Below are 144,179 nucleotides of genomic sequence, written 5' to 3'. Positions count from 1 at the left end.
TCTTTGTACACAAGCTTTTCTGTATCTCTTACAACTGCTGCTTTCTCCAAATTTTTTCCCATCCTACTGTATTGTTTCTAAACTGCATGTGGTATACAAGGCGCTGATGAGCTATGAACTTGCACGGTGGCAACAAGGATGCCGTCTGTTTAATTCTCTATTCCTTTATTAATATTTCCTAGCATCTGATTTGCTTTTTTCATCAGCGTAGTGCAGTGAGTTCCTGTTTTATGCTGCTGTTTATCATAACCCAGTAACTGACTCACTCATGGCAATAGTGAGCTCAAAGCTCATAATTTTTTAGTGTAATGACAGATATTTTTCACCACGTAGATCACTTTGCATTTATCCACACTAAACTTTACCTGCACTTCTACTCAGTCACACAACCATGTCAGGCACTCCACCAACTCTTCATGGTTCACTTCAGCCTTACTGCCACGAACAAGTTAGTAGTATCATCAGCAAACTGCCTCACTTCATCACCGAGCCCCTTTTCCACTGTAATTTTTATATGCTCAATACACCAATCAGTTCAGTCACACTGGTGACTGTTTGAAGGGAATACATAGCCCTTATCCCTCCCATCTTTTACCTGAGTATTAGCCCATGACATGATCCTCCTCTTCATGCAAGCTGCTTGACTTGCTACTGGCAAAGGACATTGTCAAAGACCTCTGAATTCCACCCAGATCTCTTGTATTCACCTGCACATTCAACCCTGCAAAGGGTCTTGGTAAATTTGACTGGTAGCACTGCCCTTTGGAAAAGAAAAGTTGGCTTTTCCCACAGAGCTTGTTTAGGTAAGTTAGCACATTTGTAAATACTGCCTGATGAAGGACGTATTATCCTTGCAACAAATGAATTCTGCATTCCTTTGAGAACAAAGGAATGTAATTTTCTGAATTTTTATAAATAAATAAACAAACACAGCTATAAGCATTTGCTTATTTTGGAGCCAAACAGCCAGAGAATTTAAGGAACCATCAAGCTCTTCCTTTTATATATGACTCCATTTATGTCTAAGAAGCGGCACAGGCACAAGAACAACAATTTGTCCTCTTGTAATTCTTCAGTGAGGACAAGACTATTCATTTTTCTAACAATTTTCAATCTGGGAATATAAAGTAAGCAAATATTAAAAAAATACAATATTTTCCTGCTGTTTGACAGATGTGTGGAACTACCAGCAACTGCAGAGCACCACAACATTTTCTGAGTCAGTAAGTTACAGCTTCTTCCAAATTTTCTTCTTGAACTTACGCAAACTTCTACTATTCTTTACCAGATTAATAGACTCATTTCCATCCCTGTATTGGCTCATTTTTTCCCCACCATTAAGTTAATTGTGCAGGGAATTATGTCCTTCCAGCCTCCCACCCTCGCTGTTTCCTGCTAGCACACCACAAAGCACATGAGTACACCCACCTGAATTCTGAAAAGACCTGACAATGATTTGTAGGAGTAAGAGATGGGAAACTGATTCCACTTAATCCCATGTGTTCCTGTCTTAACAGTAGCTACAGCTCAACCCTTAAATTTCTGTCCGAAACCTGCAATGACTCTTATGTCATAAGAGTTCTTTCCTAACATTTATCCTAGCAGTATCTGTAACACCCTCCGCTTCTTCGGTATCACCACTTGCAGACTCTTTTTATCTAGCTCATTCATGTGAACGGGGGCCAGAAGCTCCAAAGAGCACAGGACACAAGATAAGTATTGGCATCCGCAATTTACGTTATATTTCACACCAAACAATGTTTATCAACAAGCTAAAAAGATCATCAAAGAAGCACAAAGAAAAATTTCAACAAAGTGTAGCTTCATCATTGAAATCTCTATTTGAGATTTCTTGTTGGTTTCATTACAGGGAAAGGCAGTGCTCTGTAAACAGATTTGCTTAGTTTCCATGTCTGTTGCCAAATTTCCATCCTGCGGAACCAATTTTAAATAGAAAAAAGTGTCTCTTCCCATGCTCTGTTCCTCACTGTCATTCTTATAAAGGATACAGAGCAAAAAATGAATGGAAATGAACTAGTTTCAACTGGGTTCAAATCCAACTATTAACTTTTTTTTTAATTGCCAAAAAAACCCAGATTGCTTTGATCCATATTTCTTCCCTTCTTGCAGCTATGGAAAGTTTTTAAACTGAAAGTTGCCAACAACGACCTTGTTATAAACTGGAGTTCACAGTTATTTTATGGAATTTTGTCTCAGTAACTTTTAGCTCAAGCAGTTCTCATGGAAGTATTTCCAAACCACCAACTTGGCTAAATATTTCCAGTTAAGTAAAATAGTCCCTAGCTCCTAAATACAGCTCTACTTGGGTTTTTTTAACTTCAATTTATCCTTCAGAAAGCTAGTACAGCTTTGAAGATGGGAAGGACAGAAAGGGGAGAAAGGAGACAAAAAAAATCTGAGAACTTCAAGCAGCTTCTAGTATCTCTGGGTTATATCAAACACTGAACTGGAAATGGAGATAAGATATAGGAAACAATCACCCACATATACACAAGCATTAATAGCAATGGCAAATAAAAGCAAAACTAATACTTTCATTTGAATAGCATGGTACTTGCCTAGCAGAAAGCTCTCAAACAGTTCCAGCCATTGTTAGCCCATACTCACAGCCAGAGCTTCCATACTACCATGAAGGACCTCATGAACGGGAAAGAAAATTCATGGACTGCATTGTCATTTTGTTTAGCTTTTTCAGTGAGGGAGTGCAAAGGAATAGTTTATTATAATCCTTTCCGTATCTGTCAGATGTTGCATGTTTTATGTAACTATCACACATTTGGCAAACTCTTCCTACCTACCCATATGCTCGGGAAAAGCTCAAACTGTGGAAAAGAAACCTTGCTCCACAAAGTAAGTTTCCTCTTTAAGAGGAACTGAGTTGCACCCAAGGCTCCAAGACCTCTGCACTCTCCTCTCATTGCTAGGACTGATACATCTACGTGGTTTAGTGGTTGACTAGGCAGTGTTAGGTTTACGGTTCTACTTGATGACCTTAAAGGTCATTTCTAACCTAAACGATCCTATGATTCTATTCTATAACCCAGAACTCACACATCTGCCTCTCTGGGAAGCAGAACTACCTGTCCTGTGCTTGACACACACCAGAACAGCAGCTGCACTGGATCATTTCACATACTGGTCCACAATGTCAACACAGTAGAACCAAAGCAAGCCCTCACCCATACACCTGAAATGGCTTTTTCAGAATGCAAGTGCTAGAAACGCTTGCACGACTGGCCAATATATTACCATCACTAGCAACCAGGCCCATTACCTGAAGAAGAATAAAAAAACACCCGCATCCAGCATCCCACCACAGATTCAGGGGCGGCTAGCCAGGGATTAGAGCTGCTCCCAGGGTCCAGCCCAAGCAGGATTCAGTGTTCTGCTTGTGACAACTCTTGGTCTTTCGCCTCAAGCAGAAGATGCCCCCACCTCTGATCTTGAATTCAAACTCGATTTCAAACAAATTCATCATATATAAGAAACAACAGCACGCAAGCTCCACAGGTAGTCCTGAAACTGGTCACTTCCAGCTTTTTACTGCAGTATGTAGCTGTGACAAAAGAAGCTGCCACCAGAATACCCCAACAGAAGAATGAGAGGAGTGTACAGACAGCACGTAGGAAGCTATGGAGAAATAGAAGAGGGCACACCACAGAGCACTTACAGCACAACTTGAGAAAAAAGAAACCCTCCTCAAACAATGTGGCTAAAAAAGAAACAGCGGTGAGGAGGCAGATGCTAAGAGCAGTCCAGGTGCAGAAGAACGGGAGAGGTTGTTTCAGGCAACCAAAACCAACTTATTTTCTTGGCTCATAATTAAATTACCTTCTAAAATTTAGGATTTTAGAAACAGATTTGCAGAGCCAACTGGCAGTGTGTTCCTTTCACCAGAGCTTTCACCTGCAATCTATCTAAACCATTTTTAAATGTTTAAAATTCAAAGCATTTAGTAATTAAATACTTCACATAAATATCATAAACAATTGCATTCCTTGGCAAATACACACCACAAGAAGTCCTCAGAACACAACCTCTAACCACTATCAGATCTCACGCTTTTTAGCAGTTTCAGCTGTGAGATCAAGCATGAAACACCCTTTATCTTCAATATCAGGAGTTGATGCAGGCTGGTAGAGCTTGTGTATGACACTTCAGTCTGCAAACAGACCGATTACTTTATCTACTAAGATTGTCAAGTCAATGTTTGTTGCTGACTTTGTTTGAAAAGCTGCTTCACTGGCCTTTGGAGTCCCTCGAGTTGCAGAAATTTTTTTGTAAATCAAATATATACACACAGTTCAAAACTGTGATACACTTCAGTTAACAAGAACTCAGAGAGTCTGTGATTACAGCAATCATGGCAGGGTTTCTGCAAAGCAAGATCAAGAGTTTTGAAAGGAAAAAGTGAGCTGTCAAGTGACTGACAGGGGGAGGTTGCAACAGGGTGTTTCACTGCGTCTGTAGAAAACAGTGCTAAGCCCCATCCATGAAACAAGCAAAGAAAAAGGATTTAAGAGAGTAAAAGATACAGTATTTGTTGTTCCTTAATCTAGAAAATGAATCCTACCAGTAAGCATGATGGGCAAAGGGTGGGACTGACAGATGGACAAAAGCAAGCTGCATTAGAGACCAGCAGGATACAGGTAACTTGTCCTGACTGAATCTGTTCCAATCAAACTCTTATCAATGCCCTACAATGCTACTATGAAGAAAATATGGAGTTACTTCTGCCAAGCAACTAGCAATAGGACCAGAGGAAATGGCCTCAAGTTCCACCAGGGAAGGTTTAGACTGGATATTAGAAAAACTTTCTGTACTGAAGGAGTGGTGAAGCACTGGAACAGGCTGCCCAGGGAGGTGGTGGAGTCTCCTTCCCTGGAGGTGTTCAAAACATGGCAGATGTGACACTATGGGACATGGATTAGTAGGCATGGTGGTATTGGGCTGACGGTTGGATTGGATGATCTTAAAGGTCTTTACCAATCTTAATGATTCCATGACTCTAAATCATAGAATCATAGAATCATAGACTCACAGAATAACCAGGTTGGAAGAGACCCATCGGATCATCGAGTCCAACCATTCCTATCAAACACTAAACCATGTCCCTCAGCACCTTGTCCACTCATCCCTTAAACCCCTCCAGGGAAGGTGACTCAACCACCTCCCTGGGCAGCCTCTGCCAGGGACCAATGACCCTTTCTGTGAAGAATTTTTTCCTAATGTCCAGCCTAAATCTCCCCTGGTGGAGCTTGAGGCCATAATCAACAACATAATCAACAAATCCTTGTACTATCCTTTACTGGCCCACCTGAACACTGCTGTAACACTCAACCTGAACCTGATGGGCAAAAGAAATCTTCAGTGAGTAGAGCAGGGAAACAAATGTATTCATTTGTCAAGTAAATGGGACTGTAACTGCCTATTACCATGAAGCCCTTCCCATACCTGTAACAAGGTACCAAGGCACCAAGGCACTGGATATTAATTTCTAGAAATCGAACAAGATAGACAAGCTCAGAGGAAGCGCAGTCCTAACCCATGCCCTACTAGGTAAGAAGCATGTGCTTTATTAATGTAAATTTCTGGAACACGTTGTTTCAAACAGCTGATAAATGCCTGCAGAAGTGCAGTGCAGGTTGTAAACCTGAAAATAATGGAAATGAATGGCCACTTCTGGATGGTATGTTAAAGATACTAAGTTTTTTAGATTCCTTATTTTTGGCTCAGTGCTGTACATACAGCATGCACACTGGTGGAAATGCACAGATTGCAGAAGGTACTTCCTCTTCACAAATACACCAATACATGAGCTGGTTTACATATAACTTTCAACCTTCCTAAGTCTCCCAAGTACACTGTGTAGATTATGCTCACTTAGAATAGTGACAGAGGAACAAGTAACTTCAGTGTTTGTCCTATGATTGACCCAGGCACAGAAAACAAGTATATCAACTCACCACTTATTTTCAAACAGCCAATTATTTAATCCTTATTAAAGTAAATATGAAGAACATAAATATGGTATCCTGACTAAAGCACATACTGAATCTGTGCTCCATCCAGCTTACTATTATTTTCTCAGTTTATGTTTTAAGCTACTCAGTAATGACAAAGCCCGAGATCTTCAAAAAGTCTGTACTGGGTTTGTGCGGCAACATCAGGGGAGGAGAGGGACTAGACACATAGGTGGCTTCTGTGAGCTGCTAGAAGATTCCCCTATGTCCAACAGAGCCACTGTCAGCTGGCTCCAAGACGGACCCACCACTGGCCGAGGCCAGCCCATCAGCAATGCCAGTAGCACCTCTGTGATAACATAGTCAAGAAAGGGGAAAAAACCCCAAACAATTAGGCAACAGGAGCCAGAGAGGAGTGAGAACATGAGAGAGACACAACTCTGCAGACAATAAGGTCAGTGGAGAAGGAGGGCGAGGAGGTGCTCCAGGTGCTGGAGCAGAGATTCGTCTGGAGCCCATGGTGAGGACCCTGGTGAGGCAGAAACAAAATTGTGGAAAATGCATATATACGTGCTGCAGTAACTCTAGATTTTTCCCACGTGCACCCATTATGTGAATTTTTAATGAAACTGTATCTCAGTACATAAAAAATACTGCCATTACACTGTGTGACATTTGACATACTATATTATTCATTTGACACACATGTATTCCATATATTCTGCATACTATTTCACATATATTCTACACTTTCTGCCACTCTGCTCCCAAAGACCTTTTCTAGTAAGACCACACCACCATCTCCTGACGTGTACATTTATTAATTTATGGTGAAACCAGCTGAATGCAAATGCCTTCATTTTACTTGTTCACATTCTTAGAATTTTGATGGTACAAATCCTAATTTGACTCCATACATCCCTTTAAAACATTACAAGTATATTCATACTTCCTTAAAACCTGTGCACCAAATGATAGTTTTGGTTATACCAATGTGTATGTAGGTAAGGCCAACCACGCATATAGAATGGAGACCTAGTGCAGACTGTGATGTGTCGCCCGTTGCTACTTCTACCCTTCAAGGAAAAAGGAACATGTACTTACAGTGACCCCAGAGCTAGACCCTTCCGTTCTATATAAAAGACACAGAGACTACTAAAAAAGTAAAACAAAAGGAATTCATCAGTTATGTCCCTAATCTTCCCATTTGTAGCTGCATTAAGGCAGCTCCACGTGCACAGAGCACAGTTGCCGTTAACAACCTAGTCAACCATGTCACAATACTTCACCAACTGTGTAAGTTCTGCAAGTTTATCTGACTCCCCAAACCTGCATAATACTTAACTCATCAGATAGAGAAAACACAAATAATCTAAAGAACCAATAATATACATAATTTACATAGTATATCTTGCGAAACAAGATTGTGGAACCAGTCTAATGAATTAAAGCAGCACTAAAACTGTAAGGGGTGTTAGCTCCCAGTTGGATGAATGGGGCACTTTGCATCACATGCACTCATAGACAGATTGCTCCTCTGAAACAATGACAAAGAATCTTGTGCAGAAGTGGTATTTGATCAACTTGTTAGGACTCAAAACTAATTAATGTTACATGATTTACACTGTTTTCAAGCACCCACCCACACTTCTGACTTGTTTAATGACATTAAAAGACCTTTCAGCTGACCCTAGCACAGGAAAAAAACCCCAGTCTATAGCCACTGACGGCCTAGAGAAAGGTACCTCCATTTGGCTGAGAGACAGCGAGTGAACCAGCAGAGTCACCTGAAACAAAGACAGTGTGACAACCACTAAGATTACAGTGAAGGAAATCACACGGGTGAAAAAAAGTAGTGTTATATATGTGGAGGATCTTTCTCTTAAGAGGCTTAATCATAAAAAGCTTCACCTGCAAAACCACCTAGACAGGAAAGGAAATAGTGATGCACTAGTAACTGAACTTTTCAGCATCTTATAAAAATCTAAACCATCAATCTTAATATTATACCCCACATGGCAGAGGGGGTAGAACTGGATGTTCTTTAAGGTTCCTTCCAACCCAAACCATTTTATGATCCTATGATACAAACTTGCAGAGGATCACAGTTCCATCTCAATTGTTTTAACCTACTACTAACACTTTGAGACTCTTTTCTCTTGCTGCAGCATTTTCATGTTTGTCTTTTCCAATGTTCATTTAACAACTTGCGTTTGTTTGATGTTCATTTAACAAACAAGTCCAGACAGCTACTTTCCCTTTTCCTGTAACTTGGCTTCTGCTAAGCAGCAGTGGTAAAATCATTACAATAAAACATGAAAAAGTTTTAAAACATAAATTAGTCGAAAGATTTTAGCAGGTCTGGTATATGGAACTACCTGTAATTTAGTCAGCTCCATGTAGTAGTTTGGACTGATTATTTTACTTAAACTTTACTGGTTCAAACACTGTTCCCAGTGATGAAAATAACAGAGGGTCAAGTGAGGGGTAAGGGACAAGAACAGAAGAAATGTGAAAAATCCAAGAAAAAGAGACAACAGCAGATTCAACCAGCTTTGGAAACTGCAAAGGCATACAGTGAACTGAAAATGTATTTTATAAAAACACAGACAGTTAAATATTTTTTTACTAATGGATAACACTTCCTTAATATTTAATTTGTATATGGAAACATTAAAAGAAGGAAACAGGGGAAAAAAAAAAAAACCACAAGTGAGGTATATAAAAATTGCCCACTCCTTTCTGTCCATGGCCATCTTTTTCTTTTCCAGTTTGTTCTGGAGCATCTACAGCATTAACACAGAGAGAAGGTTGTAACTAGAAGCTTAAATATGACACAACACAGGCACTTGCCTTGCATGCACACTGTCACTGTGAATTAGGCATGAGTTGACAAGCTAAAGACCTGGCTCGCAGTCTCATCATTCAATCATCCATCCAGTCTCATCAATTGAGCAAGACAGTAACACATGTCCCCTCTAGCTTAGACGACAACAAAACTGTGGGTTGTAATCACAGGTCATCTTCGAAGGACACTTACTGTTAAGGATGGTTTGTTCTGAATCAATTGTTTATTGATAATTACTCTGATACTTCTCTCCGTCCTTTTAATTCTTGTATTTAACACTGTTTAGAAGAATGTATCAAAATGAGAATTTTATCATTTCTTAGACATAAGTTAACAATAAATGGTGTTGAGTAGAATGCAAAATTAGCCATTTGCAGTCCAAAAACCATGACAAATTAAAGGTCATCTAGATGAACTTCCACAACTGAATCTTTAGCAAAGTGCTAATCTCTGGTGCCTTATTTACAGTCTAAACTATTTATTTTAACAATGTAGAAGCCATCTCAAATTACCCTGGATGTAAAAATTTGAAAAACAAAAATATGACAGTATAAGTACCCTTAAAAAACAGTGTCTCATTTATACGTAGCATCTAATGCTTTTGTAACATATAAAATGCATCCTTTGTTTTAAATTGGCCAAATCAGGATTTTTGTTCTTAACTGTCCTTCTCAAAAAAGCCCTTCTCAGTAGTTGTCCCCTCTTCATGTGGAACTTGAGGGCAAATTCTGGACTAAGTCAAAGCATGACCTCAAAGGATGCTGATGAAGACAATGGAAGAATAACAGGAAGAAAAAGTTACATCTCTGCAGGAAGGGGGAAAGTAAAGTTATAACCACTGCTGCAGAGAGACGACAGGCTCACCTGGAGCTCATTCACCGTTTTTTAAACATTAAGGACACCTTAATAAAAAAGGCTCAAATCCAACAGACACCAATGCAGCATCTCTAGGAAATGACAGGCAGAAGGACAGATTCTCCACCAGTTAGGGAAACATGATCACATCTCTATTAACGTCATCTGCTTTGTTATAGTTTACATCAGCTGAGGATCTGCCTTGAGGACATCTGGAAATTTGTTTGTTTGCTCACACCGCTAGACATGAAGCACACGCTTCCCAAATTCCATCAAGCTTAAACGGAATTCTAACCACCCAGCACGAACCTCTCAACACAAGCTTATTTTTTCTCACTTGCACCCTCATCACCTTCCCAAGCATAAAATGCTCAAATATTAGACAGCAGCGACAGAAAACATGGGAGTAGACTTCTGTGACAGCATATAAACAGTACCAAAAATATATTTTATTATCAGAAAATGTATTCTAAAATTTGTGCTTAGTGAACTGTTAAACATACCATTTCATGGAATCATAGAATCATAGAATAACCAGGTTGGAAAAGACCCACCGGATCATCGAGTCCAACCATTCCCATCAATCACTAACCCATGGCCCTCAGCACCTCATCCACCTGTCCCTTAAACCCCTACAGGGAAGGGGACTCAACCCCATCCCTGGGCAGCCTCTGACAGGGACCAATCACCCTTTCCGGGAAAAATTTTTTCCCAATGTCCAGTCAGACCCTCCCCTGGTGGAGCTTGAGGCCATTCCCTCTCGTCCTGTCCCCTGTCACGTGGGAGAAGAGCCCAGCTCCCTCCTCTCCACAACCTCCTCTCAGGGAGTTGCAGAGAGCAATGAGGTCTCCCCTCAGCCTCCTCTTCTCCAGGCTAAACACCCCCAGCTCTCTCAGCCGCTCCTCTTCTTCTCCAGCCCCTTCACCAGCCTCGTTGCTCTTCTCTGGACTCGCTCCAGAGCCTCCATCACTGTGACAGGAATGTTTTTATCCAAGTCAAAGTAAGTTCCCCAGTTCAGTTTTTAGAGAAGGATACACACTGTTTTCCAAAAAACTGCACTCTCAATCACATTCCTATTATACTTTTAACCAGATTGATATTTTACCTCTCTGAAGTTAAGGATCCCACGTTTACCAGAAAGCGGAGTACCTGAACTATGCTTCAAACTGACTCTCCTCGTGCAATCTGTCCTCTCTGCTAGCTCTCCCATCCAGGCTGGATGCATCCTTTAAAGCTGACGCTTTTGCCTCATTTTCAAGCCATTTTCAGCAAAATATTTTTGTGTTCCAGAAACTTGGTGATGGGAGATGGAAGATACTGGTAATTATTTACTCTAATACAGGCCTATTTCAGCTTGTGCAAAAAACATTTGTTCAGCGCGGCAAACACTTCAACAGCACTCAGGACAGGATAAGTCCTTAAATCAAAAAAACACACGGCTTTTTTTTTTTTAAATACATATTAGAAGCCAAGGATCGTTTTAAAACTCAACATCATTTTCATTAAAACAGCTAATTTTTTAAAAAAATATTATAATACCACAAATACTGATTTTTTTTCATACAGCAACTGCGATTACTTTTAAGACAAAAGCAAGGTAGAAGGATTTCTATTTTTAAATGAAATATTTAGCATCATCCACAAATATTGCTTAACTGTGCAATTACAGTCTTACAATCTCAGTTTCACTGAAATATGTATTTTAACTTAGAAAACATACCAAATAGTTATTATAGGTTAATGCAAAGAGGATGCCACGCATGGCAATGTTGGAGACTATACTTGATGATGAAAGTCTTGTTATTTTAAAAAATGAGGAGCAGCCAGTAAGAATGGATGAATTTGAGAAGCCACAGCATAGTAAAGTAACCCAACCGTGAATTTCAAGAGAAACTAACTTAAAACCACCAGACATTTAATAACCAGTGTTGCTAAAATCTTAAGGAGAAACATTAGTAAGGTTGCATCTTGATTATTTCAAAGATTAAGAACAAAAGAGAGGTTAAGTGCACATAAAGCAAAGTACATACTTTAGGATCCACACAACAGACTCAGTCAATCACAGTTTCTTCGAGCTCTGACTCATACTACATCCTCAAAGTTACTTTTTTATTTAATCTTCGGCCAAGTACATTTTCTTTCCTCACAGAGATGACAAATCATTTTCATTATAGTTCTCAAGTGTCCCCTCAGTATAAGAAAGACATTGACCTGCAGGAGCATGTCCAGAGAAGGACAGCAGATCTGGAGAAGGGGCTCGAGCACAAGCTTTATGAGGAGCACTGAGGGGACTGAGTTTGTTTAGTTTGGAGAATGCTGAGGGGAGACCATCTCAGTCTCTACAACTACCTGAAAGGAGGCTGTAGCGAGGTGTGAGTTGGTCCCTTCTCTCAACTAACAGTCATAGGACAAGAGGAAATTACCTCAAGTTGCACAAAGAGAGGTCTAGATAAGACATTAGAAAAAAACTCTTTACCAAAAGAGTGGTCAAGCACTGGAACAGGCTGCCTAGGGAAGTGGTGGAGTCTCCTTCCCTGGATGTATTCATGAAACACACAGAGGTGGCACTTCGGGACATGGCTTAGTACGCATGGTGGTGTTAGGCTGACAGTTGGGACTGGGTGATCTTAAAGGTCTCTTCCAACCTTAATGATTCTATGATTCTATGAAAATTAATTCAGATGTCTTTAATTCAGACGTTCTGTAGATTTAACTTCAAATGTGAATGACAGGTTGCGACTTCCAGAGATGCGCTGCTCCTGTGCAGTCTATCTACACACAGCTGCTATTTCCCAGAGCTAATATAACCACCACCCCACTACGCTGGTATGGGAGTCCTCACACTGTTAGCTCTTGCGGTATAACCTTTTACATAAGCTGCAAAAGATCTGCTGAAAATCTGATTAAAACAAGAATCCTAGAACAGCTCCAGTCAAGTGTGAAACACTGTCTCCCCATATGATAAAGCAAATCCAGAAGCCAGAAGGAAGACCAGGTATGTCAGCAAGCAGGGCTTTGTTGTGACCTCTCTGCAAGTGAGGATCCCACAGTGATTAACTGCAGGTTTATGTAGTGGCACTGGGGGCTATGAGAACAGCACATTTTGGAAAGAAAAGTTAAAAAAACGAAAACCCAAAAATCTTACAAATTAGTTTTTTATATCCTCCTAAGGTTACAAGAGTTCTTAAGGAACTAGCAAAGAAAAAGTAAACTTGAACCTACACACCATACCTAGGAACTTTTTTTTTCTGAAGCGGTGCCTACTTAGGAGGATTTCACGTTCGAGGTGACAGACTGGCAGTAATGAAATGTGAACTCTTCCCTTTCTCTTCAAAATGATAAGCAACAACATGGGGAGCTTCTCACATTGTCCAGTTCAATTTCCTTCTCACTTAATTATAGATCAGAGGTAATTCCACTGCAATTAATTAAGTTACATCAGAGGCTGACAAGAGAAGCAGCAGTCTGTCTATCACATTTGCACTAATGACCAGAGGCATTCAAAGGGCAATTACAGTTCTGCAAAATTCAAGTCCAAACGCCCGATCCTATTTTTTAGGAAAGTACCTTAACAAACAACTTAAAGACATCCCTCAGAGAAGGGCTTTCCAGCCTTTCTGTTTAAATTGGCGCAAGAGCCACGCGTAGAGGAAAGGAGAGGCAGTCTGCGAGGACACCCGCCACTGGAGAAGACACCCCGAATGTGGTTCTTCTCACCAGGACTCCTGCACGTTTGGCACTCGGCCAACATCAAACATTTGTTGGCCAAAATGAAAACACCTTCCTTCAGGGCTGGGGGTCTTTTTATTCACTGTTTCATAGCCATAGTGATGACTGCTGTGAATCACATTTTCATGTTTAACTCTCTCCTTTCATTGCAGAGTGAACAAAAAGCTCTTCCAAACTTAGACAACTGTACAACACCCACCCTAGAACCAAGCAGCTAAAAGTCTGGATCAGTGTACCTCAATGCACTCGTGAGTCTACCCCAAAGTCCACAAAACAGGAAGGGTAACCTAAGTTTGCACACCTGGGCTGGATGCGAATGAGTAAACCACAGGTGAAATTCAGCTACAACACATTTCTTGACTTGAATTTGAAAATTAAAAACAACTAAAACACAACAGAAGTCCTCACCACCATTTCTAGATATTTCTTAATTGTATCTACACCACCTCTTTTGTCATAATTCATGGCTCCTGCATTCCACTTTTGTTTTATCCACTGGTTTCTCCCACCTCAGACTTTCGGCATTCTCTCAGTCCATTTCTTCCCCATTCATCTTCCTTCCACTTACTCTTTCTCTCTTTACAGCACTCCATCGGCTCAAGGATGGCCTTGGTCTCTACCAGAATAAGTATAAGCAGTGGCCCTTCTGCATACCAATACCCCTTGTTATCGCTTCTAGAGAGAAAGACTGCCTGAAAAACATGCAGTTAACTTTCAGAAAATGTAGTTACTTAGACAACCATTAGCTGAAGTTAGAAAACTGATTCTACTTTAGCTCAAACCAGAACAACAGCTCATCCTAAGAAGCAGCGTGTGAGCAAGCATCCTGGCACTTCAGACATTTTCAATGAAAAGCTATCCAGCCACTAGAACGCAGCAGAATAAAAACAGAATGCACGGGGCACAAAACTTCTAAGGGAAATACTGATTAGATGTCAGACGGCTAAAAATTATCATAGGCTGTATTACAGCAGACACAACATTAATACTTAAAAATTAGTGTACTTTATTAGCATTGGGGAAAATAAACTTGAAGTGACCAGCACATGAATGAGTTCAATTAAAGGCAAAAAGTTGAGCCGCACAAATCTGAAAGCCACCTTTACACAACAGTGGCTGCTGCAAACAAGAGCTGCAGGGTGACTGTTGCATCTACATAAAAATCCACAACCTTAACATGAAACTGTATTTTAAGTCAGCACCCAAAAGGCATTTTAGAACTTTGTTTGCACTTTAGTGTTCCCTTTCTCTCCATTACAATTACAGAAGATGGAGCCATGCCACTGGCTCCAATCCATCCAAAACCACATGGGTCCTCTATATTCCTAACAGTATTTACTGAAATTTTGATGGGGCTACCCTCACTAAACATGAGAACAAAGACAAGCAACTTATTAGCCTGTGTGACAGATGGACAGAAGTCTGCTTTAACTACCCACTCCAGATCCATTTCCACTCTTTATGCGGCAGCATATGCTGTTGCTATTTACTGGGAGTGATCGCACAGGTTACTGGCTAAGTTTACAGAAACCTCTTTGGTTTTTTTTTCTTCCTTGGCCTAACTCTCAGTGTGTATTTCTGTATTTAGTCTTATGGCTTAAAGTGAAATAATTCTACTAGCCTAGCAATCTCTTCTGTTAAACAACAGAAATCCAGGAATTTCTGGATTCTGCAGGCATTCCAGCCCCTCTGTCAATCTACAGTTCTTCAAGAACCTGCAGCACAATGCTAACAAACTGCTTAGGAGAAAGACAGTTAGAAGCTACGTACATACGTTATCAGCTGCAGCACCTGAGTACCAACACGGAAACCTGGCCTCAATGAAGTCAATGACCAGCACCAGCTAGAGCAAATCCAGCCAAAGGTGATCTTTTCCCATCTCTTTTTAAGTTAGTTATAAAAAACACCATTCATTGCTCTCACGCAATATGGTAGGGAAAGTTATTTTTCCATAGTTATTCCTCACATCATCCATTCACTCACATCACCTTTTCCTCCACTCACTTCCAAACCCAGCTACTTCCAGTTGCTGAAACAATTAAACAACCATTTTTATAATACTGGTCTCATACTGGGTCATTTATAGAGGCTCCTTGTTTCTAAATAGTTTTTTCTTGTTATTTTTCTTATAAATTCCTCCTGCTGCCTCCTGCAGTTTTTTACATGCAGACAGGACTTAGGAACCCTGGAGAGGCATTTTCCCCAAATAAATGAGCGCTCTGTATTCACATACATCTGGGGCAGACTGAGATCACAGAACACATACATATGTACTCCCAGAGCGCTGATGGTGAGACACAATCTATCAAGAATTCATGCTTAAAGCACAGTTTATTCTCTTAAACAAGATGCTTCCGAATAAAACATTGGACGTGTCCCTGTTCATGGCAGGGGGACTGGAACTAGATGATTTTTAAGGTCCCTTCCAACCCAAACTATTCTACGATTCTATGAAAACATAACGTGGTACCCCTACTAGATTGAAGAATGGCTTCAGCAGCAGAGCATGCTTGAGAGATTTCCACCCCGGCCAGGGATCCCACTCCCAGCCTGCAGATTGTTGACCCTCCCTCCTCTTCCATTACTCCAGTTGTGCCTCCAAAACCACTTGCAAGGTTGCAGTCAAACTGGATGACTGAAACGGTTGCATTAACAGTAACTCCCTTCCTGTTCCCATTTGGAGGGTTAAGTGTAAATCTAGACTCTTTCCACAACCTGCTTTAAAGCACATTGCCACAAACGACTCTACTAGCACAGCTCCAGCCGTGGGCAACCACCAATTGTCCAGCCTTCCCTCTAAGACAGGCTGAGACCTTCCCAATTGAGACAGCAATGTCTGTTTTCTTTCCTAAATTCATGCTCAGAAAGAGTTCAACTGGTTTCTTGCACCTTGAATGCTTTCCAGCCCAAAATAATCAGTCCAAACAGACAATCAGCAGGGAAAATTTCAGCTCAAATGACTCACATCTGAGAAAGTTACAAACAACTGAAATAGCCTTACCTAAAAGAACTGGAGCCTCAGCTACAGATGCTCAGTCAACTATAAGTTGAGCATATATTTTTTTCCTTTATACTAATTTATATATAATACAGTTGTTATATTTTTGCATTTTCTGCTCCTGAAGATCACTAGAAAGTATTTTGTGCAGGTTACTATAACAGTCACTTTTTATCACAAAAGTATTCTCTCAAACTGGCTGATACTAGTCATAAACTGAAATATTAAGCATAACGCAGAAAACTTAAGTTCTTTGTCCATACAACTTAGTTATCTTTATTAAGTCACTAAAGCCTTATGTATCCTGATAGTCAAAAAATCATCTATAAAAATGAAAGATGAAAAGTTTTATTCAAGACAGAGACAGCTCCTCTAACTTCTGTTGAATTCTTAATTTTACAGCTGTTTAAAGAATAGGGAAAGCACACACACAACTCTTCTTTCTGGGTTTAAGAGTATTACTCAAGAGGATTCTCTACCGTAAGAATTTTTCAAGACAGATTATTCTAAGCACAGCAGTCAGTGTTTGAAGCAGGCAGCCACAGGACAGAGATCCACTACCACCTGAAAAGTTACAAAAATACAAGCGTCCATACTTTAAACAGTGAAAAACAACAGCAACTGACATAAGACCAATACCTCAAGCTGTAAGATGAGATGGGGGAAGTACATAACATTAAGAGTATCCTCAAGAAATAAAAGAATTGAAACTCAAAACTTCTACCTCTTATAATCAGCTTAAGAGTCACGATGATTTGCTTTCTCTTCGTAACATCACCAGATTTAAGATATATATTTCAAGAAAATATGAGGACAACTGTTACCTTTCTACCATGAATTTAATTGAGAGAGGACATCACAGTGAGCAGCACATCCCCAAAGTACCTTGTCTCCGCAATTTTATGTAAAACAATCTGCAGTGATTACCCATATTGCTATGGATTAGAAAATTGACACCAATAAGCTCTTGGGCCAGTTCTCTGGAAAACAGCAGTTTTACACAAGAGTCTTCCCTTCCAGGTTCAGCAGAGGACACAGCAGACAAAGGGTTTATCAGATTCCATCCAAGGCATCAATCAGTTATTCAAGATGCCTTCTCCAGACAAACTTCCCAAACAAACTCCAGTGCACCTTTGAAATGTTAACTTACTGAAATGTCTTTGGAGATAGAAAACACACTTTATCACAGAAAAAAACAGTATCTGAAACATATATAGATAAACTCTACCATAAAATTACTGTGTCACAGTGAAGTCTGAGCTCTTTATGCTACAGATCTATAACACAAACACATCTGTCTTGAGATCAGCTCTCAAACTCAAGAAAAAGTTTGAATTTTATAAGAATTATGATATATTTGGACATGTGGTTTCTTTAGTTATCTATTATTAGCTGAAGTTTAGTTGTCAAGACAACAGTTTCCACTTCCACAAAATGCTTTAACTGTAAGCAAAACATCACAGTCAATATCAAAAGTTCACCAGATTGGCCTTGTCCATCACCAGGAAATAAGTGCATGTCCTTACGACAGGGTCAGACTAATGACAATCAAACACAAGGAGACTGGCTATTTTTAAGAGACCACATCCACCTAGTATAAACTGAACGATCCAAGGAGCAGTGCAGATCAGCTGCCCTTCTTGGCTTTGGCACAGTGCACTGACTACAATGGTCGCTCTGAAACAGAGTATAGCATCTGTAAAATAGAACAATGAATGCGTATGTTTCAATAGACATGGGCGCGTCAACACCTTTTTTGAATAAGTGACGTATGAATGATAGCAACGTACACAAAGCAACAAGTCACACCCAAAATTCTTCCAACTCACAAGCTTCCTATACATCCACAAGTCACCACAGGGGAAGCAGGCCAACGTGCAGTTAAGTTTGGGTAAAACCAAGCACGTTACAATCACATCTATTTTCCTTACGTTCTAATATTCTTTCAAAATAAGTATTTTGCATTTAAAAACAAAAGCAAAACAAATACTGGGCCAGCATAATAAAAGAGTGTAGATATCCTCTTTATACTCCCAGACTCTTCACCGTGTAACTGTTCTCAAGTGCACAAATGAAACAACACACAGCTACTTGGAAGGTATCTTTGTAATCCAATCCCTCTTTCAAATTACCTCCAGGTTCACATCAGCTATAGGTGGAAACAACAGCACAGCAGTCTACCTAAAGCCTTTTTAGCACCCATTCAACAAGAGAACAGGAAAGGACAGAATGAGGGATACTCAGGGGTAACTGTCCACAGAATTAAGGGTTTAGGTTAAATAAAGGGTCAGTTATCATCAGGCACTTCATTTTAAAGATCCACACAACTAATTCTTTTTCTTTATATATATTGTACAAGCGCATGCACATACACCGCCCTGCACAGACATCAGCTGCCTTTTATCCCTTCGCCTCTCTAAGCAAATGCTTACCGTAACTTAAGAGAAAGCAACTGTGCCCTAAACCCCAACCTCAGGCGCAATCCTTTGCCTCTGATGGAATGCCTCATAATTACTTACAGTATTTAATCAGAACATTTATTTTGCTGAGAGAACAGATGGGAATAAGCTACCTGAAAGTACCAATATTAGCTCTTGTTAGCTCAGTTTGCAGAAAACCAGATTAGCTTACTGGCAGCAAGACAGAGCAGGGGAGAACAAAACGCAAGTAGAGAAGAAAAGAACATTAATGTACAAACAACTTCCTCAGTATGCCATACGGAGGGATATGTAAGGAAGGTTTTTGGCGAACTGGAAACAGTCCTCTTGAGCAACGGGCATTATAGTCAAACTTGCATTCTCAGGGACGCAAGAATATTGCTGATTGCAATATCTTCCTAATATCTAACCTAAATCTCCCTTCTTTCAGCCTAAAACCATTACCCCCCATCCTATCCATGCACTCCCTGGAAAAGAGCCCCTCCTCAGCTTTCCTCCAGGACTCCTGTAAGTACTAGAGGGCTGCTATAAGGTCTCCCCGGAGACTCGACTTCTCTAGGCTAAACAAGCCCAACTCTCTTCAATATCTTCGATAATACCTTGTTAGCATCATCTCAAAACTCAGAACTTCAGCATTTGACACTGCACAGGTTTTTTTGTTCCTAACCACAAGAGAAAGTTCTTAGCTGGCCAAAATATACTGATTTCTAAGCATGAGCAAGAAGCAATATTGCCACACTGTATTACCATCTTTCTGGCCTTGGTTTTAGAAAAAAACCAAACTTTTTTGAAAGTCTAAGTTAATCAACTTTTTCTTGATCTAGTACAAAATATAAGAAAGTCATTACAGATCTGTGCTCACTGCTAAAATTACCTTGCTAACATTTCTCTTTTGAACAGCCACAATCCAAAGACTATCTAGCTACTGGGATCCTTCTACACAGTAATAACTTTAAGTTGAAGCACACAAACAAAAAGATAAAAAAACAAAGCAAACTTCCCTAAAGCTTCATGTGGAGGAATTCTGGCATCTTCAGTAACTCTCCTCAGACCAAGAGGGCCTACATTTGCACATACAAAATAAGCAATAATTTGAAAGTAAAGATATTTTTCTACTCATGGACATGAACAGAAGTTCAAGTTCAAACCACAGAATGGTCTAAGTTAGAAGGTACCATGAAGGTCACCTGGTCCAACTCCACTGCAGTAAGCAGAGGTATCCAACTACATCAGGATATTCAGAGCCCCATCCAACCTGACCTTGGAAGTTTCCAGGGATGGGGCATCTACCACCTCTCTGGCCAACCTGGGGCAGTGTTTCATCACTTTCAGTGTAAAAAAATTCTTCCTAATATCTAGTCTAAATTTCTCCTCTTTTAGCTTAAAAACATTACCCCTTGTCCTATCGCAACTGGCCCTGCTAAGTTTTTCCCCATCATTTTTATAAACCCCCTTTAAATATTGAAAAGCTGCAATAAGGTCCCCTCGGAGTCTTCTCCAAGCTGAGCAACCCCAACTCTCTCATAGGGGAGGTGTTCCAAGCCATTGGTCATTTTTGCGGCCCTCCCCTGGACCTGCTCCAAGAAGTCCACGTCCCTCCTACGTTGAGAGCTCCAAAGCTCCAGGTGGGGTCTCACCAGAGCAGAGCAGAGAGGCAGAATCACCACCCTTGACCTGCTGGCCATGCTTCTTTTGATGTAGCCTAGGATACAGTTCACCTTCTGCCCTGCAAGCGCACACTGCCAGCTTATGTCCAGCTTCTCATCCACCAGGACCCCCCAGGTCCTTCTCTGCAGGGCTGGTCTCAGTGTCTTCATCCTCCAACCTGTCTCGATACTGAGGGTTGCCCAACCCAGGTACAGGACCTCACACTTTTCCTGGTTGAACCTCATGAGGTTTTCACAAGCCCACTTTTCCAGTCTGTCAAGGTCCCATCTCTCAGGGGTGTCAACGTCACCATCCAGGTTGGTGTCACCTGCACACTTGCTGAAGGTGTTTCAGTTATGAATACAGACTTAGATATAAAAGGACAATCTGCCTTGAGAGCAGTCAACATGTTTTCCTGGTTATAATCTCACTTTGTGAACAGTACCCTTGCCAGTAAGCACAGCCAGACATTGACATCGGCACAGGACTCCTGCAGAGTTGGGACCAGCAAATTTGCTTTCCTGAAAATCATATACAGGAAGTACTTAATTTAAGCTCAACCATCCGATATGTTGACCAGAACTGGGTAGGGAGGAAAATAATGTTTTATAAACATAAAAAAAGAAACAAACCCTAAAAAAATTACCGATCAGGGAAAACATACCACTGTGTATCAGTCTATAAACGCATTTCCATTTCTTCTTCTTTCCCCATGCTCATGACAGCTGCTAACATGGAGTTTGGGACAGGATGAGACTGTTCGGGAGTTTGGGGTTTTTTTAAAATACAGAATACAAATCATGGGACCAAACTGATCTCTTGCAGCAAAACACAGCAGTATTGTCCATCTACAATTCATGCCTATTCCCTTTGCAGATTTTAATGATAGTGAGAGCAACAAGAGTCTGCCACTTTTCTGCCACCTTGGCAAGGTTTCTTGCACCAGGGGGATTATATAACCTCTCCATCCCATCCAGAGCCCAAAAGTGACACACTCAAGAAAGCTACTTGAATACTCACTAAGTCTAATTCAGACCTGGCATTCAGGTCGTACTAAGCTAAGATTCCCAGTTTGTGGAAATAGATGGGAGAAATAGTCTGAACAGCAGCAAGAGTGAATTAACTGTTACAAGAAGGTCTAGAAATTATCTTGGTGGTCCTGGATGGCAGATGGTCCTCTGCACCGGTCAGTTTCATTAAATAACATATAGAGCAAGAGCATGTAAAATAAGACAGGAAATAAGAGTCTTGTTCCTTCCTTAAACACTTGAGATAGCATGAATCTAACAGCTGCTCACACAAAGAGAACAAAAAGAATAACTGAATGTTTTTGTAGAATTTCTGTAAGCCTCTGCAATACAAACTTCATGTTTCTCTTTTTATTTTTAAGTCTTTACTCCAGTTCACACTGGATTCCAAACATCCATTAACTTTTTTTTCCAAGTCTTCTACATGCCAGCTTCATTTTAAAGGTTCTAGACTAAGGAAAGCACATTTGTAAAGCTAATAAACCTATTTATATTTATTATAAGCATGTTTGGGTTTTGCATTATTCATACTACTCTATGCCATTAACTTTCAACTATATAGAGTAGTGTATTTGTACTGTTTACCTCTAAGAGGCTATCTAAAAGTAAGATAAAACCATTAATAACATCTATAAGTCTTTCCTTATTGAACATTAACAGATGGAACAATGTTTTCAGACAAGTATCATTAATAATTTCCCAACAATTATTCTCAATTAAAAAAACAATGCGAAAAAATATTTCATGGTCAGCTCTTTGCAGGACCATTTGATGGTACAAAGGGAATAAAGTGTTCATAGCATAGGAACAGAAACAGTGCAGAGAAGATTGCACAATGACACTTATGCCACTTTAATCAAACTCTAATTAATCTGATGGGTTTACATCCTGACACAGCTTTGCTGAAAACAGACATGCCTAATTACAACATGACTTGTTTATCCAGCAGGTATAAGGTTTTGACTGTAAAAGTGACATTCACAAAACAAATGCATGCTGTAGCATGTAATTTATTTTGATATAAAAAAACTTGAACAAAACAAATTATGCTGCGTCAGCAACCAGACAGCTGAACAGAAATTGAAATGGCGGCTATATACTTTAGCAGACCTAAATAGCAAGTACTTTAAAATAAAGTGAGTGGGTTTGTATCCTCTACCGTTCCTAGCGTGTCAGACTTTGATGTGATAACTCACTACAGGTTGTTCCGCTACTAAAGCCAGACACTGTGTCCATCCTTATTTGTGTACTCGAGATCTAGCCCCTGTTGAGCAACGCTGAAATAAGCCTGCTGGCACTTACAACATTCAAGCCTATCACATGTTCAAGCTCACAGAAGAAACTTCCAAGGTGCACGTCAAAGAAGCTCTTCTTTTTCACTTCTTTTATAAGCCTTTTTCTTTTAACTTAAAGTAGCATAATGATTATAACACAAAGTAGTGCCAAACAGAAACAACTCAGCATCAAGCATGAGGACCTCTCCAAAGTCAAATATTTGTCTATGTGTAGGGTCAGGGTTTTTTTTTCCTTGTTTTGAATATCCAAATACAAAGATAACTCTATCACTAAGACTCATGCAGCAACATTCCAGAAATTACTCCAGGAAGATGTACCACCATGCTGCATCCTCTTTTTTCCAGTCAGTATGTGTTACAAAGCTGTCTTAGTATACGTAAACTAAATTGGGGAAGACAGTCCATTTTTACGTTAATTACTACTGCAGAAGTCAAGCACATAATCTTCATTTGTAACACAGCACTTCTACATAACTGGATAAGAACATTTAATGACAAGAAAATCATATACAACACATACAAAGTGCTGGAAGAAGGAAAACACTTGGCTAATGAGAAGATGACCTGACATAGTCAGTACTGCGCTCTTCAGAAGCAAAATCTCATTTGGTTTATTATTAGCCTCAATTCAAAACGAACAGAAACACAAAGTGGGTTCAAAATTATTAGATTTCTGTATAAGTCTTCCTCCATCTGCAGGAACCATTAAACTACATCAGATGAGCAGTAGGTAAACAAAACTGGAAAATCAGCAGCAGGAGATATGAACAAAGCAAGATTAATATTGCTAGCAATCAAGATGGACACATCACATTCATTAGCCAAGGCAAATCAGGAGGATACACTATCTTCTACAAAGTAACGTATACTCTTACAGGGTAAAACAAGTAAGAGGAGGAATGAAGCAACAGAATAGAATTAAACATCAGAACAACAGAGTTTTAGAGATCTCCCTTATCAAGTTCCAAATTTCAAGCAGAAACACAAAGTCAAGGAACTCATAAAAAAACAAACCCAAAGCAAATAAATGTAACTAAATAAGAAAGCAAGGCAAAGCTCCCAAGCAAGAAGTTTTCACCCTTGTCAGAAATACTCCTGTGGTTCTGCTGTCCATCAGAAAAAACAAATGCATCAAAACAGAAATATTTCTTGTAACGTATCCTTCTGATGATGAAACATAAAGTGCCTATTTCAGTTTTTAAGGCAGAAATTTTGCAATATTTCATAATGTTATGACTTTTCATTGTAAATTATCTTTTTCTTCTATTTTGCATGTACAGGGTTTGCGTGGTAAAGCTTCGGCAGCGCGAGGGGCTACTTGTGTGAGAAGTCTTCAGGAAGCTTCCCCTGTGCCCATAAAAGCCAGTATTAGCTGGCTCCAAGACAGACCCAGCGCGGGCCGAGGCCTGACACACCAGGGATGGTGCAGCGCCTCTGGGATAACATAGGTAAGAAAGGGGAAAAACACCATGCGCAACAGCAACAGCAGCCGGAGAGAGTGAGAACGCGTGCAAGGCGCTACTCTGTGACACCAAGGTCAGTGACGAAGGAAGGGGAGGAGGTACTCCAGGGGCTGGGGCAGATTCCCTTGCAGCTCGCAGTGAAGACCATGGTGAGGCAGGCTGCCCTCTCGGAGTCCATCAAGGCTAATGATGGAAGGTATCTACCAGCAGCCCACAGAGGACCCCACGTCAGAGCAGGTGGATGCTCCTGAAGGAGGCTGTGACCCCATGGGAAGCCCATGTGGGCGAAGGCTTCTGCCAGGATCTGTGACCCTGTAGAGAGAGGAGCCCACAATGGAGATTGTTTGCTGGCAAGACTTATGACCCCATGGGTAACCTATACTGGAGCAGTGTGTTCCAGAAGGATGGCACCCATGCTGGCGCAGGCCGTGAAGAACTGCAGCCTTTGGGAAGGACTCATGCCTGAGTTCACGGAGGAATTCCTCCTGTGGGAGTGACCCATGCTGGAGCAGGGCAAGGGTGTGAGGAGGAAGGAACACCAGAGACAACGTGTGATGAACTGACCACAAGTCACATTCTCCGTCCCTCTGCACCACTTGAGGAGAGGAGGTAGAGAAAATTGGGAGCGAAGTTGGGTCTGGGAAGAAGGGAGGGGCAGGGGAAAGGTGTTTTTAAGATTTGGTTTTATTTTCTCATTACCCTACTCTAATTTAATAGGTAATAAATTAAACTAATTTTTCCCCAAGTCGAGTCTGTTTTGCCCATGACCATAACTGCTGAGTGATCTCCCTGCCCTTATCTTGATCCATGAGTCTGAGCCTTTCCTTATGTTTTTCTCTCCCCTGTCCAGCTGAGGAGGGGACTGGCAAAATATCTTTGGTGGGCACGTGGCATCCAGCCAGGGTTGGCTCACCACAGTATCATATAAGACTACAGAAGAACACTTATGTCTAATAGAAACGTAATTATTGTGGAAAAATATATGCTTTGAATTCCGTTTTAAAATGTTTCAACACAGTAAAGCTTTTCAGCAGGATGTAAAATACATTTCTCACTAAAAGCTTACTCAATGTCACTCCAACCCACAGAATTTTCCTCTGCAAAGTTTTCTATGTTTTTATAAGGTGATGTGGAAAAGATTCTTTGATGGCGTTTTATTTAACAATAGACAGTAGTCCTGTGGCAAAAGGAATACAAATGAAAATACATACATTTGTATTGATGAAGAAATGTCAGCTGTTTCCCTCCTCAGAAAGTAAACGGCAAGATTCTTTGCTAATTGCTTAGACAACACGTAGAAGAGAACATCTCGAGGAAATAAGTGTTGATCACTTTAAGCACATGCAGCAGCTTCCAGCTACTCATTAGATGGTAACTCCCACTTGGAACAAGACTTTGCATCAACTTTGCTCTTTTTCGGCACTGACTCAGAATCTTTAGAATTAAGGTTGTCTTTTTTCATCCTTTGTTTTCTTCCACTTCACCTTTTCCAACACAAGCAATTCAAAACATATTGATCAAGTTTTGAAAATTAATATCTAAATAATAAATTTCTAGAGTTAAGAGTGATTCTTCAGAAAAGCCTTAGCACAGGAAGGACATGGATCTGTTAGAGCGAGTCCAGAGAAGGCTACAAAGATGATCAGAGGGCTGGAGCACCTCCCATATGAGGACAGGCTGAGAGAGTTGGGCTTGCTCAGCCTGGAGAAGAGAAGACTCTGGGAAGACCTTATAGCAGCTTCCAGTCCTTAAAGCTGGCTACAGGATTCTATGATTCTAACTTCAGATGGTCCCTTGAGACCCAAATTACTCTACAATTCTCTTTGTATCAGTAGAAGATTAAGCAAGAGTGAGTACAGTTCACCTCTTCAATCTCTGGTTTGCCTGGACAACTCTATAATCCACCACAGCAGAATTGTCCTGATTTCACTCTCACCTTCTTTTTCAGCTCAGAGCTGCTACTACGCCCATAAAAAAAATGTTTTACACCTGTAAGAAGAGAGGCCTCTAGCGTACAACCAAGAAACAAATTTTTTTCTGTGCCTTAATTAGAGTCTATTTCTCAGCTTTATTTAGGACTTGTATAGACTACTAATTTTTTTCTTCAAGTTCACTAAGTAATTTTATCCAGGCCCACTAATTTTTAAATAATGACTTTTGGTAAAGTCTACCAAACTCAACAGAAAGCACTGTGTCAGCTCCAATCCTACAAATAGTTCTATTCAGAAAAAGCTGCAATGGTCTCAATTCCCACTGAAATCCATGTGATGCTGCCTGTAAACTCCTTTGCAAGATATGAATGAAGATTTACTGACGGACCCAAGTGTACAGTACATGCACTTTTCCACATTAAATCCACCAGGTTGCCTCAACACAGGTTAATATAATTGCTGTTATAAAGGCAATATATATACATCAAACACGCTTTTCATTTCGATTTGCATTTCTCCTGATGTTTTGCCCCCTCCTGAAGTCAACTCTGACTCACAGACAGATTAGAAATCAGATCAGCCTAGAATTTGCAACACTGACTTAGCCTCTTTGGACTAAAAATAAACAGTATATAGAGCGGCTGGGAAAGAAAAATATCGATGACAGTCAGTCCTGATGTGCTCTATTTTACCACAATAGGAACAAGCAATAACTGCAGTTTACAGGGCTTCTCTTCCCATGGTATATTTCCATCACAATTCCCGGTGCTACGATTTTGGAGGTCCATCTGAGAATACAAATATCTAGAATGTGTATGTTGAAGACTGTGAACTCCTTAACTTTGAATAAACATCTCTATTAAACCAACTGAGTGAAATAATCACCTAGTTTATTCCACACAGATGGGTAAAGTGTTTACTATGACAATTCCAGCTCTGACTGCTGCAGGAAGAAATCCCCACACAGCTCCATGCGCTAAAATAATACCCTAAAGTAGTAGCAGCATGATTGGATTTCTACATGCAACTAAGGTCACTCAGGTCTTGCGTCCAGGCTGTTGATTCCTCTGCCACCCAGACACCTGCACTGCATGGGCTGCCCGCACAGGAAGGCAGGAGCCATCTCCTAACAATGTGCTCGCTCACAATTTGGGAGTGCAACATCCTGAAGAAGATAAATAGATCAAACCCATCAAGACACAAACTTCCTGACATTTTCCAGAATGGGCAGGGGTTTGGTTTTTTGGTTTTTTTGCTCCAGAGCACGGAGGCTTTTGGTATTAATTTGAACAGGGAGGAAAGCTGGAGTCTGCTACGCAGAAACATCTAATCAAATAAATACGTCATTAAGCTAACTAGCTACAGGATTGTCTAGCAGATGGATGACATCTTGGTTGCTAGTGGAACATTTTTCTATAGCCTTGTTTGAGGCAGACACATATGGCTCTCCCAAGCATTGATGCAAGCTCCCAGATGGACTAGATCATTCCTGACACCTTATTATAAACCCTAGAAATGAAAGAAGGGAGCACAATTTTTGAATCACAACACAGGACTCTGAAATATTCAGACTTCTTAAAAATCAAGTTTACAACAGAATATCTTAAGCTCTTTCTATCGAAAGAAGCAGCTTCTAACCAGGAAAAGAAAGCAGGGGAAAAATGCTATAGTGAGGATGATTAGAAGAGTCTTGAGGAAACATAATGACCAGAAGACCCTTAATGTTTATGGGTATCATAACTACATACACAGAGTTACAAATATTACACCTCTGAGGATGCAAAAAAATTATCTGCTATGCAGCTGTTACTGACACCAAAGAGCTTCCATCTGGAATGTCTTGATTGCAAGGGGAAAGGAAAGAGGAGGAAACCATTTAGACATTACAGATGCATGACAGCTCTGAAATCTCTGTATCCTGAAAGACTGAAAAAAAAGGCAGGGGGCAGGGAGAGGCCTAGCTGCAGGAGCAGCAAGAAAACTAGCAGAAATACACGGGAGATTAACAGGATCAGTTGCATATGTAATGTGGGTGTCAGACACCTGAAAACATCTCAGGTACATGAGGGCACTACAATATATTTTACACATCAAGGTCAAGAACTGGACAAAAAACATTCATTTGACATTCACAGACTGTAAAGAGACCATCTTTAGCAGCCAGTAAGAATTTTACTCTTTTCCTTCACCCAAACAGAAGACTCAAGACATCAGGAAAATTACTTATTACATATTTATTCTTGCCTCTAATATCTGCCACACCACGTAAGCCAAGAAAGTTAGATCTTCGAGACTACTCTAACCGTGCGAGAAAACTTTCCAATTTCAAAAGCAAATCAACTCCTTGACCCCAGGAATACGTCTGGAATTCTGTACACTCATGAGCCAGGGAGATGCTCAACCTGCTAAAATACATCTACCTCTATTGCGGTGGTCATAAACCTAACAAGCATGCAAACATCTTGGAAGCATCAGCTAAATGTACAACAGCTAATATATCATAACTCATTTGTGTCTCCATTTTCCAAAGGGACAACTGTGCCTTCCGTATCTTCAACACTGCAGTCATTTCAATGTACTGAAAGCAAAGCTGCTCCCAAATTTTCATTCACAACTTTTAGCATGGCTCTTATCTTCTTGGCCAACTGAAAATTCACAAGTATTTTCTTAAAAGGAGTATACAACAATCCTTGAATCATCTTATAAAATGGAATGTTCATAAATAAAGAGACAAGAGTATCCTTTTCCTCTTCGGCTAAATAATACAATCTTTACTTCCAACACATCACAGATCTCAAAAAGAATGTCCAGGAAAAGTCTCAGCTTTGTAAAGTTCCCTTACAAAAGGCCATAGGTAAAACTGATTTTCCCAGCTAGATACACTGCATCCACAACTAATGCAACCGGATAATTCCTCTTCTCTGCAATACAACTGTCTCTCTGGGAGACAAAAAAAAACCCAAAAAAAAAACCATGAAAAAAAGACAACAATGACCTCCCTTCTTTTTCAGAACCCTGAAGAATATATGCTTCATCATTCATTTTAACCTCTCAGAATAGAAAAACCTCAGGATATTTTTTCCTTTCAGCAAATCACAGAATGTTTTGGGTTGGAAGGGCCCCTCACTACAAGAAAGACATTGCAGTCCTGGAGCACGTCCAGAGAAGAGCCACAAAACTGGTGAAGGGTCTGGAGAACAAATCTGATGAGGAGCAGCCAAGGGAGCTGGGGTTGTTTGGCCTGGAAAAGAGGAGGCTGAGGAAAGACTGTCTAGAACTACCTGGAAGCAGGTTGCAGAGAGGTCGGTGTTGTTCTCTTTGCCCAAACGATAGGTGACAGGACAAGTGGGAATGGCCTCGAGCTGCGCCAAGGGGGGTTCGGACTGGACATAAATAAAAGGACTTCCTCACAGAAAGGGTTATTAAGCACTGGAACAGGCTGCTCAGGGAGGTGATTGAGTCACCATCCCTGATGGTATTTAAAAGACGGGGAGATGAAGTGCTTAGGGATATAACTTAGTAGTGGACAGGTAAGATTGTCTGTGATTATCTCAAAGGTCTTTTCCAACCTAGTGATTCTATGGTTCTGAAGATCATCAGGATCCAACCCCGATGCCACTGGCAGGGACACCTTCCACAAGACAGCCTCATTCAACCTGGCCTTGAACACTTCCAAGGATGGGGCATCCACAACTTTTTCTGGACAACCTGTCCCAGTGCCTCACCACTGTCACAGGAAAAAATTTCTTCGTATAATCTCATCTAAGTCTCCTCCCTCCAGCTTAGGACCATTACCACTATCACTGGAATCCCTGATAAAGAGACCCTCCCCATCTTTCCTGTAGGCCCCCCTTTAAATACTGAGAGGCTGCTATAAGGTTGCAAATCTCTGTGGTCTGGGCTAACACAACAAAACGTAAACTAAAGCCTTTAGACAACAGAGGCTTTGGTTCTCCAGTGGTACACCTTCAGATGAACTCTGGATTGAAAAGAAAGGCGAAGAGACACATTAACGAGCACCCATGAAAGCACAACAAAACACAGCTCAGACTAAATCTAGCCAGCTTCTGAGCTGCAAGATATTTTCCAATATTATTAATTTCACAGAATCATTAAGGTTGGAAAAGACTTCTAAGACCATCAAATCCAACCATCACCTCAACACCACCATGTCTACTAAACCATAGCCCAAAGTGCCACAGCTACACGCTGCTTTAACACCTCCAGGGAAGGAGACTCCACCACTTCCCTAGGCAGCCTGTTCCAATGCTTCACCACTCTTTCAGGAAAGAAATTTTTCCTAATATCCAATCTGAACCACCCATGGAACAACCTGAGGCCATTTCCTCTTATCCTATCACTTTCTGCTGGGGAAAAAAAGGCCAACACCTACCTCACTAAAATCTCCTTTCAACCTCCATTGTTTCAAAGCAGATGAAGCCCCAAAATCTCCAAATTTCCCATGAACTGAAGGCTTCAATTTTACAACTGTCAAATAGAAAATACTTCTTCCTTAGTTTTACTCTTTAGAGAACTGACAGTTTCAATATGTAGATACCGAGAATCACTGCAGGTCCCCAGGTCTGGAGTGGGTCCACAGGAATCTCTTCAGTGCTTGACTTCGCAGCAGACTTCTCATACAGGCTGTCCAGGGAAGCCACACATTCATAGAAACAGTGTCCCTGGTCACAAAGAATGATCTTTGGCAGTTTAGGTCCATGCAGAGGACCCTCAGAACACTAGGCCTCTGGTCAAAACACAGTTCACCAGGAATCACAAGGAGTCTGTGTCTTATTTTGATTTCAGTGAAAGTCTGTCAAATCTAAAATATTTGCAATGAAACATCTCGATTTCAACAAACTTCCATTTTCTGACTAAATTATATTCACTTGAAAGTTTGCAATTAGATTCATCAAAGATGCCTCTCAATAGCAACATCATGAAAACTGATCAATAACAAGCGACACGGTGGAAAGTTGAGATGAATCAAGTATAGTATAAAACACTGAAGTTAAAACATGGTAAACATCAATGTCAAGAGGCTCTCATTCATACACAGATGGCTTTATATCACTGTAATTTAACTTACGTTCTAAATGATGTCCTCCTTCAGATGTAAAATGACCTTTGATTGATTCAAACTAAATACATAAGGCTGTTCTATATTCAACACAGCATTCATGCACAAGTTCAACATACTTTAACGTATACATCTTGACCCGACACTTCAAGTGAAACCACTTGAATGCTTTGGTGTCTCCATGTAGACATGATTAAAGGCTTTTATTTCCAACCCTTAACAATACCCAGGGGAAAACAGGGAATGGGAAAAGGCAGAATCTGTTTCTGGTTGCATATTCAAATGAAGAGAGAACTCATAGTTTCAAAAGACACTTTTGAGAACATCTTACACTTCTACCTCCCACTCTACAATCCATAGAGGTCCTCGTTTTCCTCACTATATTTAATTCCTCTTGATTTGCTCTGTTATCAGGTAATTTCAAACAAACTCAAAAAGGAACATGAACCAAGTGCTTCTCAACTCATTACTGCACATCATCAGCACCAAAACACATCAGCACTGCGATATTTCTGTCTTGACATTTACGTACTTGCCCAGCCACCACCTGCAAAAAAGGAGACCAACCTACCTAGATTATTAAAGCTTTCTGCTATAAAAAAAAAAATTGACATCATTCCAGTCATTTTCATCAAAAGGCTGCAAAGGTGATCAGAATAGAAACAGTTATTTTCACCTACAGCTGTGAGTCTGAATTGTCATCTCTGTACCCAGTGCAGGTGACCTCCTCTTGCACTAAGGGGACATTTATTTCCCTAATCCTTGGTACATTAATCCCTGCATTAAAAAGTGGTGCCACTATTGTTAACAATCTAATAATGCACTGTAAGAATAAAGTTATTTGTAAAATGCTTTGATGAGAAAGCTTTGCCATAAGGTGCTAAGTAGAACAGGTCAGATAAAACACACATTTGACATAAGTTGGCAGTATTTCTGTTCATCAACAGATGGTAGCTTTTAAAAACATTTTTAATTATTATAAGCTATGTGAAAGCGGGCACCAAACAGTACCTGTACTCAACATTATGCAAGGTGCTCCGACTGGATAGACAGATCACATTAGGCTTCCCAATTAAATAATGACAGCTTATAATTTAAGACATTTTAAGTGAAAAGTGAGTACTTCCAGAAAGTTAATCTCAAGGTTATTAAAACAGTAAGATGAATGTGAAATGGTCAAAAACACAGTAAACATCCGTGTTGGAAATATTCATAGAACCTCCTTCCTCTCTACTCTTCCACTACCCATACAACTTTAGAAATGAATTACAATCAACAAAAATCTTTTGTAAAACAAAACATCTACCCATGAACTGCACTGGCCAACAGAGGCTACCTGTCAGCCCAAGCCTAGCTTTTATACAGCCACGCGCAATCCTTAGTTTAGGAGTACCATGTTTTATCTGCATGTATTTTTACAAACATTCAACTTAATTTTGCTTAACACTAGTTAAGCAAAACATACAATGAAACAGTAAGAGAACATCATCAATTTGGTGTTTCACAGGAGGCACCAGTTTAACAGCTATGGAGATTAAGTTAGGTTATTTATAAGCGTGCCTCACATCTTCTCTCCCACACCTTCTGCTATGCTCCTCAAGTCTGACCCATAGGGCAGAAGCCAGCCAATTCACCTTCATCTTAAGAAAATCCCAAGCAAACCACGGCAAACATCCACTTGAAACTCCATACAATACAGACCAAAACACACTCTACAAATTAGCATCACTTGACTCAGTAACTAATGGTTAAGCAAAAGCAGAAAATGAAGCAATGTCATTTACATCCAATACTTCAAGAAACACTGCTACATTCAGGCAATTGCACATAGTAATATTACAGCCCTACTAGACATAGGACTAACAAATTCATATTAATTCTTGTTTCATGTGTCATTAACACCTAATGGAATGTTTAAAGGTGTTTACAAGTCCAAAGTAATAATGGATCACTCTTAATTAACCCACAGTAAAAATTTCATGAAAGTCTCAGTGGAAGAAGGAGGCTGTTAAAGAGATTGCTTCATATCTCAGTCACAGACTGCCTCCTCCTTTCTCTCTATGAAACGGAGAACAAGTAGGTTACAGGTGTGAGAAACCAAAATTAGGTTCAGTTACACAACATAAAGAGGTAATTAAAGAAGAATCACACGTTTTCCTTTGTATAACCTTTGAAATCAAGAAGAGTGGAAGCTGTGTTTAAAAAATGGAGCACTGTTTGAAGATGCCTGTAAGTACTGGGTGATGAAAATTAAAGACAAAGCACAGCAGCCCTATACTGGCATATGGTAGATAATACTAGGCAGATGAGTCAACTCCTATTTTAGAGTAAAAAATCAGGGTTTATCCAGAAGAAAACGCTGTTTTCCAGTCTCCTGTCAGCGTGGGAGAGATTCTAGATTTTACTTTATTAAGCACTAACATTCGTTATAACAGAAACTTTAGCAGAATTTTGTACTGTCCTCTAAAATCACAACCTGAATGCGTTCGGCAGTCAAAGATTATTATAGAATCATTCAAATTTCAAGATATCACACAAATGTTTGAAAAAGCCCACCATCCCTAAAAGCCAGTACATCTTTTACAGACACTTTCAGAACAGAGGAACATAATTAAATACTGAATAAAAAAAAATGGAAATCTTCCAACTTGTCTTTTACAGGCAAGCGCAAGTTCAATATTGTGACTACGTTTTTTCAGAAGTAGACTTATAATCAAAAGGATACCAGGGTATTTAGCACAGAAGAAATAAGAGCACTAGGAGATGGTAATACAATGAAACTTCTACAGACATTTCATCAACCCACTCCACTCTCACGTTCAGCATTTGAGCAGCTTATCTTTTCTAGAAGATACTGTCATGCCTTTCAGAATCAATCTGAAACACATAGAATGGTTTCGGTTGGAAGGGACCTCAAAGATCATCCAGTTCCACCCCTGCGTGCCATGGGAAGGGACTCATCCCACTAGACCTGGCTGCTCAAAGCCTCATCCAACCTGGCCTTGGACACCTCCAGGGAGAGGGCATCCACAACTTCCCTCAGCAACCTGTGCCAGTGCCTCACCACCCCCACAGCAAAACAAAAATTCTTCCAAATATCTCATCTAAAGCTCCCCTCTTTCAGCTTAAAACCATTATCCCTCATCCTATCACTGCAATCCCTGATAAAGAGCCCTGCTTCAGCTTTCCTGTAGGCCCGGTCATCACTCGTTTTCCCTGTCCTCCAGTTAGGAATCAGTGTCAACACAGATAAACTTTGCGAAGATCTTCACACAACTGTCAAACCACACTTGCCCTTTTTTCCGCTGCAACCAGAACTGAGAACCAATGACAATAGTTTAACTTATCGTTTCATCTCAGTGAAACCAAGCCAAATCAACCAGGAGCGTCTAGATTACAATTTAGTCCTACCCAAAAGTACACATCAAGCAGGTACCACTACTCTAGTGAGTAAAATTCCTTTGAGGAGGAATAATTCTACAGAAGTGTAAAATCATAGAATGGTTTGGGCAGAAGGAACCTTAAAGATCCTCTAGTTCCAATCCTCCTGACACGAGCAGAGACACCTTCCACTAGATCAGATTGGTCAAAGCCTGAAAAGCAAGTTACAAGCACACACACTTCCAATTCAGTCATACGTTAGAATCTCCTATTAGAATTATTCTGAAATCAAAATAAATTTTTTTTTTTTTCAGTCATGCCTACCAACCAAATGTCTGTTTATAACCTTGTCTGTATAGGACTGATGCTTTTTTGGCTGGGTAGGGGAGAGACTAAAGCCTGGGAAAAATGCTGAAAATGTTTGTGCTTTAAATGTCTGAAATAACACTCAGTTCAGAATATAACTAAGTTTGCTTAATCAGCTTCAGTATTTAGGATGTTTTGATTCAACACAAAACAAATATATTCTGTGCCTAATGGCAGTCTAATGGAAAAAAGCCTTGTCTTGGCGCATGACTGATCTTTTTAACAGTTATCTAGCCATCAGAGAGACTTATTACACCTGCAATGCTACTTATTATGTATCAAAATCTAAGCAGAGCAGCACCAGGTAGAGGCACACACCACAGGTTTATGCTGAGCCTAAGTGTTCTAGCAGCAGTAGTTTATTTATCCCTGCCACGGAACTTTAACAGCCTTTCTGTGTGGATGCTGGCAATCACTGATTTCCATTGTCCCCTAAATTGTCTAACAGCATTTTCAAATGCTTTTCAGTTTTAGCAGATAATAAAACATAAAATCACTACAATTTCCCATCCTTTTTTGGTGCCCTGCTCAAAAACTAACCCCCCCAACTCATAAATTACTTTCATAATAAAACAGTATTCCTATGAAAACACAGCCACCTCAATTTGGAGCATCCAGACTCCCGCGCCCAGCGAGTTTTCAAAATTCAGTGGGTAGGGATTTCTGAGTAGTTTCTCTGCAAAATGCGGACATGAAAAATAAATTATGGGTGTGGATGTGTCTCGCCTTCCCAGCCCTCTCCCCACTGCACGCACTTCCACCCCCAGCTTCTTTGCTGGTTTTCATGCAGATTTGTGCCAGACATTCGGCATCCTCATTAAGTGGTGTCTGGCAACCTGCCTAAGTTTTAGTGGGTTCTGGGAATGCCAATATATTAACCAGAGGACTTTCTGCATACCCTAGAGAGATTTTTATTCTAGAAAAGTCAGCCATTTGGCACAAAGAAAAACTTAATTCAAATCTAGGAAAGCTCTCCACTGGCATTAAGAAGAGAAACTGCATTTAGATTCTCCTTAATTTCTGTCCCCTAGCCGAAAGAAAAGCTTGATGTAGAGCAAGATCATCCAAGCACAGTTTAAAAGGTCAGACTACTGTCTGTAGTAGGATTTTAGAAAAAAAAGAAAGGCAGATATGAACAACACAGACACAGCACATCATCAAGAAAATGATTCGTTTTCATTTCCATGGCTCTTGTGACCAAAATAATCTTAATCAAGAAGATTAAATTTATCTGTTATTATGCTGAGTGATAATGAATGGTGATACGGGTATTTGCAAATTTCCCTTGCTCAACTAAACAATAAGAAAAAGCGTTCAGTGAAATGTATCTACATTTAGCATATTCCAAATATGCTAGATCAAGGCATACGCTATTGAAATGCATATATTAAATAAATATAGATGATGAATACAGAGACATTCTGCCAGCATGAAGTACAGAACACACTGTAATGTTGTGATCACTCTTACTCACCTGCAAGCATCCTTTCTGCTGCAGTCCCCTTACAGTCACTATTACTCAACTGGTAGTCTCAGAAGCAGGCAAATAAAACTCCTCTCTAAATTAAAGCACTTAAATTTCTCTTACAAGGTTCAGAAGAACACAATGAAAAAGAAAAAAAAAAGATCAATAGTTCTCCCTCACTGGAATATTCTGCCTCTGCTGCACATAGAAAAAGTTTAAGTACACTGGACAAATGTGTCATTATTTTGTTCTGTGATCATTTCTGCAAACTCATACACCTAGAGAATCCCATTCACTTCAAGAAGTTATTCAAGTAATCTCTTACCATTTAGCTATCGCTATCCAATATTGATTAGAAATAGCTTCAAAATTATATTTACTTTAAACTCATAATTTTGGTTTGTTAAAAAAAAGTCCCTGACCCCCTGGCAGCGCCAAAAGGTCACAATCCTTTTATAATGACCAATCAGCACCAGAGATAAAACAAGAATCTATTAAAATAAACTCAATTCAAGTGGTTTAACGTACATATAGAAGTCTGGCAAATATAAGATTATGTTTGGTGGGAAATAGATTTTTAGCTATCTAGGCTGCCTTTGCTTAGATATCAACCTTCTAGGCAAGACGGCTATTCTTAAAAATAGCTGTCAACTGAGAAAAGAAAATGTATATGTATGAATCATTTCACTACAGGGTTGGATTCCCAGCAACTGATGCACCACTGTTCTGGCATCAGTGCCTTGAACGAGCAGCTGATACTAGCTCGGTGCCATTGAAGAATTTCACGGTTACCACAGAACCAATCCGCAGAAAAATTCATCTCTAAACTCCTAGAAGTATTTGTATTCCATAATTGGCAATTCACTTGCAAGGAACTCTTTTAAGCTATTAGAAACTCCAGACAGAAAAAAGCTTTTCCAAGACCCCTCAGAAGTTAAATGCAAGGAGCATTCCTGACAATGCAAGTGCTGCTGGGCTGGCGTGCACTTTTTAACACTTCATTTCTCTAGAGGATTATGCTGAGTCAAATTACTTTTATACTTTTGTATTATTTCAATAATCAGTCGCTTCTTCTGGCTCATCACATCCCAAAAGTATTCCAAACTCTTTTAGACAGCATCACTTAAATGCAACCAGTTCTTGGCGGAAGGGCAGCAGCCACTAGACAAGAGTACTGCAGGGCAGCTGTGAAGACAACTAAATTTTGGTGAAGAAAATCAGAGAGGAAATTCCTTTCCCCCCAAAACAAAAAAGATACAGTACCTCCGCTGCACAGAAAACTAACGTTTTTTCAAGTCTCACTTCAAATGTCCTATGCAGAGAAAATAGCATTTACATACTTAAAAACAACAAAGGGACAGGATAGTTCTAAATTCTTAGTTAAGCTACCGTTCAACAGTTTTACCAAACTTAATACAACTGTGCCTCAATCTCGAATCCCACTTTCTTTCTACTTCTACCAATTTTCTTGTATCAAGTTTAAGACACTGAAGGCTGAACTCAAACTTCATGACTCAAATGCTGCCTGGTGCCTGTAGTGTTTCAATTAACATGAACCAGTGGTCTGAAATACACTGTCTCACACAGTTAACCCATTCTGCGTTACACATTTATCACCATTTAGGCCCGCACGGGCATCTGAATTTACCAGAGGACACTGATATGCCCTATGTGCATTCCACAACGGTCTTCACATACCTAAGAGTCAGGACTAAATATGCTGCTATAAACACACAACATAGAAAAACATACATTTTTCCTTCTATACATAACTGTATACAGTTGACACATTCCAATTAAAGTTATCTTCACACTAGTCGCTTTATGTGTCACAGTAACTTAATACCTGGTGCCAAAACACCAGTACAGATATAGATGTTCAGAGCACCATCGCTATTTCAGCTAACGTGGACAAGGGGGCGTTGAGTAGACTGCTTCCCACCAATGCACCGGTTTTCAGCAAAACTTCCCCTTTTATTCACAGCCACGAAGCCATCATATTTATATTCTCATTAGCGGGACCATACACGTGTGCACCACACGCAGGGTTATTCAGCTCCACTCGAGAGCGCGTCGCACGTTAGTTAAACCACTCCGGATCATCGCAAAGGGCAGACTTCCCAAAACGCTATTCTAGAAATTAAATTGGAGGGCAGAATAAAAGTTTTTGTCTAACTGACACAGTCGCCGGTTGAAGGATGGAAAAAGGAGCCTTTCTGGAAAGGAATATCGCCCACCGAGGCAGCCCCTGCGCTCTCCCCTCACCTGCCCCGCCAGGAGCCGCCCCTCAGGGTTTCCACGGGCAGCAGCTCCCGGCCCCGCGCCCGGGGCTCTCACCGGCCCCGCCGCTCTCCCTCCTGCCTCACGCACCTTTCCCGTCCACCCATATTTTAACGCAAAAGGGGTTTTTTTGTCTGTAAGAACGAACAAACCTCTTCAGAGTTTCCCTTCCCGACGAGGACGTGCCCACAGATTTAGATCCATAAAGTTTTGCGGGAAACGCCAAGCGCCACTTCTAGCGCCAGGCGGCATTACCGCCCGGACTCCCGCTCTCCTCGCTCGCGGCTCCAGCGAGGTTCGCAACGACAGAAGGATCACGAGTCCCGCAGCCTTTACCGTTCGGCCGAGACCCGCTCTCGAAGCGCAAGTTACTTTGGCGCATCGCCCGCCGAAGGGGCTCGCCCCGCCGCCGGCGCCGCCGCCGGGATGCGGGACGCACCTAGTGCCGGCGGGCGGGCCCGGGCGGGGCAGGGCAGCGCGGCGGCCCCCGCTCGGCGCTCCGCCCCCCGTCCCCCCCCCGCTCCCGCTCACCTCGCGCGGGGCTCGCGCGGCTCCGGCGGCTCCGCGGCTGCGCCCGCGGCTCCCGGCGCTGCCCCCGCCCCCCCGGCTGCGGCGCGAGCTGCGCGGGGCGGGGGGGGCGCGCGCGGGGGGAGGCGGCAGCGGCGCGAGCAGCGCGGGGAGGGGGCGCGCGCCCCCTGGCGGGCGGAGCGGGCACCGCGGGCAGCGCGGCCGCCGCCTCCTCACGGAACCACAGAGCCGCCGGCTCGGAAAGGACCCACCGGATCATCGAGTCCAGCCATCCCCGTCAATCACTAACCCATGGCCCTCAGCGCCTCGCCCACCCGGCCCTCAAACCCCTCAGGGAAGGTGGCTCAACCCCCTCCCTGGGCAGCCTCTGCCAGGGACCAATGACCCTTTCCGGGAAAAATTTTTTCCCGATGTCCAGCCTGACCCTCCCCTGGCGGAGCCTGAGGCCATTCCCTCTCGTCCTGTCCCCTGTCACTTGGGAGAAGAGCCCAGCTCCCTCCTCTCCACAACCTCCTCTCAGGGAGTTGCAGAGAGCAATGAGGTCTCCCCTCAGCCTCCTCTTCTCCAGGCTAAACACCCCCAGCTCTCTCAGCCGCTCCTCTTCTTCTCCAGCCCCTTCACCAGCCTCGTTGCTCTTCTCTGGACTCGCTCCAGAGCCTCCATCACTGTGACAGGAATGTTTTTATCCAAGTCAAAGTAAGTTCCCTAGTTCAGTTTTTAGAGAAGGATACACACTGTTTTCCAAAAAACTGCACTCTCAATCACATTCCTGTTCTCCAGCCCCCTCACCAGCTCCATCGCCATGGCCCTCCCGCTGCCCCCACGGGACACCCACCAGCCTGAGGCGCCCACCCTCAAGGACAAGGGTGGCGCAGGGCAGGGCAGAGTGAGAAAAGTACACTTTATCCCATGCAGAATGAGAATTTCTCTGACATTTCGAAAAATGTTGCAAGGCAGGAAAACCCAGTTCCAGTCACGGCCCAGCAGGCGTGAAGCCGAAGCAGGCTCTGCTCGGCCTGTGTGCACTTGCAGACACCGTCTGTGGCAGAGGCGGGAACACGGAACCACAGAAACACTCCAGGGACACCTTTTAGCAGCCTCCCAGTACTTACCGGGAAAGCTGAGGAGGGGGGTCTTCATCAGAGTGCAGCAAGAGGACAGGGAGTAATGGTTGCAAGCTGAAAGAGGCAAGATCTAGGTTAGATATTTGGAAGGAAATTATTCCTGCAAGGGTAGTGAGGCACTGAAAGAGGTTGCCCAGAGAAGTTGTGGATGCTCCGTCCCTGGAGGCGTTCAAGGCCTGGTTCACAGAATCACAAGGTTGGAAAGGACCCACTGGATCATTGATTCCAACCATTCCCATCATTCACTAAACCATGTCCCTCAGCATCTCATCCACCCATCCCTTAAACACAGGGAAGGTGACTCAACCCCCTCCCTGGGCAGCCTCTGCCAGTGCCCAATGACCCTTTCCGTGAAAAAATTTTTCCCGATGTCCAGCCTGAACCTCCCTGGCAGAGCTTGAGGCCATTCCCTCTCACCCTGTCCCTCTTGTCCAACCTTTTCCTGGTTGGATTGGACTGATCTCCTGGAAGGTGTGTGTCCTTGCCAATGGCAGGAGGTTGGAACTGGAAGATCTTCCAAGGCAAACATTCTATGATTTAATGATAAAGCTGTCAGGCTCTCCCTTGCCATCAGTCTCCTCCTCTCTCTGTTAATACAGATCGTCAAGTAAATAGGCCGCCTTAATTTCAGCTATGCCCAACCCAGGTAACAACAAGTATAACAACTAGAAATTGTGATTATGTTTAAATATTGAAATATTTCTATGAACCCCATTCCCACATTAAAAAAGAAACAAAATCCTTGTTTCCATTAATACAGATCATCAGCCTCAGCCCCTATTCCCATCCATGATGCAGTCTGAAGACTTTTCCCTCCCCAGTTGTACCTGTGACCTAAGAATGAATAGAATAGCAGAAAGTAACATGATGAACTGTAAAGGCTGGTAACTTTAAGCACATGCACTTTCGACTCGAGTGTGCTTTTTAAGTTGGTTTCCCTTCTCACCTCACCTCTCCCTAGTTGCAAGTCTGCCTGAAGGAGCCGGGAATCTGCCAACCCCGAAGTCAGAGTGCCAAGCTACGAAGCTCATGGAGGTGACAGCCTGCAGTTTGTGCTGCAGGTCACTGGATGGGAAACGGGGAAACAGTGGAATAGTTCCAAACCAGAGAAACCATCAGATCGGCAGAGAAAGGTGATTTTAGCAAACAAGCTTTGGATTAAGCCACAAGGAACCAAAGGAACATAAAAAAAAAATACAGGAAATAGTAGCCTCCAGTAATCTGGGTGATTTATTTGGGCTACTTGTCCTGAAAACTGCAAAAATCATCAAAAGGCCACAGTGTTAATAACCACCATAATCAGTTATTTATAATTGATAAATTGGTATTTATAATTTATATCATAATCTGATAAACTGGGAGAACCTTGATTTCAGGTTTGCTGCAGAGTTAGCCATCAAGAGTTGAGTGCTCCGTTTCCAAGAGCGCCCCAGTAATCTGGATGCACTTCAGAACAAATGAGTTGGACATGCTTCAGCTGCATTCCCTTCAATGACTTCTCAGGGAAAACAAGAAGTCATTCACTTCTGTCAGATTCTCGCCTTGTGCAGAGGAATGTCTCTAACACACAGAAAACTTTATAAAGCATAACAAAATCACCTATGAAGTAACAATTATTTCTATACAATACCTTTCGAGTGGAAAAATTTGCCTGGAAGCCATTTGGAATATTTTGGGCAGGTAGCAGGACGGCAGCAGAACCCAGTTAAGATGCACAGGCTTATGTACATGCTCAGAAAGCATCATATATGTACTAATCCACAGCTGGGAAGTGAAATACAGACAACACTCAGTACTGCTGGTACTCTTGTTCCTATCCAGGATATCCCTGGAAGAGACAGTCTGCAACCTAACATTCTGGCACGTGCCAGAGGACTACAGTTCCTCAGATGTATACATTAGTTCACCTTCTAACCATCAAAATTACCATTACAAGTTCTAATCAGTGCCTGACTCCACTTAAACATGTCTAAGAACGCCAGTATTTCTAAAGAAACTGCCTGAGAGGAGTGTTAACTTTTATCCCTTGATAAAGGTACAAATCATAGGCAATCTTGGAGCTGTGTAGAGGTTTCGCTGTCAGGTGAATCCCAGAGAGATTTTGGTTATATCAACAAACTTATCTTAAAGAAAAAAAACAAACAAACAACAAAACAACCCACCTTTTCAGTGAAAGCAATACTTACAGTATAACTATACTGGGGTTTCATATCCATGAGGTTGTGTGGGCATCCTGACAGTTTGTTACCTGGATAAACAAAAGAAAGTTCTTATAATGGGTTTAAGGTATAGGCAGATCTGTGTATTATTTTCTCTTTTTTTTTTTTTTTAAATCCTCCACTCTAAACCTAGTAATGATATAGTTAATATTTGGATTGTTGGGGTGGGGGATGTTGGGTTTTTTACTGCTCTATCATTCATCTGATAATAAAAATGACTTCAATGTTACTGGTAGACAGCACGCTGCAGCATTCCTAAAGGTGTAACTTAACAACAGGAGCAGTCACTCGCTCCTGCCAAGTCCAGAACCCCAATGCAAGAACCAAGCAAACCTGAGAGACAGGTTCTCTGCTGACTCTATAATATTTGGCCCAATTGTGCTATTAGATATGGTAGGAGAGACATAACCTGGTGAAGCACGTGGTCTGAATGTCTACATCCAAAATCACTGGTAGGGCCCCTTCTCCAGGTTTGTTCCCTACGCTGTCACTGCTATCATCTCTTCCTTCCAAGTCTTGCGGTCCGCAAGCTGTGCCACAGTGCAGGGAGGAACCCAGTGGGGAATGTAAGTATTTGAACAATTAGACTGAGAGGAACAAATTTGAATCCAGGGATATAATAGCTGTTGGGTTTGGTTACTGGTGACTCATCTTGTTTCCCACCAGGAAGCCACAGATCAGTGTATTTCAAATATTACTAATTTCTATTATCTGTTACACTGAGAGAAGAAGGAGGAAGAAATTAAAAACATTCAAACCGCAGTAAGACCATGGCCAAATAACATATGAGCACATGCAATAAGCCAGTCTTACTAAACTACACATGAAAGCAGGCTACAAATAACTGGGTCAGAAGAGTATTCAGTCAGTTTTTACACCAAACAGGTCATCCAGATTCATCTCTCACTTGTCCACCACAAGCAGATGAGCACTGCTCATAATCCTAACCTACTGCTGTTTCACCAAACCAGGCTGTACACTTTCTGGCACCCCGCGGTAGGTAGCAACAGGAACATCTGCAATATGCTAACTTCCAAAAAACACCCTATCAAGCCCCTGGGGGCAGTGCTGGGGTTTGGTGGTTCGGGGATGGGGGGGGTTGTTGCTTTGGGTTTTTATCATGGCAGAATCTAGTGAGGGAAGACATTGCAATAATGAAAGAGATGATGATCTCTCTCACTAAGACCAGGAAGTTACATTCTTTCTCTTGGATAATTCCCAAGAAGGTCATTCCTTTCAAGGGCTTCCACACTGCTTCCTGATTAGACTAAAAAAGTACATCACGGGGGGAAAAAAATTCTATATTAGCTAATTTCTGGAAGTAATGGCAAGCAGTCAAATCTCCTCAAAAATTTAAAAATTAGCAATATCAAGAAACATACCACAAACTTGCCATAATGTTTTTTACTTTTCAAAGGAATATCAAATATCTAAATATAAGATTCTGAAACTTTCCAAAGTGGTTCAAGATCTTAATGCAAATTCTCTTTCAGTCACAGAGGGATGAAGACCTCAGCCACGCTGAGTTTCAGAGCGCATGCAAGGCCTTGACACGCACCTCGATGTCCAAGCAGACGTGCGCAGATGGACCACACGCACAGGGTTGCAAGACCTGGACTGTATTGCCAGTAGCACGTTACAGTGCTGTGCAGTTGTGTCACTCCAGTGCCATCAGAGGAAAGGACCACTTTGTACGCTCTGTTAAGTAATTAGCAGGTATTAAAGCAATGACGGGGCGGGGGGGGGAGGGGAGGGGGTATAGAATTTAAGGGCACAAGGAAGACCCCTCCACTAGATGTCAATCTCCGTTGTAGATAATCCCACAAATTTTCAGAGATGGTTTGTTTTTTTGTCATGATGGACAAAACTAAAAAGGTTTTCACACTAAATAAAATGTCAAGCTTTAAACTTAGTAAGTGCTATCAATATGTGGATTGCACTCTCTGGTTTTAACAACAAACTAACATTACAGAGCATACATGTCTTTCTTCTCAACAATAACAAGGCTTGGGAAGGACTTCATTAGACAAAGTACAATAGAGATGGCAATCAAATGAGTCCAGACTGGAACTCTCCCAGCTACCACAGACAGTAAATAATCAAAGAGCTTGGGAGAGGTATGGCAAAAATCTCAGTTGGATGCACATTCTGTATCTCTTGTTGAAACTTCAATAACTGTATTGGAAATGTCATTGTGACCAACAGAAGACAACATCAACACACCAGTAAATATGAAGCTTGTAGAAAACAGTAGATGAAAAGCTCTGGCCACTCTTAATGTTTCAGAATTTATACAACTAACACACAGTTCGGAGAACAGGCACCCTCAAGACTCTTCAAACTATAATGGCAGTAATACCCTTTTTTTTTTTTTTCCTAAAAGGAGGTCTAATGCAAAAAAACCAACTCCGCTGGGAATAAGCATAGATCAGGTTACCAAATCTACCTTTAGCCTCTAATAAATCAGCCAAGAAAGCTATAATGTGGAAACCCTCTGCAAGGAACCAAGAGAAATGGACTGGAATCAGATCAGATCACATAAGCTACCAAATACCATGTATGTCCATAATAAAGAGAGAAATTACATTCCCTGTTCAGAAGGGCTGGATGACTGAACAGCAATCAAATTGCAGTGCTGTATTAACATGTTACTACATAGAGTCTATAAGGTAAGTAGTAATTAGACAATATTTGATCATCAAATAAGAAACAAACTTACTTTACTCAAGGACATGGTTTAGTGGCATATAGGAGTGGTTCGACTGATGATCTAAGAGGTCTTTTCCAAGCTAGTGATTCTACGATTCTAAATTCTTGTCTTAATCTGGCTATTCTTTTATAAAAACAAACCTCAAACCATTCTTCTTGGAGTTAGCAGATCCTTATAGATGTACCAAGTGTCTTATGAGGCAGCATAGATTGTTTCAGGTTAGAATTCTGTTCTTTCAGAATTTTGCTCTTTGACAGCATTGCTTTAAAATAAAAATGGCAACTACAGCTCTGAATTGATTCCCTGCAAGTATTTGAAATACCAAACTGTCTAGTTTGCTGAAATGTCGATAGCACTACCACATTAAAATAGAAAGATATTTAGTAACTTCCATATGCTTTCACATCCATTTATCTGCTTTACAAATTAGTCACTGAATTTTTCAGATCGGGGAAAAAACAGCCTCCAGAATGCAGATTAATAATGATAATATAATGCTATTTCCAAATTCTCTTGCAGCTCTAACACGCTTTGGACACCGCTGCAGTAGTTTAGCATATGAATTAATACACAGGATATACTCTGTTATTATCAATTTACAAACAATTTACAAATCGGTGTATTTTCTGTTTTGCAAAATAAGGTCTTTCCCATGTGCAAGATACAAGATTGTAATTTAAAATAAAATTTCCCAAATACATTTTCATTCCCAAGTCTCTGATTGATTTGTGTTGGAGGACAAGCCTTAGTATTACCATGATACAGATAAAGAATCTAAGTCATGAAAGAAATATGATTTGCCTTAAGAATGTACTACGAGAACAGACAGAATCGGGAACTGATCCAAAATCTCCTGGCTTATTCTACAGCCTTCTGTCTACTGGACGACAAAGCAGCTATTCACTGCTTGTTATTCTACAAATTTTGATTTTTTAAGTACTACCAAACCCTGCTTTTTCTCCAAAAACTTAGCCATTATAACCTGCTTAGCTACCAGGCCTACAGTACTGGTTTATGTTAGTCGTGAGGGAAGTAATCAGTTTGCAAAGCACTTTTAAATGAAGGAATTGCCAACTATTGTTAGATAAGATCCTAACTATTTTCAGGTCCACATCAAAAATCCCACTGACTTCAGTAGAAACAGGATCAGACTTGTTTTAGACACACACACACAAAACCTATAGAAAAAGTACACAATAAAGAATGCTGTGCCCATCTAGTACTCAAATGAAGCCATGACTCAAAAAAACCCCAACAACTTTGAGTAGGCTTACACGAAAAGAGAAAAAAAAAACCATGAGAATTCTGTGTAATAGAACTGATTATCGGTAAGAGCAGCAGCATCTTACGCTTAACTGTAATGGGAGAATCAGTACTACAATCTATAAGCTTCTGCCTATTCTGTTCATTAATACAATCATTCCTATTCAGCTGCCCATCTCCTGGCTTTCAAATCCTTCCCAATAACTTGTTGAAAAGCTACTCTATTTTTCTTTAGGGCGTCACAGAATAATTCTATCTTTCTGTTTACACACTTCAAAAAAAAAAGCCCTCATTTTTTTGTGATAAAGATCACCTTCAATACAGACTATCTGGTCAATGCTTAAACTTTAAAATATAATTGCTTTCATTTTAAGAACCCAACATTGCAACCCATTTCTTTTAGTTCTGCCCTTCAGCTCTACCCAAGGACAAGGCTACAGAGCACTGAGAAGTTCCTAGTGTCCACCTACTGCAACTACTTATTTTCTCTTTCTCCTCTCCCAGCTTCTGCTTTTGGACTCCTAATTTAAAGCGTTTGCATTAAAGCAGCACTGAAAAACCTGAAGGCTTTACTATGATGCAAGCCAATAAAAATTAAGGCAAAAAGGTTGGACAGATTATCCTACTCAAATTGCATATATTGTCATATGAGTAGTACTTGAGTGCTTTTCATACCTAAGAGGTAACTCTACATCATCTTCAGGCATCTCAGGCTAACAGCGTCCACTGAATTGGATACCTGTATTGTCCCAAATGAGAACAATGATGCCGCTGACCTTATGCCTCCTTTGCTTCATCTGCTGCTATGAACAAATACATCTTCTCGCATCTGGAAAAATGTTTCTACAATTGCTTACAGAAATACTGCAAATAAGACTGTTATATCATTCCATCCTAGCTTCTTCCTCCCTAAGGAATCTTAGGAACCGTCCCTTTGGTCTTTCATGTTAAACATATCCCAATGACTTTTTTTTAATCCTCCCCACTGCTTTTGCAGGTTGTCTGTAATATATTTTTAATAATGGAAATCTGCATAGCATACAGTCGTTTAATGCCTTCCATTAAAGGCTCTCAAAGCTTTGTGTTGTCACTAATCAGTTCAGTCACACCACGCCAGACATACACAAGCATTATTCCTATTCTATAGACAAGAAAACAACTACTGAGAAGGCTGAGTGGCAGAATTCATTCCTGCATTCAAACTCCAGCCACTAGATCATGAACAGCTTGGGGAAAAGAAAAAAAAAAAAAAAAAAAGACGCTCAGATCTGTATGACTATATTAACAGGAGCTCCTCCACTAACTAGCTGTCTTTTCTCTCAGATACTTCCTTAGCTACTCATTTATTTATAAGCAGACTACCTACAGATCTTAACATACCTTACAGACACCAGGAACAGAGGCTAATATAAAAAATGCCTTTAAAAAGGATCTTTCTCAGTTATTTCAGCATAACAAGTTGCAAGAATACAAAATACATAAAAATGATAGATTTTTACATCTTTTTCTGCACTCACTATTCCTTTGGCTGGCATCTTCAACACTCTCCACTGACAGCTGAACCACTTTAAACAAGGCACTACTAGAAAAATATATTCAATATTTGTGAAAAAAGAAGTTTCTACATCTCAAAATTTCAACTCCAAAGCTCTATATCGTCATTACAGATACCATCCTAACAGGTCATTCACATCTCTTTCTAGCGAGTGTTAAAGTACCAAGATGTGTCCTGTCATGTTGTGAAAATGATACCTGATTCAGAAGTTTAAGGTAATGAGATGTAAGAAAAAACACTGTATTTCTGTCTCAGACCTAAAGAGTGAAGAAGTACTACGTTCAAGGGTAGTCTTCTGCAACTGATTAGAAATGCCATGCATTATACGCTATGTAATATGCTTTCAGAAGTAAAAATAAAGATTTTTTTTTTTCTAAGTTCGGGAACTATTTACACAACAGGCAGTGATGCCATATACTAAAGTTTGGGGGTTTTTTTAAAAAAAATGTTAAGTGAGAGGATGGATTGTAATCCTAACATAGGAAAATCTCCTGTTGCAGATGAATGCAGCCTCAGAAATTCCTCTGATACAACGTGATCATTTGCAGAAACATGAGCCAATTTACACTGTAGCATCGACTTCTATTTTTGCTCGTTTTCTATGAGTACACACTATTGTTTCTACAGTAGTTTTCCCTTCACTGCACAGAACAGAGACTGCCCAAAGGATCAATCAGGAATACATACAGAATGAAGTTCCCCTTGGTAGAAGCTCTGCCTCACTCGTGTAGTTTTAACATCTAAACATACATGTTTAGCACCACATTCGCTACGCCGCACACTAACTGTAGGAAATCATGAACAAAATTGTCACGAGTAAAGCAAGGATGTCAAATTCAGTACGAACTGGTTAATCTGTATACTCTGCCGCAGTAACGCATGCAAGACAAGTTGGTCTTAAACCAGGGAAATAAATGGCATTGAATGAGCTCATATTGACCTGACAGTAAGAATTCGCATGCAGGCAGTTAATGCAAAACAGCTGACTTGGAGTAATTTGCTTTGAATAAGGAGTTAGAGACCACGCAGGTTATTCGTGTACGTGTACTCTTAATATACAGGCACTTACATTTTTTTAAAACACAGCCTCACACCTATATCTTCTGCCAATCTAAGTTACATTGTTCCCAAAAATTTTCACTTCTTCAAGCTATGTCTCTCAGGCAAGATGACAAACGTGTGAAACAATCTCTTTGTTCCTCAAACTTGAGACTTCTCACCAGCGCGCAGAGATGGGCAAATGCCTCCCTGCTTATGGTTTATTTGTAGCTGTGCCTTTCACAGCTTTTTAGCACATAACTATCCCAAATTGTGTTGCTTCAAAACTAGACAATTTTAAGACAACAAAGCTTGTTGCTGCTTCCAGGTACAAGAAATATCTTCTTACTGTTTGTTTTTGTTTAATGTTTGTTTTTACAGTGCTATTTATTTATTTATCTGCTGTACTCCAGAGCATTTGTTATCCTGAAAGCATGAGAGATGAGCAACATCAAACCTGTAATTACACCACACGCAGGGAGGCCATGAAGAGACTTCAGAGGCTCCCCAGGGAAACGTGACACAATATTACCTCGACGTCCTTTCTCCCTCCAAATATCTGCCCTTCTGCTGGGGGCAAGGCACCAGAGCAAAGAAGATATTGTTCTGTTCAACCTCATTCCTGGCACCGCAGCCCAACAGCAGCGTGGAAATCTTGGCAGCAAACACCAGCGCTTGGAGCGTTGGAACAGTTGTGTGGGGCGTTCAGCCAGAGGCTGCACAGCTGCTGCTGGAAGGGGCTCCAAGTGACCCTCTCGCCTTCTGGGCCACTTTGGTTTCACACATCACTCACTGAGACCCTCAAGGTTGTAGCAATATCAAGGAGACTCTTCCCCATCCACAAGTCCTCCTAATAAGCTTGTACTCTACTTGCTAGCCAACTGCAACAATCCAGGCACAGGCGAGATGCTGAGACCATTTAAAGAAGCCTGAGAATGTCAGAATCACATCAGCCACCAAAAATAAAACCAAAAGAGCTTTGGAGTCAGCATAACTGTGATTTGTCTGTTCTTAAAGAGAATTACAAGAGCATAGGAATTTATTTGACAGTGGGCAGTCTCAGCTTTGCAGCAGACATATGACTTTATAAGAAATACAGATGTCACTTAGAACAGTGTCAAAAGTCAGTCTAAATTTAGCATTCATCAAATGACTTTTTAAAAGAAAAAATATGTTCTGCAGCTTAAAGACAGAATTGTAAAAATATCTCAGACTCATTTCTCTTAGCGATGTCATTGGGTTTTCTCTCGTGCAAACACATAAGCCTGAAGAATCAAGAGCGGAAATATTTTCCATGTTTCGCTTTGGATATTGCTTGTAACTCGGGATCAGTTTATGAGTCTCAATAGTTCCCCCAGAGTACAGAGCTGCCTACCACTATAGTCTGATTTACACGCATGGTATCCATCTACGTGAAAAGTTATGATACACTGCGAAAGACCAAGGTGGGTTTTCTACATTTATTTTGCAAACAAATTAAACTACTTTCAATGGTCTTAGGTTTTCTTAGGGGATATTGGAACTGCCTGCACACTACTCTACTAGTTGGTGCAAGCAGAAAAAAAAAACATTGCTTATTTTGTTCTGAGACAGCCATCCCAAAGCATTATCTACCATTCCACAGAGTGAGTTCACCTCCATGCCATGCAGTGCCTACCCAAATTGTAGCAGTCACCCACTTTCACTGAATAAAATGGTGCTTTATTTGCAAAGATTTAAATAAAGTGTTCTTTGTTCATGAAAGATCTTTATTCTTTTCAGCAAAACATATGATCTCATCATTCTGATATAACTGTCCCATTAACTGCGTGAAAGCAGCTTTGCACTGCTGCAGCTGAGGCAGGTCAGTCTGTAAGGTGAATCTAGGAGTCTGGACGCATGTCTATAATTTACCTCTTTAACAGGAAGAGGAATGCGTGTCATTTAGCTACTCCCTAAGAATGAGAAAGCAAGGAAAATCAGCATGGGGCTAGGCTGACATCAAGATGCCATTCAAAGTGTACCCAGTCCCAACAATGTCTCAGCCTCATAATAAGCCTTTTACAATCAGTTGGCCCCCAGTTGCCTTGAAAAAAATCCATCTCAGAAAGAGATTAAACATGTCTTTTAGCCAGGAACATCCAGTTCCACCTTCAGGAACACCTGTTTTTTTAATAGTTGGTGTTGATACATTCCGCTGCATGGTGGTCTTAAAGTTCTGCAAAGACATAGTGGATGTAGCTTTTTGTTCAATTGCATGGTTTTGATTAAAAATTGCTTAGACTTTTAAGTCACAACAAGGCAAACTGCACAAAGAAAATGGTAATATCACGAGGGGGAGGGGGGGTGTTAGTTGTTTGTTTTCTTAAGAAGAAAACATTGTGGTTGTACCATAAAGATTTTTTTCTGCTGAAATAGGTGTTACCACACTTACTGTGGTTTTCGAGCTAGTGACTTTCTTGCAAGCCACTCTTCCTTCCAGAGTTCTAAACAAAGAAGGGAATAAAGGATGATCAGACACAATAGCTGTATGAAAGAAAAATCCTTTCCTTCAGATGAACCCCAGTAAGTGGGTTGTTTTAGCAACTTAACGCTTAACTCTTGAATTGACACAAGTACTTGAGTCATTTCTAAAACGAACGTTACAAGAAGTAGCTACAACAGAAGCACGTTACCCTTCAGTGCTTTGAGAGTTACAATTTGTCAAGACTGACAATCTACAACGGCTTGATGCTGAAATAGCAGTACTGATGCCAGGATGCTGCACTAAACGGCCAGCATGCTCTGGAAGTACCACTGAAGAAGCCTGAAGCCCTTGTGATTATACCCTGTTTCTTGGTGATTAAAGCCAGAGATTCAGGAACATGGAGTTACAAGATTAGGCCCCTACCCTGATCACTACAGAAGGCAAGAGCAGGTAAAACGCTACATCCACCACAGGCCCTTCTACTTTTCTCAGCTGAACGTAGTGCACATCAATGCTTCCTATGTCAGAACAAGTGAATAGACTTTTCACTTTTCCTCCAGCTCATACTCTTGTGGCCCTAGGATTGCAGTCCTACCCTTGTATTCCCACCACTTCCACTTGTATTTCATCTAAAAGATGGGCTTCGCCTTTTCTGTTTCAGAGTTTGCATCTAACACACCTGACTCTGCAGGCACAGCTGTTTATCTCCTTTTTCTGATGCAGCTTCTTGGACTTGGAGACTGAATACAAACATAAACCCATCTTCAAACAGGAAGATCCATTTTAGGGACCATGCACTAGTCTGACCTGCTAGATCTTATGCCTATCATAATACAGCAAATGGACCTTATCCTATCCCTGGATAATCAAGGTCAAATTCTTGGCAAGGGGAACCAAAATTTGCCTCTTTAGACACAAATATCTATAATGTTTCATATCCTCAGATACACACATTAACTGGGCTAAGCACTGTGGAGTTCTGCGGAGAGGACGTACTGACTCCCAGGTCCTCATCTTGTGCATCTAGAAGAACAAATGCTTTATCACACTGACTGCATTGGCTTGGTTGTTTTAGGTGGGGCACGTGATTTATTTCTGTATTGCATTCAGATATGTTGAAAACTGCTTCCCTCCCTGTTTAAGAAGCACGTTTGCCATCTTTTTCACAGACCCATGATATTCTTAGCTATTTATCCTGATGTGCCAAAGTGACTAAAAGAGTATATAGTCCGGGTCTAACAGGGACCAGCCTCTGGTCAGCAAGTACTGGTGGTGCCGAGGGGCACCTCTTCGTGTCTAGATTCTCTAACGTAAGTGTCTTTCACATGACAAGAATTTGCCTAAGTAAGCAGTGGGAACTTTACCCATCAGAAGTGCAAGGTATGAATCCTGCTGTTCTCCAAGGCAATCGTCATGCAATCCTGTGTTCAGTTCTGGGCCCCTCACCACAAGAAGGATGTTGAGGCTCTGGAGCGAGTCCAGAGAAGAGCAACAAAGCTGGTGAGGGGGCTGGAGAACAGGCCTTATGAGGAGCGGCTGAGAGAGCTGGGGGTGTTTAGCCTGGAGAAGAGGAGGCTGAGGGGAGACCTCATTGCTCTCTACAACTACCTGAAAGGAGGTTGTGGAGAGGAGGGAGCTGGGCTCTTCTCCCAAGTGACAGGGGACAGGACGAGAGGGAATGGCCTCAAGCTCCGCCAGGGGAGGGTCAGGCTGGACATCAGGAAAAAATTTTTCATGGAAAGGGTCATTATACTAGTGTATTACTCATCTGTGTTGTTAAAGCAAACGTATGCTACTTAATCCACAAACAACACCCTTTCTGCACAGCAAAGTGTTAAAATATCCAAAGTCTCTTCCCAAAACCTTTGGTTTAAGAGGCTTTGCAACTTCCTTACCTACAATAAATAGCATTTTTCACCTGTGTCTCATTCTCTACTGCACCAAAATAGAAAGCTGATGGAAATTATTTTTAATGTTCCAAATGCAAGTTTCACCTTCAGTATATTAATTGCTACTTCATTCTATGCTCCTAAATGGGCTTTCGCAGTTTCACAGAGGAAAATTCATCTTTCTACAAAAAAAACAGATGAGAATCTCCATGCCGTGAAATAAGATCTGTGGTTACCTCCTCACTGAAGCAGTGAGGAATTACCTTACCTAGATCTTTCTTAAGAGAGTAACTGCTATACCGGAGCAGTGTAGCTTATTTCATTTCTAGCGAGTCTTTTAAATAATTCTGTATTATTACAGGAGTTCTGGGAAATAGTCTCAGTTCTTCTGGGTTCTTTGTTTTGGGCTTGGTGGTTTTTTTAAACTCATAAACACTTCTTCTTGTTTACAGCACTACTGAAAATCCTAACAGACTGGTTCCTATAGGCCACACAGAGATGCCTGGAGCCAGGACAGCAGTTCCTCTGAGGACTCCAAAGGTAACCACAAGGGAAAGAGGTACACGCAGAAACTAGAGACCATGCAAGAAACACATACTGAATGGAAGAGGCTTTCAAATTACTTCCTAACATACATCAGCTCCCCAACACATACTTTTTGAACCCAGGAGAAGCTAGGCAGGTGTGAAGGAGCAGCAAAAGAGTTTCAGAGAAGCACATAATTTGCCTCTGTTAAATGATTTGTACAACTAAATGGCAAGAATAAGCACCAACTGTTGCTCTAGGTATGCAAATGCTTGGAAAATTCCTTCCCATGGTTTAATTTACTTGATTCCTAAAAATACCAAACCCCTTAAATTACTATTCAACTGCACAACAGGTTGCTTGCCTTCAAGCCAGCATTCTTAGAGACATTTTCGAAGTTCATGGTTGAGTTTTCACAATTAAAACCAGGTATGAATGTTTATCTCATGATCTTAGGTTAACCTGTTAACATCCTGTTCACATATATCTTGTTTTCTGTTTTGTTACAAGGGCAATACAGTTTAGATACTTTGTACTACCACTTCTGCCTTTTCATTTAATATTTTTAGTTCCTTAATTCTTGTAATACTTATTCAACTTTCAGCTATTGTCAACAACTAAGTGCATCAAAATTTTCCTTTCGTCTTTTTGACTCTCTAGGGAGAAAGCTAAAGGGCTGGCAGATGTGTGAAGTTTAAAAATTTAAAACTACAACCATTAAAAGTTAATGCTGTTAGTCCATTTCCTCCATGTTTTTTCATGTCAAAAATGCTACATTTAGAAGAAAGACTTTTTCGAATTGCCAGTACAATCATCTATAAAAAACAAAATCAAGTTTTCCTCTGTATCATACAATATACTCAGATAATGACAACATATACATATTTATATAATCTACATCTGTAAAATTTCTACTTGCAATAAAACTGAGATTGCACCATACCAAGGGAAATGCCCCTTTGATCCTAAAATTCCTGTTTATTATGTGGAAGAAGCCATGAAGTACACAAGGTAACCCTTCAAAAGGGATGGTTTTGTGAGAGTTTCTTATAGGCACCATCTGTTTAAACCACTAGAAAATAAACTTGATCATTTCATTCAAATGTCATTTGTCAGTTCATCCCCAGAATCCATTAAATTAATCTTTCGTCCCTAACACTTGGCAAAACAATTTAGAAAGGAAAGTATGTTTGCTCAAAAGAGGCTTTGAATAGAACGCCAAGTCAAAATATTCTTGAATTTTGGAAAGTCTACTCCACACTGTTGTCTTTATTTACACTGGAAGAGAGAAAAGAGAAAACCGAGAAGCTGTATCAACATCAAAGTGAGGACATTTTGATACCCAACATTTCCCACAGAGAAAATAAATCGACAAACCACTCCAATACCTAACACTGCAATGACAATGAGGAAAAAAAACAAATGAAAACAACACAACACAATACTAAAAGCTCCTAAACCCCACAGGACATACTTTTGGATAATCAAAGAGGTGACACATCCTGGTTTACCTGAAAGGAAGCAAATTTATCCTGCTCTTCAGATCTTACCCATGCCAGTGGGTTCAATTACGAACCTTTGTTGCTTTAGCATTGCGCTCCCACTCTGAGGAGGCCCTGGTCTCCAAATGCTCATAGCATCCACAGGAACAAACAAACAGAAGTTCTGAGCTGATTTTCACACAATTGCCAAAACCTGTAAGATAAAGGTGAAGAACATCTGAACGTGTTATTGAAAAAAAGAATCTGCAATATGAGGACAGAAGATATTTCTTTCTGAATACAGAAACCCCACTTGCCTAGCTGTCATCCTTTACTATGAACAAGCTCTCAAAGGCTGTTTCTCTCTAGTACTCATGAGTCATTTTCTAACATCGTGTCTTCGGTGGCTTGAAACATTTTGAAAGTGGAAAGCAAACAAAATTGCTTTTAATGCACTCATAAGAGGGTACTTCAGGTTTTTTAAAAGCCATTTTTTTCTCTATCTTTTAGCTGCTAGGAGGCTTTAAATGGAACCCCTGTAGTTTTTTGTCTGTAAACCATAAGAGAGCATAAAAGCTTGGAAAACTTGCAGAGATTCTGAAGCAGGTTCACACAGCTTCATTGAAACTGTGTGTGGTTTTGAAGCTCACCAGGGTTCTACTCACCAGGAACCATTTAAAATTGCCAACTTAAAAAAAAAAAAAAAAAAAACGTTTAAAACTCATAAAGTACTATGATGAAAACCTAGGACTTATTTTGTAGGCTTCCAGCTCGAAAGAAAAAATACTATTCTGTAAATAGGGAGGAATAGGTTTTCACTTTCTAAAGGTTTTTGGGTACTCTCTCTTGGAAAACACGTATAGTAAGTAGCTTGGAAAAAACGGGTTTACAGAGTAACCTTTGTAAACACAGCCTGAATTAACCTGCATCAAAGTGATTTACCTGTATCAAAAGAACCAAATTGATCAATCTGTTACACCAACACATGGTGTCTCAACTATCCTAAAAGCACTTGCAGGATTGTTACAATGGAAACGTGTCAAATTGTTCCCTTTCTTTGGAGGTGACTCTTCTCAACCCATTTCAGTATCTATCATAATAGCCAGCAAGAAAAGAAGGCTTGGAAAACCAACACTGTGATCCATAAATACCACGAGAAACGTGAAATTACTTTCATTTATATGAATAATCAGTCCAATAAGATTTCCTGACTAACATTGTTATCTCACTGCCAGCAATTCCTCATTTTACTGTGTAAGGTTTGCTAGGACTTGGTGCTGCAAAAGAAAATGGGAAAGTATTGTTTTGAAGGTTAAAGGGGACATGAAAAATTTGTCACAATTGGGTCTAATACGGCTTTTCGTGTACATGCACAGTCATCATTGAAGCCTGTGAGAGTTCTGTTAGGAAAGATTGTCAGACTGGACTTTACTTCAGTCAACACTGAAATTCTAGTAAGAAACCAAGAAGTTAATGGACAGATATGAAACTAGGGGTCTTGGTGTTCTCTGGACTGGTACAGTATGATGCCCAGGACTGAACTTGTTGTGGGACTGATTTCGCCACCAGTAATTGCTTATAGCCTTTATACTCATTACCTATAAATTTTATAGTCATTGATAGTGAAGCACACTCAGCAGTGCTGTTGATTTCAGATTAACTGTTCAATATGTCAGCAGCTGCACAACGCCAGGGAATCAGCATAGCTGATCACCAGGATCATAAAGAACATGGAGCTGCTCACAGAAGTTTATTTTTTCCACAATCACAGCCAGCCAAGGAATTAATTCCTAACTTGGGAAGGTCCAGGTAACACCTCTTCTGTCAATATATACTACTCCAAAAGCTGGTGACATTTTTTCCTTATGCCTTATTTGGCTAAGAATCCACTGGTCCATAGTAAATTGCCAAAATCTATAATACGTGAGCTCTGGCGTAAGAGCAGGAGAGAGCAGACATCAATAGGTTCCTAACTCTTATCAATAGCTAAGATTCTGAAGAACTCCCAGAGGTACAAAGGAAAAGATTCAAACCACAAAGAGGAAACCAAATCATTTATCCCTGCTTATTTGGACAGCAGAAGACAGAGGACCTGACTCTAAACCTAGTGATAGGAAGCAAGATACACAGACCAGGTGGTTAAAAGACTCCATTGCCAAAGAAAGCACCAGTATACTCTGCCAGTCTTGTTTCTATGCTTGTGGCAACCTTCAGTGCTTCAGAAGAAGGCAGGGAGGGCAATGAGAACAGAGAGAAAAACGCAAACACCCAAACATAAAAAAACACCCCAAATCTGTCACCACACACAAAACCACTTCAGAAGCCAGGGAAGGGAAGAGGAATTCCTTCCTGGATCCTACAGGTAAGTAGCAATTCTGAAGCACGGCATTAATACAGCACAAATGTAATGTAAACAACTAGTTTCTCTGTTAAAAAAAAAAAGGAAAGAAAGAAAAAGAGGAGGGGGAGAGGTACTATGCAAAGTACTACTCAGAGAGAGTAAAGTCTGGAAGAGCACGGCTCATGGCTGGCATCTCAGTATTTCTTTTCCATCACTGAGACCAATTTGAAGAAAACCCCTGCAAAGAAGCTTTCATGAGATGGCATTTTTGTGATTCAGTATAGCACCAATATTCCTTTTGAGTTTTATAACTGTTCCTAGGACATTCTTGGCAATGAATTTAAACTTTTTGAAAGAGGTTGCATTTCACTGTAAATGGTTATCTGGTATTCACAACACAAAATAAGCATTTGAATATTTATTGTGAGCACATTGCATTTTAGGGAGAACACACAAAGATTCTTACCACAATTATCTTGTTCCAGCTTTAATATATTAGCTGTCACCTCTTTAATGGATCTTGTGAGAAAGGAAAGTTTCTTTCTTTAACTCTCTTTTCCCCCTGAACGCAATTACCACCTCATTCAGAGCTCTTTGTGTCCACCTAATCTCTCTGATTATGTCTCTGACACCACCACAATACTACATGACTGACATACCTGACAGCTGTGACTGGTGACAGAACACGCACAATGCAACCCGGCTCCATGCAGGATGAGTGTTACCTACCGCCAGCCTCACAGAACAAACATGGAAGGAAGGTAAGAAAGGGGTGGGGGCACTGCACGTCTAGCCTAACCCCTACCGATTTTTCCTCCTTTTAGAGCCAAACAGCATTGACAAACAGAGCCTCTTTGTGCATACCTACCTAATGAACCGATTGTTGGATGAATACAAAAGAACACCCATTAGTATTTTAATTTTGAATTTATAGAGTAGAAAATGCACGTTTGGAGACTTGACTTACAAGCAGGACTTGATGGATCATTTTGTCTCTCTCCAGCCCTTTTATTCCTCTCCGGGTCATAACTCCCAGCTGGTGCTCAACTGTCACATTTAGGCAGGTGGCAATAGATGACAGCCCGTGAGGAAAGCTATACCTGAAAATGTTATTCCCAGACAACAAGCTGCTGCTGGAATCAAGCACCAACTATTTCACAATTCAGCATTTTGATCCATGAAGACATTAAGTAGTATAACAAATAATTGGCTAATAAATAGCAGCAATGAACACAGTAATTGGGAAAAATACTAAGGTAGAGGATGTTTTACAAAGCGTCTCATACTTTTTAAAAAAATCCAGGTTTTTAAGAGGTATTTCTACATTAAAAGTTTAATTTGATCAGTAGTGACTTCCTCCCCCTCCCATCAAAAAAAGGATGAGGATTTTGGAAATAGGGATGAAGCAAATATTTCTAAATATACTGAATATTCAGAACACACAATTTAGTTGCATCTTTCTGAGCTCTTGAGCAGCTTCAGAAATTACACATTCCCAGAATCAGAGAGAAGGGGCAGAAATCAAACTACCATTCTCAAATTGTAATGTCTACGGCCAAAATGCACCACTCAGATGTTCAGTTTTCCGAGATGAACAGGTAATATTTACAGAAAATCAATCCAAGTGCTTTGTATCTGTTTGATCTTACATCTCAAAACTGCTCATGTAAGAGCTTCCTCAGACAATCACAGAGCAACAGTGAAGCAAAGGATATGCTCAGGAAAGCTTCATGGTCAAACTATGTTATTGAAAGCTGAATCGTTCATTTTCTATTTTAACTTTCTCATGCTGCGAGTAAGGTGTTCATGTACAGATTCAACACAACATTACATTTAGGTTTGAAAAGGCTTAAGGAGCAGTTTAAGTAAGCGAATAAGATGTTTAAAGAAAACCTGCTTTTTAATCCACCATGTTCCAGCTTGCAATATTTATTTCTTCCATACTTCAAGTTACCACTGCCTAGGAACCTGTTATGTAGATTCCACGTTACGTGATGTATCAAGTGAACTTAGTGCTGTAAAGGAAAAAAAAAACCTCATTAATGTTAACAGGCATATGGAGAGAAGTCTTTCTTACTGTTAATGCCCACTGGAATTTTCAAATGGGAAGCTAGAATTCTTGTACAATGCTACTTAAAAAAATATTAACGGTCATGTTTCTTGCTGAATATGAAACATCGCTGATTCTTCACACAAGTATTTCACGTCTGTTGGTGATCATTAGACATGCGCACTCTTCATTTATGCTATACAGTGGAAGCAGTAAGGCATAAACATCTGTTATCTACTTCTAGGGGCTGGGGGGAAGTTAGCACAAGATAGTTGTGAATAAAAGTCAGGATAATCAATTCAGTCCCAGGAACAACGGATTTGAGGTCAAATGCCCACTCTTTCATTTGCTTCCGAGCACTTTTGTTCCCATAATGCCCCTTCTGATTTCCAAAGATGCTACAATATAGAAAGCGAACATGCCTCACATATATAAGATACATTACTTAATAACCGTGTAGCGAACTCTGATAGCCCTGTAGCCCCCACAAGTCCTCCACAAAGAGGAGAAGCAAGACTATTATGTCAGCATTTCACCTAACAGGCATTCCTACCACAGAAATGCCCTGAAGTCTTTAATACTCTACTTCAAAAAGCCACCACCGCCCTCATTAACTTACTTTATACACCAAAAACACCCTCACAAAATTCTCTTTACCATTTTAACCTTTTATATGATCGCAATAATCTTCTAGACAGCCAGGCCTTGATATGTACCTTTACTAGGTTTTCTGAACGCTAATTAGTTTCAGATGCCGGGGCAACAAACTCCAAAACACACTGAAGCACGTGTACAGAATGTATTATAACTCCATTTGTAGTCAACGATGTGAAAACTTCACAAAGCTGTTGAATAATTATGATTACTAATATCCAATTAGGTTGAGCAGGTACAAAGACATCCTCAGTGTTAGACATTTAATGAATTTTTAAAAATAATTTATTTCTGAATTTTCTCTGACTAGTCTTATAACCAACGCGTGAGATTACTATAATTAGAGAGACATCACTGGGGGGGGTGCGTTTGGTTTGGTTTTAAGTCTGCCTGCATGGGACATTTGAGCCAGTCTTCCCAGTGTGAGACAAAGGACTGCATCCAACAACAGCAGAAAGCTGGAAAAAGTTTCAAAACTGACAATTACCCAAAATAAGAGAATTATACCTAAAGCTAATTCTGATCCTTTTATCAAAACTATCATGGTTTAAACTCTTAATCCAATTTTCAGTTTTTGAGAACTGGTCAGAATGGTTCTATTTCTCTGTATCCCTAAAAGATGTAGAGATAGAGATCTGGGCATCTTCATAGTAAGCGCTGGACAACTCAAAGCAAGATCATCTTGACTACACAAGCTTACTACACCGATAAGACAGTCATGGAAAAGGAAGCAGCTTCATTTTATGGACTAGGAATGGAAGCAGTTAGAAGTGATCTCCTTAAGACTTTGGAAGTCCCGCTGATGCACTCACTTTGCAAGTAAAAAGACATTGGCCGTGTTCCAGCTCTTGCACTTTCATTACCAGGGAAAACCTTCATCCAGAACTGACGAATCAGCTGCCTGTGACTTGGGCTTCCAATGAAGTCCTCCTTTCTTCTTCCTCACTTCTCTGTCTGAATAATAACAACAACAACAAGTAATCTGTCCTCAACTTTGCATTCTGTATTTTTTCCTACGCTTATTTGCTTTACCCATATATGATTGGGTCCATGTCTAAAGATGATAATTGTTGCCAATACATCCAATGACTGTTGTAACCACACCAAAATAGCATGGAGGTACTTAAACTGAGAGGGAATAAAAAAAAAAAAGGCACACACCATTTAATTCTTCAAACATTTGTGAAACAAAAGACTAAGGAGCAGGACAGTGTGGTGCTGTAGTCTCAGCCAGTAAACAAAGAACCACACAGCGCTCACTCATGCCAATCCACTACTGGAGGGAGTCAGGAAGAAAAGATGAAACTCATAGGTTGGGATAAAACAGTTTAACAGAATAAAAAAGGAAGATAGAATACAATAACAATAAAAGAAACACACAAAATGGGTGATAAACGATGCAAAACCCTCACTACCTGCAAACTGATGACTTCGTGTGCTCCCAATCTGGAAACCCACACCATGCCCCACAGCCACAAAACCGAAAAACGCATGCAAAACCCAGCCCCAAAACAGGACCGCAATTACCACATCACCAACTGTTGAGTGATCAGTGTGACCCACTCGCTCCATGTAGCATCAGCTGCACGATGCACCCCCGAGGGTGCAGCATAACATTGAGCAGTGTTTGAGAGACACTGCCAGGGCCCAGCGCAGTGTCGTAAGCTGTGCCCCTCTGGAATAGCCACATTTTCCTTTCAAATAGTCTGTCACTCCAGGAGGGTCCTGTAGACACTAGGGAATGAAGCTCCAAACCATTAGGGGTGAGGCATTCACTAGATTACTGCCCATACTCTCCCACATGCCGTGCCACTCATGCTTATTGTAGAATTGTGGAACAGTTTGAGTTGGAAGGGACCATGAAGGTCACCCAGTCCAACCGCAACCCCCTCAGTGAGCAGCGATACCTTCAACTACATCAGGTTGCTCAGAGCCCCATCCAACCTGACCTTGAAAGTTTCCAGGGATGGGGCATCTACCACCTTTCTGGACAACCCGGGTCAGTGTTTCAGCACCCTCAGCACAGAAGATTTCTTCCTCATACCTAGTCTGAATTTCTCCTCTTTTAGTTTAAAACCATCAGCCCTCGTCCTGTTGCTACAGTCCCTGCTAAAAAGTTTTTCCCTATAAGCCCCCCTTAAATATTGAAAGGCCACAACAAGGTCTCCTTGGATCCTTCTCCAAGCTAAACAACCCCAACTCTCTCGGGCTCTCTTCATAAGAGAGGTGTTCCAGCCTTTTGATCATTTCCATGACTCTCCTCTAGACCTGCTTCAACAGCTCCATATTTTTCCTGTGCTGAGGGCTCCAGAGCCAGATGCAGCATTCCAGATGTGGTCTCACCAGAGAAGTGCAGAGGGGTGCAGCATTTCCCTCAGATACTAGTAACGCTTCTTTAGATGGGGCCCAGGATACTGTTGGCCTTCTGCCCTGCAAGCGCATGCTGCCGGCTCATCCACCCGGACCCCCAGGTCCTTCTCTGCAGGGCTGCTCTCAATGTCTCATCTCCCAGCCTGTCTTGACACTGAGGGCTGCTCCGACCCAAGTGCAGGACCTTGCACTTGGCGTGGTTGAACTCATGAGGTTTTCACAAGCCCACTGCTCCAGCCTGTCCAGGTCCCTCTGGATGCCATCCTGTCCATCGAGGGTGTCAACCTCATCATTCATCTTGGTATCATCAATCAGTCCAGCCTCAGGGCAGATCTCTAGGCGATATTTTTAAAGAGATGTCTGACCCCAAGTGAGACCTGAAACACACTCGGGAGGTGCGGCAATAAGAGCTCGCTGCCTTGAGCATCCCAAGGGTAATGAAAATTCTCAAAAGCCATTTTATTAGAGTGGTATAAAAATAATTATCATTTTTGTCATTGTAAATTGTGATGCTTCTTTTGGATTAAATGCTTATTTAACTGTGTTCATGTATTATGCCATTTTAAAGTGTGAAATTCGCTCAACTTATTTATACTAATGGTTTTCTTTTCACTGTTTATTCTTTTTAAAATTATGCTGTCAAAGTAAGGATGGGAAAAAACAAGTTTGAGGGATTGTGTTGTATGAGTCCAAAAGTAGTGGAAGCTGTTGCAATAACAGCCAAGCACCTGGCCAGGGGACCATGAACAAATATACACATAGTTCCAAAAATTTCATAACAGAAAGGAGAGCCTTGAAGATGAGGAGAATCACAGACCCTTCTGTGATAGACGACAACCAGCTGAGGGCCATTATTGAAGTGGACCCACACAAAACGACTTGGGAGGTTGCAAAGAACTAAACTGTGATTGTTCAACAGCTGTTCGTCATTTGCACCAAACTGGAAAAATCAAAAAAGCTCAGCCAATGGGTGCTCCCTAGCTCAATAAGAAATAAAAAAAAAAAAAAATCATCTTTTGTGCAATAAAACTAATCCATTCCTTGATTGTGTTTTGAGATGTGACAAATAATGGATTCTATATCACAACCGATGGTGCTCTGCCCAGTGGCTGCACCAAGGCAAAGCACCAAAACACTTTCCCAAACCAAATCTGCATCAGAAGAAGGTTATGGTCACCATTTGGTGGAAAGCAAGTGGAATCATACACTACAACTCCTCGAGCCCTGGCAAAACCATCACAGTAGAGAAATATTGTCAGGAAATCAACAAAATACCCCATGAACTGCAATGCTTCTGTTCAACATCGGTCAACTGAAAAGGATGAATTCTTCATAATAATGCTCAACCACGCGTCTCACGAATGACTCCGTAAAACCTGCGTGAACCAGGCTATGAAACTCTACCTCACAGAGGTCACTTGCCAGACCTCTCCCCCATCAATTACCACATTTTCAAGCATCTCAAAAACTTCCTGCAAGGATTTCCTACAACCAAGCAGCAGCTGAAAATGCCTTTAAAGAATTCATCGGTTCCAGGATTCCAGAATTCTATGCTACTGGAATAAATAACTTGTTTGTTGTTGGCAAAATGTGTAGATTCTAATGGCTTTTACTTTGATTAATAAATTTTATTCTGCGCTGAGACACATGGCTTCAAAATTGATGGGTAAAACCAGCATTTCTCTTAGCACAAAAATAGTAACTGGCCTGAGGAAGAAAAGGGAGGTGAAAGAGCACGGGAAAGAATTCCCCTCAGCCCTGTCCCTATTGGTCAGGTGTGATTACTAACAAATTCCAAGAGATGGCACCCGAGGTATGTAAATGACAGCAACATTGCATGCAGGTACCACACCAATCTTATTGCCAGTGATAATATTATACCATAAACTGATATTACACAGTACAGAGAAATGATAATCCTCGTCTTTCTCCCAGAAATCATAAACAGCACCACAAGGAATACATAGAACATTTAAGGATTTACATAATGCAATCATGTGAGCAAACACAACAACATTGTGACCAACAACTATTAAACTAATATAACAAATGCCTTTAATTTGTTTAAACATGCTTTGGTCAGTTTTGTCATTATCCCAACCCTTCATGCCCCACGTTGGATGCCAAAAAAAGACTGTTGCGGTTTAGCTTTGTGCAGCAAAACAAAGAATCACATGGTGTTTAACTGGCAACAAAGAACCACACAGCTGCTCACTCACCCAGTTCTGGACAGAGTAGCGAGGAGAATTAGAAAGAAAAGGTAAAACTCATGGGTTGGTATAAAAGCAGTTTAATAGCAAGAAAGCAAGAGAGAACACAACTACTGTAACAAAAGAATATACAAATGGGTGGAAACAATGCAAAATGCTCACTACTTGAGAACTGACAACCCCATGTGCTCCCCATCTGGAAACCCACACTGTGTTCCACAGCCACAAACCTGAAACCACACCACAAAAATCAGCCATGAAACAATTACCACATCATGAACCACACCACGGCCACAGCCCTGCCAAGTCAAGCCCCATGGAGACGCGCAGCCCTGCCAACCATCCAGCCTTGTATCCTAAGCACGACATCAAGCCACTGGATATTCCTCTGGCAGATGTGAGCAGCTGCCCCGGCTGTGTCCCTTCTCAGCTAATTGTGAAAGTTACCAAAAGTTGTCTAAAGACAACTCCAACTGAGAAATGAAGGTCCTTGAGAAAAAGGTAAACGTTAATCAATTCCTCCAGAAACTAGTCCAGAACAGACTACCATCAAGCTGAGCATGTAAGACTAAACCACACAGCTTATTAAAAGATCAGGTTTAAGTGGAGGGTCAAGAACAGCTGCTAGAGTAGCGTAGAGTGAACATGACTTCCACAAAGAACAAATCACAAGCCTTCACTTCTATGAATGATGTTAGTTTCATGTTATGCGTTAATGTAGCAACAGAAGAGATGTCGTAGAACTGTCGGAGCTAGTGACCTTAAGCCCATACTACCTGCATCTCCCAAGGATTATTCTAGACCACCTAGAGGCAAGGACAACTTCAGAACAGAGGGCAGCTGGAAGATCTCCAACTAGGAAAAGCAAAGGCTTTGAAGATAGTGACACCGAGCCAAGTCTTTCTTCTGGCTCTGGAAGACACTTCTGATTATGCTTCTAAAACTGAACAAAAATAAGCTTTTGGACACTAAGGTCTTTCTCAAATGAAGCAGCCAAGCCTGTTGAGGTAAGGCAGCAGACAGAAGATTCCCTCTATTCAGGAGAAGTGCAGAAGCATCAGCTGGGGAAACATGTAACATCTGGCAAAGGGAAGGCAAGAGAAACATGGTTGCACTACATAGCAGACAGAAGCTTACATGCTGATGGAAGAATAAGGAGGTAGCAAGTCTTCTGATGTCTAGTTTAATTTCTTTTATTAAATCTTCCCTTACTTGTTTCTAGATTACTGAGAAATGAGATCTTATGAAGAAATGGCAGTTTTAGTGTACTTAACACAATAGCGGTGGCATTTATGAAAGGCAACACGCTGTGTACTTTAAGTCTCCTCCCAGTTTTTTCAAGTTCCAGTTGTTTGAAAATGCAGTTAAACAAATAATCTCATATTGAAAGGAATTTTACTCACACATCTACCAACCTGAAGAAAAGAATAATGTACATAAGCTACGACAGAACTATGCAAAGAGCTCCATTTCTAGTTTAAGGCAACTTCACACACTCAGTTCCATGCTACAAAAATAAAACAGCAGACAAAGCCAAAGGGCAGAAAGGGAACAATAGGTAACCTGGCTGTGGAACAGTTGTTCATTGAACCCAACAAGGTAAGCACTGAAGAGCACTCAAAAAAATTAGAAAGAAGCCAGTTTAACAAAAGTTATGTTTTGTGTGCTAAAAGGGCATAGAGCAAACTTTTAGAGCTTGCTGCCACATCAAGTTGTGGAAACAAGGTGTTAAAAGGGTACAAAAAAAGGTAAATAGATAAATTCAGAAACAGGTCCATAAATTGGAAAAAAGTGCTAGGTGAGAATCTGCCTCCCATCGCTAATCCGATGACTGCAGATGCTGAGGAAGTGCAAAGCAAGTGAACTAAAGGCAGCAGTCAGACTTAGGTCATTTCTCAAAGCAGTATCTTCTCACCACTGTTAGAGGGAGAATATTGAAGGTTGAAGGCTCTTTGCTCATGATTAATTTACACTTTTTTTCATATTGCAGTTAAAACCAAAGCTTATAGCTGCCACTGAACTCTGTAAAAAGTTAGGGGCTGATCATCAAGTCATCTATCTGGTCTCAGCTTTTCCAGATAAAGACAAGATATTAACAGGTCAGCTTCTGTGCTGCAATCCCTCCCCCCTGCTCCCAAAAGCCCCCACAGAAAACTAGCATTGCCCAAGAAGAGCCAGCTCGATGCCTCTCCTACAGCAAGGCATCCTCTAACCAAAGACAGAAACCAGATAGAATCAACTGTTAACAAATAGATTTTATTTCTGTATTTACAATGCTAGAATAAAATATACCAGTATCTAGCTATTCCTAATAAATGCAAAAATAGAAAACTTCCCTTTCCAACAAAAGTGCAGAAACATAAAGAAGAACATAACTTTAAAACATACAACATTATTTCTCAGTGTTTTTACTATGAAAACAGATTTGTAAAACAAGCACCATAATTCATCTTACAGAAAACTTTCCATCAAAGCAGCATCAAAGGGCAAAACAAGTAGGTCATTAGTATGGAAACATAGTTACAAATCCTTGAATATTTTCAAAGGCATAAAAATGTTATAAATGATTACAAAGTTATAAAACCATTCTGACTATGTTTTTGCAATAGCTTTACCACGTAGCCGAATATTAACCAAGCCCTGTCTGGCCGTCAGCACAATGAAGAGATCTTCAAATGTTCCTTCTGCCTTTGGCTTGAACTGCACGGGCACGTTGATGTAGTGATGGGATCTGCAAGAATACAATTACATGCATATTCATTGTTAATAAACAAGTAAATCCTACCAGATAAAGAAGTTCTTGTCTGGTTTTGATTTTCACCAGAATAGTAAATTGGATGAGCACTGGATCATCAGGTTTATTTTTATACATTTGAGTACCTATTATTGTTGCAAGGGACTTTGCTCTAAGTATAGTTGATGCACTGTCAATACTATTACAAAGAGGCAGCCCAAACTTATTTGGGTAAACTAGCAGCAATAAAATATTGTACTACTTGGATTGTAAAGGTCATTATTTCCTACCAATCATACAAAGTTACTACATTTCTTCCCTTCAGAAATCATGTGACAAGTACACTAAAATTTCCAATTCTTTTGGAAATTCCACCAATTTGAAGCTAGTAAAATAATTTCAATTACTTGTAATTATCTCCGCATTAAGAAATATTTTGCTGACTCATTGTAAGTCAATACACTCAGTGTTTTAGAGGTTTTACATTACACCTTTTCACATTATATAATTCCTCTGCTATTCAGATTGCATAAAACCATATCAAATGTAATGATTCAGATTGCATAAAACCATATCAAATGTAATGGGTGGCAGTCTTAACATGCACAAGCCTAGAGTGAACAGTTGTGACAGGCTGGAAGCACGGAGGGGCACACTACTGGGTTCCGTGGCATCAAATGGAAATATGCAGTACCCACAGACAGGTAACGGTAAGAGGCACATACTGGAATGAGAAAAAAAAAAGTGGTTTTGCAGGATTGCTTTCAAATTTGGCCGTCAAAGTGAAAAGCGTGCAATAGACCGCTTACTGCATGACATCCTTTTGTCAAAAAAAAAAAAAAAAAAAAAAGGTAAGAGGTACTTTATTTTTATACACTTATTTACAGACTAACACTCCAAGTTTCTGAAAACAGTTTTCTTATCCAATTACTTTTGAGCATTATACTTTTTAGGATGTCCAATTAACCTAGTTTAAATGGAAACAGTTAACACTGCCTTTCTTGAAACTCTCCTTCATGCTGAGCTTGAATAAAAAAAAATTAAAGAAGTTCCTTTAGCATTTTTTTAAAAAGCGTCTATTCAAGTCAAGTAATTCTTTTTTGCTTTATGCTCATAAACAGGAGAGCTTCTTCAGAGAGCTACACTGACTTCAGGTAAATGAATTCTAAAAAAGCTAGGAAAGGCCAACATTCACAATTAGAGAAAAAACAGCCAAAGTTACTAGGGAAAAAAAAAGGTTGTAGAATGTTAGTAGAAAAAGCAGTATATTCAGTTGATAATCTTTAGAAATGGTAGACTAAATTTCAAACTTCTTAACTCCACTTTGGATAAAAGCAATTGGAGTTTATCATCTCTCACAGAAAATACACCAAATAGCTTTTACAGCATTCCTCAATAATATTTCTGAAATTTTAAGTGTCTTCCAGTAAAATTGCTCATGTTTTTATTTCCAGTGACAATCACGTCATCCTGACCTTTGTCTACAGCTGTACAGCCTCAGACAGATGTATCCAGTTGTCTTAATTTGGATGGATTTTATGTTGGTCACTGCCTCCATAAAAAAAAACCCTTCTGTGCTACCCGGTGTGACACAGTTAATAGAAAGATGCTCGTTAAATAGAAACACTGGAACACACACCTAAGTGGAATTGTAACACGTTGCACTGAAAAGCAGCCTTAAGAATACCTTTAATACCTGTGGATTAACACCACCACAACCCTATCTTTATAACAGATGCTAAATACCCCAGGCAGACAAAAAACTAGATTATGAGCCAGAGTATCTAGTTCCATATATATGATTTTGCTCACAATTTCTGTTCTGTATACCCTGTCTTTAAAACAGGGACCTGTTTAAGCGCTGAGAACGTATGCCGTATGACTTCTAATGAAATAGTCGCACATTGGTCTTCCTGACAATCCCACAGTCACAGATGAGGATGTGAGTGAGGATGCTATACTGCTTGAAGAGACAGACAGCTAACGGGACTGTCAAGTACCTGTTGAAACGAACTCTAAAGATGACTGGGTTTTATTTTAAGGGATTGTTATCACTAACTTGAGAATTCCTGTAATGCAGCTAATATGCTGAAATACTTGGTATGACCAGGCAATTTCCACTGGCTGCTCAAACCTGGTATTTGCAGAGAGTCTTTGATGCAGCTCTGCAGGTTTGTCAAATTAGAAGCATGATGAAGGCAATTTGCTTGGTCTGTTGTGCAGAAAGTATAAATGGAAGGAATGACTTGATTGTGCACAGCATGCCAAATGGTTAAATGAAGCATTAGGCTTAGCATTAAAAGCAGAAGCACTGTTAGAAACAATTTGCAGGGAAGAAATTGGCAGATGCAGAAATAACTGTGTGGGCTCACTCTGCTTCTAACCAAGATTACAGAGTACAGCTTAGTGATTAAAAAAAAACAAACCCAAAACCCAAGAAAAATCACCACCCCCCCAGCCTTTGACTCGAGAGCCAGAAGGTTGGATATTTATATCTACATTTTAGCACTGTAGATATGGAGAAGGTATTTATCTTACTGAATTACTTGTTCAATTTTTTTGCTAGGAGAGAACGTTAGCATGTGCATCACTCACCTTAGAGAGTATTTTGAATGTTTGATGTAGAAAGGCTCTCGGGGACTTAGAAATTTTAGCTGCAATTTAATACAAAATGCTTAAAAGTGCACTATATCTAAGCTTATCATATTCAATTTATGATGTGCTTAAGATAAATCAGGTCACTTAAAAATACAACTTTACACAGACTCAGGGTTTAAAAATAAAGCATACCCACAATTGTGCATAATACTAAGAAAACTTCACATCTCAGTATTTTAATAAGGTTAAAAAATTAATAATAGAATAATAAATTATGCAAATTATAATCTATTATTTTTTCAGTTGCCAATATATCACAAATACACTCAGGGATTCAGTCAGACAAAATAAAAGAATTACAAAGTACAATATTGACTTGTGAAACTAACGAACTAAGAGGTCCGCTACTGCAATCTTCTGTCAAGAATGAAAAAAACAGTCAAACTGTTGGAAAGACTTACAAAACATATTTAAAATAAAGTCTGCCAAACTTACCAAATGTGTTGTAAAGGAATTATTCCGCAAGTTGACCTTTAATGTGCATGATTCCCCAACTCTAGTTGGAGGAAAAGTGTACAGGTTTTCTGGTGCATATATCCCTCGAGTTATCTCATTTCCTCTGATATGAAAAAGAGATTCAAGATATTAAAATGTCCTACTTCTGTGGTCTGGATACATTGATTGCATGCATTAAGGTAACAAGTGTATTTTCAGAGACTAAATCAGGAAAAATGGAAAGATGCTGAAGAGAACATCTCTTCCGTACATAAATATATATACATTTGCTCATATACCCTTTCTCAATCTGAACCCTCTCCATATTCTTTACTAGAGAACTAGACTGTTCTCAGAGATGCCAGGTTTAATCAAAAAATTTTACTCCTCTGCCATATTCACATCATCCTATTGTGAAAGAACTGGAAATTAGGTTAAGACTAAAGGAAGCAATGTTAAGACATGCAGTACAACGGTCTTCTCAGAAGTGATTCCAAGTTCTGGGCACTCTTCAAAAGGGGAACAGACAAAAAAGTACACACAAGACAGTACTTTTGGTATCAGAAAATTTACAAGAGCAAATCATGGTTAGAAGCCCAAATGAAAAGAAAAAGCATGGGAAATAGTACAATACAAAGCCAATAGCAGGTTTGGTAAGTCTGGGGTTTTTATGCAGCTGTTCATGTTTTATAGAATCATAGGCTAATTCAGGACAGAAGAGGCTCAGGAGGTCCCTAGATCAACCTCTTGCTCCAAACAGGGTCAGCTGTGAGGTCAGACCAGGCTGCTCAGGGCTTTGTCCACTCAGATATCAAAAATACTAAAGGGCAGGGACTGCACAGCCTCTCTGCGCAGCCTGTCCCACCATACAGCTGCCTTACTGGTTAAAAAAGGTTGTGGCTGTGGTGTGTGATGTCCCCTGCTCCCCACTTTTCCCCAGCTGCAGATATTCATTTCAAGCTTTGTTTATACATACCCAGCTCTAACTGTAGGTGCTTCAGAGTCAACCTTCATTTCTGGCTTAACTGGAAGCTCAGTTTTAGTGAGGGCACTTGCTGAAGCTTTCACAACTGAAGTTTCATTTTCTGTTATAGTACTCTATAGGTAAAAATAGAGAGGTCTTTAAACTTTGCATTCAAAAGTATTTAAGCATTCAAGTACGTATGTTGTTTCTCTTACGTAATCCAAGATTTTTTATTTAAAGTATAATCTTTCAGGAACAGTAGAGTCTGGATCACTGAAACAGAAGCAATGACTTAGGAGTAACACTTTAAGAGGCTGCTGTGTCTTATGAATACTTTGTTTATCACAAGCCATTTAACAAGCTTGTAGTACAGGTGGGATCTCAAGAAGGCTGCTAGCAACGAAGATCTTACTAAAAGCCAAAACAAAAAGTAATTCCTCCACAGATATTCTGCCCGTACACCTCAAGGACAGCAGTCAGCTAAACGACTGCTCAGAAAGAAGGAAGATATAAGTCATCATTATAGTCCGAATTGTCACAACGGTGAATCACTTTGTAATAACTTTGTATTATGAGCAATGCACCTTCCTCAAAGTAAGGTCTCTCCAAAGAAACAGAATTTGATATATTATATGGTAAATGTTACATTAAGAAATTAGGCCAAAGTATTTACCCCCATCAGGATCCCCGTTCAGTGTACTCCAACAAAAGGAGACCAGCTTACCCTAAGGGAACACATTGCCCAACTGCCAGTTTCAAATTCTGCATTATCAAACTTCGACAGGTACTGTTTGGAGCCCCTTGGGTCACATCACCTTGAACAAAGTTAAAGAACCAAAAGAACCTCCTATACTCAGGGTCGTACAACATGATCTCAGTTTTTGAAATGGTGCTGACATTTTAGACAAGCTGGTGATTCCCTTATGCAGGGAAGATTAAAATAATGGATTCATCTTCAATAGAGCTGCTATGACAATTTGTCTTTAAGACGTGCATTTTTTCTATTGAAAGAGCTGCTCATCAGTCTGTCGGAAATAGCAGCAGCCAAAAAAGAAGTATTTTTCAGTTGCAAATAACCCACGAACCACAATAGAAACCTATACATAAAGACAAGAAAGAATTTGTACGTGTCTAGTTTCGAGAGCTTTTAATTTTCCATGTAGTGAAAAATTATGGGTGTTGTGTCTCAGTGATATCATTCAAACTCTAATTTACGAATAAAGCAAATTTACTGCAAGAGAATAAGGAAAACTATCAGAAGTTCCTGCAGTCTTTACAAGGGCATCTTGAAGCACAACATGGTTTTCCCATTCTAAATGAAAGCAGCATGTTAACACTGTTCAAATGCTTACAACTGAATGCTGTTGTACCAAAGCAACCTCAGGAGCACAGAGATTTATTTAGCTTTAAAACTGGATTTTTTATTCACAGAATTAAAGAAGACTATTCCTCCTCTCGCTTCTAGGATGCCCAAAGAAGATGCCCAAACTTGTACTGCTGATAATATGAAATCAGGAGTCGCTTCTCTACACTGGACACTTTTAAAGCTCAGCTTGACAGGGTGCTAGGCCATCTCAGTTAAATGACACGTCACCTAAAAGGTTGGACTAGATGATCCTTGAGGTCTCTTCCAACCTGGCATCCTATGATAGTTAGGACTATGTTTTGTGTTAAGTGTCAAGAAAGTCAGCTCAGTTTGTTGCAAAATGATATATTAAAAAGTTACACGCTTACACAGCTGAAGTACATAAACCAGGTATATTAAAAAATGGTAAGCACTTAACATTTGTAATGCCCTCAAACAGGGACTCTTTATGCAGACCTAAACTCTCTATGTGCTAAAGGAATGATCAGAACTTAGGTGCTGCCTCAGCCTTCTGGCAGGCTCTTGCTAGTTCCCTGGTTCACCCAGAAGGGACCAGCAGTAGGATCAAAACACCAATCCAAGAGTTCCTGTGCACAGTGCTGATACATACTCTTAGCAAAATGATCTTAGAACAACACCTGATAGCAGCCTAACAAATGTTCTTCAAGAAAAAAACAAAAAAAGTTTGAATGGCCAGTACTGAGAGCGTGGGGCTGCAAAGTACACATAGAATCCCTCCTTTCTTTGTCTCTGGGATCAGTTTTGGAGACGACATCTGAGCTCCTAACTATGGTTTCCAGTGGTCAGCAAGCAGAGCATAATCAATGTCACAGTTACTTGGTTTTTCAAGAAAAAAATTAGCAGTAAGTGCCACTGGTTTTCCAAACTTCACTTTGTTCTTCTACTTTTTTTTCCTGAGCTCTTCCATATTTTTTATTTCTTTTGTAGTGCTGCTATAAATAAACAGCGCTCATTCTGTCTTCCCACTTCATTCTATCAAAAGTCACATTAACCAGAGCCAGTCTCCTCTGCCTCAGCAAACTCAGCAGGATCCAACACCTTTTCAGTATGGCATTAAGTTATGTATTATAGCAAAGGTCAGTTACTTTGCTATTTATTTACAAAAACAAAACCAACCCACTTAGCATGTGATACCAACAAAAGTGCATCTACAGAAAAAATTCCCACAGACAGGAAGTTTGTCTCTAACTTTTACCGAGCAAAATAAAGGTTTATGAAATGGCAAAAGATAATGCACTATCACACAAGCAAGATGAAAAGGTATTTTTATAACATGAGAAAAACAGTAGAGTTCAGTCCAACAAAAATATAAGCAAGGGTTTTTTCAGAATACACCAGTGCATATGACAAAGTACTGTATTAAGATGTAAAAAAAAAAAGTGCTGAGGACAGTGTTTATAGCATTTATATACTCACTGTTCCAGAAAGCTGAACTCTTAATTTGTGTTTCCGACTAGGTTTTTCAACTGGGTGACATTCAAGGTCCCAAAACTGGGAGTAATCCCCTTTATCTCTAGGTAAAAATATTACAGCAACCTACCAAAACAAAAGAAAAATTTTGCAGAAGCACGTTAAAATAATCCATAAATCATCAGTTTTACCTACACAGAGTTACAGTTACGGCAGCACAAAATTTACACACTGCAGAACATACTTTGCACACACAGGTGATCTTGCAGAAAAGAACACAACTCATCCTCCCTTGCCCACAAGAGAGAAAGTTCTGATGAAATAGATTGTGTAAGCAATCTTGAACAAAATTTGAGTTCAGCTAGTCTGCTTTAAGCAAGGCCAGCAAGTGCTTGCACAATTATTTCTACCAGTAAAATGCAAGAAAAGGGGACTGAGAGCGGAAATACATGCAGCTGAAAGACAGTGATACCTTCCTTCATCTGTCAGCTAAGCTGCGAACTGTGCCCCTTCAGCCGCAAGTCTGTAAGCACCCTGTGCTGCAGACACTAAGAGGCCTGAAATTTAAGCAGACTTGCCAGCTATGCATTTGATCATCTTTAAGGACCCCCTGTGTAACAAGGGGTTGTCTCTGTATAGTGCTGTATCAGTTAATCCAAGAGTAAACTTGCATTCTTTTCAGAGTTGAGGTTGGGGGAAGAGAGTAACAGGAGATTAAAATACATCACTGCAACTATGTCTAATTATCCAAACGTTATCATACTCACTGTAAAAAAATCCAGCAAATCATGACAGCATTGTACCTTATCAGAGCCAGCCAACAGCCTGACATGCCAATAATGTAACTGTTATTCAAACAGGCCTGAACTAGGATTGCTAAAGCAAAGACAATTGTTTAAATTCAAATGGTTATCAACAATATGAAATTTCAATACTATGAAATAACTGTGAAGCTGGACAGGAGTAAGTTTTTGTACGTTTTGTAAACAGACTACAAATTGCCTCATCATAGAGATAATTTAGTTAAGGAAAAGTCATAACAATCCATAATGATTAAAAGACAGGTGTTCATGAAGATGAACAGATACAACTGAAGTAGCATTGAGGGAGAAGGTGAGGGACAAAAGCCCCATAAAAACCCACTCAGTATGTCCTCAGACATGCTTTATAATTGTGGTTATGAAACCCTCTACTGGCCAGGACATAAAACTGTAAGTCAGATGAAATGAACTTCAGGAACAGACAATTGTTCTTGAACAAGCATGACATGACTGCTTCTAAGAAAGGAAAACCAGTTCTCACAACAGTTTCAAAAGAACCCATTATTACTTGCAATCTTCTTGGGGATTTTTACAAAACATTTAAAACAATTGTAAGTTCTACGGTAATTTATCTATAAATAAACCCAAACCACCACAAGACCAACATCATGTGAAAGTCAAACTACAGACTGCATGAATTCTTGCATGAATCAACTCCGCTGACACAGAAGCTGTGGTAAATAGGTACTGACCACCTGATAACACCCCAGAACCCACTCTTGGAAGGCCGGCACTTTATCATTATTGGATAAAGTATGACCAGCTCCAAAAAGTCAGTGGTTATTTCAGATATATCCTCATGTAAGATCCTATTTCACAACTGAGATAAACAGACATTTATAAATATTTCAAGCATATCAGTGTACCTTATCTTCTCCATGAGCTCCAAGAGTACCAGAAACACGGGAACATCTGAAAGCGGAGTAAGTAACCCTATAAACACAACCAGTTCCATCCACATCCTGCAAATAAAGTTATGAGTCAGATTCAGAACAGAGGAGAAAAAAAACCCAACAAACCCCACACAATACTCTCACACTTACACCACTCTCACAAAGAACTGAAGAAAATACACCCAGTCAAGCTGCTTTTAAGTGAACAAACAATACCGAACTCACTAAAAGCCAGTGAATAAAGACTAAAACTACTTAACTGCTACAACATCTGTGCAGTCACCATGAGTACTGACTTCCAGTTTAGAGGTGGTGCACTGGCTGGAACACGGCATTCTCAGTCTTCTGGGCTGCAGCTAAGAGCCCTTCATAAACATCTGTCACTATTTCACGACAACAGACCATAATAATTCTAGCATAAAACCAGAGTGACAATCACATCATTTCAGACTACCAGCAAAACAAGGAAGCATTTACAAACACCAGTGGTGCAGCTACAGTTGCAGCTGCACAGGCAAAAGCAGTGTAACTCAAATGTCCTTGACCTAACTTAAATTACCTACAGAGATACCAGGCACAGCATAATTCCAGCAGCACAAACAAGGCAAGTCTAGCACTCTGGAGCCAAAAGGGACATACACCTTTCATGTACGCTTGACTGCTTCACGCAATCTGGATGATGTCACTGGTTGAGCACAAGCAAACTCTGTAAGCCGGTAAGTTAACCAGAAATTGTGCCACAGAACACTGATTCACAGTCAGGGAGCACTTCAGAGAGTAAAGGAGTAAAACATTTTCCGGACAGAGACAGAGGCAAAAAAGAAACTGTGTACCTGACTTCATGCTTAAAGATATATTCTTTCTTGAAGAGATGAAGGGATAAAGGAGAGCAGCAGGAGAGAGAAGGAATAATAAAAAAAAAGATATTTGCATAAAACTACCAATACAAGTATTCACTCACTTTAACATAGGGTGGTGCAAAAGATGACAAAAGCCACCTCACATTTTCATCCCCTTTATTTTCCATTTCCACGTAACTCTCTAGAAGAGAAATATCAGATCAGTACAATAAATGCCTTAGTTCAAGAGTTCAAGTATCTTTAGTGGAAAGAGTTTAAAACAGAAATGGTGTTTCAAGACCCACAGAAGTTTAATGGAAACTGTGCTTGTGATGCCTACTCCAAGAGCAAACTCAAAGAACACTGTCATAAAATTCTTTCAAGTTTATACAAAAGAAATTCGGAAGCGAAGTCTTCTAGTGAAGAATCATATTGATGATGCTTATGAGAAATAAAGTGAGACCTAAATTTCACCCTCAATAACTGTAAAACAATGACAGATGATCCCCTAAAGGAACCTGGAGCATATCAAAGCACGTTACATGAATGCGTTGCTGGCTGTAGTACATTAGCTTCTTATGAATCCCGAACATCACAAATAGCAGAGAGCTAATTCACCTCCAACAGTCTGTTTATGGCATTCAGGTCTTTGGCAGATATCATCACATACCAATATACAAAAAAAATACCAAAATGCCCCACAATATACCAGCTCCCTTCCCAAGACAATATCTGACTGTTTAGGAAAAGCACTGACAGTATTCTACTTCAGGACCAATCTGCCCTCATCCTAGCATGGATTTGTTACTCAGTATACATACATATGTAAAAATAAATTAAAAAAAAATTATATATGTGTGTGTATGTGTGTGCATATATACATAAAATAAACTTCAATAAAGAGACTTATGCTTGACTTGCAGAAAGGAAAATAACTACAGACATTATCAGAAAATCCCAACTTCAACAGATTCAGTAAGTATACTGCACAACTTCACAGAAGGCCAGATTGAAAGGGACCTCAGAGATCATCTAGTCCAACCTTTTAGGTGATATATAGTTTAAATGAGATGGCCCAGAACCCTGTCAAGCTGAGCCTTAAAAGCGTACAGAGTAGAGAAACTTGAAATATGCCTCTTACCATGAACCAACAAGACATCTGTAAGACCACCTCAGTCTAGAGCAGAACTTCAGGAAGTTTAGCTACATATGTATTACATGGGACATTTACAAACACAGGAAAGGAAAGGAGTATTATATCATACTCCTCTTTCGTAAGTGTAGTGAAATAACCCAAATAAATTAAGCCTTGAAAGTTCTAAAGCATGTTAAGTAAGAATAGAGTGTCAGTGAATCATTTAAAAAAAAAAAATCCTCATTATCTAGAAAAGAAAACTAAGCAGTACCAAAAATTCCAGCACCTACATAACAGAATGACACTCACACAGCAGCCTGGAGAACTTTAAGCTTTACTGGAACTAAAAGTACAGACTGAGGATTTGAGATCATGTTATAAAAAGCACCCTCCTCAAACATCAAGTACAAGACAAGGAGAGCCAGAATCATAGCTGACATTCCTATCACCTTCATGAAGAAGGTTTATTTCTCTGCTACATGCAGATTTCTCTCTCACCTTAGAGACACAAACAGACGAGGAGAACAAGTCTGCTGCCAAAGTGCACTAACTCAAAGGCACTAAGTCAAGGCATTCAAATGCCCAGACATGCAATACAGTAAACAAAAATTCTGAACACAAGATAGTACAAATGTTGCATTTCCTAAGTAACCAGTATTACCTGAGCTTTGGCCAGGTCTTGTTTTAGGAAAAACAATTATTCTGTTTTTTAATTCCATTCCTGTTAGAGGGAGCACTGAGACAGGTTTTGCCACAACAACAGTAGGATTTTCAGACTGTGGAGTAAATATATCACGCCTTCTAGCCGGAAAGTGTGCTCCAGACACACTCGGTGTGACTGCCTCTCGAATCTGCACTTGAATAAACTGTTGCACAATTTGGAGGAAAAAAAAAGATTTTAACAGTGAGCATTGACATATTAATAAACCCAATTATTCAGCTCTATTTCCTTAAGCTGTAAGAGTTCAGCTTTACATTCCAACAGAGAAAGTCTCATATGTTAAATCACCAGGTTTTATCTAACTTTAGTTCACAAAGTTGAAAGATTTTAGGACAAGTTTAACTCAATAGAACAGAAATATTTACCGAAAATTTGCTATCTAGACATTGTAATTCAACAGGAAAAATAATTTAAATTAGTTAAATTTAATCGACAACTATAATATCCTCTGCTCAGGGCTGCCTTACACGGAACAAGCTTTGTGTTCATTTCTGCTACATTATTAGTACTTCTAAAAACTTAAGTTCATCCTAGTAAAATCTTGGCATGCTTTTTGCTTAATTGGATAGGGAGTAGAGAAATGGCAAAGGCATTAACTATCAGATCTCTTTTAATTCAATCGATTTTGCTACATTTTCTGCTTTTGTCCTAGTGGGTTTGTTCTCTTAAATCCTTTTCTATTACATCATAAAAAAAGAATTTAAATATGTGCAGAGTCTCCATTTCCTTCTCACCTCACTCTTTCCAGCAACTTCCCTGTTTTGTTTGCTCTGTTTTTAAAGCAGTCCCCAATTCTGTATCATACCTCACCTTCCCCCATCAAGAAGGAAAGCAGATATGCTGTTTTATCCTTTCAGTGTCTTATTTCTCTCTCCAGCATTGTTACAAGTAAGACAAAAACCATATTGGCTGTAAAAGTAAGAAAATAGGCGTTTCTTTGGTAGCGATTACCAAGGAATGTTTCTGCTTTTACACTCATGAAAGAAGAAATGGTTGGCTTCATAATTTTTATTTATACACCTCAATCCAATCAGGGAAAAGACTGATTAAAATGAATAAAAGCAAAAACCTGTTCTTGACATTTTTTATCACAGATTTGTTGGCCAGAAGCTTAAGTTTACCCTAAGGGAGCTGAAAAGGCACTATGGAGACCTGTCCAAAACCCCCCCTTTAACTTCTTTTATCTTAAAATATTATATAGATTACTTTTATATATGTGCATGAGTGTGCATGTATATATACATATATTTAGTTTTTCTAGAGAAGCGTAATTTCTAGAGAATGACGCATAAGCTAGTGGTGGATTGTACAGATGCAATTTTGTTGGCGATTCAGTCTAAGTGTTCACATCACAGTATTTCATAGTATCAGAGATAAATGAACTAAGAATCTCAGTTTGCAAAACAGCAACTATATTCTTCTTCTTTTTCTTTTTTTCTTGAAAAAGAACTTTACAAATTAGAGAGAATAATTGAAGTTGCCAGAACTGCTGTCTCACACCTAAAAGGATTTAGCAACTTCACTAGACCTAATCCAGCCAAGTAAACTAAACAGCTGCAATCTCAGCTCTCAGGTAAGCCACATACCTTTTGTCCATTGTCACAAGTGATATAGATCAGACCACGCCAAGGAATCAATGAAGGCTTTGTGGCAAGTGATGGATTAGGGCTGACCAGAACCAGTGTACTGCTCCTAATAAAAGAAAAAATAAATATTACTATGATCCTCATATTAGAATGAATATATACAACAGATCACACTAGCCAACCCCCTCCCTGAAAAAGGAGGCACTTTTAATATAGCCAGTAAGTGAAGATCATCTAGAGTTATCAAGCTTCAGTAGTCAGAAACTTAACACTAGCACACTCTGTAAACTTGCTGATGGTTGTAAAAGGGGATACAGAAAAAGGAAACCTTACCTGTTGTTAACACATACAACCAGTCAGTAAAGCAGTCCTCTTTTGTTTCAGAAAAACAAACTTCAATACTAGTCAACAAGGGAACTGTATTGTTCAAACAAAGCATACTGCACAAATTGCATCTCAAGAATGTTTTAAACTAATTCTAGTTGTAGAGAAGCAGCTTGCTTTCCTTCCTCCCACACAAAACTGATCTTTGAAAAAGAAAAAAGCCTTTCAATGTTATCAATGCTTTCTATAGTTATGTAGAGTAAAGCACGCTAAAGAGTCTAAACTCACTTGAAGCATTTATGGCAGCGCACGGTAGTATGATCAATTAGAACATACAAACTGATTTACAATATTCCATACTCTATATAAGAGGCATTCAAATAAAGGAGGGAACAAAGAAAACAATGAAGTATTTAAAAAGCAAATACGAAAATCACTGAAGTAACAGTTACCAGCTGCTACAAGCTACACTTGAAGAATTCACTTTAGATGTCATTAGCAGAGCACTTGGCTTTTGAAAATTTTAGTGCAGGAACAAGGTAAGTCCCCACAGGAAAATCAGTTCCAGCCCTCTGTCACAATCTGACCATCTCTACAAACTTCAGCTAACAGATGTTAGAGAACTTAAAATATTAAATCAGCATACTGATATTTCCTTATAGAACTGTGGGAGGTTTTGAATCTCAGCAGCTTTCACAATCCTTTCAATCATGGTTCTCTCTCATGTACAAGCTGTGTATGTGAGAACATGATTTACTAAGTACACATGCTATCTGTTATCACAAACCATTTCCATAGGCAGCTTTTGAAGCCTTTGGAGATTCCAACAGTCCCTGCTCCAAAAGTACAATTCCTTTAACAGCACTTGCCAATACTCCCGTCAGAGACACAAACACGTTAGAGGCCAGCTTCAGTTCACGTCCATGAGAAAATCTCTTGGAACAATATCCAATTCAGTAGGGACTCAAAACTTTAGTATGATATTCAGGCAGATTAGAGGTTGTCTTTAGCTCATTCCATGGAACTTAAGGGGTATATTCAAGGTGAAATAAGGGGTGGTCTGCTTGCTCTAGCATGGCAAAGTCAGTCCTTTATCTTAGGAGCTTCATCACCACTGAGAAATCAGATTTTCTTTTCCTGGCCTAAATCAGTTCAAGAATTCTGTCAGCTCCAGCCATCACAGCACATAGTATAAAAGATTCTGGCTGGCCCCTGTCCTGACAGGATGACTGCTCTTCGCACTGCAGAAAGGTGGACATCAAAAGTAAAAAACTGGACAACTGCAATTTGATGTGCTTAAGTCACCTGTTCTCACAGCTCATTCTTTTCCAGTGAAGGGAACACATTTTAACATTACGCGGTGCAAGGAAATTGCTTGCAGAAAGCTTTAAAGTCCGTCTTTTTAAGAATTCATTCCACAGACAGCTCCAATTGAATCTGCAATGAGTGACGGATATACTAGCCCTTCCAGAGAATCCTCTTTATTCTATACTCACTGGTCATGACAGTTTCCACACCCAGTAATTTACATCTACATGAGTATGGAATTAAATATTTAAACGTACTGCATCTTGCACACTGATGTAGGACTGAAAGTATCTGCTTTAGGGAAACATCTATAAAGTTAAAGCAACTACCTAAATAAAACTCAAAGTAAAACCTATTTTTTTGTGGAATGTGAGACCTCCTTTTCCTCAAGATTAGTTCAGTGACAGGGTCTTAAAAGCCTTTCTGAACTGATCTTAGAGAAACAAATTCACCAGTGAGAAGTGATGAGATCTTTCAAGCATTTTATTATGAAAGACTTCACTGATACCCGAGAAGTCTGATACACACAGAGATGTTATGACTCCTGTTCCAAAATACTGCTAGTTAAGACACAGATGATGGTGGTTTGCCACTTTTTATACCAACAGGTACAGGGAAACCAAAGAGTGGCAAAACACAGTTTTGTCAGAATATAAAAAAAACCCAACATTCACAACCAAGTTCTGATGAATATCAGCACATTTGGAAAAGAAAATGCTGTCATAGAAAAAAAGAATCATAGAATAGTCTTGGGCAGCCTCGTCTGGCAGGGCGGGTGGAACTGGATGATCTTTAAGGTCCCTTCCAACCCCCTCGCCATGGGCAGGGACACCTCCTACTAGACCAGGCTGCCCAAGGCCCATCCAACCTGGCCTTGAACACCTCCAGGGATGGGGCAGCCACAGCTTCCCTGAGCAAACTGTGCATGTGCCTTACCCCTCTCACTGTAAAGAATTTCTTCAGTCTAAATCTGCCCCTCTCCAGTTTATACCCATTGCCCCTAGTCCTATCACTACAAGCCTTTGTGAACAGTCCCTCCCTAGGTTTCTTGTAGTCCCCTTTGGGTACTGGAAGGTCACTATGAAGTCTTGAAGCCTTTTCTTCTCCAGACTGAACAGCCCCAACTTTCTCAGCCTGTCCTCGTATAGGAGGTGCTCTCTGATAATCTTTGTAGCCTCCTCTGGACCCATTCCAACAGCTCCATATCCTTCTTATGTTGAGGATTCCAGAACTGGAAACAGGACTCCAGATGACGTCTCACAAGAGAGGAACAGAGGGGCAGAATTACCTCCCTCCACCTGCTGGCCACACTTGTTTTGATGCAGCCCAGGACACGGTTGCCCTTCTGGGCCTCAAGTGTGTATTGCCAGTTCACATCAAGTCCTCAGCGGAGAAGCATTCTGTAAGAACTGATAATTCATGGTTTGTTATTTTGCTGGGGGGGAGAGAGAAGTCCTTTTCTTTTTAAACACACAGGTCATTTTTAAACAAATAATGATTGTGAAAGGAGATTTTTTAAATTTCAGCTTTATTGATCATCCAGCTCCTGGAAAACTATGGAAGAATAATAGTATTTCCAGGCACAGAAATCTCCTGGCTTCCAGGTAACTTTGTAGGTGGCAGAAGAACATTTCTCCTATACAGAACTATAGAAGGATAAGGTCCTAAAGCATAAAAGCTAGATTTGCATGGTATCTGACAGAAACACTATATTCTAGAACTAAGTAAAAGTCAGTTCGAGAGTATAGTCCAAACAAACTAACATAAGTTCCAAAAAACTAATTAAGACTGTAATTCCTATATTAACTAAATTCCTAAACTAACTGAAAATAAATTCCTCTAAACCCTCACCACACTTCCACATGTAATGGAAATCTCTGAAAAAAAAAACCCCAAAAAACCAACAAACTTACTCTGGTTCAATAACTCCATGTTGTGGGGTTATAGTAAGGCAGTGAGCTGGCCATGAAAGCTCAAACGCCAACATCCTATTAGAATTGTTGACAATTTGTACGTGTCCAGTATCCGCTGTTCCACCTGTAATACAAATAAAGGTATAAGATGCTAACATGTACAAAAAAACACAGAAGTACCCAAGATCAGAGACACACCAATTAAAATAAAGCACTTCCTGCCCTATTTTCACTTTCATGATGCTTTAAAATCTTTAAGGTATGCAGTGCATATTATTATGTATACACACACAGAACACACTACTCTGACAATTGAATCAAAAGTGTGTTCAAACCAAGTTTACTGTTTGGATATAACACTACTGCAGGAAGATTACTGGCCAAGCCACATTTACAAACACAAAATGATTACAAATAGAGTATGCAGTACAGTTACTTTAATACTTGAATGGTTAATTTATTCACTTCATAAAATACTTACTAACAGAAGGAGATGCCAAAGTCAAGCATTCAGGTTTCACAGCCCAAGTCTGTTGAGTGACTGAAGTATTCTGAACCAGATCATCAGTTTTTACAGGTAAGGGAGGACCCTGAGGTCCTTTAACAGGAAGAACATCCAAACTTGCATTGATATGCCTGACAGAGTTCTCAAATCTGAAAGTAAGATTGCATGAAGCCAAAGTAATAAAAAAACAACTTAAAAGGAATTACTTCTCAAATATTAATATTGAAATACAATGTGCTTTACCTGTGTCTTCAATTTAATTCTATTCTCCACTGTTAAGAAAAAATTAATTCACTGGCCGTATCGTGAAACAGATTTTTCACAACAACATTTAGAAGTGGAAGGTACCATTTAAAACAGAAGGTACTAAAACAAACAATTAGCGTCAGGTGATAGTGAAGTAAAAATGCTTACTCTAAACGTATTTTATTCAGATTAAGAAGGTATAAAAGAGAAATAAGGCTATGCAAACTGTGCTTGACAGAATCACAGAATATTGGAGGTCAGGAGGAACTTCTGAAGATCACCTAGTCCAACACCCCAGCTCAAAGCAGGGTCAGCTACAGTAGGTCACTCGGAACATTGTCCAGTTCAGTTTCAGATTTCTCTCCAGAAGAGAAGCAGACTTCACAACCTCCCTGGGCAACCTGTGCCACCTGGGCAACCATCTGACCATCTCACCAGGAAAAAAAAAGGGCTTTTTTCCTCACATTTAAATCAAGCTCCTTGCATTTCAGTTTGTGCTCATTGCCTCTTGTCCTGTCACTGGATACCACTAGGGAGACTCTGGCTTCCTGTTCTTCATTCCCCTAGCAGGTATTTATATACACTGATAAAAGGCCCTCCCCCGCTTCCACCTGCTCAAGCCTTCTCTTCTGTTTGAAAATAAACAAACCCGGCTCTCAGTATCTCCTTGTAAGACTGATGCTCCCAGCCCTTCGTCATCTTCATGCCCTACCATTTCACACCTTCACTTGCAAAATACATGGCACATAAGCTTATATACGAAAGGCAGCAAGCTGTTATTTTAGGATTCAACATATCTTCTTAAGTTAAAAAGCTTAAGTCACAACAAGTTTGATCTTAAATATTATAATGCAAGCAGGAATCAACAATTAAAGGAAAACCAGAAAGCTTTGGCTTCATGTAACATTGTGCAAACATACAACTCTTCTTCCTATTATTTCTAGTTCTACTTTTAATACTTCTGATAATCCTGACTCAGTTCAGGACAGCTGAACTAATACCTGTGAGAATTCATCCCTTAAGAACCAGGAAGGCAACTGATCGCATAACTCCCTGACACGGAATTTCCTAACAGTCAGATTAGCCGTTAACACACTCAGATGTCTTCTAAGAATTAGAGTCTACTCAGAAAATGAAGATACTCATGATGCTTAGCAAGGTTAACAAACTCAAATCTAGAGCTGATGAGACAATTGAATGGAAAAAACAAACTAATGACACAACCACCAAATAGAAGAAATGCCCTGCTTGCTGCTGCAGAGGTTTCCAGCCTCTAACTTTGCAATCCCACTATGCCTGGCAAACACCCTGGTAGTCGATAGATCTGTCAAATGTCCGAAAGTGTTCAGCATCTGGAGATCAACAGGTACAACTAATACCAAGACATCTACATAGGTAGACGTTAAAACACAACAGGTCTAGGTGTGACCCTTTCATCGCCTTTGTAACAGGATTCTGAGAAGAAAAAACCATGAAGACTCAAGAAATAACCTGTGTAAATATATCCTTTACAATATTAATGTTAACCCATCTTTATTTTGTTTTTATGCTATACTATCTTATTAATAGGGCTGATATAGCATCTGGATGTTTCTTTCCCTTTTCAGGGCTGCAAAAGGCTACAGCCACCTGTATCAATAAAAATGACAGGTTCATTTAAAAACCAGGTCTCTGCCAGTCCTCCAGAGAAATCCTCTCAGTAAAGCAGCACTTCATTAGCAGGAGTAATGGAGGAGCAGGTAGCCTCAGCACTGATGATTCTTTTGAAGAGTACAGCACACATTGCATGGAAAGGCTAGTACATGGGCTGCACATGGGAAAGACCATAAAGCCTTCCTAATATATCTCTATTTCCATCACAGACATGAAAAATTCATTACAAGTAGCGAAGGGGTTGAGTCCTATTACTAAACTGCAACAACAACAAATGCAATTTGGAATTAACTACGGAAAAAACCAAACATTTTTTCAGGTGAAGAATGGGAAATTGCAGATAAAGTGGAAGATGTCAGTTGAAGGAATAGTTTAAAAGTTATCATAACAGTTTAAACAGACTATACAGAGAAAAACGGTGAGAAGAGCTACCTATTCTTTGGAGCCAGTCTCAAAGACAGCTCATTCGCTTGTAAAGCACGTCAAATTTAATGTGACATTAAAATCTTCATGATATTAAATGAGATGCACTTCAGTTCAGCATTATTTGATAGTTACATAAAGCTGAGGTTTCAGGCATTAAACTTATTTCTAACTATAAGATCAGGTTGAGAGCTTGAGAGGACATTTCCTCAGACTTTTGGAGAACACACATCCTCATCCAGGAAGACAGCACATTCCAAGGGGTAGCGTGAAACTCAAGTGCATAGTGAGTGGCTTGGAACAGTGCTTGCATGCAGCTCCCCTGACTCATGTGCAATATCAGTAACTACTTAACAGCCTTGTGTCATATCTTATGAAGCAGAAATCAGGACCATCTTGTGTATATCTCTTTCACAGGAGGTGGTTTTCTAGCAAGGCTGGCAGGAAGAGTTGCTCAGCAAGCAATAACTGTGGTATCCCTGCCAGCCGGTGCTGGGTTACCTGTTGCACACCTGGGAGGGGTGCTGAGCACAGCCCAGCGCAGGACAGCATGCTGGCAGGAAATGCACACCAGCAGTTGCAGAGGAAGCCAGTTTAAGCAAGGTTTAGAAATACATGTGTTGCATTACCTGTTAGATTCCAAATGATCTTCAGTAGACTGTTGAAATCTATCCTGATCAGCAGTAGAACATCCAGTCACAGAAAGGATAACCTTGTGCATGCTTACATAGAAGAGGTGGATATCATTTGTTCCCCGTGGGATATCACATACTAAAAAGAGTAATAAATCAATTCTAATAAGAACAAACCTATAACACTCAGAAATTACACAACAGAGTCAGGTTACAGACCTAGTTAATAATCTGTTAGCTAAGATATCTTAGATCATTCAAAAACTGACTTAGTGCAAGTTCAGTTATCAGGCACATTAAAACAAGAGGTAGCAAAACAAAATACACACCAATTTCAAGCTTAAGATAGGTATTTTCCACCTTTATACAAACCGACACATAATAGACTGATTCTGTGCCAAATTAAAGGTGTCTTACAAAGAAGACTAACACAGTCGTAAGGCTTCACAGACAGGGATTCAACTTAAGAAGCTATTTTTCCATTATTCCGTCTATTCAATCTAATACTTCATTATTTAATTCATTACACCTTTAAATATCCAAAAGGCCAGGAACACCAGAGTATGATTTAAAAATAATAAAATGTTTCATTAAAACCTTTAATAATCAAGTCAAAGTTTTCTTCCTTGCTTTGAGTCATTTCATGTTGAATAGACATAATGAAGAAGAGAACGCTTCTCATGCAGGATACATTATTCCCTTGTTTTCACTGCCCTGTAGTAGATACTAGGGAGAATTACTAATATTTGGATATAGCCTCTACAACTCAGCTACAGATTGGACAAAGCAACATCTGTTGTAGAAGCATTTTCAGTTAGAATTTACATGCATCTAGAAACTTAAAGCTAAGTCTCATAAAAAAAAGTCTAGCAGAATGTGTCATATATATAACAAATGTCATATGGAAAGATGTTATTCCCTTAGGATGACCATTATTGTAAGTTTCCTTTAGTCCCCCCTCAAACTCCATTTAGTTAAGGAAATGATGATTTTCAAACTTCTCATTAAAATATTTAACTCTTGCAGCCTATCTCATTTTGACCAACTTAAAATATCGTTAACAGTTAGTGCACATATCATTAGTGTCACTAAGATAACTTCAAATGCCAAAGCCACAGTGCACACAGCTCCAGACCCACCAGTGTCACAGACACAGCATACAAACAGCACGATGGTATAATCTTCCCAATCAGAACAAATAATTTTATACAGAGGCTTAGGTCCTATAAAATGCAGTGAAGTACTTCATATGACACCTAGAAACGCATGAGAGGCTCTTACAAAGATTATTTGAGCAGAATTGCTTTCCTCTTCATTAACACTACACCTATATGTGGACAGGATACTAATGCACTTTGCAAACTAAACTTGTTTTGACAACCCAAGTACAGAAGTTACAAAACTTTCAGACTGCTTTAGAATAAAAAGCTGCTAGACATTAAGTATCAGCAACTACTGTCTCTGTTCTATTAGTACTTGAAGCATACCTTTAGCAACTAGAAACATATTAGATCAGTAGGTAAAAGATGTTCAGTTAGTGCAGCAAGACACCTTAATGTTAGGGAGCAGCTGAATCTGGCGGTGTGATAGAGGTGAGGCGGCTACAAGTCAGACCAGCCATGGCTAAGCACATGTTCACACACACAGATCAGGACAAACACCCAGCACTCACACAAACAGCATAAATGATCTCATCCTGTTTCCCTCTCTGGCTTATCAGGATGAAGGCCCATTACTGGAAACATACAGGTGTACAATGTTGATCCCTCCAGCTGCTGGCTCTGGACCATACCATGCTGATGCATCAAGCGAGCACACTGGTGAAAAACTGGTGCCACATCACTTCAAACACTAACATTAGTATGCAATTTCTTAACAGGTTTTTCAGATACCTCTGTGGATTAATGCAATGAGGAATGGAGACGAAAACAGTCTAGGGACCCAACTTTACAATAAAAGCAGTCCTTATCGCTACGACATTCTATTCCTTGAGCTTTTTGTCAGCATAAACTCTTCAGCAGCCTTTCATTTAAAAGGCCAAAAAGCAAGAAAGCATTTAGATGTTGAAAAAATAACCTACTTTTCACCTAAAAGTCAGAATTCCACAGAAAAGAAAAAAAAACCCCAAACCCTAGATTTCTTAATTATAGGCACTGTTGTTAATTCCAGCAAAGAACCTTACGAAAACATGTAACCAGAAAAGCCAGTGGATACTCCCACTGAAAAGTCAGTGAACACTAAGCTGTGCAAAATGGGATTGTACTATTCACAGCAGACATCCCTGGGTAACAAGAAGATAAGGAAGGGCTTGAAGTTTGTATCATTGCTAAAACGAGTAAGAATAACCTAGTTGATCTGAGAGCTACTCTTCCACAGCACCCCTCCTTGAAGGCACATTTGCAGTGTTTACAAGTCTGTCTCCAAGGTTTTTTATAACAACAGTCTTAACCTCGAATTTGAGTACAGAAAGTAGGACATAAGAGGGCAAAGATATTTCTGTCCAAGATAAATAAGTTTGAGCAATTAAAATAATTGTGACCAAACAGGGTCACAAATTCAGGGATGTAGGCTCTCAAAAAAGAGACAGAAAAACATTAAGATGCAAGAGGCAGGCCTTATTTTCTACAGAAAGAAAAAAAATAAGGTACTATTAGCATAACTCTAGTAATAATGCAGTAAGAGATAATCAAGAATATCTACGCTTTAACACTGGCGTAACAACTTCAGAGCATACTCCAGAACCCAAGTATTTTACCCACACTAGGATTTCATCTCAACCCAGATGAATGATGAATGTCTACTTTTCCTAAAGATACAATACAATTAGCAGGGAAAGGATCAGACTACAACATTTATTCCGGTGTAGTAGTGTTCGAACAGTAAAATCTTTCCACATGTGAATAGAACAAGCTCAGGAAATATGGTTGGGCAAGTAAACTCATGACACTTAAAGGGTTTGTACTGTTTGGCAGGAAGATTGGTTTGTTTGGGATTTTTGGTGGTTTAGGGTTGTGGGGGAAGTTAAAGGAAACTTTTGCAACATACTGCATTTTCTTTTAATAAGTTCTTCGCTAACACGAACAGAAATAAAAAAAAAACCCACACAGTTATTTAACTTGGGAAGGGAATTAAATATTTTATTGTCAGCAAAGCTGTCTGCCTCAGTTTTCAAACACAAGATACATTTGTGAAACAGAAACTGCATCTTCCTTAATCATTAGTGATAAGACAAATACCCTCTAAATTACACAGAGAATTTTTAATGCTATGAAATTCCTAGACTAGGGGTTCATTTTGCTAAGAGACAAGTGCAGTAAAGTGTTTAAGTAGATAGACATTGAACAAAACGCAAGTTTGACAGAACCACCAGATTGGACGCGACCCACTGGATTATCGAGTCCAACCATTCCTATCAACCACTAAACCATGTCCCTTAGCACCTCATCCACCCATCTTTTAAAAATCTCCAGGGAAGGTGAATCAACCCTGGGCAGCCTGTTCCAGTGCCCAGTGACCCTTTCTGTGAAAAATTTTTTCCTGATGTCCAGCGTGAACCTCCCCTGGCGGAGTCTGAGGCCATTCCCTCTCGTCCTGTCCCCTGTCCCTTGGGAGAAGAGACCAGCTCCCTCCTCTCCACAACCTCCTTTCAGGTAGTTATAAAGAGCAAGAAGGTCTCCCCTCAGCCTCCTCTTCTCCAGGCTAAACACCCCCAGCTCTCTCAGCCGCTCCTCTTGTTCTCCAGCCCCTTCACCAGCTTCGTTGCTCTTCTCTGGACTCGCTCCAGAACCTCAACATCCTTCTTGTGGTGAGGGGCCCAGAACTGAACACAGGATTCGAGGAGCGGTCTCACCAGTGCCGAGTACAGAGGGAGAACCTCCCTGGCCCTGCTGGTCATGCCTTTCCTTTTCTGATACAAGCCAAGATGCCATTGACCTTCTTGGCCACCTGGGCCACTGCTGGCTCATGTTCAGTCGCTGTCAACCAACACCCCCAGGTCCCTCTCCTCCAGCCAGCTTTCTAGACAAACTTCTCCTAGTCTGTAGCTGCACAGGGTTGTTGTGCCCCAAGTGAAGGACCCCCCATTTGGCCTTGTTAAACCTCATGCCGTTGGTCTCAGCCCAGCGGTCCAGCCTGTTCAGATCCCTTTGGAGCCTCCCGACCCTCCAGCAGATCGACACTTCCACCCAGCTTAGTGTCGTCTGCAAACTTGCTAAGGGTACACTCGATGCCTTCATCCAGGTCATTGATAAAGACATTGAACAGGGCTGGACCCAGCACTGAGCCCTAGGGAACCCCACTTGTAACTGGCTTCCAGCTGGAGTTAACTCCATTTCCCACCACCCTCTGGGCCCGGCCATCCAACCAGTTTTCCATCCAGGAGAGCGTTTGCCTGTCCAGGACAGAGGCTGACGGTTTGGTAAGCAGAACGCTGTGAGAAACTGTGTCAAAAGCTTTACTGAAGTCCAAGAATACCACATCCACAGCCCTTTGTCCCAACTGAGAATCTTGCTACTACATACATCAAAAAAGAAACAGCAGAACAAAACCCTATAATTCAAGCCTAAAATAACATTTTTTCCACCCCAAAACAAGTATTACATTTGTCTTTTAACTAGTCATAGGCTTACCTTCCGTCACAAGCTGTTCCCCTCTAAATTCTTCATCAAATACAACGTTTCTCAATAAGCTGTCTTCTGGGATTATGTGTTTTTCTACCTCAGGTTTATGCATCATAGCTCTGTTAAAAAGAAAGAAGAGTCATTAAATTACACAAAGTATTGGAAACAACAGTTTGAAAAGGTTGATAAGATTGGCAAACATCCAGCATAATTTTAACTTGATCATTTCTCAAATACACAAGGGTCAAAGCCGTGAGCATTTGTTTAAAACTGAAATCTTTTCAGGATCTTAAAATGATTAAAGGAACACCTGCTTTATTGCTGCACATTAAAAGGAAACACTGGAATAATGGCTATGATACACTTGTCTTTCCAATATACTTGTTCTCTGCTGTCAGTCGCATCTACTAAGATTTCTGGTAAGTATATCAGGCATCTGAGTGATTTTTCAAGCACCATAAGAAGCAGGAGAATGTTATTTTAGTCATGAGCGAAAGCCTTTTGAAGGGACAAATTGACTAGTCAATGGCAGAGTGGCAGCAGGTGCCAGCCAACAGCGGGAACATGAATCCAAGAAGCATTACTGCCAACAGGACAAAAAAGACTAGGAGGCATTAGGATATAAATAGTCCTGTCAAAAATGGGAAGGTACAGGTCAATAAGAGGAAACCTGGCACTCCAGTAGAGTAAGAGCCATGGAGGTGGAAAGAATACCTCAGCACTACTAACTCTCAGGTCTAAGCTACTTACCAGGCTGACTACATATATTTTTGGAGTAAAGAACTTGAGCTACAAGTTGGCAGTCAAGGCAGATTACTCATTTCACATTCCTGCCCTTAAGTCCCAAATCCTGTTCTCGTTCTGGTACACAATTACAGAACAGGGTTTGATCCGCTTACACTACTCAGTCACTCTAAGAAATTGCCATCTCTCAAATTATCAAACAAGACTTCAGAGAAGCTCCCACCAAGAAACAACCAGTTAGACTACCACAATCAAGAACCAAATGCCATAATCTCTGATTAATAAATTGAGTGGCAAGTAATTTCACTCAGAAAAAGTTTCCAACACTACCTATGTCAATGCATCAAGTTTCTCAATGTGCTTTCTGTTGATCAGTAGATCAAAGCTTTTACCTAAGTGTTTCTGCCCTTTGAGAAGGATTCAATGATAGTGAGTGTTGCCTCAGACAAAAGAGTTCATACAAAAAACAGTAACAAGCATTGTAGCTATGGTACGTAAACTAAACCACAAATAAACAAACCAAACCCCCAACAAACAACCTACCAGATGTAAGACTAAGCAGACCTCTCAATATCAATGTCTTTTGGTTTGTTCTCACTGTTTTTGGAAGCACGATAAAACCATACTCACAGTACATACGCCTCTAGTGTTAACTTTTTATTAAGCATCTATCCGTGTTACAATAGCACAGTACCCCTTACCTACGATATTGCTGCCTAGAAATTTCATCTCCACAAAAAAAACACACTGTTGATAACAATTCGTTTACTTTATGCAAGTTCTTTTCCTTTTCTATTGGAGTCCATGTTATAGTAATCACCTGATAAAATAAATAGACAAAACAAAGAAAAAAAATCTTGTTAGAACTGCTAGAGTATGAGTCAAAAAGTTACTGCAATACAAATGAAACAGTATATAACACGCGAAATTTTGAATAAAGAACTGGACAGACACATTCTCACTAATGACATGGATTTTAATTTGATTCAATAAAACTTGCTCAGAATCAAGTATACTTACTTCTTGTGTTCCTTCTCTCAGTACAAACTTTTCTGGAGATACCATCATCACCCGAGGATCCATAATTGTTTTTGTCTGTATGTTTGCAAAGCACAGTGCTTTAACATAGGCAGCCCGAGAACCTGTATTTCTTATGCGGAAGGAAGCTTTCCTTGATCCTGCATGCAATAATCCATCCAGTGTTACCATATAAGTACCTGACAGTTGTTGAATATTTTCTAAGATTATATTGCTTTTTCCTCCATATCCAGAGAGCGGTATCTGAGGGGGGAGTGGGAAGGAAAAAAATAATCAAAAAAAAAGTATTTCAAATGAAAGAAATGTCTTACTTAAACTTCTGTGCAACTACATACAGAGCTGCAATAAGACAAATGAAAATGCTTAAAATGTGAACTGAAAAAACTTCGCATAAAATAAAAAAACCTAAGTTTACTCAACGTTTTTCATATTTTACTGAAAATTAATTCAAGCTCTACCTACAAAACAAGAGAAGTCACTTTTTTTTTTGACAGCTCTAGAGTTAGAATCTTGGGCTACCTTTAACACAGCACATAAAAATATTTCTTCTTTCACAAGGGGAAAAAGTGCACACAAAACTGAGGCTAATGCTCAAATTGTTAAACTTAGTGCACATAAAGTCTCAAACAAGCCATCATGGTTTAGCGCTAGATGGCATCAAAGCCCCACGTGGCCACTCGTTTATTCCTCCCGCCACCCCAGTGGAACGGGGAGAGAAGAATCAGAAATGAAGATTAAACTCTTGGGTTGGGATAAAAACAGTTCAACAGAAGAGTAAAAGGAGGAGAAAAACAACAATAAAAGAACATACAAAGTTAAAGCTACACAGCACCAATAGCTCAGAAAACCAAGGTCCCATGTGCACCCAAGTAATGATCCTGAGCTGCTGCGCTAAGCCGTGAACCCTCCCCCCTTATATACCGAGCATGACATCAGTGTGGTACCAAATATCCCCTTGGTCAGCTTGGGGCAGCTGCCCCAGCTGTGTCCCCTCCCAGCTTCTTGTGAAGGTTGTGTTCTCTTTGCCAGCCACAACAAGAACACAAGAATACAGATACGCATAGTGCATATCTTGAAAAATTTCAAATTTTCAATAGCAACAGCTGTTCAGTGCTAGACTTCTAACAACTATGAAATGCATATGTTCAAAATTATTAGAAATTAGGTTGGTACTCTTACAGTAAACTTAATTCCTGGCTGTGATCGAATCCCCAGCTGTTTAATTTCCAGCTTTGCAAAGAAGCAAGTTATTCGAGTTGGTGTAAATACCAAGTATATGTTAGTATCTTCCTTAGGACGGATTTTGAGTTCCCAATTACTAGTTAAGCGTTCTTCTGATCCAAATATACTCTGTAGCTATAAAAACAAAGACATCAGAAGTGACTGTCTACAACAAGAAAAACATATAGTAGCAAGACTTAGCTCACGAGTAACCCAAAATTAACTTCTTCAAAACATGGATTAACTCAGTTGACAATGGCACATATTTAAGGTTGCAATGCTTGATATGCAACAGGAAAGACCAAGTTCAAGATACTTTATATTCCCACAAGAAGCCTCTCAGTTTAGAGCACAATGTCTTTTGCTTTCAGTCCACAATAGGGTAAGGCTTGACTTAATCAGCACTGTATTACTTCCCTCCAAACTGAAGACTTTAGACATTCAATCTGAACATCTAGGAAAAAAGGAGATAGAAATACATGCACTCTAAGTAACAAAAAACCCTCTAGGTTAAGGTAATCCCCAAATGCTAATTCCAGTTTTTTCTTTCCTTCTACCTTCAAGTACACTGAATCCCTTGAAGCAAGGTCTGTAATCTGTTCCGCACCAAGTGGCACTGATGGTTTCCTCTATCAGGTATTGATTCTGTTGTGCTACAGCAGCTTCAAGAGCTCTAAACTGAGCTCCAATTCACTGCAGCAATGTAACGGTTTCAGCTCTTCCTAAGGTTGCCATTATAGCTTAAGCTCTGCTACCATGTCCATCTTGGCAGTCTCAGAGCAAAGTCTCACACAGGCTGCTAGGCATTGACATTTATAATGGGACAACTCCTTTTTTATTTAGACGTTCTTATTACAAACTTATTCTCATAGCTGTCAAACACTAAAGAAATTTTAGTGAAAGATAACCTGAAAGCAGTCTCGATCCTGGCCTCTTATCAACAGTCTTAAATGCTGGGTTACAGACGGAGAGTCATTTCTTAGAGTTAACTTCTGCTGGCTGAAAAACAGGAATTTTAGTTATATTCTACAGGAAACCAATGGTGAATCAAAGCTAACTTGCAGGAGGCAGAAATAATAAATAGGTAGCAGCATACAGGGAAGAGAAAGCGATTCCCAAACACCAAACAGCCAAAAATACTACGTTAGAAATACACTGTCTTAACAAAACAGAAAAACTGGAATATAGCTGTCAGAAATGTGTCTCAGCTACAAACGTGGATCATTTCTAAACAAGGAACGTTATCAGATTACTGAAAAAGTTCAGTATCAAAACAACACCGGATAAGTCCCTGAAGTAATACTTACTAAAAGTCCAGAGATGTGCAAAACTTGCTGCCTTTGTAAAGGCTGCAAAGTACATCTAGACAATTATGAAGAGTTTCACTGAATTATGAAATACTGCAGCTGTAAACTTGAGAGTAAAAAGTTCAGACAAGAACTAGTTTGAGGGATAAAGTAATCATTATTAGGGATGCAACGGATTCTCCATCACTAGAAATCTGGCATCAGAATGCATTCAAATTCAAATAAATTAGTTCAGGGAAGTTTAACAGCCTGTGCTATTCCAATGGTAAAATTACATCACCAGACTGGAGTCTTCCAGTCTTAATGGATGAATTCGAGAAAAAAGAGCAGAGAGATTTATTTCTAGCAAGAGATGGGTATCAAAAGGACCAAACAGAATCTCCCCATCAACTTGCTTTGAAAGCTTTTCCTGCTACATTTTTTACTTGCATAACACACCAATCTTACAGTATAAGCTGTTAATTTAATGACAATTGAAGAGTCTTGAAGAATACAACAAACTCAAACGAGATCACAGTTTGTTTTCAAAAAATTCTCGCACCAAAAAAAAAATAATTAGAATATACTGCTTCTTTCACTTGAGTCACAAACAGCTTGGTTTATCACTTGTGGATTATTAACATGAACAGAGACAGTAAGGAAGTTTTACTTCAGGTAAGTGCAATATAAAATACTTAACGTGATATTCTATACAAACAGTTGCCAAGCTTATACTTACACTGATGCTCCAAGTGTTACTCCTCCCCAGGCAATGAACTGCTTGTTGGAGAGAATGGGTGGGATGTCTGAGCAGGCAGGAGCTGTAGACACAGGTCTGTTCTCAGATTCCACCTCACCTTTTATTGCCACTTCATACTGAGGCCCAGATGGCAGCACAAGAATTTTCAAAGTACTTTAAAAACAAATATATAAAGTTAGAACCCATCACAGAACAAGATTAGTTGAAGAAAACAAAAGATAAATGAAAAGAAAATTACAAACAGGCCTTTTTAAACTACCTTCTTAAAAGGAAAAACACAAATACTTTTTTTTTAAGGCTTTAGGCATAGCAAAATTTATATACTTTGGGTTGTAAATAGACACGTCACATGTACTCCAAGCATCTTCTTAAGTATTTAATCTGGAAATGGTTCCAATAAATAGCTTGGAAATCATAGCTAGGCAAATTATTTTTCGCCCACGCTAGCTTCTGATTATTTTGATAAGAGTGATTTTGGAGAGAAACAAAGCCTGGCTGTCTCTATACACATTAAAAAGATGCCTAGTGAAATATCTGGGAAACTTCAATGAAGTTTGACAAGCGTGAGATACCCATAAGTGTCAAAACGAAACTGAGTCATGTTATAACAGCAGCTTTCCAAGGCACAAACCCAAGATTTTTTTTCTGCACTTTGTTTCCTGGGACTGCTGTGAGAAAGAACTCCAGGCACACAAGCAGGGAATAAGGCCAACTACAGCTGACTTTTCATGATACCCTAGAGGACACATGCACAGTGCAGATGACTACAACCTTCTTCAGGCAGAGCAGAGAAAGAGATGAATGAGAGCATCAGGAGAATCAAATAATGAAATGTAAAGAAATGTGCTAATACTGAATAGCAAAGCAAAGAAAAACAGTTAAACTAGACACACACAAATAAAACAAACCGAAGAGGAACTAGGAAAAAGAAAGTGCTGCCTAATTATGTGGAACAGAAACCAAAAGAGAAATAAAACAAAAGGCTGAAGTATATAGGGACAGGAGTGGAGACTGAAAGTATCTAAATAACAATACAGGGAATGAGAAAAAAATAATCAGAAAACAAGATACATAAAAAATAGAAAAAAGGCATGGGACAGGAAGGAAATCAAGCTTTTAAAGAACAGGGTAAAGTATTTGCTATAGCACAGACTCACTCATAGCCAGAAATGCAACTCAAGAACCTCTGCTGCAGCTGCCATTGAATTACTGTGATGCCTACAGACAGAGGTTTGTTACTCTGGTTAGTTTTTAGTCTTCTGGCAGCGTGGCAAGTGGACTGCAAAGTTTCCAACCCTATTGAGTACCTTGAGCCTGTAAATCCAAGCAGTTATGCATAAAGCCACAGGAAACCAAAGACTTTGCTCGCCTATCCATTAGCACCATACTGTCATTAGCACAGAACACACTGTTTAATTTAAGGCACTGCATAGGCTCAGTTAAGCCAGAGAGTGAAGCTGAACATCTTTCGGACAGATTGCCATGTCCACTCTTGCTTTATTATAGCAGAAACTGGAAAACGTGTAACAAAGGAAAAGTTGCTTTGGAGAAACAAGTCTGACCCAAAAAATTCTTACATGGCATGAGAATGGTCAAGTGAACCAATCTTCTCTATTTCACAGAATGAAGATAAATAGGTGCCAATGTGCGAAAATAGGAACACTTATGTTTGCAAATGGAACGTGTATGTTAGCACTGTAGAGGATTTACAGCTGAATTTTTATTTGATTATGGCAGTCAAAAATCAACAAATATTTTTGATCCTAATCCATGCTTGAATTTTTTCATACGTAAAATAGAAATGTTACCCTTGTCTCAGCGGAGTTGAGAAGAAGGACGCAACTGAAGGGGCTGCTCAAAGTAAGCATTTTAAAGCTTTGATGTACTTTAGAAACAACGGGCTTCAGAAACTTAATCCATTTATTTACACTAAAAAAGTCTCAGGACATCTCTTGATGGGAAATACTAGCTACTCATTAAGCTACATACAACAAAACAGGCAGGAAATCTATGGAAGAGGTGAAACCCTAGCAAAAATCTACTTTGTAACCAATGTGAACTCTCTGGAAAGCTACTGAAGTCAAAGTTTCCCTTGTGGGTAAAACTTCCAATTCCTTCACTACCTTAAGGCTTAAAGTAACTCTGCTTCAAACAGGCAGCATAGAGTCAGTTGTGTTACCTTGCTGCAGCCGTTATGTTTTTTGGAAAGAACAGTACAGTCACTTCTCGTTCTTCTCCAGGAAGAAGGAAAAGATCCTCAGGTTCAACAGTAAAGCAGCTGCCTTGATTTGATGTCTGAAAGGGGTCAAGGGGAAAAGAAAGGGCCGGTTGTTTATTTTAAGGCAATAAACATTTATACAATATACAATACATTCTGATTGTGCCTCTGCTGCACATACAATTCAGGCAATTCAAATGTACCTGGCACCTTCAGAACCTTCCTGTACTAGTTAAACTCTTCTGAAAAGTAAAAAAACATAGTACAAATACTCCTAGAAGAGGCAGCTTAAGACATCAACTGGGTATACAATGCTGAAGGGGCCACAAAGAGACTTGAAGAAGTGCAGCACAGCACTGGTACATTACTAGTGACATGACACCAGCGCCAATGGTGGTATGATGAATGACATCAACCAGGACTGTATAACATCACATTAATGTGGCATTTGTGACACTAACCATGCATTCTATTTGCATGGCCTGGGCCCAACTGCTCCTTCCACTGTCTTTGAAATGCTAGTTTCATATGTGCATAGTTACCTTCAATTTGGGACCTTACTTTCCGTGGATTCTCAGGAGATCACATGTCTGAAAAGAACTTGCTTCCTACTTGAATTGGCAAGATGCCCACTGAAAATTAATGCAGCTTTACTAGACAATAAGGATGTTTCCCAACGCTGACATTCCTTGTTGATCTAAATGGGCTTTACTCCACTAGCTAATTAATACCTGTCACGCAGTATACGATTCACTACTTTCACTTATTTGTTATACGCTTTTTAAAATCTACTTGTTAAAAATCAAAAAAAGGATGTTTGTTAAAACAAATATAACCAAAGCCGAGCAACAAACCCCCACTGGCTATCTCCAATAGCATGAGCTCACCTCTTGGCTACCTTTCATTGTCTTTATAGAATCATACAATAGTTTGGGCTGGAAGGGACACTTACAGCCTGGTCCAACCCCTCTGCAACAAGCAGGGACATCTTCAACTACATCAAGTTGCTAAAAGCCCCACCCAACCTGACCTTGAAAGTTTCCAGGGATGCGGGATCTACCACCTCTCTGGCCAACGTGGGCCAGTGTCTCACGACCCTCAGCATAAAAGAATCTCTTCCTTATATTTAGTATATATCTACCCTCTTTTAGTTTAAAAGCCATTACTCCTTGTCCTATCATTGCAGGTCCTGCTAAAAAAGCTTGTCCTCATCTTTCTTATAGGCCCCTTTTAAGTACTGAAAGGCTGCTATAAGGTCTCCTTGGAATCTTCTCTCCTCCAAGCCGAAGAACCACAACTCTCAGCTTTCCTCACAGGAGAATGTGTTCCATCCCTCTGATCATTTTTGTGACCCTCCTCTGGACCCACTGCAACAGCTCCATGTCTTTCCTGTGCTAAGAGCTCCAGAACTGAACACAGTACTCGAGGTGGGGTCTCACCAGAGCAGAGTAGAGGGGCAGAATCACCTCATCCACCGGCTGGCTATGCTTCTCTTGATGCAACCCAGGATTTGGTTGGCTTTCTGGGCTGCAAGTGCACATTGCTGGCTCATGTCCAGCTTTCCATTCACCATTACCTCAAGTCCTTCTGGCAGGGCTACTCTCCGGTCTGTACTTGATGTCAAGGGCTGCCCTCAACCCAAGTGCAGGATCTTGCACTTGGCCTTGTTGAACCTCATGAGGTTCACAAAGGCACATTTCTTGAGCTTGCCCAGGTCAGTCCAGATGGCACTCTGCCCCCTAAGGCCTGTCAACATCACCACTCAGCTTGGGGTCATCTGCAAGCTTGCTGAGGGTAGTGCACTCAATCTCACTATGTAATTGATTAAACAGTACTGCTGCCAGAACAAACCCATGAAGGACACCACTTGTCGTGGATCTCCATCTGAACATCAAACCACTGACCCCTGCTCTCTGGAACATCCAACTCCTCATGGACCAAACAGTCCACCCATTAAAACCCTATCTCTCCAATTTAGAGAAGGATGTTGTTGGGGACTATGCCAAAGGCCTTACAGAAGTCCAGATAGATGACATCCATATCTCTTTCCTTGTCCACTGAGGTGGTCAACTCCATCACAGAAGACCACCTGGTTGGTCAGGTAGAACTTGCCCTGGGCAAAGCCGTGCTGGCTGTCACAAATCACCTCCCTGTCCCTCCATGTGCCTTAGCACAGATTCTAGGAGGATCTGTTCCATGATCTTCGCAGGCACAGAGGTAAGGCTGACAGGTAGGTAGTTCCCAGGGTCATCCTTTCTACCCTTTTTCAAAAGGGGTGTTACATTTCCCTTTTGCCAGTCACCAGGGACTTCACCTGAATGCCACAACTTTTCAAATAGTGTGGAGAGTGGCTTGGCAACCACATCAGCCTTAGGACTCTGGGACACATGTTGTCCAGTCTCCTAGACTTAGGTATATTTAGGTCCTTCAGGTGGTCACAAACCTGATCTTCTCTTACAGCGGGAGGGACTTTGCTTCCCCAACCCCTGCCTTGCAGTTGGATCCACTCAATGGTGGGGAAGAGAGGCTACCAGTGAAGACTGAGGCAAAAAAGTTTTTGACTACCTCAGCCTCCTCCTCATCTGTTGTTACCAGTTTGCCAGTCGTGTTCATTGGGGGAGTACACTTCCTCTGACCTTCCCTTTCTGGGTGACCTACCCTTATTAATCTCTGCATCCCTTGCAAAGCTCAGCTCCAGTCATAGAATCATAGAATCATAGAATCACCAGGCTGGACACGACCCACTGGATTATCGAGTCCAACCATTTCCACCAATCTCTAAACCATGCCCCTCACTACCTCATCCATCCGCATCTTAAATACCTCCAGGGAAGGCGAGTTAACCACCTCCCTGGGCAGACCATTCCATTGCCTAATGACCCCTTCAGTGAAGAATTTTTTCCTTACGTCCAGCCTGAACCTCCCCTGGTGGAGCTTGAGGCCATTCCCTCTCGTCCTGTCCCCTGACACTTGGGAGAAGAGCCCAGCTCCCTCCTCTCCACAACCACCTTTCAGGTAGTTGTAGAGAGCAATAAGGTCTCCCCTCAGCCTCCTCTTCTCCAGGCTAAACAACCCAAGCTCTCTCAGTTGCTCCTCGTAAGACTTGTTCTCCAGCCCCTTCCCCAGCTTTGTTGCTCTTCTCTGGACTCGCTCCAGAGCCTCAACATCCCTCTTGTGGTGAGGGGCCCAGAACTGAACACAGTATTCGAGGTGCGGTCTCACCAGTACAGAGTACAGAGGGAGTACAGTCAAGCCTTGACCTTCCTGATGCCACCCCTACACAACAGGCAGCGTCCCGATACTCTTCCCAGAATATCTGTTCCTGCTTCCACTACCTGTGCACTTCCTTCTTACCCTTTAGTTTGACCAGCAGGTCTTGACTCAGCCATGCCAGTCTCTTGCCTTCCTTCCCTCAACAGGCTGAGAGCTCCCACTAGCACCCCCTCCCTCCAACCCTGGTGTGTAACCTCAGTTTGTCACCAGGGAGCCTGATATTATTCTCCTCCCACTTCAAGTCTATTTCAAAGCTCTGTCCATAAGCCCTGATAGCTTGTAAGCAAAGACCCTCTTCCCCCTCTGAGAAAGGCAAATCTCATCTGATATCAGCAGGCCTGGTGCCACGTAGGCCATCCCAAAACTGTGGTGCTGATACTAGCCACAGAGCCGAGTATTAACAGACTAGTTCCATTTGTTTCTTCCACTGCTGCTGCCTGCAGCTGGAAGGAGAGAGTTAAAAACAACCTGTGCTCCAGATTCCCTACGTAAAGTTGTAAACTTTTTGTCAAACCATGTAGTTAAGCCAGGATCCCAAGGCTTGGCTCTAGACTGAAACCAGCATCAACAGCACAGAACTCATGATTCCAAGAAAGAGGCCAACCTACCTTAATTTTCAAATGTACATCAATGTTGCCAGCATTTTTTAACGGCAGTTGCTGTTTGGCTGTTGAACCCACACTAGTAGACATATATATTGTCTAGAACAAAGAAACGCATACATTTTTATGTATATACACATAAATAACAAAATCAAACATTCCAAAAGAAGCAGGCAAGGAGAGGCAAACTATTATTCAACCACACTTTGTAAACACATGCAAACCTGCAAGTCCTTTGGAGCGTGTATCCTTGCTGTTCCAGCTCTTGCTCGGAGAGGAATACTTGTAATTACACTGCTAGGTCCTGCACTATCCACTTCCACATCAATTCTTGCCAAGTATTCATCTGCTGGACCCAAGAGATCTAGGAACAGTAACATGAGTTAAAAAAGTAAGCAAGTCTGCCAGCAGTAAAGGCTATTCCTTCAGATGCATGTCTCACTTCAGCTACTGTCCAATCTTAACATATTGATGTTGTAGCAATAATAACAGAAACTCTGCCTGTGAGGCTGACAACACTTTCTTCTAAAAAAAGTTTCATTTAAGATTTTTACCTTTCTGTCAAATGTAGCTGAAACTGCCCCTAAAGCAAAATTTAAAAAAAAGACATACCAGCCAGGCTAGTTGACATATGCACTGCTTCCTACTCAAGGAGCCAGAAAAACTCAGAGGTTTCTTCAAATTTCTTATCTATATTGCAACCAGCACAATGTTTTCTTAAGTGATGATTTAATATTCACAGCAAAAGGAGTAAAGCAAATTTTACAATCTTGCAGTAGATAACTGCTTTGTACAGCTTGATACGTTAGTACAAATACCTCTGTTAACATCTGAAAGATTAAGACATGGAAGTTTTTCACCTCCTTCAGTTACTAAAACTGGATGCCATACCTGAAATATTAGGGCACAAACCAAGGATGGAACATTTCATTTCAAATTTGCAGCCCGTTCCTGTAGTTTTAATGCATTCATACAGTAAAAGTCAAATTTCCTTTAGGTGAAATAAAAATTAAATTGCTATACCTGAAGAAGAAATCTGTTTCTTAGGTGCATGGAACAGAACCCAAACAGTTAAAGCTTCAGGATCCTGAAAAATAAATTGGTTAACTCATCTGGGGCACGGGAAGAATTACTGAAGAGAAAACCAAAACCAGCAACAAAACTCTATTGCTCATATAGGAAGACTCCCCAAAAATCACTGCTGTCAACCCACATATCCAGAACTGTAATTTCATACAGCAAAGAAGAGAAAGAATCAGTCAAGTACAAACTACTCACTTGCCCATCATAGCTTGCGTGTATCACATGATTTATAACTGATGGAGCTGCTATCTGAGAAACAGCATCCACCTGAAGTGATCGTTCACTGGGAGGATTAACTGGTTCCTTGGAAAACGTAAAGCAACGCCAAGCTACTGCATTCTGTAAAGAAATGAAGTATTATAAGCATTAAATCTCTTCTTGTCTCTAAGAATAATGCTGACAAACACAAGGCCACAATCTGAACAATATAAGTAGCTTGGAAAAAGCAATTAAAGATAAGCCAGCTATTTGATCCAGTAAGCAACAGTCAAGCAAATCCTCTAAAAATAGTCATTAAACCTTCTGCAGTAAAAGGGGACAAAGTTGGAACTGGTTAGTTTATGCCTTAAAGAAGTCTGGCTGTCAAGATCAAACCTCACTAGTCACCAAGATGACCCGATTCAGATTAAGGTTTCCCCTCACATACAGAAACAAGACCAGCTCTTCCCACAGCACAAAACAGGGGCCAGCCTAGCCAAAAATCAGAAATCTGCACTGCCACAAAGATGCAGAGAAGCATACTGGAGCCTGTAATATAGGCTTGTTACTATCCAGTGGGAGAAAAAGTGGATAGAGTGAAAAGCCCTGCTCTTGCTCCTGCAGGGGAAAAGAAAGTATATGTTAAACTTGCTGCAAAGCAAGTTTAGCTGCTTGTTTGAATAGTCATCTGTTCCACTTAAATAGGAGAACATGTCTCCAGCTTCTCAGAGGGAAGAATTAGGCAACACAACCCTTTTGGTATCTGCTACTCTGGGCTCTCAGTCAGGCAACACAGAAACAGCAGCCCATGACTGGGCTGTAAAAAAAACCAACCAAACAAACAAACAAAAAAAACCCAAAAAACAAGTCACTAAACAAAACCCTACACCTATCCCAGAATTAAAGATTTCCTGGGAGTCTTGCAGCTAGGGTCTAGGGTAGGTTTCTTCATGACATATAAGAGTGTTTTGGCATTAAAATTCAATATCACAAACCCCCAACTTTCACATACAGGAAGTTTACTGTACTTACAGCATTAATTATAAGTCTAACTGGCACGAAAGCATGGGTTTTATTGATAAGTTTTAGTGGAAGAGCCTTCCAGCTGCCAGAAGTCAAGTCGCCAAAATCCAGATAATCGCTTTTTCCGGTTTCCACCTGGGTTTAAAGCAAAGCAGAACTTACAAGGAGGGAAAACCTCCAAAACACACTAACGTACAAAAGGGAAAGTAAGGCTGTTATTCACCTATTTTACGCTCTTAATGCTATACCTGCATAAAATACACACCTCCAAGAAACATGTTTCCTTTTACACACAAAGAGCTAACTCCCATGTGTTTTGCCTCAATCAACAAAGCTAATCTTATTGCAATATTTACCCATAGAAACTCAGTATACAATAAAATTATTCTGGCTAATTTAAAATTAAAATGATCTACTATTATTGCTAGCAATTAAGAAATGTCAGGTTAGAGAATTAAAATGCCATTTTAGCCAGTTAAAAGTTAAGAAAAAACTAATTTAATTTTTTGTTAGCATAAAAACACTCAACTGTCTTGAACTGCAGCAAAATAAAGCTTTTGTTCAGTACTTTTTCCTGTCTCGGGAATACAACAGGACATGGAGAGATATAGTAGAGCACGTAATCTTAATTTAAATATGAAGCAAGTTCGAATGAATTACACCATGAAAAACAAAGAATGACGGATTTTGTCAAACTACATATTAAAAAAAAATCATTAAAAATTAAAATTCATGGAAGAAGTATAAAAAACGATATATATATACACACACACACATAGATATCTCCCTTCCTATGTATTCAACTAGAATACTATTCCTTTAAAAAACAGACAGATCAAAGCAGGGTAACAAACCACCTTAAAATGGAAAAAAATTGTTAGCTGTAATTAATGACTGAAAATTTGATCAGCGACATCACAGACTCATGCAATCTGCTCAGTCATCTCCAAGAATACCATCAAGCCCATTTCTGCCAGTCCACACTCTTAAATTTGGGACTACGTAAAGCAAGATTTAATTCTTAACACTATCTCCCACTTGGTTGTTCTTCACAATAAGATACAAGAACAAAGCACTTCATACATCCACTTTTAACTTTTAATTAGTCCAAAATAAGAAAATAATCCCTACATTCATAAATAAGCTGAAAGGAATACAAAATCAGGACAAGACCTATACGATGTAAAAAAAAAAAAACCACAATGAAACCTTTACTACTGGAAATAAATGCTTTTTGTTACATTTAAATGCCCAGTGGCATTAACAGCAGATAAACATCTAATGCTCTGTAAGTAAGATTCTGTCCATTCTTTTAATAATGAAAAAGCAAAACCTTTTAATTCATTCTTTTCAGACAGTGCCATAATAATTCTTCATTTCCAGCTTGGTGCTTTCCACAACTAAAACATCCTAGATAGTTAGGCAAGCTTCTCAAATGTTTTCCTATATTCCCTCCCCATTCCAAACATTAGAAATTCCCAGTTCCTGTGAGGAACAACCTTGCATTCCTATTCTTTCCCGTTCATTGAACTATTCATAGAATTCCAAAAACTAAAAAAAACCCCACCACCACCACAAAAAACAGCCACTTACTTCTAAATTAGGATTTTCAGCAACTGCTGTCAGAACTACTCTACTTGCCAAAGCTTCCGCCTGAACAATTGTCTCGTCATCTGCAGACACTGGCCAAGATGAAACGTTGAGAATACACTGAAAGATCCCCGAATGGCAGGGTAGGAAAAGTATTTTCAGATCATTGGTAGAATAGGGTCCTACAATGGTTTTGTTCTTGAAAACCAGACAGTGATATTTCACAGGATCCACCTGAAAAACAAAATCTCTTGTCATTTTCAGCAGGCCTCTCATCAGAGGACAGCTTCTTTCAGAACACCACATTTATCTGGCATCACTGGTCAACACAGAGGTTTTGCATATGTTTTTGCTTAATACTGATTATTGCATCTACATATTCCCATCCCTCTTCCATCTCACTGAACTGTAGGCACCTTCTTTTAATTTAAGGTGTTAGATGTATCAGCCTGAAAGTTGTTGGGGCTTCCTTCCAGCATCTAGTGGAAGATTAACACATCTATACTTGAAATAGAATTCATAAATAAACCCCTGATTTTTGAGAAAAGGACAGCAGCAAAGCAAATAAAGCCAATTCTAATTTGTGGGTTTTGCCATCAAAGACGGGAGGAAGAGACATGGTTGAAGAGCAATGAAAAGGTCAGTGATGGAGGTCATCAGTAAATTCTAGTGCAGTATGTTGTGAGCATATTCATAGACAACCTTATGAAAGAAGCAACAAACTGCAAGCTGTAGTTAGTGTATCTCAGCGTCAACTTGACTGAAAAATGCTTTTTAATTATATCATGCAGCAAACGAATTAAACCTCACGTATATTTATTCACTGAAACAATTGTAAATGGGACTGTCAACAGTAAAATCACTTCATAGAAAAAGTCACCTCCTGGTACAACAACATCTTGGGTTTGAAGAGCTGGTAAGAGCCTATGATGCCAACTGACTCTCCTATATGCGTATGTATACACAAACACAGAATTGTGGTTTGGTGGTTTTTAAAGAGGAAACATTCAGAGAAAACAAGAGCATGAGTAGAAGACACACACTTCTGGAAAGACACAGGCTACATCTGCTGGAAAAATATACCTAAGGAGAGATATGATGAGGAATTATAAGACTTAAACAGTCATATATCAAATGAATCACTGTCCATTATTTCTCAGAAATAAGGACCATCAAACAAAAAAAAGCAAGAACCAGATGAAAGAAAAAGGAAAAAAGCAGTAGTGCCTAGAATCCACAAGTGAACTGAACTGTGGACAACACCACACAATTTTAAAAGATTACCTAATCAAAGAGCAGTCCACTGAAAACTATTAAGAACAGAAATAACACCTAACTCAAAAGTTCCCAAGCATCACACTGCCAGAAGCTGAGAGTATACTATGCTTGTTCTGTTGTTATTCTTCCCTACCAAAAGTATTCATCAGTAAGGAAATTAAAGGTCCATCAGCGTAATTTAATCTAACTTGTTCTCATGCCCTTGGAATTATCACTATGACAACAGGAATAGACAGAATTCAACAAAAATGAAGTCAAAGATGGCCCATCTGTGGCCTACAATCTACAGAAAACCCACAGAACCAATCTAGCTTGAAGACTGCTCCAAATAACTCTCATTCTCTGTCACGCAAGATCTCCTGATTTCAAGGAAAATGGGGGCAAACTGCACAAGTAGTTTTAGCAGTTACAGTCTTCGGCATGGATGCTTTCTTTTCTAGGGTTGACTTTTCTTGCTTACAAAGGTGGGAATAAATAAGCAGTAACTTCTAACCTACCAGACTTTAAACGCACAGAACAATTCCACATGTCGATCCCCTCACATGCCATTTACCTCTCTATGCTTGTCGGAGTAAGTCAGGTGGCCTGGCTGAAATCAGTAGCACTGCTTTTGTGCATGTTAACTATAAAATGGAAAAATGTTACAAGTCTGTACAAAGGGCTTCAACTTAATATATGACATCTGGTAAGATTATCTCCATAGCTTTAAGGGACCAGAGGGACCTGGACAGGCTGGAGAAGTGGGCCTGTGCAAACCTCATGATGTTCAACAAGGCCAAGTGCAAGGTCTTATATTTGGGTCAGGGTAATCCCCGATTTCAATACAGGATGGAGAATGATGTGATTGAGAGCTGCCCTGCAGAGAAAGACGTGGGGGTGCTGGTCGATGAGAAGCTCAATATGAGCCAGCAATGTGCGCTTGCAGCCCAGAAGACCAACCATATCCTGGGCTGCATCAAAAGAAGTGTGGCCAACAGGGAGAGGGAGGTGATTCTGCCCCTCTGTTCCTCTCCTGTGAGCCTCATCTGGAGTCCTGTGTCCAGTTCTGGAACCCTCAGCATAAGAAGGATACAGAACTGTTGAAACTGGTCCAGAGGAAGGCTACAAAGATGATCTGAGGGCTGGAGCACCTCCCACACGAGGACAAGCTGAGAAAGTTGGGCTTGTTCAGCCTGGAGAAGAGAAGGCTCGGAGGAGATCTTATAGGAACCTTCCAGCACCTGAAAGGAGCTTAAAAGAAAGCTGGGGAGGGACTGTTCACAAAGGCTTGTAGTGATAGGTCTAGGGGCAATGGCTATAAACTGGATAGGGGCAGATTTAGACTAGACATTGAGAAGAATTTCTTCACTGTGAGAGTGGTGAGGCACTGGCACAGGCTGCCCGCGGAAATTGTGGATACCTGGAGGTGTTCAAGGCCAAGTTGGATGGGGCCTTGGGCAGCCTCATCTAGTGGGACGTGTCCCTGACCATGGCAGGGGGGTTGGAACTAAGTGATCTTTAAGATCTCTTCCAACTCAATCTATTCTATGATTCTATGATTAAAAAAAAACTCTTACCTTTTCCCCATTGACTGAAACACTGAGTATTCCAATGCTGACCTGCAACCACCGTTCAGTTGGATTAAAAATACTAAGAACTGCCTGTGATGCAATTCCCACACAACAGGCATTAGGGAACTTCAATTCTTCTGGTACTTTTACATGTCCTTGGGAAGAAAACGTACTTCTGTTAGTTCCAAATATCCAGAAGCAAGTCTGTATTCAGGCTGCCATCATGTCAAGTTTATAAATTCATTTGACAAATGCTGCCTTGTGACAAGGAAATGTTTGACTCCTACAGTTTTTGTAAGAGCGTTTTCCACAAGCCTGATATTCACAATTTAAATCAATTGTTTCCAATTTGCACCTTACTTGAAGTTGTACTGTCACAAACAAAAATACGTATGGAATTACCACATCCCATGCAGACACTAACGCATAGAAAATATATATATATATGCACACACATGCCTTATAAAACATACAAAATATTTTTATATAAAATACCCAGTGTTTACAATTTAACCAGTACTAGGCCAACACAGAAAATGTTCATATTAGTATCACAACATCTTTAGAACGTTTACACCAACCAAAAGGAAAATATGTTTTTACCAGAGTAGAACAGTTGAGGCATTTTTTACTACAGAAAAATACTGAATAGTCCTACAGCATGTTTCCTGTAGGAGTGTGGTCACCAAAAGTTATCACCAAATCAAAAAAGAAATCCTGCTTCTAATGTTCTACTTCCAGGAAGCACTTATTTCTAAAATATTCAGAATAACTCTTTCAAAGGAAGTGCAACATTATAATGACAACCCAAAACTTAAAGGAAGAGAAGTGTTCTCTGGTATACCGAGGAATCTTCATTACATCCAGAAATCCACTAAAAGGTACTCAGGTCAGACTAAAAACTTGACTTCTGAGACACACATGAGTACCTGAAGTACTTTTAGTTACTCGAGCAATAAACTTGACTTTAAACCCACACACTCTTATTACCCTCTGAAAAACAAAACTTAGCACAAGTACGAAAGTGAAAACGTAAACTAAACTTAGCACCACTGGAAATTAAGTTTAAATACTCAAGTTATCCACAAATCAAGATTACATAAATTTTCAGAGATCAAAAACATGTACAAAACCATAGAAATTATGCAAACTATTTGCAACTATGAAAGATAGTTCTTGATCCTTTAAACAAACACAAAACCACTGAAAGCTGAAAAATGCTGAAACTCTTCTAGATTATCAAAATTTAAGACCACTGAGGGTCTATAAGAACAGACATTGAATGAAAAGAATATCATTAAACAAGGAAAGTTAGTAATATCTTTTTTTAAAAAATAAGAAAGTCCACAGACAGAATAATTACGGTTACATTTAATAACCATTGTAATTTTACTTACTACAGTATTAGCATCATTATTGTCATTCTTGTCCATACTTGTATTTTAAAGACTCTAAAAAACACACTTACCAATACCAGGCGACTTCGCCAACTCCCACTCGCTTCTACCAGCTCCAAGAGGTTGTCCAGAGCATGATTTTATATTTAAGATATCCTTGTTCCAGGAAGCAGAGTGTGGATTACAAAATGGAGCTGCACTCAAAGAGCCATGACCAATATCTGAACCTAAAGGAATTCCTGCCATAAGTGGATTTTCAACATGTCCTGCAGGGATACCAGAACAAGGAAGCCCTGCTGGAAGACTGAAACCTGCAGAGCTACAGCCATGAAACTGAGGCAAAACTGTATTTCCAGTAGATGGTTTATGTACCAGGTGCTGTTGTGCAAAAGGAGTTGTTGCTCGAGAACATCCTGTAAGCAACGTAGGAACAGAAGAAATTGCTTGACTCTCAGAGGTAGTGATATGAGATTTAAAGCTTGAAATCGGAACATATTGTTCACCAGATGAGTTTTGATTGAATGGCATGTAAGTGCTTAATCCAGGATATATGGGTAGTCCATTTAAAGACGGCAGCCCTTGTCTCTGCGCTTTGCTTGTTTGATCCTGCCATGCTTCTTGTGTGTCAACACTGACAGGAAGCGGCTGCAAGGTGCAGAACTTGCTTGGTAAAGCTGATGGAACATGGTCCAGCTCCCTACAATTTGCCGCTACATTTGAAGGAATAGATGCAAGCTGCTTTTCGTTCTTCAGAAAATCTTTGGACACTTCTTGATGCAGTACATCATCAAGCTTTCTTTTAACACCTCCATGTTCATTATCTTCTGATTTCTTCTCTATACTAAGCAGTGCTTCTTTTCTATTTCTCTGACATGAGTGGTCGTCTACGTTTTCATCTGTATGTTCCTGTGCAGGAGTTGGGCTGGCACGAATTATTGTTGTGCTCAGTTCACTAGCATTTTCACTCTAATAAACAAATATAATATGCAGTATTACAAATTTTAGAAGAGTAAATTTGGTATATAAAACAAGACACACCTTAATAGTGGTATTATCATCCAAAATAAATAACCAAGCTTCTCAAGTCTTGTCTGAGGTTCTGCTTTTTCAACATCTGTGGCTCCTCACCTCGGAAAACCTGTAACTTCCACCTTCTTGCTGTTTGAAGCCATATTCTAGCCAGGTGTATTGCATCTGGCTGGGATACAGTTAATTTCTTTATAGTAGCTCCTATGGTGCTGCACTTTCAGATTTGTGACTGAAACAGCGAATAGGCTCAAGGTGGGCAGGAGGTAGGGAGGGGGACACCGTCAGGACAGCTGACCCCAACTGACTATGGAGAATCCGTACCATGTAACATCATCCCCTGCAATAAAACTGTGGAGCATTTTTTCCAAAGTAGCTGTTGCTTTGAGACTGGCCAGGCATTGGTCTGCTGGAAGACTGGTTTTGCATTTCTTTGTCCCCTCCGCTTATCAAACTGATTTTCCTCAATCCACCAGTCCCCAACTTCACTCTCTTGGTCTTCCAGTTCACTTCTCCATCCCACTGCAGGGGTCTGAGCAAGCAATTTTTTGGGGGGAACAGTCATCAGGTGGGGGTCAATCCACCACACTAGGCAAAAACAACAGAAGAATGCTATGCTTTCTGAAGTCACCACCAACTAAGAGAGCTTCCAAAAGGCTTTGACTTTCTACAATTTTTATAAAGTCATGCTGTGGGAAAGCAACAGTACTATGAAAAAAATCTTAATAGAGTAGACTCCTAAACTCACGAACAGGTTCACAAACATTGTTCTGAAAAACCTGCAATCAATTTTCTTATTTACTGTGTTTGGATCCATTACCACAAAAAAATTTCATGATTAAAAATGCATGAATCATAGAATCATTTGGGTTGGAAAAGATCTTTATGACCATCGAGCCCAACCCTTAATCTAACACTGCCAACTCCACCACTAAACCATGTCCCTAAGCACCACATCTACACATCTTCTAAATACCAGCCACCTCCCTCAGCAACTTGTTCCGATGCCTGACAATCCTTTTGGTCAAGAAATTCTCCCTAACATCCAAACTAAACCTCCCATGGTACAACTTGAGACCATGTCCACTCATCCTATCACTTCTTACCTGGGAGAAGAGACCAACGCCCACCTTGCTACAATGTCCTTTCAGGTAGTTGTAGAGAGGTCTCTCTACAATAAGGTCTCTCCCCAGCCTCCTCTTCTCCAGGCTAAACAACCCCAGTTCCCTCAGCTGCTCCTCTTAAGACTTGCTCTCTAGACCCATCACCAGCTTCGCTGCTCTTCTTTGTACAAGCTCCAGCAGCAAAACGTCTTCCTTGCAGTGAGGGGCCCAAAACTGAACACAGAATTCAGGATGCGGCCTCACCAGCACCAAGTAAAGGCTGACAATGATTTCTCTAGTCCTGCTGGCCACAGCATTTCTGATAAAATCAGCCCTAATTGATCCTATCTCTGACAGAATTGACCCTAAAAAGCAATCTAAATGTGGTATAGGTTACTTCTCTCCATATTCCTTATGACTATTCTTTATGACTTTGAATGCAAAGTCATTTGCTAAGGTCTAAGTTTCTTCTAACAAGAAATCAGAATCCTCAAGCATTAACAGTCTCACAACAAAAACCAGCATCGCATTTGGCCATCTTCACAATACAGTAGGAAAAACTCCAGGTTCCCTACTCATCTGAAAAAACGAAGTGTTCTTTAGATGAGCTACAAAGTGTATTTTTTTCTCCTGAGGTACATCCAGATCACAGATTCCATTTTCAAAAATGGAGTTTCAAAACAGTTTTTAGAATTTTCAAATCCAAAACTAGACAGTGTTGTATCAAAGCAGTCAGACATCAGCTCAGCAGTCAGCAATCAGCTTAGGACAGGTGTACCTAGAGAACTCTGACACAGGAACAAGAAAGAGATACAAAAGGATGAAGAGTAACTACAGTATAAAGCCATTGTTCAGTTTCCGTAAATAGGACTTGGGAGGCTGGGAAAGGCCTATGAAAGAAGGGAAAAGACCAATAAAGTAGCTGTTTGGACTGCTGTAGAAATACAAGCTGTAAATTACAATCCTTTAAAAAGGGCATTCAGGGCAGCCAAGGCAAATCAATTCAACAATAAAAATTAGAAAAAAAAATAATAAAACCATGCACCTCTGACAACCTGACCCTGGTGTTACAGAGGCACCACAGGCTAAACAGATGTGCTATAGGAGGTATTCAGATATGAAGGTAACACCAATACAAACTTTCTGGTTTGTACAAAGCTTCAGGCAAGGGACATGAAAGCGACTCTTAACAAATACAAATGAGATAAGGATGTGTCTCCCTCTCTCTCAGCATAAGATTACTAACCCAAAGGAATAAGTGAACACTTCATAAACGAGGCTTGTAAATGTCCCATTTACTTAATACAACCGTAAAACCTCAGCAAAGTACTTAAGGATTTCCTTGCTAAACCACCCTGGGGGACAAAGACTCCTCAAACAGTAACATCTCTTCAAGAGAAGAGGGGCAAACTAGCACACAGCCAGCTACAAAGCACCAGGAGCCACCCATTTGCAGGAGATGACAGAAGTCTAGAACCATACGCATTTCAAACATGAAATGGGCCCAAGAGCTGATGCTGTGCCAGCACTGACTGAAAGCAAGCATCCATTTAAATTTGCCCTTGGGCTCCTGCCTACAGGAGAGAAACTCCCACTGAAAACATCAAGATAGAACATGTATTCCCTGTGTAACCCAAGCAACCTGACCATGAACTAAATGGGCCAGAAAACACCCTTCCCTCTTCCTGATCCTTTCAACATAAAGGAGCGTTGCAGGTGTTCCTATAGGAGAAGAAGGCTCTACTAAGTTTTTTCACAAGTTAGTGAAACATTCAAACAACTGCTATGTTTACACTCATTACTGTTTGTGCATTTAACACAATCTATTACAGAATAGAAACACAGGAGTTTCTGAAACTCCGGAGTGGGGGAGAAGCCTTTTTCCCTGTGCACTGCATGTCCTAAACTATTCCAAAACCCTTTAAGATTTTCTAATTCAGAATTCTTTTGACCACCCTAAGGATTTGGAGGGGGAAAGGGAGAGGTGTTTTTTTGTCTGCTTGTTTGTTTTAAAGAAAGGGAATTAATACAAATATACAGTTCAAGATTTTCTTACCCAGTATGTCTCTGAGCTATGTTTTACAGCTGTGTTCTTAAGGGTAACGCCAGACGCAGACACGTATGTTAATCTGCTCATGCTAGGACTTGAGTAAACTGACTGAGGTAGCACGCTGTCTTTGCAAGAGGACTCCTGATAATGTGATGTGCAAGTAAAGTCAGTTTCAGACCTGAAAAATAGATTTAAAGTATGTCAGTATTAGAATACGTTTCTAACGCTGCTGCCAAGACAATCAATGCTACACATGAACTATACTATCATAAAAATCAACTAACTCGTCCATTGTGTTTAGTACAGTCAATAGAAATGAGACATCAGCTCTCAGACAACCTTCACAAGTTTTGACTTCGACATACATAGAACTCATTGCCATTAGATACAAATTCATAAGGCAAAGCATCAGAGTTCTACAACTGAACTCAGATGCTAAGGTCACAGAAACAACACAACAACTTAATAGGAGGAAAAAAAAAAAAGGTGAATGGATATACTTCATCTAAATAGATGGAACAGATGGAAGAATGTCAAATGAAATCATTCAACATCTTAGGCATCACACATTAGTCTTTCCTACTCACTGCCGAGACTCTCTTCATTTCACACACCTGAAAACAGGGAATCTCTCACCACTTTGCCAAACAAGAAGAAATAACATGAAAACAATTCAAATCACTGACAATTTAGCTAGAAATCCTAAAATCTATTTAACACATTTGCCAAAATACATACTTCTGCACATTTTACGCACAGAGAAATGCCAGACAGCCTATAATTCTAATACCATGTACAACTCGCTAACTGTAGATAAATATCAAACAGTGAACTTAAAAGTTAAGGCAAAAAAATCAGTTGCCTCCTCTTTTCATGACGACGTATATGGCCATTTGCTACTGGCCATGTTTATATGTTTAAGACTAAGGTTACAGCTTATGCTGGTTGTGTATAGTTTCTGTAACACTCATGGAAGCTCATTTAAAATATACTGCCCTTTCAGTTGCTATGAAAGCCTTAAGCCTTAGACACAAGAGGTAGTTTCAAAATAGGAAGCAGCCAAAAGCAAAACAAAATATTTCTACCCATCCCCTCTCAAGATGAGCAGTGGTGTGAATCAGAGAAATAAACTGAGTGAAACATACATTTGAAAAACACATCTTCCTTGGTCTATACAATATCACGCTTTGTTATCATATAATTAGCATCATAACTCTCAACAAGCACCTTTATTTTAATAGATTAATTACAATAGTACAGTAATTAACAAACATGGTATTTTATAGCTCCATCAACACAAAGTTTAAGCATCTGTGGTATATGACTACCTAAGAGTCCGAATATTTTGTATTCTTGCATTACAGGATAATGTTGAGCAGACACAGCACTGATCCTATCCAGGATCTCTGCCTCATCAGGGCAGTGAGGAAAATCAAAAATTAACAACTGCTTCAGATTGCTTCTCCATACACATAACAAAAGCAAACAGAAAGCTTAGTCTAAGAAAAAAGTCTTAGCCTAATAAAGGTCTTCTGTAAACTGAGATCAACGACAACATTGAAACTAAAGCTTGATCCCTCAAAAAATCCCTAGGAAGCATTCTTATACATTCTTCTAACCTGCAGCAAAAAAATTACCCGGAAAACGCTGTTCCAGAAGTCTCACTAGGCGAGGAGTGGATCAGTGGTGAAGTTGAAGGTCTGAAGCTATACTGCTCATCCTCTAGAGGCTGCAAGTCACATTCAGGTTGAATGGGTTTGTGCTCTGGTAAATAAACAGAATTTAATAACAGTATTTGTTTAAGCACAGTGAACAAGTCTACTGTCGAAAAAAGCCTTTTCAATTACTGGCTGCTTTTGTATAGGTTTACTTACCAGTACTGTTCTGGGAAGCTGGGGAAAGCTCAGAAATTTCACATTTCACATTCCCACTGCAAGCAGTATCAGCATCTTTGGTTTTCTTCTCTGTTTTTGCATTTTGTTTCTTTTCATCATTGAAAAATTGCTGGGTAGGCTTTGATTTTGTAGGACTTACTGAGACATATTTACTAGATTGTTTGGCAGGTTTTAAGTTGCTGAGTGACAAAGTATTTCCTGTACTTCTTTCCACCAAACCATTACATGGCTCAGGAATAGCATTTGTTGGTTGATCTACTGTTTCTGTGTCTTCCCTGATAGAACATCTACTAGGGATGTCATTGGTCCAGTAAGCAAGTGGACTTTTCTGTGCCACTTCCATTTTTGCTGCTAAAGGAATTCCACATGTCTGTGCTTCGTTTCCAGAAGGTGAGGACTGGGTATCGAGCGTACCTGATCCAAAATCCACATTCACTGACCTTATCCGTTTACTATTTACTAAATCTGACAACTTTTCTGAATATTTAACTCTATCTGCAGTTACTTCTCCATGGTTGAGTACATCAGACAGACTAGAGAAATTCTGAATACCACGTTCTTCATTAAAATAATCCAGAAATCGTTTCTCTGTTTCCTGCGGCTTGCTATGATTATTTGTCAAGTCTTCTGCAAGAGTATCCTTCTTATCTTTACCCAGTAAAAAGGCATCAGACATCAGGTTCTGGGCAGATGCTTCATATTTCACAGTACTCTCATATTCACTTTCATGTCCAATCTCATCTGTTTTTTTGAGGTACTTTTCCATATCAAATGCACTATTTTCCACATTGCTGGAAAATAATTGATTAGCAGAGCGTTCAGTCTCTTCAACAATTCCAGGAACCAAACATGTTCTTTTACTTTTATTAGACAGTGCCATCATCATAGCAGCTAGCTGGGAAGCATCAGCACTGGAGGAAGCATTAGAAATAGCAGAGGCAATTGTGCTAATACTCAGGACAGCGTCAAAATGATTAGCTAAGCCGTCTTCAAACTTGTCTTCATGAACTTCATCCTACAACAAACCAACATGAGTTAAGCATCAAATTAAGGAATGGTTTTTTAGGCATTTTTTTTCGTGTTTTTGTTCTCATCTTTAATTATTTTGCATTTTGGTTATGGTAATACATTAACATTTATAGTTGTCACATATTTAATTGACTGTCAAGAAGGAATACTGCAATAGGTGTAACTTCCATTGCACTGATTTTTTGTAAGCCTACAATACACATTTTTAAAAGATTTAATGAAGATAGTCTGCTAGGAAGCCTTAGTTCCTGTAAAACTTCTAAAAACCTAAAATGTTTTAATTCAGTTGGAAGAACTGGGAGTAAAATACCATCAGGAACAAACACGGCAGAGAAAAAACTACCATAACAAAATAGACAGTATCTTCCCAATTAGCTTTAAACCATCTGCCTCCCTACAAGGGGAAGATAAAGCTATTCCTACAGTTTTCTCTGCCACTCAAGTCTGAGTTCTTTAATGTACATGTGGGCTATTCTTAGCAAAGAGCATGGAATAAGCATATAGTCATGTCAAGACCACAATCTCCACCCACCTCTTTTAGATAAGCAAAACTTCAGGAAGAAAACATCCGTCCTCCTGTAGATAAGCATGCATATCTCCCTAACATCCTCATTAAAAGACTAATAAAATACGGAGCAGGTAAGTGGGCCACGACTGTACTGAGAACCAGCCGCTCAAGGCATTGTGATGAGCAGCGCAAAGTCCAGCAGAAGGCTAGCTGTTCACTAGTGAAGTTCCCCAGGGACCAAGACTGGGGCTGGTATTGTTGCTGTTCTTCATTAATGACATGGAAGATTGGCCAGAGCGCACCCTCAGCAAGCTTACCCATGATACAAAATCGGGAGGTGCAGTTTTTACACCAGGAGGGCAGGCTGTCATTCACAAGGGCCTCAACACACTGGCAAAAATGGACTGAGAAGAATTATGTAAAGTTCAAAGGGAAACACCAAGACCAGCATCTGGATAATCTCATGCACCTGTATTGGTCAAGGACCAACTAGCTGGAAAGCAGCTTGACAGAGAAGGACTTGCGGGTCCTAGTAGAAATGAAGTTGACCATCAGCTATCAATGTGCCCTTGTGGAGAAAGAGGCCAACAGCATCCTGGGCTGCAGTAAGGAGAGAGTTGCCATCCAGCTTAGGGAGGTGATCCTTCCCCTCTACTGCACTGCTGTGAGCACATCTGGAGTGCTGTGTACTGTTATTGACTTCCCAGCACAAGAGAAGAGTCCACAAAAGAATCACAAAAATTAGTAAGAACTTGGGAGCGTCTGTCATATGGAGAGAGAGAGAGAGAGAGAGAAGGTACTTTTAGCCTCAAGAAGACAAGGTTCAGGAGGAAATCTTATAGATGTGCATAAAACCTGACAGGGATAGAAGGGGCATGGGGAGGAGTAAAGAAGACGGACACAGACTCTTCTTCAAGGTATCCAGTGAAAAGAAAGAAGGCAACAGGCACAATTTTAAATACAAGAAATACCATTTAAACATAAGGAAAAGATAACATCAACATGACCAAACACTGAAACAGGTTGCCCAGAGAGACTACCACCCTTGAAGATATTCAAAATGTGACCAGACTTTGCTCAACCTGCTCTATTCAACCTGGCTTTGAGCAAGAAGAAATGCACTAGACGATTTTCAGGAGTGCCTTCTGACTTCTGTGATTTGTCTGTTCGAGAACATTTTAGCATCTGTGTCAGACTAAAGGCGATCTAAACTTGTACAAATTGAGGGTGGGGTAGATTAGAATGTGGATATATATCATCAAAACCTTAAATTACTCATTTTGCATCTAGAACAATAGGGATACAGATAAATTAGAAAGAAAAGCAATTATGGCAGTACACAGATGAGCTACCCAACCAGTCCTTCTGCATTTAAGTCTGCAGCCTCACCATTTGATCAGCTAAACCAAGTCAAACTTGCTAGCTACTGATTTCTTTCAGCGATCATGAAGGAGAAGGGCTGTTTCTGTAACTGAATGGGTCTGCACACGTTCTGCCTGACTGGTAAGAGAACATGACATGTTAAGGCAGAAAAGGTAGGTGTCTAGGATTACTACATCGAAAATACACCTTTTTCAGACTTATCACACATCAGTATTTCTTAATTTTTTCAAGTAAAAGGCATTATTCACATGCTAAAGACAAATTATTTCATAAACAAAAATAGAAGGGGAAGACAGCTCAAATTCAAAAACTTGATCACAGAACATGAATAGCCTAGAAATTTATGAAATATGATGGGCTGACAGACCAAGCATATCCAAAAGTGAAGTAGGGAGAAAAAGGAAAATGAGATGGCAACAATAACACCTGACTGACTACAATAGCATGGCATCCTAGTGAAACCATCCTAACAAACAGCAGCACCTCCTTGGATTCAAACAATCAATATAAAAAGAAGTGAGCTGATATGGAAGTCTAAATTCAGTGGTATTCAAAGAAATAATAATCATTAGAAGTATTTGAATGTTGTTCAAGTTCATAGTTGCACTTAATAGCAAAATACAAGATAAATACCTTTGTTTGACTTTTGGTAGCATCTTCTACAGTAACATCATTTTCTATATTAACGCGTTGGCGTATTCCAGCTGTAGCATCCACCCTATGCCATGAACCTTCACAGACAGTAGAATTCGCATCATCTTCTATTTGTGCTTCTAAGTCATCAAAGAACAAAGAAAAAGACAGGGAATTAATTTACAGTAAGTAAAACACCTGCATTCTCTAAACAGAATTAATTTACAGTAAGTAAAACACCTGCATTCTCTAAACACCTGCATTCTCGGGATATACATGCTCTACAGAAAAAAAAAGCTGTTTTAACAGCACAAATCCAAATATTGCAAGCATGAACTGTTTCCTGTACAGTACTCAAAGGTCACACTCAAGTCACAAAATAAGCTGGCATTAAGAATACCACGTTCACACTCTTCAAATTGCATTTTCAGGAAGCTGATGATATTATCATAAGCTAAACATGCCTTTTGTGTTTGGAAGACAATGTAGACCAAACATAGAACATAGACCAAACTCCAGTAGAAAACTAGAAGGGCTGAATCTGAGTAACAACAATTATCTTACACTGCAGACAGGGTTAGACTGAGGTAGATAGCAGTGAACTGGAGATTCTGAAGGATTTTGTTTAGGGGTAAGCTTCTGAAACCATCAAACCCACAAACAGTTGTCTTGACTATGAGATCAAACCCAAACTAGAAGATCTTGTTCACATGAGATCTAGAGGTTACCATTCCAACATATTAGTTCATGATGAAAGGAAAACAACTGGACTTCTTAGAACACTAAACCCAACTTCTAAAGATGATGGTGAGAAAACAAGTATGAAACAACAAACATTTTTTGCTAGAGAGGTTTTTTTGATGGAAGGGTGGTTGGGGCGTGTTTCTTGCTTGGTTCTGTTTCATGTTTTCTGTTCTTATAACAGATACTTGGGTTTGGATACACTTTGTATTTCCCTCCTCAAGTTGCTGACCTCTCAGCTTCCTCTCCATCTGTTGCTCCTTAAGTAGGAAGAGCATATTGATATTGCTGATAAAGATTGTTATTGCCGAAACTACTGAAATCAGACAGCACTATCTATTAATATTTTAGCCACAAAGTGACCCAGATACCTACTTTCTCTAGCATTTACAGCAGCCCTCATATCAGAAGAGCTGCAAAGCACATTAGAGTATTTTCCCAGTATTCAAAGCAACGATTACATCTATAATTTAATTTAACAGAGGTCATGACTCAATGAACTTACGGTGTTTTTTGACAAAATTCCAGGCTACTGTATAATGAATTTAAGCACACTAACACTAGTTTAAAAAAAATAATCATTAGATCCTTTAAAAATATTTGCAAGATCCCAGCATGTGGAGAATTATAGCTGTAAAGCTGTTTCAAGGAAGCAGGCTGCATAAAAGCCTGATGGATACTTCTCCCCAGTGCAAAAAAGTACTTAAGACATTGCACTGACTGGACAAGCAGGTCCACAGAGATCGATGTTGCCACAATTCTATTAAGAGCAGTAGAGATGCTTTAAAATGCACTCATCCTTTTCTAACCATAGGATAGGCACACACACGCACATCAAATTGTGTGCTGTGATCTTCACATATAGCATTTCGGAGCAATCTCCTAAATTACTCCTTCAAGCTAAGTAGATAACATGAGCACAACATTTTTTTTAAAGATGGCAGGAAAAACGTAGACTGTTTTATGCATTCACTGTCAGCTCAGCTATAACCCAAATTGCTTTCCTTCTTTTTGTATAGCCTCTATATCTATACGAGCAAACAGACCAATTCTCTACGCGTTTCATCTGTTTGACTTGGGTTTTGGCAATGCATCTGTACAGCCTTTTCAACGGAAAAACTCCAAACAGACTTCAATTATTAAGACATTCTAGTAGTCATCCAATATCCGGAAATGCTGCAATACAGAAACGTGAACTAATGTGATAGTTAAAACTGAATTAGGGACTCTTCTCAGTTCATTACACGTGTTCATTTTTGTTGTTCAAGTTTTACAGTATGGAAGAGACATGAGCTTTCAAAATAACATACATTTCCATTGTTTGCTGGGGAGTATGTTTCTATTTCCTTTTCAACTATCACTTAGGCTTTTACTATTCTGCTTCTTAGAGAATCACAGAATGGTTTGGGTTGGAAGGGACCTGAAAGATCATCCAGTTCCAACTCCCCTGCCATGGGCAGAGACACTTCCCACTAGACCAGGCTGCTCAAGGCCCCATCCAACTTGGCCTTGGACACTTACAAGAAGGGAGCAAACAGTACGCGTAGCTACATGCACAGATCAAATTTTCACCTGTTACTCTTAATACCTTACTGGTAATATCAGTCTCTTCTATGAACTCTTTTATAGATATATCTAAGAGCACAATTTGAATACAATCCAGCAAAGTATGTCCTCATTTCTTGCAAAGAAGCTCGCATCAGATTCTGAGTTGATGATATTATCCAAATCATTCACAAAGCATTCTAAACAACCGTAGGGTTGACACTTCTGTTCTATAATTACCTGGAAATACCTCAGACAATTGTGAAATCTCTCGGCTCACATCACCTCCTGATGAAACAGATGTACTTAGCAGAGCAACAGGTTGCCTTTTCTTTGGAGAGGTAATATAATAACCAAAAGATGGCTATAAAAAGAAAATACAGCATGAGTAAATTTGATCATCAATAGGATCAGTGGGCTTGCAAAGCAGTTTCAGCCACAGCACTTCCCCCATTGATGTTTAGATCTAACACCACTGAGAATTAACATACGCCTCGTAGCACTGCAAGTGCCTAATCCAAATACATGCACTTCCTCTACATACATAAAATAAACTAACAACATATTTAAGTCAGTTAGGCAAAAAAAAGTACAAATGCTCTCATCATCTCTGCCTGCATCTCATCAGCTCAGCCTCTGAATGCACCAAGACACAACTGCATCACACAAGCATATTTAACTTGTTCCTCCCATTGTATACACTTCCCTGTCTTTTTTTTTTTTTTCCTGCCTGCAACACAGATGGGCTATTGTCTACCAACGACAGACAGAGACAGGTATCAGATAGATGTGAGAAACACCCACAAGGAGGCTGGCAAGCTAAAGTCTACATGATAATGTTTTTACTGAAGTTGGGCATTTGCCTAGATAGCACATTAACCACCAACAGGCATTCAAAGATACCCTCACTGTTCAGGTAGCCCTGACTGAGCAGCATTTCACTCAACTACAATGTGGATCATTCGCTTGCACCTCTAATGTGCACCCTACCCTGCCTACAGTGTACTTTTCTCTCTCTAATCCTACACGTCGCTAGTTCCTGAACAAAAGGCAAAGATCAAGATTAATCAGTAACACCAGACAACCCTTCACACCAGAAATTTCAAGTGGGAAAGAGAAGTCCATCTAGTATAGAGAGTTTCCTTTTCAGGTGAACTTAAAAAAGTAGATCTCAGAAGTAATTAAGTTACAATATATTAAAAAAAACCTAAAAAAGATCAAAATAAGTTGTTCTCATTCCTTCCTTGTGTCTTAACATTAAGACACATACCCGTTTCACATCACTGCCTCCACCAAGACAACCAAGAGCTTCAGATCGCTGGCCAAAGAACTCCCCCAAAGACAAACGTAAGTAACTGGCATCTTTATCAAGACCAGATGTTCTCAGCAGAATGCAGCTATTGGGAGATTTCCATGAAGCATCTGCTAATTCAGAAGCATTTAGAACGTCTACTTTTCCCACCTGCAGACAAAAACATTTCAAAAGTTATAGCTTGCAAATAAATTAGACAACTGTTCTGTTTGCATTAAGATAATTAGTTACCTGCACAAGTTTGTGTGCTTTCTCAAATTCTGCCTGGTCTTGTGCAATCATAGCTGCTGCTTCAGCTTAAAAACCAAGAGAACATTTATTAAAATAAGGCACAAGTTATTATGTGTCATTACCATTTTCCATCATGAAACTAAATTTGCAATATTTAATTCTACATCTGAGATAGTCTGGGACACACGAGGAGCTATTCCATCCTCTTATGGTGAGAAAAGTTCATATGAAATTCATTTGTTTAACAGAGTACTGGATCTTTAGGAGCCAAAGCAAAACCAGCATTCAGCTAACTAACTTAATATTGAACAGAAGTTTCTAATGGCCTTAATCCCCAAACAAACTATCACATTTCATAGTTTACGCTACCCATACTAGCTAGAATTAAGCATCATATGGCTATTTCCAAACAACCTTTTACTACATTAGGTTCTGAAAATTTCATCAAGGCGGTACCTGTGAAATGAAGCAAAACAAATAGACTGGTTTGTATCAGATCATGAAATATCTGTGCAAATTAACAGCCAAATAAAGGAGTACATTTTTTAAAAAATCAAATAATATTTTTACAATTACCATTTACAAAACAGTGAATATTTAAAGTCTCTGCACCAAAACTCTGTAAAAAACTTGCTGAATAGGAGCTATTGCTTTACCACCTCACTTCAATGTTAATGTTATCATTAAGTACATCAAAACTTATAAAATATGTGGCCTTGAATGACCTCATATACACAGCGTCCCCAGTCATAGATGACATAGGATAAATGGAGGAAGAAGTCAAGAATGGACACAAACTTCCAAAGTGAATACAGCTGCTGTTTATAAAATTACTTATGGGAAATCATGATACATACTTGGAGTAAAGAAACAAAGTTGGAAGACACATTTATTGAGCAATCTAACTGTTTCCTAAAGGCAACCTAGCACCATCAATGACACACTTATATCCAGTTGAACTCAAGTCAATATCAGTTCTTTCTTAATCCTCTATATAAGCCACATAGCATTCCGAAGACTTCCTGGAAGAAACTCTGTCAAGTGAACAATACTGCGCTATTACATAAATAACACGCTGTGCGCACAGTTTGCTGACAGAGACAGACAAGTCATAAATGAGACTCAGAAGCATCAGCTGTCACATTTCCTTTCTGTCCAAATAAAATATCTTGGCTGTCAAGCATCACACGTGCACATTTCAAACAAAGGCAAACTAGCAGCCAGAAAAATGCTAACCACATTAAATTTACAGCTTCTGTTGTGTGAACAGGTAAGCCAATGATCTCAAAAGGAAAATTCCTTTAAAATCCCATCAGGTGAGAAAAAGGTAAACAGCCCTGAAAAAATTTACAAGAAACAAATATTCAGATCACTCAACCACCCAAGCGTAAGATGCGGGAAAGTGTCTGAAATATCCCGGCATCTGAAAAATAATGGAGGAGCTCTGCTTTACTGACATAGTAGATAAGGATGTTTCTATCAAGTTGGATAATATTTGCCTGCTTCAGCACTACAAGTGTTGAAAACCCTTATTTCAACCAATCAACCCTGCTGATAACTCACTCAAAATAAACAATTCTAGACAGTGACGTATACTGTATTTTCTTTGAAAGAAAGAGCCACTTCGAGTGGACTGTGGAAATCTTTAGACAACATTAGCCCATCCATATGTCAACTTTAGAAACATGAAGAGACTAGGAGAAATCCTGTTGCACACACTGTTTGAATCTGTCAAGTAAAACACATGACATTTCGGTGCTAAGGAATTGATTTGTCTACAGTTCTATGTGTATATTATCCAGGCCTGTGTGACAAACATACAGACTCTCACGAAGATCAGTCTGAGACAGCTTTAAGGAAAATAAACAACTTCAAGTAAGTAAAGGTTCAAAAAGCCTGGTATCTGTTAGAACATAAGAGTCCAGTAAAGCCCAATACAATCCAACATTTTCCAGTACCAGTACTATTTTTTCCAGCATCAAGACATTCCTGAGGAGTTCACAAAAAAATTACCAGCTAGTGAATTCAGTAGCTCCTTTCACATTCTAGTTGATTTTGTAGTAATTTCTTGTTTATATCTACTCCTATTCTATAATCATCATGCAGCACAGAATGACTACTGTCTCCTCTTCTTGAAAGAAAGAATAACAGAAATTAAAGTCCAAAGGAAAAACAGTGAAAATGACTGCTACAGGAGTTACTTTTACTCAAACAATAGGTGACACGTTAGAATGTTTTCAGAAAAAACACTAAAGACTTTTCAGAGGAAGAATAGGAAGACGGAAAGAAGCTATCAACTGTAACTAATAATAATATCATTACAAACTACTATCAACATCAGCTTTCAAGTAATATGCAGTATCTAAAGCCTGGAGGCTTTGCAACAACAAATAATGATCTACTTAAGTGAAAAAAAAAAAGGTAACTAAAAGGAGAAAGATTACATACATCCAGTAATGAATTCCTCATTTATTTTATCATCTTCTGACAGATTTATATCTTGTTTTTCATCAAATGAAGTATAATATGCAAGATCTGTCACCCATTTACCCTCTTCATTTTGATAGACAACGCTGTGTGGTAGATCACCTGAAAGATATAACAAATATTATACTGTTAATTAAAATAAAAAGGAATACAGCAAAGTCTTTTAAGTTTTGATTATGGAGTTCAAAGAAACATAGCTCAAGTTGCTGCAACAGCACGCTTGAACTAGTTTCGCCATAAAATAAACAGTTTAAGGGCAATATACAAAAGTCAGTATTATTTAAAACAAAAACAAGCCAATATTTATTCATGCTACCTTGGTTTTTATTCCAACTTGCACAACTAAAGAAAAATGTATAGCTTACAATTTTATTCTGTTTTCCACGCAACGGAGGCTGGTCACAATTCTGTAGCTAAAGCAACCTACCTCTGTCTGCTGTAACTAAACTCATGCTCTCTGCAGATGGAGACAGGTAAGTATCAGCCAATTCAACTTCATGTTCAGTTGAATCTGTCGGAGGTGCATTTGCACTAAGAACTTCAGGAGTGGTGTAGTGCCCCCAAAATCCTCTTGCTGTGGGTAGTACTTCTGCAGCAGAAGCAGCCGCCTGACACTCAGAGGACTTGATTTCTTGCTTCGAAAGGACATCCGAAGCATCAACTTCATGGCTGTCCACGCGCTGTAGGTGTGGTGAATCTAATTGCAACTCAGCAGCAGTACAGGAATTTAGTGCATCTCCAGCAGCCATGGAATTCTTAGAAAACAATTTCAGAAGTGTCAGAAGTGCAACATGTAATTGTTTGTGCTAATAGTTCTAGGTACAAAATAGTCCAAGTTAACTACATTTGCACAATATATCTGAAAACAAAGCAGTGTAATTTTTTGTGAAGGACGTACAGGTTGTTAGGTCAGTCTCCAACAAGTTTTCAAATGCACTGCCATCTTCTACTACAGCCTTACTTTACATCATAAACAGAAACGTAAATGACAATTTCATACCCATTGCAGTATCGCTCTGGGCAGCACTTCTCTTTGCACAGGCAGTCCAGTTATCCCTTGATTTTGTGAATCTTCATCACTAGCATTTCCAGAGTCTACTCCTGTTACAGCCTTAAAAGTGTCAGGAACCCGAAAGCTCTCCTTTAAAAAAAATAGTTAAGACTTAAGTTACCCTAGAACAGATGCACTGAAGAAAAAACACTACAGTCCCTTCTACAGTGTTAAAAATCTCTAATAAAGAGATCATCATCATTTGTTCACTTGTGTGCCACTGTTGGAGGCATCTCTAGCTGCTACCACCACTATGAAGGAACAAGTTCCTGGCTATGCCAATCCATGTATCTGCCTCCAAGGGCACACACAGCAAGAAGAAAAAGGATCTCTTCTTATTCCTACTACATCCTTCCCCTTCTAGCTGACCCACTGCTGGATGATGACTCTCAATACAACTCAGAACTTCCTGTACCTACCCCACCACACATCTACACTGGCAGCGAAGCTGAAACATCTTACACAAGTAGAGAAGACCTGAGGTCAGAGAGCAGAACTGTTATTCTCACTCTTCTAACAACCACCTGTTCCCTTCTCCACATGCAGCTGTAGATCAGCAACTGGCAGCCTATGTAGACTGCTTTTACAGGGTTAACAAATAACTTCCCACAGCTCGGAAACACTGATGTCAGTTGGGAAATTTCAGAAGGTACAGTTAAACTGTTTAAATCAATCACACCTTCCTGTTATGGTCAAGCATGCAACTGCCAGGATCACATCCAGCGTTACAAAGCCAGGAAAATGGAAAGGCACTTAATCCCTGACACCGTGTCTGTCATGGAGCTAACTGCTGCTCAAAGATAAACCACAAGCCAGCCAGGTGCTGTTCTACGCTTACCTTTCATGCACTGACCACTTACTTAAGAGACTTATTTATTCTCCTGGAAAAACAGGTCTCTGTGATTCTATATGCTTAATAAAACCTTGAAGATTGCTATCCAAGATAATAAACCAGTGATCAAAAATATTTTATGAACTAATTGTATGATAGAAAAATAAGTGCCAGCATGTAACCTTAATGGTAACAGAAGCAAAAAATAAAACAGAATCTTTTGTCAGTAGGGAATTAAATTTCTTTTCAACAAACTTAGCTGTCTTACAAGAAAATTCCATTCTTTTCTTTGAATTATGCTGCAGTTAAACTGCAACTCTAATTAAAAGCAGCAACTAGTTAAACTACCAAAAACAGCTTTGTTACAGAACCATCAGATTAAAATTAAGCAACTCCCACAGAGACAACAGGCCCATTTCCTAGATATTACAAGATCAAAATATGCCCTGTTTCAGCTGGCTGGGGCTGGAAGTGACAGGGTAAAGCAAGTATTTTATGGGCATTAGCTTTCTTATGGAAATGTAAAATACTCTGCATTCAGAGGCTAGTAATCAAAATCATGACATCACAAGATGATGGTATCAGTAGAGGCTTCTGATTAGTTACCAATGATATGGTAATGGAGATTAGACATCAGGAAGAAATCCTTCATGGTGGCGAGGCACTGCAACAGATTGCCCAGGGAAGTTGTGGCTGCCCCATCCCTGGAAGTGTTCAAGGCCAGATTGGATGGGGCCTTGGGCAGCCTGATCCTAGTGGGAGGTGTCTCTGTCCATGGCAGGGGGGTTGAAACTTGATGATCTTTAAGGCCCCTTCCAACCCAAACTATTCTATGATATTATTCCCATTAGTGAAATTGATGATCCCAAACGCTTATCTACAAGCATCTTACCATCTCTGACGCTGAAAACTACTACTAGGGAGCTGTAAGGGGAAAACTAGTGTATAACAAACCTTCACACCTTAAAGCACTCAGCATACCTCTGAAGCCTTCTCTTAAGTTCAGACCATCAGAAACAATTCAAAACTAAAAACATTTTTTACTCTTTTAATAAGGATTAATAAATGCAGTATTACGTAATCCAGCAGAAAAAGACCCTCTTCAGGAAATACTACTGATGCTGTACTATTTACTAAGGGATTTCTCTGAGGACAGAAAAGGGACAGAAATCCAGTCTTAGAAGTTTGGGGGGTTCAGTGTTTTTCCCCCCTTTGCAAGACCAAGTAACAGGAGAACCTTATGAAGTCAATTCTATCAGAGCTGCTTGTCAGGAGAAAGAAGAAAGCTATGCACAGGTCAAAGTGGAGTGTGAGAAGCAGGCTTAGAGTGGAATGGGAAACATAAAAGGAGACTTGAATAAAGGAGACACCATAGCAGGTAACTTCTGTTTTGTTGAAGCTTTCCTGACTAATGCCTCTTGGGACAATCAGCTAGTTCCCTAATTCCACCTTATCTCATAAACAGCAAGACCTTTTGTAACAAGCACATGAATCAGCTGCTAGCTCTGCCCTACAAGGAAGAGGAAAACAAATACAAAAAACAGCTACCTAGCTTCTTTCTCTCTTTCCTCCAAGGAAAACTTTGCAGAGGGAACAAAGTTAGCAGCTCACTCAAACAGCTTTGTTCTTAGGTTAGAGCAGTACTTGCTACCTTTAAATTTAAAAAGAATCCTTTGCTGTACAGGGTACCTGTTGGACAGTACTTAGGTTTGTCAGGAAAGAATCAAAATCTAGTTCGCTCTGGCAGACAACCCTCAATGATGCTACCATATTTAAGAGCCATTTGGCATGCTGAGCTTCAATTTTTACTTTAAATCTACCTGAAATAGGCCTTTTTCAGAAAGCTTCAGTGCTGTACAGCATTCTGGTAGTTTCTGTATGTCAGCATCTCCTCTTGCCATTTCTGGTTGTATCAGCTGCTCAAAATAGGCTTCTAGTTGGTTATCAAGGAATTCTTCATCATCAATATCATCATCTATTGAAACAGAAGAAAATATTCACCTTTCACAGACATTTTATATTGACTTAAATACTATCAAAACAAACCCAAAATTTTTAATGTATTGAGTCTCATAATACACTCACACAATCAGAAGAGAATTTTCCTGGTTTTGCCTTAAAATAATCAGGTCACAGGAACTGTTTTACTCCGTGACTAGTGATCCAAAGCAAAACAAGATGGCTATAAGCTAGCACGTTAACTCCCAGGCTACCAAGTGATTCATCTTCCTTTATATGATCTATATACTACCACATTCCAACTAGCAAATCATATATGTACTCAAATTAAAAGTAAAATATACGTAGTATTTCTCAAACTTCACAGAAACTGACCAAAGCACAGTTCCATATTTCAATGTCAAAAAAAGGTTAAGTATTATTACTAAGAACAGCACTACTGCTATTTGCCAAGCAACAAGTTTTCCAAGATGATTTTTCTTGGTCTGGGGCTATTTTTCTTAATTGGGTCTGGGAGTAGAGAAGAGTTTCCATGGCTTTTGTTTGCTCGTTTTTGAAGACTCAAACATCAGTCAGCTTTTTAGGGCATAGTTAAAAGCACCCTTAAAACCACTGTAAAACATTCAAGGAAGTCTGACATCTTTACTTATTATTCTTTCATTTCCAGGAAACGATATCCTGTTTGTAGTTTTCCTTTTTTAAAAAAACAGTACACTCAAGCAGGCCTTACATTTAAAAACTCTCAAACACATTTTGCTTTCCATATAATTTAACTATCACTAGCAAGCTGAAAGTGTTTAAGAATTCTCCAGCAATTTTGTCTCTGTAGTATATCTCAACTCTTCTCCCCAAAAAGGTATTTCAGAAGAACCTTCTTAGTATTTCCTTCTACCAAAGAGGTCTATACAACGCCAAGAACATACAGGAAAAAAATACATATATACAGACAGAGGCAAGTCATCGTTATTTGTACATTCCCAGTCTTGCAAGCGCCGTCTACAAAGAGCCTGATTTAAAGAAGCATATAAAAATGTGATTTAGTTGAATTGGAAGCTATGGATGCTTGGCAACTTTGATAGTACATCAAAGCAATCAGGATCTGTTACATTCGCAGGTCAATAAATGAAAAATCAACATCACAGCTCTGTTTCCACCTGATAACAGAAAAGGCAGAAGGATAACAGCAGACCAAGTCTCTTGAGTTTTGGAAAGAGGACTAATACTTATCCTCAAAACAAAGCACTTCAAAAATTATATAAGGATTAGTTAATTACCTGAATGGCACAATTCAAACTCAAATTAACAGCACTACAATAAATGTTTTAATCTCACTAACCTGTCTTGATTTCTTCTTTGTGAAACTGAAACAATAATCTGCTGTCTTCCAAATAATGAGAAAGCAGATGCATGTATTTTACCTCAATCACCAGAGACTTCATCCTTAGTTTTAGAAATACCCAGCTGCCAAATTTACACTGAATACAGAATTACATGACAGAAATCAGTACCTCACACACTGACCAGGAAAAATGAAAAGATCAGTTTGTCAGAACTGAAACTCCGAATACACAAGTATTTCCAACTAAAGACTACCAACTCCAGAGTTGGTAGTTAAAAGTAATTCCATCCCCTTGGATAGAAAAAAAATAGCATTTTTTACTCGGAATTCTGACATTGTGTCAGAATTCTAGACTCAACTACCCACAGTTATAGATACGCTCACCAGTGAAATCTTCCTCTGAGCTTGCAAGAGACGAGAGTTTTTCATTTTCCAAAAAACTCGCAAGGCTATTGCTAAGATGATCACTTGGGACTTCACTTTCTATCAGCTTTTCAGAAGGACCAACCTATGAAAAGTATCAATACAGAAATGTTTCAAGGTGTTACTTGCTATTGTATAAATTCAGTTACTAATAAACAATTAATGAGGTTAATAATATACAAAACTTCCCCCACCCCATTTTTTCTAGTTATGCCAAACACTCCAGTTCCAATGGACTTTGCCTGCTAGCTTCCAGAATGGACTTATGCAAGAAATATATGGATTATAAAGGGAAAAGAGTGGAAAAAGCATCTCAATGACATCAAACTTAAAAAAACTCAAAATACTGAAGCATTGCATTAACAAGTTCACATTTGAAAAAAATGCCCCCCCTTTCATTAAGCTGCAATCTCAACTTAAAAGTACAAAGGCAACTCTCAATAGTTTCCTAGGGTGCTAAAACAGTGCTTCTGCAGAAATCATACACCCAGATCAACCCTTTGTTGATAATTTCCTCAAATATGCACGCTGAATAAGTAATTCAGCATATTTCAGCCCAATCTAACTAAACATTTTATCTTCCATATACCTGAATGATTTTTAAAACAGCATGATGTAATGTCTGGGTTGGATTTAGACTCGCATCCTTTGTGATAAACAGATCATCTTAGACACCAAAAATGTCAAAGTTCAGAAAGCAAAAATTTAAAAGGGGAATGAATTATTGTGATGATACCCTGTAAGCATTCAGCTGCAACCCACTGACCACTGGGGCCCCTACAAAAATCAAATGGAAAACAACTATATCAATTTACTAAATACCAGCAGGAACACTAAGGAGCACATACTGGACAGCACCTGGCTGCAGCCTGAGGCCTATTTTCTCTGAGAGCCACAAGATTTCCCAGTCCTGTCTGCCTTGTATCTCTGTGCCCACAATTATCAGTTTCTTTGACACAATAGATCAAAACATCTGAAGCACGGCCAAACCCATCAACACCTACAGCAATCCGCTAGCTCTGGTAAGGAGACATGCACAAAAAAAAAAAAAAAGAGGCAGCAAGACTGTTTTCTTACAAATGGTGCAGGTTTTAACATTGAGGACACTTAAGAAGTCATCTGAGCTAACAGTCCTCAAAGTAATTAACAAGTACAGGGGCAAGACAAATCAGGTAGACAATTTCTACTCCAAAAGCATTCAAAAAAGTTTCTCAGGCTGCTTTTCACTAATCTAAACTACAACTGGGATAAAATGCAAGGTCCTTACATGGATAAAGAACTACAAAAGTGCCAAGGCTAGGAGTTACACCAATTTTCACAACTGAGAAAGATTTAAGTGGAGTCATGCTCCCATGGTACCAATATATCAAGTGATCTGCAAAAAGGAGTCCAACTGAGGCACTACATATTCAGCACACTAGCACCATTACAAAATTCAGGGATACACTACATAAGACAACAAACATGTCAATTCTCTCCCTCCTCCCCTCACAGAATTAAGTCTGGTACAGGATTAATATTAGAAAGTGTATAATTTCACTGTATTTAAAAAAGGTTTCACCTTGTTATTCTTGCTGTCTGGAAGAAAACATATTTCAGTTGACAAATCTGGAAAAAAAATGCTGTGTAATCAGTATTTTATTAAATTCTTATGTTACGCTACTAAGCTATTCTGTAAGATAGCAGACCGAGCCTCTAGAAGATCTTTGCATACACCATAAAATTAACCCTGAAATATGTTATCACAATACCAAAGTTTACATGTTCTTACAACAATGATTAAAAGTATCTGGGAGTAATTAAAGAGGCAGGGCTTCATCAGGTCTAGAACTGCAAAAGCTATTCAAGACAATTACTGCCTTAAGGATTTCTATAAAAAAAGATATGCAAATACTGAGATAAAGCTTAGAAAAAAAGTAACGACTAGAAGTATGTATTTGCTAAGTACATGTCCTGTATTTTAAGGAATAAGCAGAATTTAATCATAGAACTGGCATTAGCAAAAATCCCGAACAAGTTTACTATCAACAGCCAAACTTTTAAAATAAGTTATAGAATATTACTTTGCTCCCATTACTTTACTCATACTAGAAAAAAGCAGTCTTCACAGCATGAATTCTAAAGTACTTTTTCATGTATCATTTCACTAGAAAAGTAGGTTTCGAGCCACCATGACTGCACTTAAAGATCACCTACTACAGGCTGGAATAAGGCAAGACAAGAGAAGTGAGTTACAATATAATCTCATAGACTATTGAAAGAGAAGGGGTAGAAAAAAAAACTTGCACACAATTTTTCCACAAGTAAAGCTCCTGAAATTATTTAAGATTCCTACTAGCATTCTAATTATGGTATTTTACAGCAAACACTACTTTCACCAGCTTCCTGTCTAGCTTTTTTTTGGGAAGAAATCTAAAAACACAACGTCAACCACAAGCTTTCTCTGTTTTCAGTTTGTTCAAACCATAGATTCTTTTATGAAACCCATTTACATACAATATGCCATAAAAGAGTGAAAGGGTCAAGAGAAGACATCTATAGCAGAAAAAGCTATTTACACTGAGAAAAAGTATACAATTTTTCTCAAATGTTAATACCTTCCAATCGTTCAAGTGGCAATACCTCAAGTAAGGTATCTTGACTGTGATTTGAACACTCAATGTCATTCTGATCCTCCTCTTCACATACTGAGTGAGACTCTTTCAAACTAACAGAAGCTGGCTGAGGTTCTTCAACTCTTGTAGCAACTTCCCTAGGAAGAGAATTATTTCAGTGAAAAAAAATCACCCAGTGAGCTATGTAAATCCGTACACAACATCTCTCTATAAAAATATTCGATAAATTCTCCTATTTTAATGCCTTTGCCTCTCAGAAGTCAGGTGTTTCCATTAACACAGAATCTATGAATACGTTACCTGTCATTTTACAATAAAGCAATAAATGAAGATTACAAGAGCTCCAATTTCACGAAATAAAGCATGAAACAAACTGTAAAATTTAATTTAACACGTGTAGCTCTACTTTTTTCCTGTTTGTTTCTTTCTCTTTCATTTCTGTAAAAAGAGGGAGAAGTATGAGGGGAAAAGGGTCTGTTCCAGATGAGTTCCACGATTCGAGATCCAGTCAAACCCTAGGCAAGACTGTCTTCACTTCACCATACCAGTAAACCTTTTGTAACATTAAAATAGGGACTAAATCATAAAGAATATGCCTTACTGAAATTCCATATAGTTGCATTAAATAACATATGACATAATTCCACAGGAAAGCTATTTTTCACTTCTGGTTTCATAGGACTTGCAGACCGAGAGATAAGCTAATCATCCAAGATGTTAAAATTTCCACATTGAGTGAATTGAACCATACTTGTGCATTAGTATTTTAGATTTATAAATAAAACTTATATTTGAAAACCTAAAATACATATTGCATGGTTTGGTTTGTTTGGTTTTTTTTTCACTCAAGCACAATCAAGACACTAACTCCCTCTCTTAAACCTTACATTCTTTGATTTTATAGGAACATACTGCCTATAGTGCAGTTTTAGGAGTAAGATGCACATTGTGGATTCTATGGCAACAACGGGAACAAACCTGACCTTTGTTAGAATAACCTGTGCAACACTACCATCACTTAGCAACGCTCTTCACAGTACTTCACTAGCACTAGTTATTTCTGAAGAACTAGTCATCACTGAGGCCACAAGGAAGCTAAATTTAATAGAAATTGACATGTCTTTCTGTACACAAACTGCAGGAAACTTAGTTGGAACAGATATAAATCAGTGCAAACTATTACTTACCCATGACATGAACCAGAAACATCAGCTTAATTTTAGATCACATAACGTGAACTAGGTGAATACAAGCCTGATTCGAATAAGCCAATTAATAAATCACACTAAGGAAATTTTTAAGTAATGTGACAATAAAACAAAACATCATAGTTAAAAGAAAAAAACACTTCTCAAGATTCATTTCCATCATGTACATGAAGCCAACTTAGTCACTTAAACAGCAGAACACCGTTCACGTCAGACTCCACAGGCTAACTGGCAGCATTGCACATGACGCTTCCACATCCCGCCACTATCCCTCCTTCAGAAAACATGGAGAAGCTATTTCAGCAGGAAAATCTGCCCGGGCTACCAAACAAGGTAAGCTAACAGGCTAATGCACAGCTGAGCTCTCCATTTACTGCCATCAAAAGGCCGGCAGCAGAAGCTGCTCCTGAGGTGGCAAGCAATCCTGAAGCACTCCATAATTAGCTCACAGTAGATACAAATCTAGACAGGAAGCACTGATAGGGCATTTTAGGACAGGATTAAATTTTAACTGTCACACTCACAGGTCATCATGAAAACTGAGGGCAAACGTCCCCATCGGCGCAGGATTTGACCGACTCCTGTGAGACGATCCTAATGGAGGTGAATGTTTCTCTTCCAAATAGGATGCACAAGCATCAGAAAGCCTGCAAAGGTGGGAAGGAAAAACATGCAACAGAATCATTCTAAGATGCACTTCTCTTGTTTTACAAAGAACTGGAAAAAAAAAGAAAAATCACATTGATGACCATTTATCTCTGGTAAGTTCAATTATTTGAATATTTTAGCATTTCCTAGCTAATCTGTACTCACAGGTACACATATGTACCCAGAATGATGCCCTCCACAGTTGTTGAGAGAAATGCCACATTCTTATTTTTAGTGGCTAGTGGTGTCCCATTTGGAAAGTGCACTTCTGGAAAGGCAGGGTATAAAAGTCTAAACTTCTTTTGAAGTCACAGTACAGCAGTTAAGTGAGCAAAGGATTCTAATCATTACTCCTTGCTCTACTCGTTGCTGAACAAACCATTATAAATTGTACTAAATTGTCGTTCATATCTGTAACACAAACCCTTCTCTAATCTTTTCTAAAACGAGCCAGATGCAGGCCAGTTAAAGTGAATAAAGTTAAGAGAACACACATCTAAAAACTATTTTCTCGATATGACTGCAACCATGAAAATAGCGTGGTAATTAGTTGATAAGTTTTGCTGCAGCTAGTTTGCATGTTTAATTATCTTGTCATATAAATCTGTTTTGTATCAAGAAATAATATGTAGACAATATCCAGACATGACGCTTAGTTGTCTAACAAGATACAGTTGTCTTAGGTCAAACGATAACCTGAAGGGAGTCTCCGGACATGGCTGAATACTCCAAAAATACAATGAGCAACAACCTTGAAGAGATTTATATGCTTCTTTGGTTAAAACTAGTACATATACTCACTGCTTTTGTGGGATGCTATGCCTTTTTTAGAAGGGCATCCAATTCAGTGCTGAATTGTAAAACAAAAATATTATCTTTGCTTCGAAGACTTCGTCCTTTTTAATATTTTACCAGTGAATGAGTGTTTCTCACAATGCTAAGCTGAATAATGAAGTTAAAAACACGTTGATTGTTATCAGTCTAAATACTAAACTACTCTTTTAAAGGGTAATGTTAATACAAGTCAAGTATTTTATGAGTTATTAATCTAATGTAGATTTTTCCCTGCTAATATAATCAATCCTATGTTTGCTGATCAGTAAGGTACAGATCAGTAAATATTTTTATCATCTACCAAACAATCTGTCAAAAGCATTTTACCTCTCTACAGCTAAGTTTCAAACTGGTCAACTTTTAAAATATTATTTATGGTATTAACTGATAATCCTACCTGTTGTCACAGCCCATTTTGCTCCTGGCAACAGTTGAAGCTGCAACAGGTAAACCAGGGTTTGAGGAAATAGTAACATTTTCAAAAGCGACGCTTGCGCTGGTACTCAATGAATGGCCCAAGAAGCTCGGAAAGGTCTCATCTGCAATATTTCTGAAGTCTTCTGTCATCTTGCACAAGCTGCTTAAAATAGCGCTCTGCTTGGCAACACGATCAGCCCTGGTCCAGCAGCATCTGAAAGCAGAAACACAAGTATACAGTTACACAAATCAGAGCACCGCTTTCAAAAAGACGTTATTTGTACATCACAGCCAACATTCTTTGGCAACTGCCCCACTTTATCCATAAACGTGCTTAAAAACTATCTCCAGCCCTCTCCCTAACACAAGGATTGCAGGGAAACACAAAGCTTTGCAGCCTTCTTGGACTCCTACTCATCCAAAAAGTAGTTACTGTTACAGAAAGCAGAATATCTTGATTTAAGCTGAAGTGGGTTAATTTCTCATTCAAGTAACCGTATTTTTTAAAAGTCAGGCACAATGTCCCTCTAAGAGCATGTGGGGTTGTTTGTTTTTTTTTCAAACAGTGTTTTTCCAGACACTGTCGATTCTTCGGCGATGGTGACATTCTGCGTTCGGTCTGATCCAGGCCGAGCAGACGCGTCTGCCGGGATCACCTCTGTCTGCAGCCTTTCCCCATCCCAAATGGATGGGAATAGAAGCAATTACTATGACAAAAAATGGAACACTTTGATTTAAGCCAAAGTAGAGCTAAGTTTCATCCAAGTCACTGCATTTTTTGAAAGTCAGACTCTCCCCTCCCCCGAGGCGCCACCAGCCCTCCCCGCCCCCACCCCGGCGGCTGGAAACCAGCACCCCCCGTTTCCGCCCACCCTAAACGGAGAAGGACCGGCTCTGCCTGCCCCGCCCCCCACCTCCCGCGCTCGCTCTGAGGCGGCGGCGGCCCCGGAAGGCGGGAAAGGGCGGCCCGGTCCCGCTCACCTGGCGCGCGCCGCGGCCAACCGCCGCCCCGAGCCTCCCCGAGCCCGCGCGCGCGCTGCGCCCGCCCCGCCCCCAGCCGAGGGGAGAGCCCCGACCAGCCCCGGCGATTGGCCGCGCGGCGGGAGGAGCGAGAGAGCGCGATGCTGATTGGTCGAGGGGCGCTAGGCCCCGCCCACCGCCCCCCTCGCCAGCCAATGGGAGAGCCCGAAGCCGCCCAGCGCTGCAGCAGAAACAAGGAGCGGGGCTGAGGCCACTGAGAGGACGCAGTGATGGAGGAGAGAACGCGAAGTGAAAACCACCAGAGGGCTCTGAAGACCAAAAAGAAACTGATGCACGTGCGAGGGTGGGTAATAAACTGTGATAATGAGTTTTCTGGAAAATCATAGAGTCACAGAGTGGTTTGGGTCGGAAGGGACCTGAAAGCCCACCCAGTCCCACCCCCCTGCCCTGGGCAGGGACACCCCCCCCAGCCCAGGCTGCCCCAGGCCCATCCAGCCCGGCCTTGGACCCCTCCAGGGACGGGGCAGCCACAGCTCCCCTGGGCAACCTGGGCCAGGGCCTCCCCACCCTCAGCGTGAAGAAATTCCTCTTTACGTGTAGTCTAAATCTGCCTCTCTCCAGTTTACAGCCATAACAGTGAGTATGTACTGTGTTTCCTAGAATCTATATGAGCATGAATGTTTAACTGGTACAGAAGTCATGTAACCAGCCTCAATAGTGCCACGTTACGCGTAGTCATCTGCTGCGTGCGTGATGCCTTGTAATAAAGAATACCTGCTTAATAATCAAATTGGTATTGATTATTGAGTTTGGCTTTTCATGACACCGATTTAAAGGCAATGGAGAGTGTCCAGAGGAGGCCACAAAGTTGGTGAATGGCTTAGAGACGTTGTATAAGGAGCGGCTAAAGTCACTTGGTCTGTTCAGCCTGGAGGAGACCAAGGGGCAACCCTATTGCAGTTCACTGCTTCCTCACAAGGGAAGGAGGAGGAACAGGCACTGATCTCTTCTCTCTGGCAAACAATGATAGGACTCAAAGGAACAGCAGGAGGACGTGCCAGGGGAGGTTTAGATTGGATATTAGGAGAAGTTTCCTTACCTAGAGGGTGGTGGAGCACTGGAACAGTGATGGAAGCAATAGTGATGCCAATCCTCACAGCATTCCAGAAGCATTTGGACAGTGCAGTCAGATCCATGGTGTATCATAGGGGTTGCCCTATGCAGGGACAGGAGTTGGACTTGATGATCCTTGTGGGTCCCTTCCAACTCAGGTCATTCTATGATTCTGTGTCTGACTAGGCGGCCCCTCCTTGCTGCCCTATGTACAAAGGAAAAAGCTTTTGTAGGATTTAGTTAAGTTTAATTATTTTTAGTTACTTATGCAACAGGTGTTGTTTATATTACTAGTTTTCTGCCACATTGCTGCTACAGAAGTCACTTAAGACGAGGCTGAGCAATGTGCAGTTCATACACATCACAGAGAAAATTTGTTTTCAATTACAAAGCATAGATGTCACATTTTTTTTTAAGTAGAGGATGAGATGGCAGAAGATGCCTTCCAAATATACACATATGTGTTTATGGAAACTTCAAAAGAGCTAAATCAAATTCAATGTTATTCCAGGACATTTCTGCAATGCACTTCAGCAGTTGTTTTCCTGGTACAAAGACTGCCAAAATGCTAGAATAAGAGTGAAAATTCACACACTCGGCATCATTAGAAGTTCATCCTTTGTTCAAATATGTTCAAAACAACAACAAAAAAACAAAACCAAAGCCACCTCTTGGGTACTGCAAGACAAAAAAAAAACTAGTCCTGGTACGTCAAGCCAAGATGTGCTCGAAGCACATAAATAGTATACAGAGGATAACAGAATCACAGAATGCCAGGTTGGAAGGGACTTCAGAGATCATCTGGTCCAGCCTTTAAGGTGATATATAGTTTAAATGACACGGCCCACCCAGAACCCTGTTGGGCTGACCCGTAAACGTGTCCAATGTAGAGAAAGCTACCACTTGCCTGGGGGGAATTATTTCAATATTTAACTGTTAATGCCGATCTGCTTCTTCAGAAGAAAAGGGACACCAGTCTTGCAAAGTGCTAGATAAATTTAAAACACAGTGAGCACCTGCTGTAATCCTGCCTTCCTAGCCCTTCTGTAATCTCCCTCCCTCTCTATTAGGGGTTCTGCTGCTTACCTTCAGGAGTAGAGCCAATGTTGTATCATGAGAGAAGGAGAGATGAATAAGGAGGAGAAATGTGAGTTTGGGTAAGTGGAGGTGGACAGTCAAGGATATGGAGTGAAAGGTCCTGGTTTGGAGAGATGTAAGTGCAAAATGGTAGGCAGGGGGAAAGGCAGGCATCAGCCACAAAACCAGCATGAAGTTCATTTGTTGAAGACCAAGTGCTCGGCCAGCCCATTGGAAACTTTGCACCAACGCTGTCACAGCGTGTTTCCATTCTTAAGATATCTGACTGGGACTAGTCTAATAATACAAGTTCAACACAGAGGAAGGCAACGTGATGATGCTGAATTCACTACAAACAACTGCATTAAAAACTGCAGAAGTTGTCATTTACTTTATTATTACCATAAATTCTCAGCTCCAAAAGGCTAACAGAAGCAAATTTAAAGAAAAAAAAAACCTGCAAGCAGGAATCTTTCCCTTAGAAGTGGGTTATCAAAGATAGTTATATGTAAAGAATTATCTCTGAATGTATTTTACACTGCTTTCGGTTACACAGCAGTAGCCGAGGCATACCTGAAAAACACTGTAGGGTCTCACAGCACAAACATTTAGCATTGGGAACAGAAAAGTCACGCAGGAAACACTGGAAATGGCATCAGCGAGCCCTTCCTAACACCGTTGCTACATCTCATGGCATTTTAGTAAATTAAAACTAAATTCCTCAGAGGTAAACTGAGAAACAAATACGGTGTATCTGAGCAAAAATACAGCATCTAGGCAAACAGTTTTCAGAATACAAGTAAAACTCACAGGAACTTGCTAGCATTTTGGAACAGTGCAGGTTGCCCTCTCAGTAGTCGTCACAGAAGTAGCACAAGGCCATTTTGAAGCACTCTGAAATACACTATAGCCCCCTGGGTTTCTGCTGCACAGAGCCCACCCTTCTCCTTCCTCCTCTTAAGATCTGCTAACAAGCTCGCAATCGCATCCTGTACAGTAATGCTACCCCCTAGCAATACCATGGAGGCGTTGTCCAGTTTTAGCCCCCGCGACTCACACCAGCAAACACCTGCATGCTGACACATCAAAAAAGGAGGCCTTTCAGTCACTACTGTTTCTTAAAAACACCCTAAGTGAATTATCCAATCACTGGAAAAGAATCATAGAATCGCTAATGTTAGGATCACAAATCACCCCGGGCCCCAGCAGGAGTTAATTAGCCAGCTCAAAGAATGCAGCACTGTGCAAGTAAGGAACAAGTTGACCAGAGATAAGGCGGAAGGGAGGAAAAGGGGGGATTTAGAAACTGTTTGGCACAGAACAGGACTGCAACCTCGAAGACTGCCGAACTAAGACAACTCTGTAAACTTAGCTGATTTATTATCTGGCTTGCAAAAGCCTGTATGGAAACTGCATGTGTCTGTGTGAGTATAAATACATCCCTTAGTGCACCGATTCGGGGTCGTCCTCCATTGTCTGGGGCGACCCTGGCCGGTCGGTTACCCGATTTCCTCTGCGCATTTAATAAACATTTATGTTGCTGGCAACTCCGACTCATCTCTTAGCATCCTGAACCCTTGCAATGAATACTGTACAAGGCAGTTACTCTGATGGTGCTTCGCTGTCCCTGGAATGCCATCTGCCTCTGGCTTAGGTAAGCAAAGCCCCCACTGTGACTTGCTTTTGTCGTTCTCACTAAGTTGTTTTGTGGAATCAGACTCTATAACTCTGTTAAGGGTTATAAAGCAGGTATGTGTGTATTTGCCGGTGGGTGCGAGGGGCTAATCCTCCTAACTCACACACCGTATGGTCTGACAAGCAGATAGTTATAGTGTAAAGACGGGCCTATTCGTAAGCGCCTATTACATCTTCATGACCTTTCCCTGTTTCTTATTATAATTAGATTGGAGAAGCTTCTCCCGTACTTGTGCAGGCGCAGGGTCGTGGTGTGGGGCTCAGGGCTGAAGTCGCCTCCATCTTCCTCGTGAATCGTCCGTGAGCCCAGTCTGTGCGCAGGCGCCTTCTCGTCCTGGTCGAGCTCCGAGTCCGCAGAGCAGGAGGCACTCGGCTTCCCCTTATCA

The 144,179-nt window shown here is 40.1% G+C and overlaps 1 protein-coding gene across 1 annotated transcript; it reads right to left on the bottom strand.

Moving 5' to 3' along the window:
* Positions 1 to 67,439: 67,439 nt before the first annotated feature.
* CEP192 (centrosomal protein 192) lies at positions 67,440 to 139,943 on the bottom strand. The gene is made up of 44 exons (XM_069853247.1): positions 139,909 to 139,943; positions 138,908 to 139,141; positions 137,553 to 137,675; positions 135,803 to 135,957; positions 134,746 to 134,813; positions 133,167 to 133,290; positions 131,305 to 131,459; positions 128,602 to 128,742; positions 128,029 to 128,356; positions 127,563 to 127,703; positions 125,115 to 125,179; positions 124,842 to 125,033; positions 123,814 to 123,935; positions 121,286 to 121,436; positions 117,712 to 118,747; positions 117,475 to 117,601; positions 115,844 to 116,015; positions 111,730 to 112,624; positions 110,268 to 110,416; positions 107,437 to 107,667; positions 105,853 to 105,978; positions 104,818 to 104,961; positions 104,563 to 104,626; positions 103,764 to 103,903; positions 103,546 to 103,638; positions 99,626 to 99,741; positions 97,426 to 97,599; positions 96,309 to 96,399; positions 95,359 to 95,535; positions 94,162 to 94,422; positions 93,843 to 93,961; positions 92,407 to 92,516; positions 87,776 to 87,917; positions 84,801 to 84,973; positions 84,320 to 84,443; positions 80,775 to 80,880; positions 79,129 to 79,333; positions 77,455 to 77,534; positions 76,467 to 76,562; positions 74,786 to 74,905; positions 71,995 to 72,116; positions 71,019 to 71,142; positions 70,521 to 70,579; positions 67,440 to 67,922 (listed from the first exon to the last, which is right to left on the bottom strand). The coding sequence occupies exons 2-44, from the start codon at positions 139,075 to 139,077 to the stop codon at positions 67,784 to 67,786; spliced, it is 7,650 nt and encodes a 2,549-aa protein (XP_069709348.1). The 5' UTR covers positions 139,078 to 139,141; positions 139,909 to 139,943; the 3' UTR covers positions 67,440 to 67,783.
* Between the last annotated feature and the right edge of the window lie 4,236 nt (positions 139,944 to 144,179).

Source organism: Phaenicophaeus curvirostris, chromosome 3, assembly GCF_032191515.1.
Source record: "Phaenicophaeus curvirostris isolate KB17595 chromosome 3, BPBGC_Pcur_1.0, whole genome shotgun sequence".
Taxonomy (NCBI): Eukaryota; Metazoa; Chordata; class Aves; order Cuculiformes; family Cuculidae; genus Phaenicophaeus; species Phaenicophaeus curvirostris.
The sequence above is the reverse complement of the archived record's forward strand: the minus strand, read 5'-3'. Positions and strand labels throughout refer to the sequence as shown.

Bases quoted from the DNA above. Each gene is read 5' to 3' on its own strand.
- CEP192 (XM_069853247.1), bottom strand. From the start codon at position 139,077: ATGACAGAAGACTTCAGAAATATTGCAGATGAGACCTTTCCGAGCTTC. The intron at 134,814-135,802 runs GTATTAACATTT...TTTTTTTTCCAG, and splicing joins GCCACTTGAACGATTGGAAG to ATTTGTCAACTGAAATATGT. The intron at 72,117-74,785 runs GTGAGTATATAA...TTTTACCTATAG, and splicing joins GAGTTCAGCTTTCTGGAACA to AGTACTATAACAGAAAATGA.